Source organism: Hydra viridissima, unplaced genomic scaffold, assembly GCF_058129835.1.
Source record: "Hydra viridissima isolate aposymbiotic clone 2 unplaced genomic scaffold, HvirCarnegie_v1 scaffold_7, whole genome shotgun sequence".
Taxonomy (NCBI): domain Eukaryota; kingdom Metazoa; phylum Cnidaria; class Hydrozoa; order Anthoathecata; family Hydridae; genus Hydra; species Hydra viridissima.
This window is the reverse complement of record NW_028324306.1, coordinates 4,424,786-4,550,043: the sequence shown is the minus strand read 5'-3', so window position 1 is coordinate 4,550,043 and position 125,258 is coordinate 4,424,786. Positions and strand designations below refer to the sequence as shown.

General features: G+C 29.8%; 7 protein-coding genes and 1 long non-coding RNA gene across 22 annotated transcripts; 3 read left to right on the top strand and 5 right to left on the bottom strand.

Annotated features, from left to right (window-relative positions):
* Positions 1-11,325: 11,325 nt before the first annotated feature.
* Positions 11,326-25,578, top strand: LOC145183901 (E3 ubiquitin-protein ligase SMURF1-like). 2 transcript variants are annotated; one of them, XM_090092643.1, is made up of 22 exons: positions 11,326-11,397; positions 11,606-11,640; positions 11,800-11,881; positions 12,092-12,130; positions 17,388-17,496; positions 17,664-17,797; positions 17,881-17,946; positions 18,071-18,161; positions 18,442-19,061; positions 19,731-19,788; positions 19,900-19,984; positions 20,087-20,131; positions 20,930-21,148; positions 21,247-21,295; positions 21,877-21,926; positions 22,038-22,117; positions 22,435-22,572; positions 23,895-24,015; positions 24,156-24,260; positions 24,420-24,516; positions 24,670-24,754; positions 25,042-25,578. In XM_090092643.1, the coding sequence occupies exons 3-22, from the start codon at positions 11,830-11,832 to the stop codon at positions 25,139-25,141; spliced, it is 2,343 nt and encodes a 780-aa protein (XP_089948769.1). In that variant the 5' UTR covers positions 11,326-11,397; positions 11,606-11,640; positions 11,800-11,829; the 3' UTR covers positions 25,142-25,578. The 2 variants fall into 2 exon arrangements, with proteins under 2 accessions (XP_089948769.1, XP_089948770.1); XM_090092644.1 differs by lacking the exon at positions 11,606-11,640 and having other exon boundaries at positions 11,344-11,397.
* A 6,372-nt stretch (positions 25,579-31,950) lies between these two features.
* LOC149885729 (uncharacterized) lies at positions 31,951-36,812 on the top strand. 4 transcript variants are annotated; one of them, XM_090093480.1, is made up of 5 exons: positions 31,951-32,001; positions 35,133-35,382; positions 35,717-35,802; positions 36,183-36,304; positions 36,488-36,812. In XM_090093480.1, exons 2-5 carry the CDS (start codon positions 35,304-35,306, stop codon positions 36,546-36,548), a joined length of 348 nt encoding a protein of 115 aa, XP_089949606.1. In that variant the 5' UTR covers positions 31,951-32,001; positions 35,133-35,303; the 3' UTR covers positions 36,549-36,812. The 4 variants fall into 4 exon arrangements, 2 of the variants coding, with proteins under 2 accessions (XP_089949606.1, XP_089949605.1); XM_090093479.1 differs by lacking the exon at positions 31,951-32,001 and adding an exon at positions 34,564-34,717; XR_016454297.1 differs by lacking the exon at positions 31,951-32,001 and having other exon boundaries at positions 35,105-35,382; positions 36,188-36,304.
* A 5,237-nt stretch (positions 36,813-42,049) lies between these two features.
* Positions 42,050-51,167, top strand: LOC145184511 (DNA-directed RNA polymerase III subunit RPC5-like). Of its 3 annotated transcripts, none has more exons than XR_016454105.1 (22): positions 42,050-42,593; positions 42,681-42,731; positions 42,842-42,919; positions 43,442-43,557; positions 43,653-43,735; positions 44,071-44,184; positions 44,597-44,640; positions 44,796-44,885; positions 45,028-45,110; positions 45,762-45,806; positions 46,173-46,264; positions 46,492-46,612; positions 46,968-47,049; positions 48,185-48,244; positions 48,540-48,575; positions 48,664-48,731; positions 48,808-48,861; positions 49,267-50,031; positions 50,153-50,241; positions 50,314-50,397; positions 50,568-50,693; positions 50,796-51,167. XR_016454105.1 is itself a non-coding variant. In XM_090093002.1 (22 exons), the coding sequence occupies exons 1-22, from the start codon at positions 42,543-42,545 to the stop codon at positions 50,868-50,870; spliced, it is 2,412 nt and encodes an 803-aa protein (XP_089949128.1). In that variant the 5' UTR covers positions 42,050-42,542; the 3' UTR covers positions 50,871-51,167. The 3 variants fall into 3 exon arrangements, 2 of the variants coding, with proteins under 2 accessions (XP_089949128.1, XP_089949129.1); XM_090093002.1 differs by having other exon boundaries at positions 49,262-50,031; XM_090093003.1 differs by having other exon boundaries at positions 42,503-42,593; positions 43,653-43,709; positions 49,262-50,031.
* Positions 51,168-54,761: 3,594 nt separating this feature from the next.
* Positions 54,762-58,142, bottom strand: LOC149885728 (adhesion G protein-coupled receptor D1-like). The gene is made up of 6 exons (XM_090092004.1): positions 57,946-58,142; positions 56,244-56,512; positions 55,996-56,062; positions 55,643-55,884; positions 55,246-55,422; positions 54,762-55,123 (listed from the first exon to the last, which is right to left on the bottom strand). Exons 2-5 carry the CDS (start codon positions 56,404-56,406, stop codon positions 55,406-55,408), a joined length of 489 nt encoding a protein of 162 aa, XP_089948130.1. The 5' UTR covers positions 56,407-56,512; positions 57,946-58,142; the 3' UTR covers positions 54,762-55,123; positions 55,246-55,405.
* LOC149885727 (uncharacterized) lies at positions 57,517-86,183 on the bottom strand. Of its 7 annotated transcripts, none has more exons than XR_016453850.1 (13): positions 85,679-86,183; positions 85,526-85,588; positions 77,582-77,650; positions 74,126-74,627; positions 73,776-73,931; positions 66,978-67,054; positions 64,568-64,635; positions 62,306-62,448; positions 62,008-62,068; positions 60,963-61,136; positions 58,900-59,203; positions 58,249-58,557; positions 57,517-58,152 (listed from the first exon to the last, which is right to left on the bottom strand). XR_016453850.1 is itself a non-coding variant. In XM_090092002.1 (13 exons), exons 4-13 carry the CDS (start codon positions 74,445-74,447, stop codon positions 58,100-58,102), a joined length of 1,686 nt encoding a protein of 561 aa, XP_089948128.1. In that variant the 5' UTR covers positions 74,448-74,627; positions 77,582-77,650; positions 85,526-85,588; positions 85,679-85,832; the 3' UTR covers positions 57,517-58,099. The 7 variants fall into 7 exon arrangements, 2 of the variants coding, with proteins under 2 accessions (XP_089948128.1, XP_089948129.1); XR_016453851.1 differs by having other exon boundaries at positions 61,970-62,068; positions 85,679-85,832; XM_090092002.1 differs by having other exon boundaries at positions 61,989-62,068; positions 85,679-85,832.
* A 15,163-nt stretch (positions 86,184-101,346) lies between these two features.
* Positions 101,347-103,478, bottom strand: LOC149885726 (uncharacterized). Its single transcript, XR_016454473.1, has 2 exons — positions 101,865-103,478; positions 101,347-101,783 (listed from the first exon to the last, which is right to left on the bottom strand). It is a non-coding gene; the product is annotated as an uncharacterized LOC149885726 (long non-coding RNA).
* A 5,337-nt stretch (positions 103,479-108,815) lies between these two features.
* On the bottom strand, positions 108,816-114,951 carry LOC145184102 (adhesion G protein-coupled receptor E3-like). The gene is made up of 9 exons (XM_090093383.1): positions 114,836-114,951; positions 112,608-112,911; positions 111,971-112,141; positions 111,676-111,883; positions 110,205-110,473; positions 110,005-110,071; positions 109,638-109,879; positions 109,246-109,422; positions 108,816-109,132 (listed from the first exon to the last, which is right to left on the bottom strand). The coding sequence occupies exons 1-9, from the start codon at positions 114,857-114,859 to the stop codon at positions 109,038-109,040; spliced, it is 1,557 nt and encodes a 518-aa protein (XP_089949509.1). The 5' UTR covers positions 114,860-114,951; the 3' UTR covers positions 108,816-109,037.
* LOC149885725 (uncharacterized) lies at positions 114,836-122,821 on the bottom strand. Of its 3 annotated transcripts, none has more exons than XM_090093384.1 (6): positions 121,640-122,821; positions 120,529-120,608; positions 119,724-119,791; positions 115,495-115,637; positions 115,173-115,408; positions 114,836-115,009 (listed from the first exon to the last, which is right to left on the bottom strand). In XM_090093384.1, exons 1-6 carry the CDS (start codon positions 122,055-122,057, stop codon positions 114,971-114,973), a joined length of 984 nt encoding a protein of 327 aa, XP_089949510.1. In that variant the 5' UTR covers positions 122,058-122,821; the 3' UTR covers positions 114,836-114,970. The 3 variants fall into 3 exon arrangements, with proteins under 3 accessions (XP_089949510.1, XP_089949511.1, XP_089949512.1); XM_090093385.1 differs by lacking the exon at positions 121,640-122,821 and adding an exon at positions 120,956-121,066; XM_090093386.1 differs by lacking the exons at positions 119,724-119,791; positions 120,529-120,608; positions 121,640-122,821 and adding an exon at positions 119,186-119,469 and having other exon boundaries at positions 114,871-115,009.
* Positions 122,822-125,258: the final 2,437 nt, after the last annotated feature.

Below are 125,258 nucleotides of genomic sequence, written 5' to 3'. Positions count from 1 at the left end.
TGTAAATAGGGTTGGGTAAGGTTGGTTTGTAAATAGGGATGCGCAAGATTTGTTTATAAAAAGAGTTGGGGTAGATAAGACTAGGTAACGTGATGCATTTTTAAATTTAACAATTAAGCTTGCATGAACACTGAACATCTTTTGAATGTTTTAGAAATCAGAGCGAACCTAGTGGATTCCGCATTAATTTAATAGCGTTTACTTTGTTTCATAAGGTTTTAACCTGTCTGGTAATATGACCGCAGAGGTACGAGTGGGTACGGTCCAATCGTACCGCAGAGGTACGATTGGACCATACCCACGACCATACCATACGAAAAGTACTATTACCCTACTTATACGTTCCCGCTTGAATTTGATTAAGTACTGATTTCTTACATTATCGTTATAGTAACAGACAGTTTAACATATAAACAAATAGGTTTGACTAATTACACTATGAATTTATTACTAATTTAAGTACGCTTTTTTGGTTTGGATTGGTTTTAATCTGAAATTATGCAACGGAGTTAATCAATTTGATTTTGGAAAAACTATTTTCATTTCATTTGATGGGACTTTAATCAGCAGAACAATTTTTTTAAGTCAAAGATCTCACTTAAACTGTTGTGTATGGTAAATGATGTAATGAATGGTAAAGGTGGTACGACAATCCAAAAGGAGATCTAAGAAGATCACTGTTGTATTTGTTCTGAGGTTGAAAGCATACATTTCTATTTGTAATTAATACAGAGGAGAGAGGAGACTCAACCCGTACTGAATATAAAGCTCAGCTATTTGACTGGATAACAGATATTGAGCTTAAGAGCCGATTAGTTGCAATTGGTTGAGATTTAACCAACCATACTGCAGGTTGAATTATTCATTCCCTTAAATTGCCGAACTTTTATTTCGTATAGCCAAATCTTCGAAGAATGCAAAATTGTATTTGGTTAAGAAGATGGAATTAGTTCAATATTTAGAAAAGAAGCTGGAAGTCAAACTAATTTGGATTATCAATGCTTTACATACAAACGATAAGTATTTAACGATAAGTATTTAACGATAGCTTTGGATAGTAAAACTGTTTACAACTGATTATCAAAGCAATAAGCCTTCTTTTTGCTAAAGAAATCCATTAGCGTTAAGCTGTTGTAGAGCCAATTTATTATGAGAATGGAGTTGTAAATTTATTGTGTACAGGTGAAAAGTGTTTGTACAAAATATCTATAGCAGTGGCATTAGATATGTTCCCTAATAACTTAAAGGAGATTGAAATTGGTCTACACAGCTAATCTTAGAATTTGGTACTCTATGCATGAATTAGAAGGACAGAATCTAAAGAATTTGAAGTAATTACCAGAATTCACCGTCGGAGTTAACTCTGTATTGTGATTTGAAAACAAGATATAAAAATACTTAATTTAGCATAAAAATAAAGATAAGTTCAAAGTTATACAAACAATTTGAGAAAAAATGTAAAACTTACATTTAAAAGTATATAATTTATATATAAACTTAAAAATATTTGTTTATAAACTAAACACAGCTGGATTTAGGTTCCACTACAAACAGCTAGGCTTAACGAGGAACCATACCGGCTGATAAAAATTATTTTGTTTCGTTTTATGAGGGTAAATTTATTTAATATTGCTGTACAGTGCTTTAAGAGAAAAAGAACACAATCATAGAACAAGAACAATTAAAATATTGATTTTTTTCTAATAAACATTCTTTTAATTTGCTCCAGGTGCATTTTCATCATTTTCTTTAATTATTCAGATAATTAAAGAAAATGATGAAAACTTCTGATCATACTGACTACGTGGAACGATATCCTTGTTGTTCAAAACAATTTTACCGATAACTTAAACATTTTCAAGTTTCCCTTTCTTTGTATTATCACGCTTATGTTGTTGTCAAAATTTGTTTAAGTAGACTGTGCTGAAATATTTCCATCAGTCGGCAATAATGCACATTTCTTATAGCCGTCAGAACTGCAGTATAAATCGGACGACGCACTGCTATCAAAATATTTCGCCCATGCATTTGATGATAAGGAATTTGTATTTATTTACTATCGTCATTGCTTATGCAGATTAGAGGTCTACTATTTGCAAAAAATCCATTTACCACAAAAACAGTTTGCATTTTTTCAAATGCGACGAGCAACGTTCCTATAACTTTATTAAATGGTATCTTAAGAGATTATGCTTGTCTTACGTAGAATCTTCTCAACCTCATCTATCTCCAGCCTCCCTATCAAGAGAGAAGCAGGTAGAATGACTTTCATTTTTTTTTTTTAGTTCAAAAAAAACTTTCTTCAGTAAAGTTAAATTTTTATTTATGTTTTCAGGTGCACAGTGACTCAGAATGATCAAAAAACGGCAAAAACTCAATAAAACTGTAAATAAACATAATATTTGAGAAAATAATAGTTTTTTGGGTCAATGAATTCAAATTTGTTAACAAAAATATTTTTTACGCGCACCTTTGACACGTACATCGCGTGCATACGCATTCACACGCGCGTAAGGTTTGGCTGCACGGGTAAAAATAATTATATTTAAAATTTTCAAGCCAATAAACAACATCTCGGTACATTACTCTACTTGATATTTGCATAACAATGGTTTTCAAAAGATGTTGATACATAAAAATAATTTTTTTTTCAGATTTGTTATATTTCATTATCTTGCAATCATTTTAATAACTTCGTCTGGTTTACCTAGATAATTCTTATGTTTTCTAAAATTTGCTATTTATTAATTCAAACTCTCCAACACATCCTCAGAACATAGCACAATTGGCAAAATTAGTTTATGTAATATGGAAGTACTATGCACAATTACCATCGTTTATTTCAGCCGCTAATATTGATACTGCCATACCATTTATATGAACACAGCTTAAGCAATATTTATGGTAGCAGCTGAGGTCAGACAAAAAAAAATATTTTTTAGGATAGTATTTAACTTTTTGCACTAAAATATGTGTCCAAAGGGCTAAGTTTCTGTCATTTAATATTGTTTGTCGTTGAGGTCAGTATTCACTACTAATGCAAAAGCTTTACACTCATATTTAAATGAAAGGTTTTATTCAAAGTGTCTTTAGCTCTTTTGAATTTCCTGTAAAACATTTGACTTTTTTTTTAAAAGATGTACTTCTTGTGGAGACGAAAAATAGAGCATGATGTTCAGCACCTAGTTCTTTTATTTTTTTCTTTTATGCTTCGCTCTCCAAGGACCACCCGTTGTTTATGGTGTTTTCCAGAACCAAAATGGCTACTTGTATTGGTTATAAGATTTTCTTGAAGCTATTGAAGTTCCTTTTCTATAAATGAATCAGTTTCTACCACATGGATTTAGTTTTTTCTTCACTTTTGAAATAAATTTAGCTAAAATAGCCTTTACTTTATTAATGTTCTCCCCGATAATTCCTTCAATTTTATTTAATTTCGCTGAGTAAATCCTTCAATAATCGTATTTTATTCGTGTATATTCGGGATAAGATCTAATCTTTTTATTGTTGTTGTTTTTAAAAAAGAATCGCCAAGTTAATAAAATCATTAATCAGAATCATTTTTTAGTTACTTTACATAATTTTTCACTTTACACTGTTTAACATTTTATGTTATTATTTCTTTGACAATTATCACATTAAGTTTCCTATAATGTTCAAGTAAATAATGTTACTTGTATATTACAGGAAATACTGAAGTTGTCGAGTAAACCTATTTCAAATATGTAGTACTTATCGAATAATAAATCACAGGGGCGGTTCTAAGGGGTAGCCATTGTGGCAATGGCCATATAGTTTAAATTTAACGGCAGCCTTGTCAGTTTTGGGTTTTTTCGCTCAAGGAATATCCCTAAAATTTTAATTTGTCTGCCGTAATTTACGAATTTTGGCTACAGAGATTCTTGCCACGGCCACAATGGTCCTTATTATACGTTACCGACGTTTTATTCAATCAGTAAATGCTGTGAAAAAATATTAAAATGTCGATCTTTTATCGAAATTTAAACCGTGAAAATAAAATTTGGCCACACAGTTACAAATTTCCTGGATCCGCACCTGAATCATTATTCAAAATTAACAATAAACATTTTAACAAACTTTTAAATAGCATTTGATGACAATTCTATGCCCCTTGATACTATATTTTATACATTAAAACAAGTTATACAAGTAAAGAACGCAAATTCAAGAAAAAAAAATGTTATTGACTCCATAAAAACCTTGTTTTCCGCCATTTTCATTTGTTTTGATATAATAACAACTGTTGAAAAATGGCGGAAAATAAGGTTTTTATGGATTCATTGACATTTTTATTTCTTCAATAACTCCCTATACCGCAAGAGACCGCAGCAATCCCTTTATATTCTAAAAATAAAATTGTTAATTAACTGAAAAAAATGTCTCCTTGGAACACGGTAAAAAAATTTTTTTAGCTGATATTTAAAACAGAAAAGTATGTATATATTCTATATTATTTAAGAAAATTCTTCTAATTTGAACAAAAAAAATCAGATTGCTATTTTTTTTTAATATATTTAAAACATATAAAGCTAAAAGATTATCTCAAAAGTAAATATAGACTTTTATTTAGGTTAAAAAGTCTCCATTTTAACTAGAGTGAATTTTTAAAAATAAATTCTAGCTAAATCTAATCTAAGGAGTTTGAATTGAAAATATAGAAAAAAACTCAATAGCTGGGTATATTAGTTTAAAAAAAAATCTTTTTTTGGCAAATATGTCGTATTTCTATTATAAGTTATTATAAATTATAAGTCAATTATAAGTTCAAAAAAATATTTATCAAATTAACTTGTTTTAAACCGTTTTTAACAGATTTTTCATAAATTTGTTCGTGTAAGCTACTTCTATTACCAGTCTACTCAATAAATTTAAGCTTATTCCATTAATCAAAACACTTCGTTACAAATCCTTGTCGCAAATAAAAATTTTCTTTAAATTATCTTAAACCTTCGATTTACACTGCAATTCGATTGTTTTCCAATACTAAGTATTCTTTTCTTTATTGTCTCTCCCCATAAAGAAAATATGGTACAGATAAACACTTGTCCCCCAATTCACTACAGCTACACATTCAAGTTGTATTATCTGCTGGGTTCTCAAAACCTTTTACATGACTCTTCTTGTCTTTTCAAACTTCCGTTCTAATCAGCACTCTGCGGATCTTCAGTCATGGTTTCTAAATTTTTCCTCTCTTCCAATCCAACAAATAAATATTTTCGAATGGCAAATGAAAAACACTTTCACAACAACATTTGTGAAAGACATAGTTATAGTAAAACTTTAATGGTAGAAATAAATCTCTTTTCTCTTTTGAACTCACAACCAAATGTACGTCATCAATAAAAAAGATCCTTTGTGAATTTCTAAATAAATACACTCTCGCGCATTTTTTTATTTTTTAGCATGACGCCAAAGCGTTCCGTTATGTAAGGAGACACTCGTCACTCCAAGTACAATGCAGAAGAATCTAAAAATAGTTCATTTAGTGCCATGACTTAAATGAACATTTTCATATCAGAGAAATCGTTAATAATCATTATGTTTATAAGAATGTGGTATCATGATGCCGCGGTTTTCCGTGTTTTTACCATGTTTTTTACAAATTCTTTATAAATATCCCGTCTATGATATTGTACTATTTGACCATGATTTTTATTTTTACAAATTCTTTATAAATATCCCGTCTATGATATTGTACTATTTGACCATGATTTTTATTTTTACAAATTCTTTATAAATATCCCGTCTATGATATTGTACTATTTGACCATGATTTTTTAAGTGTATGCTCTTCTTAAGTTCCACTCATCAATCAGAAATTTCGATATTAAAAAGTGTGTTTTATATCTGCCAATTCATTATGTAATCAAAAAACGGATGAGAAGTAATATATCAAATACTTTGAATTAAAGGTTTAGCACTAAGTAAAGAAAATTGTTGAATCAAATCCATCATTTTAACGCGAGACATCAAATGCCATCTTTACTCTTGTTGTTTCTTTCTGAAAACCGGTCGTCGTAGCATTTTTTTCCCCTGGTTTCTTTTTAATCTCATTTTCGGGAACTTGCTTGATAATTTTATTTCATATTCTTTAAAAAATATTATATTCATTTATTGTATTCCTTTCCATAATCGTCATTTTTATCTCTCCTAAAAAAGTTTATATTTATCTTAATTATTTTTATCTCACTACTCACGCAATACGCACTTTTTTAGCAGGTTTCAATTCAAATACCCTTAAAGACATCCCTTGTAGAAAATTGAACAAATCAATAGAAAAGTGGTTTTAAACTATCATCAAAATCAGCCAAACTTAAATTTGAAAGATGCGAGAAGTTTTCACACGTTCTAGATCTCTTACATCTCTATTGGGTGACAAATCACTAGTACGAATACAGCCTCTAAAACGTACATTCAAGCTATCATCTAATTGTTTTACTCAAAATGCACAGCATAAAGTAGTTTAACCCTTTGAGTTATGTAGTTGGCTGACTGTTTTTCAATGCATATAAACGTAGGCTACCACTGTCAAAGAGTATTTGTAAGTTTCCGCATTCATTCTCTGAGTTATTAAAAAATTTTGCTTTTGCAGCCTGTAAAAAAAAATAATAATCAGACACCCCAAAGAGAGTTGCGCCAGTTGGTATTTTTTCTTTTTTCTTTTTTTTTTTCATTTCATTTTTTTTTTTTTCATTTCATTTTTTTTTTTTTCATTTCATTCACTAAATAGAAGCGTGGTGTTTACATTAAATTACCTAGACGCGAAATTGAAATGACAATATTTTTTCACATTAAGTCCAAGCAAAAAATTTTTTTTGGTTCAATATAAGTTTGCGAATCTAAATTAACTTTTATTGAACAAAAAAATGGTTTCTAATTTTTTTCCAAACAATATGCGCTCTGTTGAATTATTTGTTCTGCTTTTTATTTTGCGCATGAAGGCCTGATGTTGAAAAGTTATTTTTGTCCTTTCAGCAATTGGAAAAGAACTATTGTGCATATTTCGGTTTAATAAATCGTTTTTTGAAGTTATTAATTCACACGTTCCAATTGCTGTTTGTTTTTGAAAACGTTGATTTAGAAATATATTTGGGACAACACTCTTTTGCTCACAACTTTTTGTTAAAAAATTTAAGTGTATTTAAATTTTAAAGGTCTCCAGCAAATTTTCTAGAAGTTCGGGGTGAGGCGTGGGGGTGGTGGGGGTGGTGGGGATGGTGGGTGATTTTTCTTAAAAGATTCAGTATTGCTAAGAAGCCTAAGATTGTTGTTTCTACTTTTAACGATTTTACGTCATCACCGCATTCAAAGTCATAGTTTTCTGTATTTAGCCGTTCAGTAAGATTCTCATATAAAAATGGAGGTTCTAAATTCGGTAAACACTTTTTTATGGGTTAAGATTGGGTCAAATTTAGCCCATCAAAAACTCTAATTTTAATGTCATTTCAGCAATAAATAGAAATACTCGAATATTTACTATTTACTCGAAAGACTGGATTATTTACTCGCATCTCAGCTGGCGCACTAGATCTTAATTATTTAATATCTCTTAATAAGTTGGCATTTTTAAAATCTTCACTCACTAAATCTTCTCAAATCACACGCTCTTTTCAAAAGCTACACACATTGCTTTCCTTCACGCAAATTTTTCGCTATCACAGTTGCCATCTTTTTTGAAATTAAATAAACAAACGGATCAAATCACTCTCAATCAAATTAACAGATTTCTTACACCACGAACAAGCCAAGTCCCAAATAAATATTCGAATTGAAACTCTAAATCTTTTCTATTCGTCTCCAACTTCGAACGCCATGTTTAAGTTCTCATTAATTTGCTGCCTATTATCAAATGCTCCTTTTACTTATTAGTTCGTAGTAAAGTGTGCCTCATCTAACTTCTAAATTTTAGAAGTACTTCTAATTCACGTCTCAGCTCAAACATAAATTTATGACTTTCCTGTTTTCCTTATAAATTGCGTTAACTACTAAAACACCACGTGTTTTCTAATTTTCCATGTGCCAAAGATTACTTTTTGGAACTTCTTGGAGTCAGCAACGGTTTTTTTTGAAAGATGAATATAAAATGTTTTTCTTTTTTAATACGGTTTATAACAGTATTTAAAGATATTTTCTCCATTGTTTAAACTTCATATAAGTTTGCTCTATCTTTGGATCGGTTTTTTATCTTTGGATTGGTTTTTTCATGACAAAAAGTAAGATTATACTCGCCTTTGGTGTTTTTTAGGACTTTGTAATTGATAAGTTTCTTGCCTTTTCTCTTTTACTAAGATTGAAACCATCATTCATTTTTAGGTATTTTAAATTTCAAATCTTCTCAAAATCTTGTAAAATTCTTTTGATTAAACTTAATAATTGATATTAATTTATAGAAAAAGCAATAGATTACTTACAAAATAGTTTGAAAAACAGTTTAACATTTAAGAAGAGAATTCAACAAAAATCAATTTAAAACTTACCAGATATTGACATGATGGTATTATCTGCACATTGATTATTTTGTCATCGACACTGACAGTCCTTAGAGGTTTATTAACAAAAATGATGCTGAATTTTTTTTTTGAATTTTACTGAGTAGAAGTTTAACTATTTAATTTCGAGAAAACGGAGTTATCGATGTAAATATCTCTCAATCAATTTAGCTGTCTTTTTAAAATATTTCATATAATCATTAGCTGTTTCATTAAACTGAAATTCCCGTTGGTGTGTTTAAATAGGTTTTGAACTTAGAATGTAACACATGCATATGTGTTGCATTCAAAGTTCCATCCCATTTTTCAAACTTGCATGATTCTCTTTCAACTTTCATGATTCGCTTTACAACTATTATGACTTGCTTTACAGCTTTCATGACTCGCTTTCACACTTTCTTGACTCGCTTTCAACTTTCATGACTCGCTTTACAGCTTTCATGGCTCGCTTTACTGCTTTCATGACTCGCTTTACAGCTGGATTTTTTTCTGTTAAATATTATAACTCTAACAAGAAGCTAAATTATTTCACAAAAAGAATTTTTATTTTTCTGTTAAAGTTTAAGGAACAATGTTGTGAAATCAAAAAGTTTGCATTCATTCATTTGGAAATGAACAAATGTCAAATGGACATGATCAAATGGACACATAACTGGCATAACTTGTTTTTACAAAAACACATGCCTATAAAACTAATTTTATTTATTTAGTTGCATATATCAATATTATACTTATTTAGAATAAGAATTGTTAGCAAAAGTGTTAAATATTTATATAATATAAGGGCAGTGTCAATCAGATTTATCAAATATTTGCAAAAAAGTCCCCTAAATAGATAAAGCTGAAGCTTCCTGTTGGCATTTGGTTTGCAAAGGTAGATCATTTGTAATCTATTTTGTGAAATGCATTTCTTTTATCAAAATAACTAATTAATTTTAATCTATAACTAGTGAAATTTATTTAGTATGTATTTTTTGGCACATTCTTTGTCAAATTTTAAACAAAATTTGTAGAAGGATGCCAAAATCTTTTTTCTTTGGTATAAAATAGTCATTTATTTTTTCACTAACTCTATTACACTTGGCCAAGTTGCCAATTAATGGGACATGTTGACCAATTGGAAATCACATGTGGGAAGATCAATGAGAAAGATAAGAAAGTAAAAAAAGCATCTGTGAATTTTCAATACGCAAAAATCTACATCACATTTAGCATTAAAAACCAAATCACTGAAAGTTTTTATTGTAAAGGTTTAGGTTTTAGACATTTAAAGAGTTTTGCGCTTGAAATGATTAAAAGTGAAATGAGCGCCGTTTGCTGATATTTCAGATAACCCTTCATGTTTTTTACTCCTGTAACTCAGCAACCAAAACCATTAAAATTTTTTTTTAGAGTTTTTTTTTTAACAAATTGTAGATGAAAAAATTTTCACTTTTAGTTTTAAGTTATCTTCATGTCCAATTCATTTATTTTCATTTTTTGCACACAAAATCAGACACTTAAACATTTTTTTAAGTGTATGCTCTTCTTATGTTCCACTCATGAGCGCTAGCACGTAGAGACAAAGGAGAGAGAGAAAGAGAGAGAGAGGAGGGGGGGGAGCACTTGGCCTTAAGTATGGAGGTATATATATATATATATTTTTACTTAAAACTAATTTCTGTTTATTAAAATTCTTTCTCGAAAAAAAAAAAATTTTCCGGAAAACTTTACGCATAAACTTATTATATTCTTTTTTCTATTATTCTGCAAGATTTTTGTAGGTGTAGTCTTCAACTCCCTTCATACAATTTTTCATACAATCACCTTCATATCCACATTATCTCTCTCTATGCCATATCCTATACCAAATTTTTATGATTTCAAAAAAAAAAATGAAAAAGTATTAGTTAAAAATAGCTGGTTATTATTTTGTTTATGACAAGTTATTTTGACTGTTCAGAAAACAAGTAAATTTTTTTTCAATACTCTTTTTGCTGACCAATCTTTCTGGCTTCAAAGATAGCAATTTCTTATAAGAGAAAAATGTTTTTTGTAATCCTGTCAAGTGCTTTAAAAAAACATAATGCAATAGTAAAATTAAAAATTTTTTTTGTTCATTTTTCGCATTCTTAACGGTTTTCATGACGTTTATCAAATATTTCAAATGTCAACTCCCATGCCAACTCAATTTAAGCCATTCTAACGTTTAAAAAGCTTGAATTTTCAATTTTCAATAAAATAACAACGATAAAAACTTGTAACTTTGTTCAACACATCAGAAGATATTTTAAGTACCTTAAGTACCTGAATTTTTTGTAGCGCACAGTAAAAAATGCAAATTAAGGGGCTAGATTTTTTGAATCATTTTTTACGCTTAGTTTGCTTAAGTATTGCATCAAAGATACTTCTGGAATGGGAAGTACACGAAGCTCCGTTTAAACTAATCTAGTAAACTCCTGAGTCACTCTGCAATAGAATCTCGATAGAAAAAAATAAATGATTAGTTATATCGAGAATTCGTTATATCAAAAAATTTCTTAAAGAAATAGTTATTTTTTGAGTAAAAACGAGGAAAAAAGATTTTGGATTAAGGTGTGCGTTATATAGGGTTATGTTGTATTTTGTTACACGTGTTTTAAGTTGGCTTCCTAATATCTCTTTATTTCTTTTATTTAAAATCGCAATCAATTTGTAAAGTAAATTTTTGCTATGAATAACAAAATATTAACAAACAAATTAATCCTATTTAACGTAACTATACACAGCTATGCCTTTTAAAATAAAAAATTTATATTCGCATTCCAGTGATCTTTTCATACAATTAACTTAAAACATTCCGAGTTTCTGTTTCCGTCTAGACAACGCTACCGTCGTCAGTCGTCAAAACAATATGGCGGTTTTAGCGGTAGAGCGATATTTTTTTTTTCCTTCTGATCTTCAACTCAGATTTCTTTTCTAGTTAAATGTTGTATTATCTTAATTTCATCTTAATTACCTAGCTAGCATTCTCATAAAATCTCAAATTTTTCTTTTATTAGTATGCTAGCTAGGTAATTTACACATTTAGTTTATTTTTTAAAATAAGTATATTATGTTTATCTCACATTAATTAGGCTATACAGTGCTTGCTTGGTATTATGGTTGTTTAGTACGTGATTTAAATTTATATGGGTTGTTGAAAACTTACTATCATTACTTGTTACCTGTAAAATTGCATAAACTCTTAAAATTTTGTTTTAAAAAGTATGTTGATATTTAATAATTATATTTGTCCAAATAGTCTTATCTTATTTAGCTTTTCTTCTAGGTTTTAAAAAATATAGCTTAAGATGTTGCAATGACCACTCCAGAAAGGAGGAGAGTGATTCCAGTAAAGTACCGTGTAACAAGTAGAGTTTATACAGTTTATATTTACTACCCTTAACAATATATGATAGTATATATTATTTTTAAAATAGGCAAGCTGTTAATAATTATTTATAATATTATGGTAAAGATACTGTTTTAAGATAAATAAAAAAGTTTCAAAACATATATATACAGTATATGAAGAAGTATTAACATGCAAATCCTATGACTTTCTGTATTTCTTTATTTAGTACTGTGCGCAAATAATATTGCAAAAAGGGATTTTTTCCGTAAGCTTTCTTTTCTTTATATTCCAATATCGTTACATAGGACCAAAATAATGTTTGATCTCCAACTTAAGAATGTTTAATATTAAAATGTTAACTTAACACTAATATTATTATGTGAAGACAATATTTTATGATAATCTATGATTATATCTTTACATTAAACAAAATTTAATTGGTGATTGAATATTATTTCAAGCCCTACTGCATGTAGACATGATGCTCACACAACACGTACAGATCTATAGTGTATATAGCTTAAGATGTTGCAAAAGTGATGAAATATAGCTGGTCTCATCTTTTTCATCCTATCTTAAGCTATATGTAACGTCATGTATGTATGTATGTATGTATGTATGTATGTATGTATGTATGTATGTATGTATGTATGTATGTATGTATGTATGTATGTATGTAAAACATTAGATTAAAGAATACTCAATATTAAAATAATATTTTAAGAGTGGTATTAGAGGTGGCAATTTTTTTTTTTTTCAACTGCACACCTCATTTGTTGAGGTATGATGAAATTAAATCCATAATAGGCTACCTCTCATAAATCAATTTATGAAAAACAGTCCTCTAAAATCTTTTAAATTCTGTTGGGTTTAGTTAAATTCTCTTCAGTCATTCAGTCATGATCTACTTAGGAGTCTTAGAGTTAGAACTTTTATGCTATTCCTTTTTGGTACTAGTCTGGACAAGCTGTATCTAAGTTTCACTTGTTTGCAAGGACATTTTATCATATTCCAAAATCCACAACAAAATCACAAAAAGAAGTTCTTTAAGTGTGAGAAATTCTGAAACCAAGAGAATTCAGAACTCTGGAATCCAGGCAGCTTGGAATCCTTGGAGCCAGACGACAAACATTTTCTAGAAATGGATCTGTTTGAAGTGCACAAACAATAGTCCTCTTATCATTATCACTCAAATCATTGTTAGATAAGGGTAGTGCAGTAAGGTCTTTATTACATCATTAATTGTACCATTATTTAAAATACCATAAGTGAAGTCACATTTTTTTTTTGCATTCTCTACAATTTTCTTGTTGAGTCTTCAATCGGTTGCAGCATCAGAAGACCATTGGTTGGAGCAGCAATTTTCAGAGATGCTGCAAACTACCTTGTAGCATATATAGTTATAGCAATACATAGTGTTGTAAACTACTTCAATGTTATAGTACCCACTCAGTATTTTTACTTAGAGTTTTTTATTATTTTTTTTTCTGTCTCAGCTTTCATAATTAGTTAACCAGCTTAAAACATAAATTTTTTCAAGAATTCTAAGAAGTCTACACTTACATTTGTAAACTGCATGAAAGTATGGTATTTTTAAGATATTCCAGAACTGTCCACAGACAGAGAGCACTCATTGATTTAGTGATCTGTTGACAAGATAAACCTACTTGTATGCTGAACGGTTGTTTTAAATGCTCAAATATTCCATTTACAATGCATTTGAGGATTTGTAATCAAACAACAGAAAATTGATCCATAAAAAAGTGGAATTGACAATAATATTTCCTCAAATCTATTTTAGGGAACATTATTGTCAATTAAATTATCAAGTGTCATTGTTCCTGATAAACTTAGAGGTCTAGGTATGCTTTCCAGTGCTTCTTCTGGTACAATTTGCTACTTGTCCAACTTTCGGATCTTCTTCCAGTACAACTTGGTACTTGTCCAACTTCTAGAAAGCTCTTGTCGAGCCTGCTTCAAGATTTTATCAACAAGAAATTTTGGGAGCTTTTTTGTACAGTATTTATTCCTGTCTCATCTAAAATTTAGAATTTTCCATTGGATAAATCTAAAGTTTTGTTTAGACAGAAATAAATACTGTACAAAACTGCAACAAAATATAGATTTTTTGTCATTTGATAATGTTGTTGAGATAATTAAGCTCATATCTGATTACAAATTTCATTCTTCAAATATTGCAAAAGAGAATTTTTACCTGCTGATGCTATTCTTTACCTACTAATAATTACTATTGTTTGCTATTATATACTAAAGCTATTATTTTAATTACTATTGTTTGCTATTATATACTAAAGCTATTTATTATGTCTCCATTGAGGTTACTGTCAGATCATTGCCTTAACAGCTGTTGTCTAGGTGTAAGATACATCCAATTCTTTTGTTACTATGTCAGATAGACCTTATTCAAGATAATATTACAGCTTGGGCTACTTTATATCCCATTATTAGCCACCTAATTAGCAAATTTGTCATTTATAAACATTCTACAATGATTATGCTCAACTAATAGTTTAGTTGTCTAATTTCAATTTTCATGTGTACTAGTCTTTTAAACTAATAGCATTTTACATTGCAACTATTATAGAAAAAAATTATTAGCATGTTAGACATATTTATATTGTAAGGTGAAAATTCAACAATAAGAAAATGTTCCAGTACTTCCCTATAAAGTAGTTTTTTTGTGTTTTTTTTTTAACTAATGAAAATATTGTCAAGTGAATTGACAAGAGGTTGTTCCAACATAGAGAGATTCTGTTAGTTGCTGTTTTCCTTTTTAGATATGCATGCATCCAAAGATATTTGATTGAGCTCAGATTTTTTTTTTTGTAAACATATTGAACAGAGTTTGTAATTTGTCTTTGATCATTATCTTTTGGACTGATCTGCAATAAAGTTTTTTTTTTTGCACGTCAAAGCATTACTTTCTCAGCAATTCCTGTTGAAACTTGATTATACTTTGAATGAAGGGGCATTTAATATTTTTTATACTGTCAGATCCAAATAAAATTTGAATTATCACTCCAGAGAATTTTAACCTAATCATGTGATGTCAAGTGAAGATAAATTTTTGTAAACTTGACTCTGGGTCTGTGATTTTTATGAAGAATTAACAATTATTTAAGAACAATGCAATATTTTGTCTTGGAAGCTCTTAATCAAACTGGTATTTGACCCTCTTAGACTGTATTGATTTTTAAACTTAGATATGGAGTATTTAGCATAATTATAGCATAATATGCAAGTATTATGTTTTTTTAAACAAAATAAATTTCAGCTGAAATTTGTCCTTTTTATAAATGCCATAAGAATCTTGAAAGCTATTGATATACACTACCGTTCAAAAGTTTGCACGAGTTCTTTTAATGACATAAAATCAATTTTTTTATAAACTTCAATTGAAATTAAATAAAATAACTATTTTTACAATGATTTAAAACAAATCTGCAATTATTTAGTAATTAAAATATGAAAAAGATAAGAATATTTATTTTAAGGTTTTTGCATTAAAATGACGACTTTTTCCTTTAATGATGGCTTTAGATATTTTTGGCATTCTTTCAACAAGTTTTTTAGAAGTTTTTCTATTTGAAGATTGTTCGATGCAGTTTTTAAACATTGCCACATGAATTTCACTTGATGGTTGCATCATTTTGACTTGACAATCAAGCTCATCCCATGGCAATTCAATTGGATTGACATCAGGTGATTGAGGTGGCCACTCCATTATTCTCAGCACTCCGCTATCCTCTTCTGACTTCAAATATCTTTGACATAGCTTAGATTTATGTTTTGGATCATTGTCTTGCTGAAAAAAGAAGCTGTGACCAATTAAATCAATACCTAAAGGAATTGCACTTCGTACAAGTATTTTATGATATTGCTCTTTTTTCATTATTCCATTTGTTTTTGATTAACATGCCAACACCATGATAGCTGAAACATCCCCAAATCATCACTGAGCCACCACCATTATTCACTTTTAGTGAAATACATTTGGGCTTGTAAAATTCACCTGATTTTCTACACATAAATGTTGTCACTTATTTCTGAAAATTTCAAATTTGGACTCATCAGTCCAAAACAGTGATTTGCATTGATCTGTTGTCCAATATTTGTATATTGTAGTAAAAACAAAACATCTTTGTTTATTTACTGAACAAAGGAGAAATTTTTTTGCAACAGTTCTTCCAAATTGGTCTATTTTTGTGCAATCAACATTTCACTGTTAAAACTGATATACTCATAGGGATATATTAGTTTCAGTTGCAATATGAGGTTCAGTTTTGAATTAATCTTCATTGCTTATATTCAAAATTTGACGATCATTGTGTTTATTTGTTTTTGGTGGTCTGCCAGAACATTTTCTATCAATAATTAATCCATTTTGATGGTATGAAATTAAACAAACCTGCACTCCTGTTTCTGAAATTTTTAAAGTTCTTGCAGTTTCACTTATATTCAAAATTTGACGATCATCATGTTTATTTGTTTTTGGTGGTCTGCCAGAACATTTTCTATCAATATTCAATCCAATTTGATGGTATGAAGTTAAACAAACTTGCACTCCTGTTTCTGAAATTTTTAAAGTTCTTGCAGTTTCACATTTTTTCTCAATTGAAATTTGTGTAGTTGTTTCATTATTCAACAAAAAAATAAAATTTAAAATAAGAAAAATAATAAAAAAATAAAATAAGTTTCTGTTGAAACATACTTTGTTATAAACTGACATAAATTAATATTTTACATGACTCATAAATGTGTTGAAGTAGTAAGCATGTATTACCAATTAAAATCAATAATTTAAACTCCACTAAAACTGAAATAAAGATGCACATTGAAATAACAAAATTTAAGTTTTTTTAAAAAAAAAATTTTTCCCACATATTTTGATAATTTAAAATTAAATTGATACTTCAAAGTTTAAAAATTATTTTAAGGTATCATAAACTTATGTTTTTATGTTAAATACATACAGTATGATCGAGAAAAATTACAATAACAACATAAAAGGGTTTTTTTTTAAACTCATTCAAACTTATGAACAGTAGTGTAAATTGAATTTTTGGATTCCAGATGACTTTTTTCAAAAATTAAATTGAATTACTCTCTTTTATACAAGAACACAGGGTAACAATAAAGTAAGTCAGTGGGTAATAAATGAAGTAGGTTTGAATATTAAATATCAGTGTTGCATCATCATGAAATCTTTTTAAGTATCAGTATTACATCATCATGAAAGCCTTGTGAAAACATCTGTAATTTAAGCTTTTTAAATTTACCGTTAAAAAATTATCTGTTAGTAAATATCAGATGCATTCATTTTTAGATAATCACTAAAATAGTGAATTTGTGAAATAGTGAATCAATGAATTAAAACTGTTTATATTTTTGTTTTAATCAACTTTTTAATGAGTCTTTTAAAACTCACCAGTGACGAGTTTTAATTTTTAATTTGGCTTTGAATACACCTGCCAATAAAGTTAGTTAAAATTTGCATTTAGGTTTACCTGACCCGTTTGCTCGGATTTCAGTTGATGGAAGTGGTCAGTGTCACACTACTCGATGTTTGAAGAAAACAGTTGATCCAAAATGGAATCAGTATTATGATTTGTAAGAGTAATTATATTATTTAAAAATATATGCAGTAATGTTGTAAGTAATGTTACATTAACATTATTTATCAAGTTGTTAAAAAAAGCTTTAAAAGAGAATTTATAAGTTTTAAATTACTTGAGTTATTAATAGTTGATATTTAGCCATTGAGCTGATATATTAAGGTTTGTAGCCCACACTGAGTCAATAACTATCAGTGTATGGAATCAAAGGAAAGTGCATAAGCGCCGAGGTGCTGGTTTTCTTGGTGCAGTAAAAGTACTTCCTACAGCTATTGAAAGACTTAAAGATAAAGGGTGTATGTATATTTTTAATTCTAGTCTTCATTAGTTTCTATATTTAAATAATTGTTTAATTATGCTATTTTGTTCAATCTTTCAGATCATAATTTGGATCTTACAAGCATTAGTTCTGATGATAATGATTACATCACTGGACAGATAACTGGTATGTAAATTAAAAACACTTTACAAACTTTTTATAATAAGTTATTAATTCTATCATCTAAGGATTATATTTTGGTATTAGGAAGCCAAGCACAAAATATTTTTTTCTTTTTTTACAATTTTAGTTAGCATAGCTACACGGGAGTATAATAAAGGTCGAACTGCTGTTGTTGATTTAGTTGGAAATGTTCTTTTGATTCCTAGTGACGATGTTTTGTAAGGATGGTTTGTTTGTCTCAGCCCAAATAACCTTAGTTTTTAAACCACTAGCTTTAGAAACTTTTTTTCACTCATTTAGTATCTATTTTTCTTTTTCTTTTTTTCAGGTAATATTTTTTTTACTAGTGCAATGTTATATAGTAAGAACAGAAATATCAATAAACATATTACAGCTTTTTAGAAAAAGATTTTCTTGTAATGGTAACATTGAAAATAATATTGGGCCACCCTACTTAACTTTTTTTTTTTTTTTTCATATTTACAATTTTTTTTGAAGGGTTACAAACCATTTGTCTTCAAATTCTGTTCCTGTTCAAACAGCTACATTACTGCCAAACACATCTTGTCTAGAAAATCAAAATGGTGCTTTGCCTAGTGCTTTACCTCGTGCTGCATCAACACAAAATTCAAGATCTAGCATTACCTCTTCAGATTTTGTAACACATGGTGAAAATGTGGAAAATTATTTCTTAAGTTTAGGAGCTGCTCCTTTGCCAGGACAGACAACTCAAAGAAATGTTATACTACCTGCATTAGATGAAAATAGTGTGACATCTTTCCAATTAAACAAACTTTCTACCCGGTCCAATAAAGCAATTCAGTCTTATATACATTCAGGAAAAAATAACACTGATAGACATAGACTATATTTAAACAGAACACTTCTTCATAAGGATTCAATAGATAACTTTGATCGCAGAACAACTCCTCAAGGGCAAGTATACTTTGTAAACCGAGTTACTGGACAATCTACATGGTATGATCCAACATTACCCAAAGAAGCAATTACTTGTAATCAAGACACGAATAAACTACCAGAAGGGTGGGAAGTGCGATATACAGCTAATGGGAGACAATATTTTGTTGATCATAACACAAAAACAACACAGTTTGCACGCAAGTTTATTTTTTAATAATTTTAAATATTTGTAATGGTTTGTTTTAGTATTTGAAATTCATATATTTTAGATTTGCAACAAAAACTTACGTTCATTAAACACTTTTATTGTTTATCCATGTATGTGTGTATATGTATGTACACACATACATGGATAAAAAGAATATCATAAATAGTACATTAAAAAGCTATTGTTTATCCATATTTTTGTTAAAGTTAAACATGCACATTTTTGTCTGTTCTTATATTTTTTATTTATGTATTTTATATGTATTATGCAGTATTTGTATTCTGTTAAATTTATTTTTTAATACAGTCTAAAACATCATAGATAACAATATCAAAGACATTATTTAAATTTTAGATTTTTAAAAATTTCTCTCCATGTTTATTATGTGCTGTGCTAATTTACACCTACTTTCAAATTTTCCAACACTTCATTTGGAAATTTTGAAAGCAGGTATAAATTTTACAACTCGATCTCACACATTTTGGCCTTTTTCAAAGAAAAATTTTTAAAACTTTAATGCATCACTTTAACTATCACCATGCTGTTTTCAAAGTTTTTGATGGTAGTCTATTTTTGGGAAGTTTTTGATCGTAGTGTATGTTTTTGGGTAGTTATAAAGTTTTCTTTAAAGTAACCTTTTTTTTTCTTTAAATCGCAGACCCTTGTGTTGATTCAAATTCAGTTTCACAAGTTCAAACCAAGTCTGCTGTTGAAAAGTATATATATTTGTTTAAAATTTTTGATAGATAAATTTTTTGTACTACCTTAAGTAAGATGATTTTAAAAATATATTCAATGTTTTTTATTATCTCTTTATGTTTTTTAAGACTTGAAGAGTTACCTCAGTATAGGCGTGATTTGCTTCAAAAAATGAAAGCTTTTCGAGCTGAAATTCAATTACTACAGCCAGATGTAGGTTTTATTAGCAAGTTAATTCAGTGAAAGCTGTAATTTTTTCACTAAATATATCTTCAAAAACTTTTTATACTCTATTTTATACAATTTTCAATTTAGATTGGCCATTGTCGTATTGAAGTGGCAAGGGAAGATGTTTTTGAAGTAAGTAATAGAGAGTAACCATGGAATTAGGTCTTATTATAAGAAAAAATTTCACTTTTTTTTTAAATCATTTCTGAATTACTCTGTGTAGACTTGTAAGTGGTTTCTGCTTGACTCCATCAGATTTTGTAGAAATTGTGTTTATAATGTATTCCTTGTGAAAAACCAATGATAATTCCAGTGTTATATCAGTTTCTTATTCTTATTATCATGCAACTTAGCAAAGCTTTATTACATATGGAAAAAACTGAATTTAAGGGATAAACTTTTAGTAGGATGTACTCTGCTCTTAATAATAAGTAAAGAAGTATTTAGTTTAAATAATTTTTACATATTTTTAGCTTAGCATAATTTTGCTTAAATTGTAATTCAGTATGTAAAAAATATGATAATCAAATTTGATCTAATTTAGAAGAATTTATTTAAATGAGAATCTTAACACAATATTTTATAATTAAAAGTGTTCTCAAACTTTTAGAATTTTAGAAATTAAAATTTAGAAAACTAAAAGATGATTTTTTTGTTTAAGGTTAGAATGAAATCTTCATATTTGCTCTTTTGAGTTAAGCAAACCATTTATTTAATAAATATAGAGAGTGTTATACAATTTACATTACCTCGCTATGAGGCAATATATGTCAACTTATATATTGCCTCATAACAAGGTAATGTAAATTGTATAATGATACAATGCCATCATAATGATGAAAACACAATTTATTATAAAATTTACTTATTTGAGTTGATATTTATTCTTATTGTTAGTAACTATCTTTGATTTAAGTTCTTAATTCAAAGGAATCTTACCAGTCTGTTATGAAAATGAAAGCTCGTGAACTTCGTAAACGTCTTGTTGTCAAATTCAAAAATGAGGATGGGTTAGACTTTGGTGGTATTGCCCGTGAATGGTTGTACATTTTGTCTCAAGAAATGTTTAATCCCTACTATGGGTTATTTAAATATTCCAAAGACTCACAATACACTCTTGAAGTGAATCCAGATTCTGGGGTAAATCCAGTAAGTATGAACATAAATCTTAAAAAGTAGTTAATTAAATGTTAGGCAAGTAGCAACTGTCAATTAGAAATTAGTGCTTTACCAATGTTCCATTCCAGGACCACCTTTCATACTTTCATTTTGTTGGAAGGATTGTAGGAATTGCAGGTAAACGAGTTCCCTTTTTTTTTTCTGTTATTTTTTAATATTTTAACTATTGTCTGAATTATTTCTTGGGGTAACGAGATTGCTAGAGTATTTAAAAAGATTTTTTCTGAAACAAGAAACAGTTATCATCTAAAGTTTATTACATAATTTATTATATAAAGTTATTATATAATTTAGTTATAAACTTGTTTATTTAAAAACTAGTAAAACAAATTTAAAAAAAAAGTTAGTATTTTTTATTAATGCTATAATCAACATTATACCAGAAATTCATTATCTCTATATGAGATAAAGAAATAACAAACCATCAGTTTTTATCATGATTCTTTACCAATTACTGTAGATGAATATTCAAAAGAGGAAAAATATCAGAAAAAAAAGATAGTTACTATTAAAATCAACCTGGGTTTCCAAAGAAGCAAAAATTATCTCTTAAAAGTGAAAAATGAATCACCATAATATACACATCTTGTATATATTATATCTTCTCCCTATGATTCTGGCACACTTTTTATAATAAAATAGCTTCATTATAAATTTATTATGTAATAATAAATTCATTTTTCATTTCCTTATTTTAGTGTTTCACCATCATTATCTAGATGGAGGCTTTACTATGCCCTTTTACAAGGTACTTTGATTGAAAATATAAATCTTTTATCTGATGCTTCTGATCTTTCAGATCAAGTTATTGTCTTGATTTACATAGCTTAACAAAAGTAATTTTTTTTTTTTTAAATAGCAACTTTTGGGAAAACAAAGTACTTTGGAAGATATAGAGAGTGTGGATCCTGAGTTGTTTCGAAGTCTAAAATGGATTATGTAAGGTCCAATTGTGTAGTTAGGAATGCATGTTTGTTACAAATTATATCCCTAAGTTAGTAATTCATAAAAAGTTTATTCAATCCAAATATTTTTGTGACTGCACGATATTTCTCAAAATCTTCAAAACTAATTAGTTGATGCAAACTGCAATACTATGAAATAGAATATGCAAGTTTCATCACAGAATTTCATAGTTTTTCTGCGCTCATGATAACTTTTCCTAAAACTATTTTTGCTTTGTACTTTCTTTAAAAAATCTTTTTATTTTCAGTTTTAAGTTTTCATTTAAAATGTTTTGCACATTTTTTTTTTAGAGAAAATGAAGTCAAGGATGTTATTTTACAAACTTTTGCCGTTGAGCATCGCTCATTTGGTAAAACAACCCTTTTTGAGTTGAAAAAGGATGGTAATAAGATACCTGTAACAGAAGAAAATAAAAAAGAGTTTGTACGGTAAGCAAGTTAATAAGAAAAATTTTTCTTTACTCTTCATTTGTATCTTAAAAACTTATGATAACCTTAAAATGGTAACATGCAACAAAGAATTCCATTGTGTTAAAAGGTTTCTGTTAAAAAAACAACTTTTGGTTGAGATATGTAGCTGTGTTGTTGAGATAACTGTGTGCTTAAGATATATAATTGTGTGCTTAACCACTATGACTTAAGACTGTCAAACTAAATTAGGAAAACAACCAAATTTTAAAAAGATCTGGTTCACTCTTTTTTATTGAATTTTCTTTAAAATAAAACTACAACTTTGTTAAGCCGCTAGACAAACACGGTTCTGCGGTTTTGTTTTAAGAAAAGTCTACTTGGTTTTCTTTCTTAAAGTTTCCTAAAATGATCAAAATAGCAAAATTTCCCTTTAATCAGGCTTCATACAACTTTCGGTAAAGAAGTTTTAATAGTTATAGTAAACTATTTTTGAAAGGTTTTGTCAGAGTTACAGTGCTTTTCTTTGTGTCCCACTTCAGTATTGCCTAGTAGCATTTGACTGGATGTATTTTGGTGTCTTGATTTAAGTATTTTAAGGTGATTCTTTTTGTACTACGACCACATTGTATCTCATAAATAATCGGTTGAAGCAAAATCATGCCACAGTAGAGGAGGAGCACTATGCTGTCGAAATAATGGCAAAAGTGATTTTTCTATATATAAAAGTAACTTTTTCTTATTTATTCGGCTTTTTCTAATTTTTCTTAACTAGATTAGGGTTATGGGATAGGGTGTTGATGGTTCGAAAATTAGGAGGATTGGGCGTCTAAGAAGTGTGAGGATGTCTCCTGGTTCTGTGTAATAGAACCACTCTGACTTCCTAATACTACGCACGTACCTTTCTTTGCGCGCAATATTTCTTTTACTTTTTATAACAACAATCTTGATAGACTCGATCTCCAATTAAGAAGTAGCGTGACGAACTGTAGATATTGAAACTCCCTGCTGCCTACAAGGTCCGGGAGCTGATTTTGATTTTTAATGAATGCAAAAAATATTCATATACCTCGTCTTTTTTTGAAAACATCTTAAAGCCTTAATGTGTGAGCAAATATTAATCTAATTTCTAACTGACCTTTTAATGGTTTCACTTAAGTTTAAAAAAAAGGTTCAGTTAAATCGGGTTGAACCAATCAAACGTTATTTTTGATACTCGGTTTAAGTTAACATTCCTTATACAGTATGTTTTTTTTTTTGACTTAGGTGAAGATGTTGATTAATAAGTTGTTAACTATGATTTTACATTCAAATTCGTATTTTATCTCATTTTAATCATTTAGATTGTACGTAAACTATCGGCTACGTCATGGTGTTGACGCGCAATTTAAGGCTTTTCTTAAGGGTTTCACTGAGCTCGTTCCTCAGCATGTCATCAAAATGTTCGATGAAAGGGAGATGGAGGTTTATCTCATTTTCTGTTGGAGTTTTTTTTTTTTTTTTTTTTTTTTTTTTTTTTTTTTTTTTTTTTTGTTTAATCTTACGTTCATTACATAAAGAAATATTTTTGATGATATTTAATATTAAAAAAAAATTTCCTTTAGTTACTTATTTGCGGTCTTGGGAAAATTGACGTAGCTGACTGGCGGGCAAACACACGATTAAAACATTGCTCTAAAGATGATAATATTATACTCTGGTTTTGGGAGGTATATGTATTTTTATTTAAAAGGCTTTTTATTATTATTTTTTTATTTTGCATAAATAAATATAAAAGTTTTTACGATAAAATTTTTTAAGTAAAAGAATTAAAATTAGTTAAATTTTTTTTTTTGCACACAAAATTTTGTTAATTAAACCAACTTTAGGTGATCGATTCATATGACGAAGAAAAACGAGCCCGACTTCTTCAGTTTGTGACTGGTTCTTCGCGCGTTCCTGTACAAGGTTTCAAAGCACTGCAAGGTAGATAATTTTTAAATTTTCTTTAATTTTTTTTTTTTTAAAGTTTTTAGTTTTTAATTTTTTTTTTTTCTAAGTTTATAAGTTTTTAATTTTCGCCATATCATTTGTATAACAGAGTTCTGCAGAGAATAAAATTCGCACTTCTTGTTTCAGGCTCTACAAGTTCGAACGGACCTCGCTTATTCACAATCAATTTAATTGAAGGCGAGACTACTTCCTTACCGAAATCTCACACGTGGTAGGCGATTTTGAATAAATTTCGATTTCAATTCATAACACTTTATAGATATTTTCAGCAGCTAGAACTCCGGTTCTTTACTTTGTTTCGAAGTTTACTCTCAAAAATGTTTCTAAAGTTTTTAAATCTTTTTGTCACTGATTTTTTAAATTAGGATTTCATTGATATTTACTTTGATCCTTAATGAATATTTGGAGTTCCTCTTTATTTTTCAAATAACTTTCTCTGTTCTGTAAATCACCTATAAAAGTATCTTGTTCTTAAGTGTTAATATTTTCCGTTTTTAGCTTTAATCGTCTTGATCTTCCTAACTACGATTCGAAATCACTCCTTTATGAAAAGCTTACCCTGGCAATCGAAGAAACCTGCGGATTTAACATTGAGTAAATCATTGTTTCTGTTGAGATTTTACTTCTTAAACTGCCTTGATGCTTCGAATGTAGCAGTCGGGTACCTGCACCTAACCTAAAATCCTGCACTCGTGTTGTATCTGTAATAGGATGTCATTCGTAAATCAAATATGGATCCGTAATACTTTGAGATAAGGATGTTGGGCTCTGTTATTATCTTGTAGAACTAAATCGTAGCAGACATCGCCTTGCACTTAAGTAATTCAAGTTTGTCTACTCGCGCGCATTCATGCGCAGCTAGTTTATTTTTTGAAATATATATATTTTTAAAATCCTATTCTTCTAATTGAACGCTATTAACATGAGATTTATTTTACATGTTAAAAGTATGATGATGTGTAAATAGTAGAAATGTTCAATCCAGTTGTAAGCTTGTTTATGACAAAAGATGGCTATCACAGCAATATTTATAAAGTCATAATATTGTGAAGTCATAATATTGTGAAGTATATGTAATAATTAGGTGAGGAGACAGGTCCTGTTGGAGGGCTGAAGAGGCCTCTAAGGTTCTTTTCTTTATGGTTGTCACTGCAACATTAGTAAAAAGATTTTTAATTAGTAAATTCAGAATTAGCGACAGGCACCTTGAAGAATAACTTATTTGTGTGATTAAATCAAAGAATTGCGTTAATTTTAAGAGAGGTAATTAACATATATGTTTAGCATTTCTGGTATCTTGGTAACAGCAGCATGAAAAAACCTGTTTTTATGTAGCATATGTTAAATTTAATCACTCAGTTCTGCAGAATCTCTTAGTTCTTATGCATCATGGTTATTACAGAGTTTTTATAATCTGAACCAAAACGTAGACAATAGTTTCTAAGAATTTTCATAAAAATCTGTTTTCTAATACACTATGATGTATGATTGGATATTCCAAATGTTTTCTAAGAATAAGCATGTTACTAATTCCACATTAATTGTTTTGGTTATAGAGTAATCTTATATAAGATTTAATTAATCGAATAAATTTAGATGTAGATAAACTTTCCAGTATTTTTCCATAATTTATGAAAGGGTGATAAAGTATTTTGATAAGAAAACGATTTTTATGGAAACCCTGACGACGTTGACCGTTTATTCGGAAGGAATCGTGTGATTACTCTCATATTTAAAAAACAAAGTTTCATTTTGTATGTTGTTGGCAATGATATATATTAACTAGATATCTAACTCGCGCTTCCGAAGTGAAGCAAATTTTTTGCCAAACAGGCTTGTTGCCAGCCTGAAATGACGCAACGAAAACAAAACAAAAATGAATTATTGTCAGTTTGAATAAAACGGCTACCGGCATTAAGAACTTTAAAAATATGCTTCACTTTTTCTTTCAGAATTTTTGTGAAGTTAGACATCTAGTTAATACATATCATTGTTTGTTGATACAATGTTTTTTAATATGCATCCACACTTACCAGAAATTTCTCAACCTATGTTCATGTTGAAAATTTTTTGAAAAATTTAACTGATTGTGGATAGAATAGTGCTTGATGTATATGACAATTCATTCCCAAGATCCATTTATTTTGAATAAATTTTTTTTTCATTATGCGAATTTTAAGTTTTCAATTAAAAAGTTCGCCACTTATTACATTTTAAGACGTTAAAAGAAAAAAATGAGAATTAGTTTTAACAACTGTACTCGCGAAAAAGATTTTAGGTTGAGATGATCTAAACGAAGATCTTTGCATTTTAATCTTAAAATAAACTTTGTTTAACTGATGGTTACTTTTTCAAAACTTGCTGAACTAAAATAAGTTTCATTTAGTGTTCAGGAGAAATTTCAACAAAAACGTGCGATTTCCATGTAGCGAGTGCTTACTATCATAAAAACACTAACGCGCCAAGTTTATGAACGTTTCCACAGCAACAGCCATTTAAATGATAGCGCGCACTTCACTATAAACAATCTTAATTTAGTCTTAATGTTTTATTTTTCACTATAAATAGTTTGAAAATAAAAGCAAAAAATACACTACTTCAATTTAATTAAATGTAAATGAAAAAGCAGTAAAAATCTTGTAATTATTTGAGAAATACATGATCGGCTATATTGTGCGATCAGCATCGGTTTATTTGGTCTGATGACTGATTTGGTCTGATGACTGATTTCGGTTCATTTGGTCTGATACACTGATCTCAAGATATAACTCACGATAATAAAATATAACAATGATCATAAAATATAGTTATATTTTGAGATCAGTGGGTCTGATGAATCTGATTATCAGATCCAATGATTCGGACCTGGTTTGATGAATTTAGAAATTAAAATAATCGTATCATCATTGACATTCAAAATTGAATCAGCCTTTAATGACGTCAAGCTCTCGCCACAACTATTTTAAAGGACGGTTGACTCGCAATACCTTTCAATTTGTATTGGATACACAGAGACTTCTATTATTTAAGTTTTTACAGTTACAACAATAGTAACTTACTCTTTCTTATTACTAAGTTAAATTACTATCATAATTTTTATTTAAATAAAACTTTTTTCAAATCTTACTGATATAATTTTCTCTGTCCAATGAAATTGGACAATCGTCATCTCGAGGCACAAATATAATAGCCCACAATGGTTGGTGAGCGGCGATAACATTAAGGGGCTGTTTATATGAAAAGCGGGATAGCTCGTTTGCAGGGCAAGCCCGTTTACCGAGATCTCGACGTCGTTTTTATTTCAACTTAATTTTATTTTGCGTTTATATGATTAAGAGAGCTAGCCCGGCAAGTGAGATCTCACTGTTTTTTGCCGAGATCTCGGCAAACGGACTAGCCTTTGTCCATATAAATAGCCCCTAAGTTGAATAAAAAATTGATAGAATCAAAACACACAAAAAGTCATCAAAAATTCACAATTATGTATAACACCAGGCGCGGATCTAAGGGGTGGCCATTGTGGCAATGGCCATATAGTTTAAATTTAACGTAATTTACGAATTTTGGCTATAGAAATTCCTTTCATGGCCACAACGGTCCTTATTATACGTTACCGACGTTTTATTCAATCAATAAATGCTGTGAAAAAATATTAAAATGTCGATCTTTTATCGAAATTTTAACCGTGAAAATAAAATTTGGCCACACAGTTACAAAGTTCCTTGATCCGCGCCTGAATATGTATATATTTTTTTATATGTACACTGCTACAAGTACCATTATTGTTGTTTTCAAAGACAACAAAATAATTCAATACAATATGGAATAATATAAAGGCCTACTAGGTCCTAGCAATTACGACATTAAATCATCAAAAATGAAAGTCAAGATGATTTTTCAGATTTACTGTAGAAAGAAAACATTTTATCCAGAAGTGAAGGTGATTTTAAAAGTTGCATCACTTCTGAGTCAATTGGCTTCTTTGTAATTGAATTTTTTTTTTCTGTTACTACTAATAAGAGAAACAATCAAGTCTTCATAAAACGTCCACGTTCATGTTTTGTTAGTGAATATTTGCATGAAAAATGTTCTCCAAACTTTATGAAATCCTTGTTACAAAATTCTCAAAACTTTTTCAGAAAGTATTCGATTTGGTAAAGAAAATCGTCCTATATTTTCATGCCCATTTGTTTAAATACGATATAAACTTGGTGGCATATAATACCATGAACAATGTTCTACATATCGCGAGGTTATAATTTTTTTGTTCCGTCTCCAATTTTAAACGTTGAGGGAAAGATTTTGATTTTTTTCTAAAAGTAAAAGTTACTTAAAATTTTAGCTTTAATTTTTAAAGAAATAATAATTTACGCTTTAAATAATTTGTTTAAACATACTATTTAGAGAAAAAATTTAAAAATAAAGCGTATTTTAAAAGTATTCATTACTTACTAAAATTAATAACTCATTTTCTCCCAACTTTTAAAACGGGAATAATTCTTACCTCATGATATTTTTGCAACATTTTTTCATTTAAAAAGCATCAGGCAAGCATTCATTAACTTGGCGAGCAGCAGTAATGTTACATAAATTTTGAAGATTGGCAGAAACTAAGTAATCAGTCACACATTTAAACTATCTCTAATATTAAACTAAGTAATCAGTCACATTTAAAATTATCACTGTAATATTTGGCGTACATTCTGCTTCTTGAACAGCATTGTAAGGAAAATACATTTTTTACCCTGCTTTAAGCACAGCTAAACAAATTTCCTGATCATCTTCAGACAGTACACAATTAGAGCTAGAGCTTTTTCTGGTGTGTAAAGGCACAATAGAAGCAGAGGGTTTCTACTCATTATAATCTGCTAACTTTAACAAAGTTTTAGATTAACATTTTGTTAATCAAGTTAAAAAAAAGCACAGTTTTTTAAACCATTAACTTTACTATGTTTAATAGTAATATAAAAAGTATTAATAAATTGGTCATTATTTTAAAAAATATTTATCTTATATCAACACTGTATAAATTTTTTCTAAAAGCTAGATATATAAGATGCATAACATAATGTAAAAAAGGCACATATGAGAATACTTTATTTAAGCTTTCTTCTTTTGATATCTGTGTTTTAGTTTAACGTCCTTTGTTTTTCTTGAACGTTTCCCCCCCGGATTCCAACCGTTCCAATTGTTCAATACCATGATGCTTTGTGCAAGAATGGTTGCACATGTATTGATTGAAATGCAACCTTATGTTTGGTTTGAGCATAATTCGTAAGTTTATACAGATAAAGATGGGAGTTCTTTAACGTGTTTGAAACAAACGACATATCAAAAATATGTCAATATGTCAAACACGTCATTAAGGAATTACATGTCAAGTTAACAGTTGTTAACTTTTTTTTTTTAAAAAGAAAGAAAACTTCATGTTAAACAATTAAATGTAAATATTAGTTTATTACTGTCATTACGAACACGCCTAATAAAATCTAAAAAATGTTTAGTTAAAAAAATCAAATGCAAAATAGTAATGGATTTAGCTAATATATACTATGCCATATTGTACAGAAGAGACTTATAAATGTCTCGCAGTTGAAAGCCTTCTTTTAAATAATAAATGTTCGTAGGGAACCAATATTTCGTAAAACCTGTCATAAAGTCAGTTGTAAAAATTTGACTTGTTAAAGTTAGTTTAAGTGTTGGAAATACATTGGCATTCAAGTTCGTTGGTTTAGCTTTGTCTAAATATACTTTTTTTTCTTTATTTCTGAAAAAAATAAAGTTTGTGCTTGTGTTCGAAAAAGTTTGGTTTATAAACTTGTAAGCGATTGTAAACTGTCTAGATTTTTTGGATTCTATTGATGAAATCAAGTCCGGAAAAAACTTCAAATAATTGGGGGTACGTTTCGGAAGATGCTGAGCAGGACTTAGCTATCACACCTTCGTACATCATATTCTCCATTTTTACTCATAGGGCAAGTAGTCGTTCTATTAGTCGGGCTAATAATGTTGAAGCACTATTCACACTCGTTATCACTTGCGTTAAGTCTACTCTAGACATCGCATTTAACTGATGAATGAGGTTTCCATCAGAGTTGGGCACAGCACATGCGAACTTTACAATACATGGTGAGGAGAATTTATTGCCATGCTGTGTCCCAACTGCGCAGTTTTTACCAGGACAGTTCCGATTTTATAAAAGTTCTCCCACGTCTCAATATTGAATAAAGTATCCCAGTTTTTTGAAAGTTAAGAAATAAAATGAAACAAAAAATAGAGCAAGAATCTGGAAGCAATTTTGATTTTCAACTGTTTAATTGACAAAAAAAAATCGAAACTGACTCGGAAAAACTACGCAATTTGTCACCCTAGCTGAACCACTTACAGATTCACTATACATTTTTTATACCTCTGCTTTTAGAGTCACAATATGATGTGACTATGCTTAAATGAAGAAGTAAAAAATATTCAATTTAAAAGTTGCATTGTTCTTTTTCTTTAAAAAGCATTTCTAGCTTTATATACTTTTCTTTAAAAAGCATTTCTAGCTTTATGTTTAAAATATTTAAAGCAGTTAAAGTATTTTTAAGTGAGAAACATGCATGTAATTTGTAGAATAAGACCAAACGTACGTGAGCGTGAGCAAATGCACATGAGTAAAAATAATAGGGCAGTATAAGCTGTAAGAAAATATTTCAGATGCTCTATTTTATTGCTTTATAAAAATCATTACTGAGATATTTTAAAGATTGAGCGCTGCTTCGCAACCTTTATTAAACACTACTGACAAAAGTCAAAAAATAATTTTTATATTAAAGTTTACAAACCATTATTCTTCACAAAAAGAATTTAAGGAACTGATGTGCAAAGCATAATTAGTCAAAAAAGCAAATATTTCTTTATTTTTGGATGATCCTTCAAAAAATGTAAACTTTTCTCATTTTTGGATGATCCTTAAAAAAAAAAAGACGTCGACAGCTTCAACTGTTAAAAGCGTTGATATTTTTTCTTAACAAATAATATTAATGACCGTATTCGTTAGAAAGAGGGTTTGGGGTCTGTCATGAAATCTCGTCTTCGTCAATCTTTTATTTATCTTTTTCAGTTGAGTAGGAATCAGTTCAAACTCTTTCAGTTGAGAAAAAACCAGTCATTTTCACCTTAGTGAAAATTATTGGTCTCTACTCAACTGTAATAATTAAAAACTCTTTCTCGTTTTCATTTCGCATCATTTCAGAAAAAGATGCAGTGAACTAAAAGTTTAAAACTTTTAAGAGTAATCGAGACAAATATTTGGGAAAACCTTTTTAAACAACTAAATAGGGATGTGCGGAAGAATTTATCAATGATAATAAACTTAAAAGTACTAGGCGATCAATTTTTTTCAGGAAAGTTATTTTAAAAAACAGTTTTTAACATAACATGAAGAAAAGTGATGTTTTTCAACTTAGGAGGAAGGTTTGTATTATTTTTATTATATTTTTTTTCCAAACTACTTTTACTTTTTTTCTAATTGGAAATATTTTCTCAGTTGTCTTTAAGTTGTTTTATTTATGATTACAAAAAATAAAACGACTTTAAGTCAACTATGATATAGTATAGCGCTCAATATATTATAAATTAATTTTTTTATAAATGATTTAATGAAACACAGACGCTAGATTATAATATGCATATATTTGCTTTAGTATACCGATTTTTAAAAATATTAGTTAGAGGTGATGCCATACTAATAACTAGATATTAGCTGACTTAATATGCACCTGCGCGCATAAAGTTGACTGGATATTTAGAAAGGGTTGAGAAAGTTTTCAGCCAGAAGAGCACATTCCTGACGTTAGGGTTTGAAGGGAAAAAAAACTAATAGTAAAAAAATTAACAAGTTTGCAAGAAAAAACAATGAGCCGAATAATAACCTTTTGCGTGGGATGACAGAGACAATAGATTGATAAAGAAATTCGTATTGATAAAGAGATTCATTTACCCCTTCTTATCATTTTTAAACCTATTCTTTTTATAAAAATCCTTCTTTCCCTAATAAAAGGACCTTATTTCAAAGTAATAACTTTTAATACAAAAAATACTTGTTAATGTAAACAAGTCAAACTTTTTTTTCTTATCCAGTCGTATGACGTGTGATTGTTATAATGAAGAATGACAGAACCACAGACTAATATGAAAAAACTAATAGATGCAGACATCGAAAAACATGAGCACAATTGTTAGTTAAACAAATATAATAACCAAACAATGATAAGAAAACAGAAGGGCACTTTGTCGCAAAGTTTTCTGTTCGCCGTTTATTGTATATGAAACGCATATTGCTAATCATAGGTTTATTGTATATATTAAAACTCAACTGACTATAGCTCCAAAACAACTGCTATCAGATTAAAATTTGATCAATCGTTTGGTAATTTTCATAATTTTTGTTGAACGCTTTTGTTATTCAATACTCCGGGTATCGAAATTACATCTGGTTTTCTCTGGAATAAGAGATTGAGTTTTGATGAGACCTTACACCCGTTGATTTTTATCCTCAGTGGATCGGGCAGTATTTTCTATTTTGGGTGATGTGGTCATTACCAAATAATTGAAAAAAAAACCAAAGTAATTACCACGGTATTTCTAAAAAAATGGAACCAATAATGGTCATTTACCATAGTAGAAATTAATTATCATTAAAATTTAATTCGAAAGATCATATTTTGATTTTGGACTCTTCGCACGGATGACTCGATACAAATCCCTTGACAATTTAATTGGGAATTAAATCCGGCGATTTAAGATGGTATTTCATATAATTAGGGGGTTCATTCTTCTTTCTTTTTCTCGCAAACATTCTCTACACAGCTTTAAAAGGCGCTTAGGGTTGTTATTTTCCTGAAAAACAAATCCTTGTCTAATTAAACGTTCCCTTGACGGCAGTTTTTTAAACTCTTAAAAGTCATAACAATTGGTGATTTTAATTAAATCACCAACCTGGATGCTCCCAAAACAATACCAACTCATGACTAATCGATTCAGTATACTATTTCATAAACTTATGATGACGCTTGTTTTTCCAGTACTTTTTCTGCTCTCGCAGTTTTTAGTTTTTGTATTTCTTTTCATTTTTGATTTTTCAGAGTTAACAATCATTTAATTCAGAGAAGTCTGCACTGCTTCCTATAAGACCCAATTTCTGAGAAATGTCAGTGATTCACTTAATTTATACAAAGAAAAACTAACATTACGCTTTGATGTAATAAACATCTTCTTTTTCCCCATAACTCACGAATACGGGCTAATTTTTATGCGTGAAAGTTCAATAGCGCATTAAGCGCGGTTGAACTTTCACGCATAAAAATATAGTTGATAATCAAGTTAGAAGAAAAATACGAAATAAATGAAATACATTTGTTTTTGTTTACGTTTTTTTGTGGCGCACGAACCACAAAAATCTTTTCGTCTAATTTTTAAGATTTTATCTCAATTTATTCAGTTAAATGTCGAGGGACTGATAGCCGTGTTCATGCATATTTAGTGGATAAATTTATTTGGTCATTTGAACGGCATTACTCAGTTAACAAAGATCTTTTAAACTCTCTCGATAAAGATTTTAGTATATTTGAAAATATTTATTATTTCTAAATCCCTCACACAGATGTTTCATATTTTATTGTTGTTTGAAATAGGAACAAAAATGCGAGAGCTCTTTTTAAAAAAAGCTTCGGTATAATTTTTTTTTTTAAAAGTGAATGTTGATTAATGGTGACAAATATTAGAATTTTGTTTTAACTTATGAGAGTCAAAAGTTTAGTGATTTCTTTTTGGGGGATTGACCCAACGTTACGCTTTCATTAATCAAAGCCTATTCTTTTAAGAAACAATATATGCGCACGCGCTCATTGAACCCATCGTCGGTTTGTATGAACGCTTTCAGGCATTTAGTTAAATGCTAGATAAGTTTGGTCTGTTTCCTAAATAACTTTGTAGTTTTATAATATTAGCAATCGAACCCAAGTAAAACGCAGATGATGATATTTTGATTACAAATGTTTACTGGGCTGAACTTTTTAAAATAAATATCGTAACAAATCTTTTCGTAATTGGTATGACTTTTGAAGCCCTGTTGAAAGGCGAGATGTAACTTATTTACTCGAGTGAAACAAACGAGACGAGCTCGCGCAAAGTATGTAAATAAGTTTTATGCATATGCTATATGATATTATTGACATTTCTTTTAAACAACTTATATCAGATTGGTTTGTTTAAAAATTTCTTTACTTTGGAGCTGAACCCTCGCTTTCTACTGGGTATATTTTGCAATCCTTCTTATATTTTTCGAACGGGATTGAAACGTTTAAAAGTTATTAATTTCAACACTCAAAGTTTAATTTTTGATAAAGTATTTTATCCAGCGCAACCACGTGTGAAAGAAGAACAGTGTTCAGTTTCTAGTTTCGAAATCCTAAATATAGAACCTTCCTAATCTTAATTAATGTTAATTAATATTAATTAATATTAGTTAACATGATGAGCACTTTTTTTTTTATTGATACTATTATTTAATTTTAGTTTCAACCAACAAAGAATTTTTTTTTTAGCTAAAAAATTATAACTGTTCACTCAATGACTGACTGCTTTCAACAAATGCTATCAACTGTGACACTCAATGACTGATCAAATGTACGCGGTGTCTCGCACCATAAAGCAAAAAAGAAATAGTGCCGCGTCATAAAAGTTTTGGTTGAAGTTGTGGATTTGAAAGTTCGATTATGCTTTGTTTTCTTTACTTTGGGATAATCTTGATGGGAGATGGATTATCATTCACACAAAATATTAAAATGTTTAATGGTATGATATTAGTTTACACTTATTTTCACACAATTTATATTTAAGTTCCACAAATATATTCTTAAAAAAATATTCCAGTTTTATCAAAAATGAGTCATTCAATTTGTAGGGAAAAGTGCCAAGAAACAGGGTTATAAATTATCAGAATTACAGATGGTTTAAAATCTTATCCGTTTTTAATCATCATAAACACGATTAATAATTGTAAACAGCATTTGAATCGATGTATACAAAAACGTTCTAAGTCATAAAAACTATTTAATGACTTAGAACGTTTTTGTATACATCGATTCATTTGTAAAATAATGAATAGCAATTACACTATTTATTGTAGAAACTACGCCAGGAATTCAGGCCGAGATATTGTCAACTGAAAATCTAGCTATATTCACGCAACCAGCTACTGACTATCCCAAAAATGTAAGTAGATGGTTGCGTTTTGTAAACTTTTAAAGCAGAAAAAGATCTGTTCAGAGAGCTAATTTTAGCAAGTTTTCAGAACATAGCGTGTTGTTGGTTTTCAACTGAGGTTGATGAGATTTTTTTTTAAAAAAAAACGGAATTTCACCGTTTGTTTTACAAATATTTTTAAGATTTTGATGTTAAGGTTTTTTTTTATTTGAAAAACGAAACAAAGAATTATATAATGAATAGACCACACTAATATTTAAAAACGACACTTTTGCATTAATTCGATTGTCTTTTGATTTTACTATTTTTTATTTTTTTGAACTTTTCATCCAAGTTCATCAGCATTCGTTTTTAGGCTTGTTATTCTGAGTTTTTTTTATTTTATTCAGTCTAGTTGGCAAAGTAGGTCCGATGGAATAACAATAACCATGGGCGTTCTCTTTTCTCTCGGCGTAATTGTCATTTTTCTTTCAGTTTATTTAAAAAAGAAAAAGAAAGAGCAGAGAATAAGGTAAGATAAATTAAAATGCAACCCTGGGTACATATTGCCTTTAACATGCAATAACGATAATAGACATTCTATTGGTTGTAAATAAAAAACGATGAATAAAAAAGTCTAACTTATGAATTTGTAATAACTTGCGCACAACACAAGTTACGCAAGTTATGAAAAAAAGTGATTTTTATCTTATAGAGAATACGTTAGAGAGACGCAAAGGAAACGAGTCGATTTGCGGCAAGCAATTTCTTTTTAAAAACTGCATAACGAAGATGAACGAACGTCATGGTCCGTTGAACTAAATATCAAGTATTAAAATCTTTGCCGTGACTGACATTTTTTCTAATAAATTGTCTTGTTTTAATGACCAATAAAGTTTAAATACGGCAATATTTCCCAGAAGAACACTTCTACGTATTTATGAATGAACAACTGTAATAACTCTCTGATGAATCATTCTTGTTTTGCTCTAGGGTATTTTAGCGAGTTAATGTGTAAGTTAAAAAAATTGTTAAAGTAACTTAGACTTTTGTACTTATTCTATTTGAAACGATGCGGAATCATGGCGGAGCTGTTTTTTTGAATGAGAATTACATTTTTTTATTTCAGTTGGTTTTTTTGCACTCCTTTTTTTCTTTCGTTAAAATGCGACATCTCTAAAAAAAATATAACTTCTAACTTATACTTAAAGTAAATATATCGCTCGTATTTCATTTATCTCTTTTATTTTTGTTGTGGCGCTATTTCATTTGTCGCATAAATTTTGTTAGAGTGAAAAAAGCAATCAACTCTCGAATCCCAAAATTCCCTTTTTGATAGTTCAAATCGTACTTCCTACTTATACGAGAGGATTTTTATTTTTTTGCTCTCCGATGGTATTAGTGATTATATATTTTTTTTACATTTTACCGCAAAATAGTTTTTATAAAGTGATACGTAGAAATACTTGATCCAGAACCTACCGTATATACTCGCGTATAAGTCGATCCAAAATCAATACAAAATCAATATTAAATGAAACATTTTTTAATCAAAAAATGAGAAATACGAAAAAACAAATTTCAAGGAATAAATTTGTTTTTTTTTCTGACCCGCATATAAGTCGAATTGCTGTTTTAGAGTAAATATTTCGTCCAAAATTTCTCGACTTATACGCGAGTATAACCGGTATTTTAGTTTTTATTTTCTTTTTTTAATTTTTTGTTGTTTTTTTTTAAATTCAATTTTTGGTATTATACTTAAAAATTTTAAATTGTTTTTGATAAACAAAAGGTACAATATTAGTTTTAGAGCAAATTATATATGCAGACAATAACATTTTGAAGGAGAGGGGAGGGGCACTATGTTCAATTTTGTCTAAAATCGCGCAACAATGAAAGAATAAAGGTTAACTTTACTATTTAAATTTCCGGGTTTTACTTTAAGCTAAGAGTTTATATTATTAAAATGTTAAATAAAATTTACCATACCTTACACCTAAAATAATTTTTTAAAAGAAATTCAATACTAAGTTGATAAAACCAGAAGAGAAAAAAACTTCAATACAAAATATGAGCTTTAAGACAAGTCTAGAACACCAGGATTTTTTTAATATAAAACATATAATGATAATGCTTAAAAATGTAATATTTGTAATATATAATATATTAACATGTATGTATTAATATGTAATATATAATATATTAACATGTGTATTTGAAATATAATAGTAATTCATGAGATATATTTAATTTTTTCAGCTACCAAAGAATGATTTCTACACAGGAACTAAATAACTACTTTTTAGGAAATACAGCCAATTTTCATTCATAATTTTCTTAAACTGTCTAGAAGTGTTACCAATATATATATATATATATATATATATATATATATATATATATATATATATATATATATATATATATATATATATATATATATATATATATATATATATATATATATATATATATATATATGTAATTGTTTAGTCAAAAAAGCCGCTGTCACCTAAAATCGCACATCTTTTAGAAACACCTGAACTTAACCTTTCCGAAAGTGTGCTTGAGAGTGATTTTGAAGAGTGACCTACTCATTCTTATGAACTCATTGCTTTATTAAATAATTATTTTTGTCAGTGCTTTTATGAGGTTATTTTTTACTGCCAATTAAATTTTCCATTGGTATATGATTCATATATTAAATTCATTTTCTATCAAAGTTAAAGTTTCTGTAAAAGTTTTTAATCGTAAAATAAATCTTTTTAAAATTACAATATGTCAATTTGTTTAAAGGGGTTCAGCTACCATATTTTCCACAGGAATTTACTAGTTAATATTCTTAGAATACTTTAAAACTATAATTATTTGTAATTTGCAATAAAGGAGGTTTTACATAATACTGTTTTCTTTCGTTGTTCTTTGCAGCAAAAAAAGTATTGTAAAACAAGTAATGGTAAGAAAATCGACTGGTTTCCACTAAGATCAGGGTGAAAGGTGAGGGGAGGAGTTAAAGAGGAAACGATAAGGGGGAAGGAGAGACGAGGGGTGTTTAAAATTGACCTTATAACATTTGAATAATAATTACGATATTAAGTAATGTTTGAATCATAAATAACAAAATCAAGCCCCCATTTGCATGAAGTTAAGGTGGTACACCACCAAATATTCTAAATTGTTTAAAACTTGAAAAAAAAAAAATCAATTTGATATTAATACAAAATACCTAAATTGAGAATGGTTTCTTATGCTTAACTTTGTTTTGTCTTGCTTATTTTGCCTCGCCTATATAAAAAACCCGTCTTTTTGATGGGTCTATTCAAAACACAATATCTTGAAATATATTAATACATAACCTATGAAATATTTTTCACATGTTCTAGACATGTAAACTAAGGTATTGACATAGGGATTTTAAGATTTCTCAACTACATCAGCAACTATTGCAGTTCTTCTATAGAACATTAAAAAAAGATTTTTTTTTTAGGCCTAAAAACTAATTAAACTAAGAAATTGTAGAATAATTTTTAAGTTTTGAAATGTCATCCCTACAAAATAATATAATTAACATTTCCTGAAAATTTGAAGTGATTTGCTCTACTACTTCACAAGATATCATGTTTTCAATAACACCATGTTTCGAAAAAATCAAAAACAGAGAAAAACGTAAAAGAAGATTTAATAACAAAAAAGAAAACTATAAAGTATAAAAAACTGATAAAATCCAGCAGAATAAGCTCGGCATGGTTCTATTTGAGCTTCCTTATCATTAAACCCTTTGTTTTGGTAGCTCAACTTCTGTCATTGGGATTTTGAAGTAAGTGAAGACTTGATTGTGCATTTTTTAATTCTGCATTTATCGCGGTTAATCAATCCGATATGAGTAAAATGTCCAATACGTTTTCCCAAATTTTTCAAAACATCAATAATTCCATGGGTACCTTCATTAAAATTGATAATTGCAGAATTTACTGACATTTCGATAATGTTTCTATTTACAAAAATATGTTTGGAGCATCGTTTCCAGATTGTAACATTTAATGCCTCATTATTGTTTTGTATAAGACTGTATGGCACTTCTTAAGTAGTTCTTCACTGCTTAAGTCTTTGAATACAGGGACAAGAGTATTTTTTATTGCTAATGGCAAGCTTTTCTTGGGTTTATATGTTTTATGTCCACTTTGTGAAAAAGCACTGCCCATACAGCCTTTTTCATTTGATATATATTACCTAAATTTGTCTATAGCCATTCCAAAACAATTTTGTAAAAGGTTAAGTACTTTTTCGGTTAACCTCCCTTTTCCTGCTACTGGTTTTCCATCACACAACTATTTTCCATGCAGACGTTGACGCAGTGCTCGACTACGACTTCCTATCTTTTTTCGGATGTGCCCAATACATTCTGCTTTTTTGATCTCTATATCTTTGAATGGACATGAAGCTAATACTGCAGAATATGATAAGGTATCACCATCACCCAAATGATAAGTGTATTGTAGCTTATATTTTTCGACAGACCGACGGAAAATAGGAACTGCACCTGCACCTTCCATAGCACCAGATGATCTTTGATGATTTGCAAGACATTTATGGTTGGCTTTCCAATCCTCATATTCTAGAGTTCCTTTTTTGCTTTTCCAAAGTACACATCCTTTACAATGTTTTGACAACACAACAGCATCTATACATTTACCTGTTAAAGTTGATATGGCTGTGACAACACCATTAAATGATGAGTGACCTCTTTTTTGCCACGTTCCGTCAACTGAAACCAGACATTGAATTGTATCATCATGTGAAGCATTATTATCAATCAAGTTTCTAGTTTCTATTGCTGCTTTTTTAATTACCTGTTGAGTAACAGTCTCATAAGAATTGTATAATTTTTTGTTAATTTTATCATACGCATCATAGGTAATTGAAGGTATGTTCGTTTGCTGGTGGTATAGTTTCATTGGTTCATAACCTTCACCTATTTCTCTAAATTCTAATACAGAAAGAATATTTATTTTATAGCTGTCTCTTCCTACAGAACTATTGAAAAGATTTGAAATAGGTCTGGAAGTTTGAAATAAATTACACCAATCACAGGAATTACAGCAAAGCTCCAAGGTCAAACAAAGTCTCATTCTTTTATTAGGACAGTTTTGTATAAAAATTGAAGAGAAGCAACTCGGACATTTCATAACTTCGAGAATCATTTAATGAAGTAACTCAAAGTTCATTACAAAGTTGAAATCAAATAATCAAGTCAAGGATTTTTCCTTGCAATAATTTTTTTTGCTCTGGAAAAGAATTTGGGTCTTGTGGTATAACTGTGCTCTGGCATTTTTTGTGTTTTGTTGTAACGATTAATGCCTTGGTAATGTCTTTTTTTCCTTCTAGCATAGGATCTGACCATTTTAAGACTTATAAGTTAAGATAACCCAAGTCTCATAATCAGAACAAATATTTTATTAATCAGTCAAACTATTAACTATTCATCATACTAATCAACATTTAGCGTTTTTGTTTTTAATTTATTTTGAGAAAGTAATAATGTAAAACCACTATAAAAACTTATTTAAGCTTATGACTTATTAATTACAGAACAAACTAGAAATTAACCAGTTGTGTTTATCGATGTTTTGCGTTGCTAAGGTCGTTGCTACGGTACTTTTTTTTAAAAAGTTACTTTTTCTCAATATTAAAAAAAAAATTTGGCAACTAACTTTATTTATTATTTATCTACAATAAATTGCCTATCAAATGAGCTAAATATCAAAAATTTCATTTTTTTGAAAATTTTGAAAAAATATTTGGTGGTGAACCACCTTAAAAAAGCGTCGAAGTATTTGAAAGTTTCAAGGGAAAAGAGAGTCCGAGTTACATATTTAAAATGTTTAAGCTACCGCCCCTGATTATTATATAAATTATGAAATAAAGTTTACCTAAATCAAGTTTTAAATAAAAAAATTTGAAAGAGATAAAACAACATTAGTTCAACATTAAATAACGATCCTCTCGAAAACATAAACGTGTGATTGGCTTTCTTTCTCCTGTGGTCTTCATTTTCAATGCTTCGTTAATTCTTAAGGCTAAATCAAGCCTGAGAAATTAGAGTATTTGGCAATTCATTAAAATCAACGTTAAGTTTATTTCTAACACAATTTTCATATTTTTTGAATTCATGTATACGAGATTTTTATCATGTTTATAATCTTTCCTATTTCCTAATGCTCAATATCCAAATAAGTTATGTAAAGCATAACCTTAAGCCAATTTTTTCGGACCATTTGGAATGATTTATATGAAAGTGGATAAGAAATAGTTCCCTTTTCCACGTGGTAAATCTCTTATTCTAAACATTTTATTGTATTTAATACGCAGAAAAATTTAGTCAATAATTGTTCCAAGTTTTAAATTTTATTTTTCAATATTTTAGTCTAAAGAAGAAATTGTATTTTTTAAAATCTAACTTTAGTTAAATGCAGGGGAAAAAAAAAAAAGAAAAAATATTGTATTCACTTTGATTAATCGACTTAAATAAAAGGTCTCATATTTACAATAGATCTAGCATACCTTTTCAAAAATACTTTTATAAATTTATAGAAGAATTATTAAAATTGGAAGTTTATTTTTAATAATAATTGATAGATTGTGAGTGTAACTTGTGAGTGTAAACAAATGTATACCTTTAACTAAACTGCAATTACTTTATAAATTTAAATATCTCTTTAAAAATAATGATAGCATTCCACATGTTAAGTTTTATCAAAATTTAAAGACACATGGCTACTGGAAATTCTAGTGATGAAGAAGATGATCCTGTTGTTCAAGAGGTAGGTGCTAAATTTTATGATTTGTGTATTAAGATAGATGTTTAAAAGTTTGCTTTTATGGCTGTTATAATATAATTTTAATTTTAGGTCGATGTATGTTTGGCTAAAGCACTTTCTGAAAAACTCTTTTTGTATCAGGTAAAAGATTAAATGCTGCCTCAAAGATCAAGACTCTTTTTTAGTGATGAGAAAGACATAAGAATTTGCAAAACTTTTATTAAAAAGTTACATTGAAAAAGTTTTTTTAGTATCCTGTTCGACCTGCAAGTATGACATATGATAGGGTTCCTCATCTGGAATGCAGAATGAAACCACTTCAGCAAAAGGTTCTTTTTTACCTTGTATATGCCTGTGTTTTAATACATGTATGTATATAATACTTATTACTTTTTTGAAATATTCTCATGATATTCTGTCAATCTTGGACACTATATCAAATTGTATAAGTTTGAAGGTACACTGTATATACAGTAATTTCTTATTCAGAGAAAAATGTTTGTAAATTTAAATCTGCACCCAAGTTAAAGATTAAAATGTTTGAATAGAATGCTGTGAAATTGAATTCTGGTACATATTAGTTGTGTGGTAATATCACTGTAGTTGAAGTAACCATTATTTCTTTTTTCTTGAAAACAGTGTTTAGCATCCCTAAAAATGCAGATTGACCTTGTATAATTAACACAAAAGTACAGACTGCTGTAAATGAAATAAAACATCTGAAATCTCTGCTCTTTCTAATTAGCAAATAAAATCATTTTTTCCTTTAGACAAAGAGAGTTAAAATTTGTGTGCAATATGTTTTCATAAGACCAAATTCTGTTTGATTGAAATTTTTCTACTTAAATCAGATTGAACTTGAGCTGGGAATGGATGTTTCATCTTCTACATATTGCTATTCTAGAGGTGAACAAATAGCTGATGCAGTTGATAGAGGGAATGAAAATCAAAGACCTACATTTCCAAGGTATGTAAGAAATCATTTTAACAAAACTGCTTTTAAAAACACCTTTTAAATTTATTTAAATTTAAATTACTTATTAAATTGCATTTGTATTTTAGCCGAGTTATGGATCGGCATGTGCTTTCTTCAGTTTGTGCAACTGAAGATAACTCCAAGTATGCATCTGCTGTTTATTATGATGGTTTGTTTTTAATCCAGTTTCTAAGATATTCTTTAATTCTAAGGCTTCTGCTAAAGATTTTAATGCAATTTAAATTTAATGTCAGTTTCTCAAAAAAAAAAAAAAAACTTTTTCTATGTTAAGAATGGTTTAAAAGAAGTTTTAAATCTTTAAATCAGAATCAAAACTTAATAGTCTTGAAAATAAAAACAAATTTTATACTTTAAGCATTAAATTTTTTTAGTAATCAGTGCTAATTTATATTTTGATATACTTTTTCAATGATGCAAAACAAAATCAAGATACATTTACACCTTTTAACCTCTATCATGAAATTTAAAAAAAGCATTATTTAGGTGTCTTGCATATCACTCCTATTAAAGGCATTATTCAGTTACGTCCTGGTTTTCACTATTTTGACAAGGCTGAAGAAAACCAGAAGAAAGCAGCTATCTCAGCTCAAGAAAATGGTATTTTTTAATTTGCTTGTTTTTCTGTAGCAATGATATAATGTAACAAATAATGTAATATAGCAAATAATGTTATATAGCAAATGATGTAATGTAGCAATGTGCTACTAATTCTCAATAACTTTTTAGTTTTTTTACATCTTTATTGTAAATAAAAAATTAATAAATATATGAACACAGAATCTATCTGGAAATATTGATATGACCTATAGCTTAAAGCATGATAAATATTTAATCATTACCATTTTTTTACTCCTAATTAACTATATCTTTTTATTTTGTACAGTCTGCTTATTTTTATTTTTTGCCACATATACATTGATACCATCAGCATGCATTTTTTAATTAACTTAACTTTAATTAACTTTTTCAATGTTTATTTTTTCTTTTAACACTGTTATCTTAATTTAAGAGCTTAGTCAAAGTGAAGAAGAAGAAGATGCAAAACCAATACAGGTTGTCTAGATGCTCAATTTAAATTTGCATATCTGAACCAGTTGTTTTTATTTTGTGATTATCTAATGACTTTTTTTCTTATCTTTGATTTCTAAATCCTTGCAATAAAAGAAAGTATATTTAAATCTAATAATGTATTTTTTTTGAAAATTCAGTTGAGGTTTGAAACAGCTGGTACAAAACAAAAAGCACATGATGTTGTTATAGAAGAAGAGTGGAAAAATATGGAGTTCTATCATCCTCATGTAAATAGTTTTAAATTTCTATCTGATTTTTATGGTAATGCAATTATGGTAAATGTATTAGAGTGTGAAAAGCCTTAAAAGTTAAAGGTTTATGTAATTTATATTTTTTGAACTAAAACTAAAAGTTTTTCTCTTTCTTAAGGATCAACGTTCATTGAATGAAAAAAATCTTTTGTACTGTTTGCAAGATGACTTTGAAGCCCCAGAATTCACTGCAACTTCACGGTAGAGTTTTCAAAAAACTAATATTGCTTTTCATATTTTAAAAAATGTGCAACTTTATTGTCTGTTCTCAAGATAAAATTCAAAATAAAAGAGATGTCTTTAAAAGAATATATATATATATATATATATATAGAGAGAGAGAGAGAGAGAGAGAGAGAGAGAGAGAGAGAGAGAGAGAGAGAGAGAGAGAGAGAGAGAGAGAGAGAGAGAGAGAGAGAGAGAGAGAGAGAGAGAGAGAGAGAGAGAGAGAGAGAGAGAGAGAGAGAGAGAGAGAGAGAGAGAGAGAGAGAGAGAGAGAGAGAGAGAGAGAGAGAGAGAGAGAGAGAGAGAGAGAGAGAGAGAGAGAGAGAGAGAGAGAGAGAGAGAGAGAGAGAGAGAGGTACAAAGGTATTGCAGTAAAACAAAATATATATATTTTTTGTAAAAATAAAAAATATTTTCTAAATGTTAAAATTTATAATATATAAATGAAAAACAACAGCAACAACATGAGCATGAAAGTATTTGTTTCATGATGGTAAACATTTCTTTTATTGTTTGCTTCACATTACGTTATGATTATCATTATTATAATTTTTATGTGTTTATGTGTAATGCTATAATTTATTCTTGCTGCATTTCTTCATATTTAATCAAAAAAAATATTTTTAGAGATTATCTGAAAATTCTTTCTCCAAAAGAAGAACAAGACTATAAGTAAGTCTGAGAAGACACTTTCAATTCGTTGAGCATGTATACCATTTTTTAAAATGGAGCAACAAAGTTTTGTTTAGAGAGTGATTCTCATAAAATATTATCCAACTCCTCAGTAATCACTCAAAAAAGATTCATTTATACAAGTACAAGTATTGTTTAGCAATTCAATTTTTAATAGAACTGCAATTACAGTTGTTAGATAATTTATTTTTATCAGTTATGAGCAGTAATTTTGTTTGAAAAACAACAGCAAATATTTCTGACTGAAAAATCTGAAATTCTTAGCTCACCCAAAAATTTTACTATTAAAATTATTATAATGAATGTTGACTCATTTTATTATTATTATTATTTTTTTTTTTGTAGTTTACCAGCTGACCTACCTTATGGTATGCTTTCATTATCAAAGCTGAAGACTATGGAGTTTAAAGATCAAATTAAAGCTTTGCTCATAACAAGTAAAATATTCATATTTTCCCAACTTAAGATATTGAGAAGTTATTTGCTATATACTTTTTTTTAAAAATATCATTATTTTTTTTAAAAAAAGTATATAGCAAAAAGTATATAGGGCTGGCTTGATTCTGTAAGATTATTTTGGCTTGCAAGATGTCATACAAAACATTGGCAATCCTATGTATTCTTTTTCAAAGTTAAAAAAAGAAGCAAAATTCATTTTATCTAGCAAAAGTCATGCAATTTTCACAGCTATGTGCTTTGCTTGGAGGAGGCTTGGATGAGCAAATTGTACTGAAAGGTGTTGCTCAGTATGCTCTCTTAGTGCAAGGATGCTGGGTGGTAAAAAGGTTGGAGAAACTTTGTAATTTGTTTAAATGAGATTTGTATCTGTGGCAGATTTAATGCTGTTTACCTATTCTTTAAGATGGTTCTTTATAAAAATGAAGCAACTCCCATTTTATTATGATTTCTATGAGAACCTTATGTAAATTATTTGATTTCAATTAATTTCTACAAGGTTTTTTTTTTTTTTCAAGGATCTAAAGAAAAGATTATTTAAAACATTAGTCTTTTTCATTTTTTCAAAAATTATAATCTATACTTAATGAAACCTTTTTCTTAATATAATTAAGTGCATCGAAATATATTGCAAATTTTACACAATTTTTCTTTGCATGTTGTTTTTTTTACTCTTTTATAAAGTGAAGTTCTTTATCCAGTTGGAACTAAAAGTAATGTTAGTGGCCTCGATGCAGAGAAGCTATGGCCGTCAAGAGATTATGTGGTTAGCAACCTTATGCTGTTTTCATAATGTTTTGTAATAAGCATTGGCGACTCAGATATAATTGATACCGATATTTTTAAAAAATTGGATTGTTACATCGATAAAATATCCATACTTTTTGAAAAAGGACTATGTAGGTTGATCCTGTACCGATATTTCTGAGAATTATCGATACATTCCGAGCCTACGGTTACGGTTCCGAGCCCAAGTTAATGCCTCGGTAATTCATGTCATTCTAGGTATTTTTAGTTTTTTTTCGGTATATTTCATGTTTTTTCCGAATATATTTTCCGATATTTCCCATAAAATAAGTTTTCAAAACATTTTAATTCTCTAACTTCGGTCGAACAAAATAAGTTTTCAAAACATTTTAATTCTCTAACTTTGGTTGAACAAAAACTGGTCAAAGTCTTTTCAAACTTTGACCAGTTTTTGTTCGACCAAATGTACAACAAAAATTTCAAGTACTAGTGATCTTCCGGATGTAGTTGGTGTTAAAATTTCCTTATGAGTAGGTCTAGGAATGATTAGGTCAGCCAAAACCTTAATTTCATCATATTCTGGAGTTTTGTCCAATATATGCATCGACATCAACTTCCAGGATTTAATCTTTTTACAGTTTTTCAGGATATAAATAAGCTTCTCGACATTCTCAGGCTAAAGACGAGTTCATTTGTAACTCATGATATTACCACCAACAGAGAAGGCGTTACAAAACCAACAGCAAACAGATTCAGCCTGGTGTGGCCACTAGGCCTCATTCATCATGCTTTGTTGACCTTGTCATTGCCTTATAAAGATCCCATTCAGGCTCATTTGGCGACTTTACTGTAGGATTTGCAGTGGCGAGATTATCGTTAATATCGGAAAAATAAAAGATGTAATAAGCATTGATAAATATCTCCGTATAAAAAATCTCGATAATTGTCTTTTTTAAATCGATTTTTCATGTTAAAAATGTTCAACCAATCCATTACCAATATTCGTTTGACTTAAAAATATCGGTATTGGTATCGGTAATATCGTATTATCGATACTTTAGCTTCTAAGACGCCGATGCTTCTTTTTCACGTTAAAAACGTAAGAAAGATTTTTTGATTGTTAAAGTTTTTTCCTTTTATCTTATGTTTTATAGATGCTTTGCTTTAATCGTAAATCAGTGTTGTCAAGAAAGGAGATTGTTGCATATACAAAGGTATTTAGCGTTTAAATAAACATTTCTTTTTTTTTTCTCTTTCTCTGAATTTCTATAATTTCAGTGATGTTTTACTGCAATACATTCGAACCTCTATAAGTCATCGATCATAACCTCTATAAGTCATCGATCATAACCTCTATAAGTCATCGATCATAACCTCTATAAGTCATCGATCATAACCTCTATAAGTCATCGATCATAATTTTGTGTTTCATATTTTTATTATATGTAATAGTAAACACAGTTTTTAAAAGAGTTTTTGGAATGTTTTTTTTTTATTTTTTTTTTGCAGTTACCAACAGAAGAAACAAGAGAGGTTCTTGAACAGGTGAACTTGTGTTACTTAAGAAGTTATTTTTCATTTTGTTTAAAGTGTTAACTCGTTTAGGTGTTTAGATTTGAGAGTTTTAATTTAGTTAGCGAGGCAGCGGCCTGCACATGGTTGGATTTTCAGACTCAACACAGATGTAGATTTCTTAGAGAGGTCAAGCGTTATGTTTTCTTTATATAAAGAACTTGATAATAGGATTTTTAATATCAATGTCTTTTAATATATGTAGACATGCTGAAACATGTGCAGAACAAGCGGCTATATGGAAACATAAATACGGAAGGTATTTTTCCAAAATAATCCACAATTCCATTTAAAGAAAAATTAAAGCTGCATCTGTTAGTTGCTCAACATTCATGTTGCTTTTTTTGCTGATAGATATTTTTATATCAGTTTGTTATTAACTTTTGTTAAATACCTCTTTTGCGATTGGCTGTTGTTAACTACCTCTTTTGTGATTGGCTGCTGTTTAGTACCTCTTGTGATTAGCAATTTTTTAAACTTCTTTCATTATTGCGTTCTTTAAATATCTTATTCAAGGTCAGCTTTCTTAAATTTCTTTTTCGCTTTTGCCTGTTTTTGGCGCCTTTTTTTACTATTAAGTATTTTTGATACTTCTATTATTATTGTAAATTCTAATTTTTTATTATATCAATTTTTTACAATTTTTTTTAATGATGAAGTTTAGTTGAACTACTCAACCTCACGGACGATTTTTCGAGTATTGAATGGAATGCAACAACATTTCCTGGTCTGTTCTATCATCCTCATCGAAAACCAAACACCCCTCGCAGGCGCGTTACACTTCCTGGTGAAAAAAAAGAAACAGTACAAAGAAGAAGAACCGTTTCGCAAAGTTCTAATGATGGTTTACAGTCTAAAAAAAACATTTCTAAACATCGCTCTGAAGAAGAACAATCGATGTTAAAAACCAGACCTCGAAGTAAATCTCAAAATGCTCAGGAAGAAAACAGCGTTAATGTCAAACAAGAGCAGATAAGCCCTCTTAGATCTGACATGTTTCAAGTGAAAGCCGAGCAAGCATCCCCTCAAAAAGAAGAGATGTCAGGCAAAAAAACTAATCCGCAACAAACTAAAAAACCGATAAAAAATATTTCATTGGTTATCAATGAAGTTGAAAAATTAAAAAGAAAAAAGAAAAAAGTAAAACAAATTGAAAGCGATTCCGACGAAGAAGAACCAATGGAAACTTCCGTTGTGGAAAACGATGTTACATCAGAACGTGGTTGCATTGAAGTTGAAGTTGCCGATACTGATGAGGAACGCACTTATGAAATTTTCATTCCTCCTGGAAAACGAACTTTAGAGACTCGTGAAAAGCCCCCCTCGGATATTTTTTTGAAAGAACTCAAGAAGTTCTGCAGAGAAACAGTTCTTTCCGGTTGTTTAAGTCTTGCTGATCTCAAAGAGGTGCTAAGTGTAAAGCAACAGGGTAGGTTTTTATACTTCTTATATTTAGATGTATTTTTTTTCTTTTGAAAGTGATTTGCGTTTATCTATGGTTATTTTTTTTTTTTTAAATTTTCACTGTATTTGTCTTTCTATTTTTATAGAGGTAGGAAACATTCTTTGCACAGGCGTAACTGATGAATTGCTGTTAAAGTGCCTTGCTGAAACAGGTGCATGTGAAGTAAAGCTAATGGTAAGTATTTCATTGAAAGCTGGTTAAGTGGTGGTGCTCATCATTTTCAAAATAAATTTCTTATTTTTACAGTGGGGGAAAGATAACGAGAAGTTGATTCCAGAAGAAAAAAGGCGTTTGTTTATGTATCCTGAATTGGGAGAACCGCATGACAAAGTAAGCGAATCCCTTATTATTTATTATGATTTTACTACCCCAAACATTTGTAATGAACCAAATTTTATTTATATGGTTCAAAAATAAAAAAAAGTTGCAGAAATCTGGAACACGCTATAAATAACATCTTTTTTATAAAAATAAAGAAATATATAAAAAGTTGTTTTCAGTATCGTGTCGAGGTGATGAAAATGTTCGAAAGTTCACTTTCAATCAGACGCAAAGAAATTTTTGAGAGATTTTCATCGGTTCTCAATTCACAACCTTCTTCTCATACCTACGTCAAATTAATGTCTGTAAGTTGTTTAGTTTTGTTGTTCTCGTTTTTTAACTTTAAAAACGTAATTAAAATTATGATTGACTTAAAATTGATTGCTGCCTAATTAACTTGTTTTTAGGAGTTTTGTGAGAATCACAGCAGTAATTGGTATTTGTTTGGTGTGCACCAGACTATTAAAAAATTTAATCCTTAGCGCGAGCACATGCTTAAAAATGAGGAAACAATCACCAATGATGCTTACTGCCTAAAGAACCATCTGCTGCACTGTCCAGTAAACTGAAGAGCACGATAATATGCCTAACAATTTTTTATCTTATGTTTTTTTACCTTTGATGTTGTTTATATCGTTGTTAATGGCCTATTGACATTTTTGTGATGTTTCGCTCCATTTTTTTTGTTTGCTCGTGACAACCAAATATTTATGACAAACTTTGACGAGAAATTTTCCGGAATCTTTTTACGAAGATAATCTGGGATTCGTTTCTCGGAATATTTGCTGTTTTTTCTTTGTTTATAAGTTTTGGATATTATTTTGCTATATGACCTACCTACCATAAAATAGAATTTCAATTCTTCAATTTAAATCACGAGGTCAAAATTTTTGGAAGCAATTTACTATTTCAACGACAACGTTGCAACGACAGATTACTTAATTAAAGCTTCAATCGTAGTAAATTTTGCTGGCCCAGTCATAGTCATAAAATAATTGTCTGGATTTTTCAATATTTTATTACAAGATGTTTTTTTCTTAAAAACAGCATTCTATTATTATTTTCTTGAACGATGATCTAAAAAGAAATGCAATCAATAGCTAAATTAATCACTAATCTCCTAAAGAAGATGACTTTATGATCGATTAAATGAGCTGAGCGAACTGTTAAAGCAATGATGTTTTACAGCAATGGAATCTCTCAAATCTTTTAAAACTGACTACAACATGCTTGCTATATAATACGTTGAAAACGAGGTTAAGAGGACTACAACATGCTTGCTATATAATATATGTTGAAAACGAGGTTAATTTACAAAAAAAAAGTTTCGCTTTATCACTATGTTCATCAAAACTCTCAAAATAAATTTCGAATGAACTTTTATTGTTTGACAACGCACAGAGTGGCAACACAGATTGTTTTGACAACACACGGAGTGGCAACACACAGATTGTTTTGACAACACACGGAGTGGCAACACACAGATTGTTTTGACAACACACGGAGTGGGCAAAGATGAGAAAGAAGCACAAAAAAAGTCTATTTAAATTTCGTATTTTTTTCATACAGATTATTTAAATATTTACTTTGTGGGCAAAGAGCTTGCGATTGATTTGTATTTTAACTGAAATGTCTTCAGTCCAACAGTCTCTTAAACACTGAATATCAAATATAATTGGTTTTAAACAAACAAAAAAATATTTAGAAAAAGCTTAATTTCCAAACATTTTTAACGCCAATTAAAATTTACTGTTGAGCCAAACTTGCTCCAGACCTTCACTTTTTTTTTTGTTACAAAAGTGCTAAAAATTTCTATGGAGAGGGAACCAATTTGAAAGTTATAACCCAAAGTCTTTGATGCAAATAAAAAATACAGTCTGCAATATACATGAATAGCGGTGGTCAGCTTCGTCAATATCATGCAATAGTTACAGATCTTTTTCTGTCAAAACGTAAATTTTGAATGATTTTAGGAAAACATAATTTGTAAGATTTCAGATTTTCCGCAGCATTTGATTTAAAATGCTTTTGGTTTGTCAGTCATGCAGGAAAAATATGCCTGTGTCATCAAGAATTCAGAAGTGAAGAATGCGAAAAAACTAATCATTCTTACAATTTTTAAATATTGCTATGAAAATCATTACAGGAAGAGGGGTTTCTTATTTTATAGTTATATTGTTTATTAAATTATAAATTTAAAAAATCCAAGTTTAGCGTTATGCCATCGACAAATTCCGCTAATTCAATTAGCTGACGAAATTTAACAATTCCACAAATGCCAAAAAATTTAGGGATGCATGATTTTCCCAAATAAAATTTTTTTTTGAAAGGGAGATGTGTAAAAGTTAGTTTCCTAAAAAAGCGATGACATTTTTTTCAAGCTTTGTTTGAAAAATCTTAGGTCACCTCCACGAATTCAATTAAATATTATGGTAATTTTAGTAATGTTGTGACCAAAACTAAAAATTATTACTAACTTAACTAAAAAAACCGTAACTAAAATTAGTCGACTAACTTTTTGGTCTAACTAAATTTTTCTGGTGAACCATACAAATGGTAGGAATGCATATCATCAGCTTTAACAACCAGAAAATTAAAATTAGTTATTCAAAAGTTATTCAAATAGCAAATTAAAATGTTTTGATCCCTTAAGTTAACAGATTTTATTTCTATTTATTTCTATATATTTCTATTATTGTGGTTTGTTTAAGGATGAGTTGTAGATTTTAAACTTTAGTTTTTGACGTTGTTCATGTACGAGCAAATCAATAACACACTTTGTTCCTTAATTATCGATTGAATTTAATTTATGGTTTAAATAAAAAAAATACAAATAACTGCTCATACTTTTGTTGCAAAAGTTTGAAAATAAATGTGGTCTTCGGTTTGGGACATTTTGTGTTTCTTAGATAAACAGGACAAAATTACAGTTTCAATTTATGATGACTAGATTGTCAAAAAGAAAGTTCTCGGACCATTTTAAACTAAGACTCTATAAATAACTACAAATGCTGCAAGTGCAAGATACAGAGTTGATATCAAGTTCCAAACTGCCATGCTATATCCAAGCTGCATCATAGTTTGAGTGAACTTGAAAGAAGTGAACGCATTTAGATTTTTTCGACTTCGTATTTCATTTTATAGAAAGACGCAGTCATTAAAAGTTTTAACATGAAACATGTTTTAAGTTTTCACTTAAAGATTATACTTAGAAAGCTCATGGCACACAAAGATCTTATGGAATTTATGTAAGTCAATGCGGAAACGCCAATTACAACATCAAATACAGCACTGCCTAATTTAGTTCAAAATCAGAGTTCGACCTTGTTTTAGTAGTCAGATATTAATAAGACAGTAGACCGTTCATATATTAATCAAGAGATAATTATTTAGGCTCATTTGTGTTAATTCTAATGACCAGAAGCTTAGCAACGGTTAAAAACGAGCAACCCAAGTTAACATCTGATAAATGTTGTTCACGAACGCTTAGCGAATAATCGTATGTATTCGCTGATAATAATTTCTAGGGACCAGATATTGGACTAGAATCTTTTCGTGGCCCTAGTTTATCTCATTTCAATTGAAATGTCGGTAGACATGCCAAAAATTGCGTTCAGTAATTTAATCATCAGAAGCATAAGGTAATAAACTTAATGATAATCAACGGCAACACCACTTATCACTTTAGTGGTGTTAGTTTTTTTTGACTCATTCATTATTATCAGTGGCTGTGACGTAGAATCGAACTCTATACATTCCTACCCGCTTAACTAATTTTCAATATTTTCGTGGGTTACAAGGTATTGCCTGTTAGTCATTAATAAACAACCACTACTTATTTGAAACCGATAGCGAACAGTGATATTTTGGTTCTGCTACAGTTGGTAGTTTATTTGGTTCTGATGAACCAAGACTTTTCTGCGACATACAACAAGTGAGCATAAAACGGAACGATTTGCTCATCGCTCTTTATATCCAAAAAAAAAGTAACGAAACTTTCTTTCGTAATTTGACAATGTTTACAAAAGTTTTCAGTTAATTAAGGTTAGAGTGCCAAAAGATTAAAAACAGTCCCTGTTATAAATTTTCTTATTCATATTATTGTAAATTGCAACATAAAAAAACATCGAATCAGATTTTAATATTTGAAGTTTGAAAAAAGAGAGGGTTACATCGACACAACATTCGACAAAAAAAAAAAATAAAGGTAAATAGGAAATGTTTTAGGTATATTAGGTAGGTATCTAGATATATTTCGAAATTGTCAGCAACTCAGTATAAGTTGATTTATTTTTTTAATATTGAAAAAAATATTAAACTTGTCAAGTTTCAAAAAAAAAAAAAAAAAAAAAAAAAAAAAAAAAAGTTTCCAATTAAAAGGTAACGTTAAAGTTCATATATTTAACTCACTACACAAAAATATAAATAGCACGCTACACCATAAATTACATAGTTAGCATGTTGCATTAAAATTTACATAATATTGACAACATAAATCTTCCATCAACTGAAGTAATCTTGATTAATTTTAATAGAAGCTTATAATTCAGCTATTATATTATGCAACTTTCTTTATACCCAATATCCAATATTATTGGATATTGGGTATAAAGAAAGTTGCATAATATAATAGCTGAATATAACTTATGTTGACTTCAAGAAAAATTCTTCAGGTCTAATTTTGAACACTTGATAGCAGTAACATTTGAGTCATTTATTGAGTCAAAAAATGCTTCTAAATTATAAGAAAAAAAAAAAAAAAAAAAAAGATTCGGATATAACATCTGCAGCATAAACAGAAAAATATTTATTTTTTCTACTAATGAAAAAGACAACAAAAAAACATAAATAACTTACCATTTGTAGAACTACAAGATGAACTTTTATTTCGAGAACTTATTGACAGTGATCTCAATGAAGTAAGCACCTGTTCTTTTAAGTCATCATTACGTAAAATGTATAAAACAAACAAAAATAAGCCCTGCAAGCTGTTGAAAATACAAAATAACCATTGAAACTATTCCATCGCATCTTCTAAGAGAACAAACTGCAATATATTTAAAAGAACTTATGAATTTACAAACACGATATAAAATATCACTTAGCACCAGTCACTTTGGAGCTGCTAACTTACAACAAAACGGCAAACAAAAAAAACGTTTTCCGCTATAGAATACATGACACGTTATCACCTATAAATGTTAGCATGTAAGCATGAATAAAACTACAAAAACTCTTTTTAACCAAAACATACCTACAGCAACAATAGTAAAAAACCAGCTTAAACCCAGTAAAGTACTAAGTGCAAAGGCGTTGCGAGAAGACCTAAGTATGCGCCTGTAAATTCCTATTTTTTCCTGATTCGTTACAAATGTTTCCACTCTTCGAGTACTTAATGATATCATAACCAAAACGAGAAGGATAAAATTTGAAACCAGTATAACGGATACCGGAGTTAACACCCCAAAAAAGTATGCGTTTCCACGTAAAAGACATCTATAAGCAAAAGATATTTTTAATTTTATAAACCACAATTAAAATGGATTGATGTTACAGCCTTCGATCACTAAACGCAGAGATAAAAAAATAAAGAAGAGTTTCACTTACAAATCAAAATCACCAAACGAGCATCTTGCAACACCTGCAGAAATTGCAACAATCAATAATGGAACTCCTGGAAAGTGAGAGAAATTTAAGCGTATTTGGCTACGGACAACAGCTCGTGATTGAATACCTTTTTTCAAAAAACGGACCAACGCATTGGGGACAACTGTTGAGTTTATTTTTGTTTGTTTTATTGTTTCCTTTTTACAAATACTTATAGCTGTGATTTCTAACAAATGAAAAAAACTTACCCCAAGCAAGTAGTGATGCTATGCGCAAGAACTTAACAGGGTCCACGGTGTGAAACACTGTTACAAAGTTTTTATATAAGCTCACAGCTTCAACTGCAGTCCAAAGAAACGTTGTTAGGATAAAATACTGCAGTAATCCAGCAATAACACGACAGCTGTTCATATGCTTCGACCTACGCTCTGCTCCAGCAAGAAATATCACAATCAGCGCCGTTAATGAAATGCACAATTGAAGATGAATTTTTAGAGAAAGTTGTCGACACCGTTTTCTGCAACAAAAAAAAAAAAAAAAAAAAAAAAAAAAACACCTAATATTGGAATAAACATCTAAAAGATCATTTTTTAAAGTCAAAAGAAATTTAACTTTTTCTTTGCTTACATAGAAATATGTCTATTTCAAATTCGTTTATGTAATAAACGGGTACACATCATAGTTCAAAATAACGAGCGTAAATCGTAAAAAACTTCGTTCATCGAGTTAAAATACTTGCCTAATAATTTATTAGTAATAAATTATTTTAAAGTCTTTGAGTTTAAGAATTGTTGAACATACATTTTGCAGCACAGCCTTTTAAAGTTGAAACCTTTCATCAAAATTTTGATCTACAGAAACTATATTTTAAGTTTGAAAAAAATAACTTCTTAACCTCCATTCGTAGATGTACGAACAAAACTAAGGTAAGTTTCAAGATTGTTTTTTCTGGAATGGTGCTTAAAACAACACCAAGTCAATCAAACATTCAGTTGAATACACTAAGCATCAAGTGTACTTCATTAATGGCAAAACATTTTTACTTTGTCACATAATGGTTTATACTAGAAATTAAAGAAAAGAACAACAGAATGTTTGGATTTTCTCTGCCTTTTGATGCAGCCGTGATTCTTAAAATTTTATTAATTCCACCATTGGCTCACAATCTTTGTCTTTCATGTTTTTCTTACTGAACTGACAGCAAACACATGGCATAAAACTGTGTGTTTTAAAATCCAATTAGAGCCATTTTTTATTTCAAGTCCAGAAAATTCATGAAAAACTTACAATAAATTTAAAACAAACCTTACAAAAAAAAAAGATAAATTTATAATAAATTTATAACAGAGTTATAATAAAATATATAATAGATTTCTCTTAGAAGTAAGAATTAAAATTAAGAGATAAAGAGAAAAAATATTTATGACATTTTTTGTTGATGTAGTAATTCGATGCAGTGAAATATTTTATTTAAGATTTTTAAGTAGAGAAGCAGCTTAATATCAATAATTTAAAGCGCTATTTCTTTTCTTTTTTTTCTTTAGTTCAGCTCAGCAAATAATCAACAAATTTTTCTAGCTCATTACCAAGTATTCTTAAAATCTCAGCCTAGGGTAACTATTATTTAATAACTTCCAGAGGCTAGTGACAATTTTATAAGAAGATTTATAATGTATGGTGAGTTTAAACCTCTTTCTTATCTTTCTTTCTTATCTTTTTAAACTAACATTAGCCTTTGTCAGATAACTTTTTTATAATAATCTTTGCTTCATATTAGCTCAATAAACAGCAGCTGCAAATACTTTTAACAAACCTTTGATACTACTTTAAGTGGCTCATAAAACATTTATTGCCCAAAACTTATGTTCATACTAAAATGTAAGCTATATTTTAAAATAAAAAAACTTCTTCAGTTAATAAAAATTAAAAGCATTAAAAATAAATACTGACCTAAATAACACCAAAATCAATATTGATAAAAACAATGCTCCTAAGGAAATGACGTTTCCAATCCAACTCACGATTTGCAGTGCTAAAGGATTATAACCATGCTGTGATGTATCAAGGATAAGTGCAAAATTTGTGAGATGGTCACATTCACATCTTACTTCAAAACTATTTTCAAAGTTTTGTGACAACCAGCATTTGACCAGCTTTCTTAAATATTTAACCAACAAACTTATTATAAAAATAAATCATTTTATGTTAAGTTGTTGATAACTTAGAAAATATACCAAAACATTTCCTATTTACCTAAAGTTGTATTCCAAAAATAGCAATCCAAATATCCATTCAAGTTCTTGTGATCAACTTTCTTGAACCTTAATTTGATAGGTTTCTTGAGGTTTTTGACTGAATGATTAAAAACACTTGCAGAAATGATGGAGCTTACAATAATTCCAGTAACATTCTGCCTTTTTTCTCCTTGATTAAAATGTAAAGAAGCAGAGTTGTTATTTGATAAGAAAAAAGTAGGTTTCTCAAATACAAATGAAAATAGAACATTATCTTGAAGGCTTAGTGCACTTCTGGGTATAAGTACAGAAGCATTCCAATCAACTCCTAACAAAATAAAGAAAGCAAACTAAATCCAAAAACTCTAGAAAAAGCTCAGCCTTAATAAATCAAATTTACATTTTGAATGGAAATAGAAAGTTCTTATAAAAATGAAAATTAAAAAATGTGAAAAATGACGAATATAATTAAAATATTAACAGATAAAACAAATCTGAATGAAAAATATTTTTTACAGGGTGCACTTTTATAAGTAGAAGCAATAACAGCTTCTTATTTTGGAACAAATGTGAGTAAATAAGAGTTAATCTCAAGTTATATTACAATTAAACTTTCAACAATTATCAGAAATATCCATCAGGGACAAACAAATGCATTAAAACATTTTACTTTTTTGATAGGATGTTGAAACTTTATCCATTATGTTTACACTGGGATCTTGCTCTCCCTGGCTGTTAACTTGAATGTATGTATCAGTATATTTTGCAGGAGCAAGAGTTAAGGCAAATTGTTCGTATGAATATTTTTTATAAGGCAATTTAAATTCTTTAACTTCCTCAGTGCTTTCATTGGCTAATACATGAAGAACCTGTAATATTTTTCTAGAAGAGTTGTTAGTGTTTTGGGCTAAAATAACCAAAGAGCTATCAGTTGATAAAATCATGTTGACCATATCAAAAATGTCACCTGTAACCTAATAGAAAAAAAACAACAACGTTTGTTTTTATTAACACTTGTGTTTGCACATAAGAGATAACAGAATACTTTTAGGTTTTCTTTTATAAATATCAAAATAATCAACATAAAAAAAAAAAAAAAAAAAAAACAAACAAAAATGCTTTCATTTTATTTTAAAGAAAAAGTTAAAGATTTATGCTGATAGTAAGATCACTTGTATCAATTACTCTGTGAACACGCCTCACTTAAAAAGCAAGAAAAAAGTTATATTGGGTGTACAACTATAATTTACATTTTTTCTTTTTTTAACTTTGAACCTTTATTCAGAGAAATTAGTACAAAGTATTTTATTTAAATGATTGAACATTGTTAATTACAACTTATCCCCATGTTTCAGGCATTGAAAAAATTGACTGGTAGCACTGCGCAACAAAAAAAAAATTTTTTTTTTTGTATCTTTAACAATTTTATTCAAATTATACTAATTTTGGGCTGAGAAAAAAGAAAATGACAACGAAAATTTTTTATTAGCTCTAGTTTTTGAGATATAGAATAGCGAAATCTGGAAAAATATCTGGTCTTTAAAATTTTAGTTTATGCAAAGCCCTTTATTTGTTTTCAAGGCGCAAATTATTTTAAGTTTGTTAGCAAAATGTACTTCATAAAAAGTTACTAACAGTCCATAAAAACGAGCGCTAATTTAAAAACCAACCAATAAAAAGTCGCTTTTCTACTTCAATTAAAATTTGAAATTACTGATGTTGTTTCAAACTAAGAATGAATTACAAAAGTTATAAGTGCATTATAAAAGTAATTACACTATTAGAGTGTTATTACTTTTATAATGCAGTTATTTAGTGGAGTGTTATTACTTTTGTAGTTTAAGTTTTTTATTTTATACTTTGTAACTTTTTCACTAACAAATTTAAGTTGATTCGCCCCTTGAAAACAAAGTACACGGTTTTACATAAACTAAAATTTTGAAGACCAGATATTTTTCCGTATTTTTCATTTCGCGATAATTTAATTCAACCCTTGCCTTAAGAGAAAATTTTTGCTTTTAATTCCTAAACTAGAACTAATATGTCATTTTTAATGTCATTTTCGAATTCAGCACATGGAAATACATAAGAAATAACAAATTTTGTTTCCAAAACAAAGTCACTGTTGGGCAGTGTAGTCAGGAGGAGCAAGATCAGCGAGTGAATGCAGCGAATTGGGTAGAACATCCCAATAAAGTGCCTCAAAAGTGACCTTGAGAACTTTTAACAGTTGGACTGAGCATTATTACAGTGACAAATCACTTACAAATGAGATTTAACAGTCAGCTCAATTGCGTTAATTTTAGTTGGTTTAATTCCCCAATGATGGTTTCTTAGGGTGGATTACTCATAATAGATGTATATTGTAAGCTTCTTGCCTTGGCTATCTGGCTTTGCCATTAAAATTAATGCATGACTGGAGTTAGTCCACAATTTTCTGCATTTTGGGTTGATGTAGTTGATTCACTTTTCATTCATTTACCTTTAGGGCAGTTGCTTACATATGAAAAAACAGCGCTTTATGTTTCTTGATTTGAATTTCAATAAATTTAAATTTTATGACGGATAAGCAAATCAATAAGATTCTAAAAATCATTTTTCAAAATCAAAGTTAAAAAGATAATTACAAAACTTTTATTGAACACAATTGATGGAACTCACTTTTAAACCACAATCCAACTTAACAAAGCTCTAAAAACTACTAAACTATAAAAAGAAAAAAAAACTACTTACATTTATCTTGGCGGATGATTTCATAAAAACATCATCAAGAATATTTGATACTAGGACTATATCTTCATGAGTAGTGAATAACGATTTGGATGTCTTAATCTCATTGAGTTTTTGAATTTTGACTTCAGGAGATAAGCAGTTCTTATTTGTTTCTTTACCAACACATGTAGGAATCTAATTTTAAAGGAAAATACACACTATAAAACTTTTACATCTAAAAAGGAAAACTACAAAGCCTTATGTAACATACAGCTCAATAAACTTCTCTTAAAAAAAAAATCTCCATATTTAACATTTTAAATATGTAAAATAGGGCAAAGTTATATTGGTTCTGCATTCAAGTGCATTATTGTAATACTACTAATAAACTAAAAACAATAAACAAGATACTTTTAAATTAGGAGTATCAATCTTAAGACAATCAAAACATAAGAACAATTAAAAAAAAACTTTTTTTTGAAACTTAAAGATTACTCCTAACAATATCAAAAAATCAATGAATTCTTGCCCAGCCTGAAAATATCCAAGAAATGTAATAAAATGATACTGTTCAACATTTAATGAATATTGTTGAATGAATATGTTGATGATTTAAAAATGGAGAGTCTGCAGATAAAAAATTAGTTATAAATTATTGCATCTCTAAATATTGTGTAAGTATTCAAATACCACTATAGAAAGTCTTATTCATAATCAATAATAATAATAGTAATAGTGATAATAATAACATTAGTAATAAAAGTAATAATAATAATAATAATAAAAATAATAATAATAATAATAATAATAATAATAATAATAATAATAATAATAATAATAATAATAATAATAATAATAATAATAATAATAATAAAAATAATAATAATAATAAAAAAAAAGATTCATTATATTAAGATGGATCTTGATACAAATAGGCATATTGATATCTTATGTACCAAGATAGGCAATAAATTAATTTCATTTCTCCTATCTAAAACATTGGAACAAACAAAGTATAAAACTAATACTATGCAAAATAAATCATAATTCAATTAAAGAAATCAACTCCTTAGTGGCATTAGATTTTGGTTTGCAGCCACTAAAATTAGCATCTTCCCAATAAGCTCCTATAAAAGAAAAATGTTTATTAAAAAACGTGTTTAAACGCATATTTAATAAGAGAAGCATTATATTTACATAAGACAAAAGATGTTGTGTTCACTAGTGTTTTATTATATTTGTATTTCCCTTCTCCTGTTGCATCAATCATGCAGCAGTCTAATTTTTAAGAACATAACCAATTATGTGATTGAACAACTTTAACAGGTTTAGATAAGTAATTTTTAATAACTTAAAATATTTACCATTACATAAAACCAACACTTTTTTAATCCAAAGTTTTTTGTAAAGTGTTGGGAAACAATTATTTTCCATGTATTGATAAAACTTTAACTGATTGTCATCACTTATCTTTGCATACCTAACAGTGACATTTACAACTCCAGAACTAAAATAGATCAATCATATCAAACATAAATAGAATGAAGCTTAGAAAACTAATGATTTTTAATTCACTAAAAACCAATTACAGCTTAATTTCTTTTTATATAACATTGAATCATCCTAATAACTCTTATAAATTTAATAAAAATTATTAAAAACACTTCACTCATAAATAATATTATAAAACCTCTGAGTATTAAAAGGCAAAACAAAATCTCTTAAAAAAAAGAGAAATTTATTTAAGTCTCTAAACAAAAAAGTGAACCAAAGTTTGTCATAAGATTGTTATCTTATTCCTTTACAGACCATAGAACTAATTGAGAACCTCTTTGAAAACCCTTTTTAGAGACTTTTTTGTTTGCTTTTATTATAAAAAAGTTTAAATATAAAAAAAGTTTTAATAACATTTTGCTAACTTAAACTATACATAGTTTTTACATATTTGGGGAAACCGGGGCTAGTTGGCTACAGGGGTAAGTTGACACACTGCATTTAACTTTGGAATTTTCCACTAGAAATTTCCAAAATTCACATGGAGCCTTCCCACTTTACTAACTCATCTTTCAGGGCTATAAGCGCGTGCGCATAGAAGTTATAGCAATTTTTGTGTTTTTTTATTAATTTTGTAATTTTTGTAACTATATTGCTTTTTCAATTTTAAAAAGCAATAGCATTAGCTGCAAGTAAACTCGAATAGATGTAGATGTTGTATGGTTCACTCTAACCAGTCACATGTTTCTGTTTGTGTCTAACCAGTCACATGTTTGTGTTTCTCAATATTTTGCGTTATTTGGGATTTATAAGCCATTTTGTGAGCAAAAAGTTTTTGGGGTTAGTTGGCACAATGATCACAGGGCTAGTTGGGACAATGATTGCAGGGCTAGTTGGCAATAAAAGTTAATGTCAAAAAATATTGTCGGATAAAAATCATCAAGAGTTTTCATAAAAAAGATGCACTTGAAATATATGCTTAATGTTGCTAAACTTGTCTCTTTTTATATGGTGTGCCAACTTACCCTGAGAGTATAGGCAACTTACCCTGGGTTGGGGTAAGTTGACACATGCTTTTTTCTTTTTTGGAGGCCCTTTTTGAGCCACAAATTATTATTTTTTTAATGTTTGGCACTTGAACATGCTTACCAAATTCATATTCTTTTGAACTGCAATTTGATATCCTCAAAAAGTTCACCCAGAAATGCACAGAGCTCAAAAACTAAAACCGTAGCCAACTAGCCCCGGTCTCCCCTACTTTCTATATATATACCACTTTATAAAATAATATTAATATGTTATGAAATACTATTCACACAATTATAAAATATCAATTATTGTATATTACTGTTACATTTAATAGCTATTATATATATTTAAGATAAATGCCTCTTTTAGAGACTTTTTTAAATTTGTTTTTAATAATAATAAAAAAAAAACAACTAACATTTTATTTTAAAAATGTTTTGCTATTCCAAATTCAATGCTAATTAAATCTTTTTTTAATCGAAAGCCAAGTACTACAAGGATAATGTGTTTTTACTTGTTTTAATTTTCATTTTTAATATTTAAAAAGCTTAATATAAAAATTTTTAAAAGTTCATTTTGCACAATATAACAAGTTACATATGAAATATAACTTAAATTATTATTTAAAAAATTATTTTATAAAATATTATTAACTACTACATATTAATTATTACATAATAAGTATTATATATACCATTTTATAATAAAATATTAATATATCATAAAATATTATTCACATAATTGTAAAATGTCAATTATTATATATTACTATTACATTTAATGATTATTATATATATATATATATATATATATATATATATATATATATATATATATATATATATATATATATATATATATATATATGTATATATATAAATTATTAATTATAGTTGAATAATGCTAAGCAATCAGTAAAATGAAAATAGAACTGGTGCTAATGATCTGTTTTTATTATTTTTATATTAGCATAAAGAAGTTTATGAAGTTGTTTTGTTTTTTTTTTGTTTGTTTATGTTTTAATTAAAACATTTTTTATTTTTTATTTAAATAAAAGCTTTCTACAATAAAAAATTACAAAAAAAATATTATAAAAGTTTTACCTTACATTTGATATACTAATCTTTGGATTACCTAGCAACATTTTAAAATCATTTAAGCAAACAGAAATCTAAAACAAATTATGTACATTAAGTTGTAGAAAAATTAAAACAAAAAGAAACCAAAAAAAAAAAAAAAAACAATTTAATACAGTTACAGAAAAAAGTATCCGGACAAACTATTTTTAGGTATAATTCTATATTAAATGAAGGAAACCTCATACTGTTATATATATTTTTGTAGCTCTCTACAAGCTCTATCTAAATGTACCATCAAATATTTACTACACTAAGTAGATGTCTCTTTTGGTAAGAAAAACTAAAATGACTGTGGAAAAAAGTATCCGGACAGCTACTTTCTGCTAATTTTTTGTCAAGATTTTCAATAAAGTTAATGGCATAATATCTTATAAGTATCCTAGTAGCTTAGGATAATATAAGTAAAAATGATAAAAACCATAATTTCTATTTCTATAACATTTAGAACCCATTGACAACCGTTACCATGGTGAAAAGTAAAGAATTGACAGAAGTTGCTAGGAAAGAGATTGAAGTGCTCTCAAAAGAAGGCAAAAAGGTTCGAGATATAGCTCAACAGTTTTGTATGCCCAAATCAACTGTTTAAGATACTCTGGGGAGAATTAAAAAGCATGGAGTACTCAAAAGTTTGCCAAGATTTGGACGAAAACGAAAAACAACTCCAAAGATTGATCGAAAAATCCTCACTTTGGTTGAGAATTCCGTGAGACCAAATGCAACAGATATTGCGAATAAACTCAGAGAACTCGAGTTAGTCAATATAAGTCCTCGAACTGTTAGAAATATGCTGCATGAGTATGATTTACATGGTAGAGCACTTGTCAAAAAACCGCTACTTGCCAAACGACATATTGCAAAGAGGTTTGCGTTTGCAAAGAAGTATCAAAACTGGACCGTTGATGATTGGAAGAAGGTATTATGGTCAGACGAAACAAAAATATGCCTTAATAGTTCAGATGGTAGATGTTGGACTTGGAGAATACCAGATGAGTTAATGCAACAAAAGCATGTTAAACAGACAATATAGCATGACAAGTATGTCATGGCCTGGGGATGCTTCAGTTGGAATGGTGTTGGGCGTATTCATGTTATAGAGGAAACATTGACTTCCCCTAAGTATGTTAGAAAACTTTCAAATCATATGCTACCATCTGCTCGAGAGTTATTCGATGGAGAATTCTTATTCCAGCAAGATGGTGACTCAAAACATACGGCAAAAAATACCAAAGCCTGGCTCCAAAGCAAAAATATCGAGGTGTTAGATTGGCCAGCACAAAGTCCAGACTTGAATCCTATAGAAAACCTAAGGAAAGTAGTCAAGGAAGAAATTTGTAAGCTCATATTGACGAAAAAAGACGATATCGAGGAAGCACTCAGAAAATGCTGGAATTCTATAGATATAACGAGGTGTAAGAGTCTGGTTGAGTCAATGCCTAAGAGAATTGACGAAGTATTAAATAATAAAGGAGGATGGACTAAATATTAAAGAAATGAATTACAAAAAAAAAATAAATATATTTTTGTCCGGATACTTTTTTCCACAGTCATTTTAGTTTTTCTTACCAAAAGATACATCTACCTAGTATAGTAAACGTTTGATGGTACACTTAGATAGAGCTTGTTGAGAGCTACAAAAATATATATAACAGTATGAGGTTTCCTTCATTTAACATAGAATTATACCTAAAAATAGTTTGTCCGGATACTTTTTTCCGTAACTGTAACTGAACAACAAAAAGATATACAAAGTAAAAAATTATTTAAGGCTGCATTAAAAAAAGTTAAAATGCTTTGAAAAAGAGTGGGATTATTTTTATTGAATCAATTGCTGACTAATGTTAAAACCAGAGAAAATAACTTGTAAAGGTAATTGTTTTTGCACTTTTTTCAATGATGACAGTCTCTGACACAACAACAAATACAAACCGATGAAAATACAAGAAAGACTTAGCCGTTCTAGAATTTTCTGCAAGAAGGATATTGACAAGAAAAATAAACTCTTCAAATGAACAAATGTTACAACAGATTAAGGATTTTGTCAACAAAAAGACAGTGTTAGCACATACTGCACAACTGCCTTGGTTTAAATTCCAATCTTTTGAAACCATACAAAATACTCCACAAACTAAAGCAGATGACTGAGGCCAATTAGCCATTCTTAAGTATGGCAAAATGCAGAAAGGGATATGGAGACAAAAATTTAATACCACTTAAAGCTATCATCAGGTTTTTTAGAAAAATATTCAATAGATAATACTTTTAAGTACTCAGCCTCAGTAAAGTGTATAATTTAGTACTTCATATTCTTAAATTAGTTAAGCATTATTGTGCTGTTATGACAAAAATATTTTTGAACGATCATTAAAAGTCATACCATATTAAACAGTTCTGAATTAAAATTTGTGGAGTTCATGATAATCTGCAGTATTAACTCTGAATAACTTGATAATACTAAAAAAAAAATCATTTCAGTAAACTGAAAACCCAAAACACACAAACATATTATATCAACCATATGACATAAAAAGGCTTAGTTACAAAATACTCTCCAACCACTTTAAAAAATACTTTACTAATTTTGTAGAAAGGCTTTCACTTTTGAAAATGCAAATTTTACAAACTTATACATTGAAACGATCAATATAAAGACTAAAAAAACTTTCAAAAACTAGACCATGATTTTTATTATAGATCAAAGTAATGTGATCAAAGTCAAATAGTTCAAAAGAAAGAAATATTGAGTAACTTTTCTGATTTTTCTCTCTCCACATTTCCATTCTAAAGAAGTTTACATACAACTCTATTTTTACCAAACAGAATATGGTCAAAATTTGGTGGATTAAATTTAACTACATGTTGTCTTTGATAGATTTCTTATATTTCACTTTATTATCAAAAGTTACGAGTTGTCTTTAGAACCTATAGATTTATTAAAATATTTTAAGGATATTTTGGAATATTAAGAATATAAGAGCTAAAAATGTTGTTTTTACATTTAAAAAAATGCTACATTCACTTTCATCAAAAAAAATATTTTTATTCAAAGCTCAAGAAACTGAAACTATTTATTCTTTATTTAAAAATTTGTTTAAATAATTTTTTTTATTATTATTTATAAAACTAACCTCATCTATTTAAATTCACAACAGTTTAAGATATATCAATCTAACTACAGAAAAGTTATGAGGTTTGGAAAAAAGACAGCGTAACTTAGGGAAAGACTCTATTAAAAGGAGAAGTCACAGATTTCTAGCAGAAAGCCAGATAGGAAATAATTTTTTTGATTTATTGGCTAATAAGATGTTATTTTGACATTTTTAATACACCCAAATGGTGGGATTATTGCTAAATCACTTTTCAAATTCTGAAAAACTTTTTTACAGTTTCTTTTCAGTTTTATAAAACTCATTTCTTTTGATCCAACATATTTACCTATTGTAGAAATAACTTCAGCTTTGACATATGTTGTGTTGATAAATGATTTGTGATTTAAAATTAGAAATTAAACACAATACTTGGATGTTACTAACAAATTTTAACTTAATACTTTATATTTGGTTTACTTTTTTGTGAAGTTAGCAATAATCCAAGTGGTTGGATTATTGCTAACTCACTTTTATAAAATTTGATAAAATTTGATAAAATTTCTTTTCAATTTTATAAAATTTGTTTATTTTGGTCTGACATATTTACCTATTGCAGAACTAACTTCAACTATGACTGCTTAAATTGTGTTGATAAATGATTTGTGATTTAAAACTGGAAATTGAATAAATGCCATAGAGATGTTACAGCAGTTTGCTATGACAATTAAACATAATACTTTATATTTGGTTTACTTTTTTTGCAAACTGCAGGAAATGGGAGAAAAGTAATTGGAAATGGCTAAAAAATTATTTCTTAGCAACCTTAAAACCATAAAGACTTTTTCTGTCACCATAAGACTATTTGTGAAAAAATATTATAAAAAAAGAGTGTAGTTTATTTACTTTTTGCAATAATATAACTATTAGCTGCATCATATGCGCTATTGGATTCTCCTACATTAGATTAACAATGTAAACACATGGTATTTTTAGATTAAATCATATATTGAGAAATTGTCCATGAAACAAAAGATTTTTGTTTTCATTTTCTTGATCACTTATCATTTAACCTGCTCTTGAAATCAATCTTATCTTTTGAAGTAACTGAAAAGCTTCTATTGTTAAAATGAGCAATAAAATTTCAAAAAGAACTTTGTATGAGCCATACATATTTAAACAAACTATTGAGGGGATCACTAAGTTCCACATGTCCAGTTATAAATAGGAAATCCCTTTCATATAACTCATTGGCGTTAAATAGATCTGATTTAAATCAAAGCTCATTAGCATTAAATAGCTTTAAAAAACTTGAATTAAAGACACTAAATAGAAAATACAGACTTATGATTTAAGTCTGCAGTATTTTAAGTTCTTTAAAATATTTAAATAAACATTAGGCACTTTGAACTTAAGAGGGGAGGGGAGGGGGAAGAATTTTCTTTGCATTGTTAGTTGGTTGTTGCAAAAAAACTAAGGAGCTTGGTATTTTGTTGCATTACAAACTCCAAAATAAGGCTCCAGAACTGTATTTAATACATTACAGACATGAGGTATATGAATAAGAAATAAATGAAAAAGTTGAAGCACTTCAAAAGTTCATTGAGCACTTCAAAAGTTCATAAAGTAAAGTGAACTAAAATCAGAAACTTGGAAATGCCCAAAGTTTAAAGTATACAAAATAATACAACACTCAGAGACTATAAAGAAGCAAATATTATGCTTTATTTGAATTTAACCATTTGTCAAAAAAAAAAAGTAAAAATAGTAGAACTTGTAGAATTGATGGCTGTACAGAAACTCATTATTGTGTGGCTTATAAGAAGAGACAGAAAAACAAAACCAATATAAACTAGGAAGAACCAAAGATAAAACACCAGATAGAGGTTATTGAAAACTCTATTTTGTCAAACATACACTGCAGGCCAAAAGTTTCTGGACACTAAAATCTATCCTGTATCATTAAATTAATCAATAATATTAATTTATATTACTTAAACTTACTAATTTTAAGTGTTTATGTAAGTTTGAGGTCAGTAATTGGGTATTACTAACCTCAAACTTACATAAATAAGTTTGTTTTTTTAATTGTTTATTTTAACTTGATATATAGCGTTTCATTACTCTTAAGAGTTTGGTCTTGTTAAAGTTATTTATTTGTTGAAACATGAAGTAAATATTTATAATATAATGATATCCGACTAAAATAATTAAGAATATTTAGTTTTGTTTAGTTTTCATTTGGCATTAATGACAGTTGCATTAAAAAATCTTTAAAAAAATTTTAAAATCTTATAATTCGACTATTTAATTAAAAATATGAGTAAAAAACCTTCTTTAACGGTTGCAAAACTTTCTATAATAGTTACATTACATAAAGAGAGTTATTCAGTTCTTAAACTTTGCAAAAAATTAAAATTTGCCAAAAGTACTGTACAAGATAACATCAAACGATGGAAAGAAACAGGCATTTTTGAAGACAAAAAAAGATCTGGTAGACCACGGAAGACAACAAAAGCAGAAGATAATAGTATAATATTGATGAGTAAAAGAAAACAAAGACTTACAGCCCTGGAAATAGCTTCAGGCTTTAATAGGAGTCATTCAAAATCTATTTCATTAATCACTACGAAATGACGTCTTAGACAAGCAAGACTTTCTGATTGTATAGCGGTCAGGAAACCGTTGCTACAGATTGGAAATAAAAAGAAAAAGTTATAATGGGCTATAGACCACCAAAATTGGACAGAAGAAGACTAGGGAAAAGTACTATGGACCGACGAGTCCAAATTTGATTTGTTTGGGCAAAGACATAGAATTTACATCAGAAAAACAACAAAAGAAAAAATGATCCCAGAGTGTTTAGTGCCAACAATCAAGCATGGTGGTGGGTCAATTATGGTATGAAGAATGTTTTTCTTCAGCTGGTGTAGGTGACCTAGTTAAAGTTGAGGGTATTATCATAAAAGAAAAATATAAAACAATTCTAGAAAACAATGCTATACCTTCTGGCTCAAGAACTATTGGTCGTGGTTTTGTTTTTATGCAGGACAATGACCCTAAACACACCTCAAAATTATCTAAGAACTATATAAAGGAACAAGAGGATAATGGTGTCCTAAAAAACATGACCTGGCTGGGCCAATCACCAGATTTGAACCCAATAGAGTTACTGTGGGAAGAATTGGACAAAAAGGTCAGACAAAAATGCCCAACATCCAAATAGCACCTGTGGCAGATATCAGAAGAATCCTGTTTACCAATTACACCCAAAATAATAAATAAATTAATAAATAGATGCCACGGATTGCAAAAAAAGTGATAAAAACTCAGGGGTTGTTTTTTGACGAAAAGACGGTTTAATAATAATAGTGTTGTTAGTATTTTTTTTATTTCATTTTTTGTCTTTTTTTTTTTTCTTAAATAGTAACTATATGTACCTTTTATAAAATATGATATTTGAATTTTTTTGAAATAATTATGGGAGTTTTAGTCAAAAAATTAAACAAAATCCAAGTGTTCAGAAACTTTTAGCCTGCAGTGTACATTCAAAGTATTCAGTGAGGTTAATAACTCTAAGAACACAGATAATTATCATAGAAGTTGAAAAAAAAAGACATTGTATTTAATTCCTTACTTAATGGTGGAAGTACCAAGACATACTTGATTGCAGCTGAATTATTACTTCATAGTAAAATGCAAAAGATAGTTGACAACATTATGAATAATTAGGTTAAGAGCATGATAAATAGTCAGTATCTAGGGTATCAGGTTTGCTTCCTTGTCTAGTTTAAGTGGTTAGGTGAATCATTAACAACTCAGAAAAAATCCATCTCAAAGTTACAACAAGATAAATTGAGTTAACTTTACAGAAAATAAAAAATAATGAGAGTTCCATTTCTAAACATATTAACTGAATGTAAAATATATAATACACACATGTACAACAAGAATGTATAAAACACGAATGCACAATACTTGATAAGTTTAACTAATTATTTGTGAAATATATTTTTTAGTTTAAGAAAAAAAAAAGAGAAACTTTTTTACAAAAATTAATTAACATGCCAACTAAAATGAGCTATACTTTAAAGTCAGGTTAACAATACTTATCTTTTTAAAAAAATGTAAAAATATACACTTAAAATATTTTTAGATGCAGCTGTCAAATCATCACAATATCATTTCTGGCAATTTATCAATAGCTAAAAGAACATCTTTTAAAAATTTTTATTTTTCAACAGTTTGATGATTAAAACTTAACAGCTTAAAACTGAATGCTGAATTAAAAATTTATTTACCATTCTTTGATCCTACCATTATTTTGATAAACCAAAAAAACATTTGCTTTGACAAAGTTTTTATCATTCCTCTGTTTTTGGCAATATCTCCTTTAAAAGTGACCTTAAAAAATCATTAACTTTAAAGTTCTGGTTTTTTGATAAGTTTAACATAAACTTTTACAACATTTCATTGTAGAACTATTCCTTTTATGTTGTTGTTGCTGTACCAACATTTATAAACCAACAATATCCTTTGTTTCCAGATTGCATCCAGAATTACTTAAGTATTTTTCAGAATTACTTAAGTTCACATAAATGTTTAACCTACCAATTGATGTATCATACTATGGGAATAAGAAAAGCACTGACCAACATTGCTTGAGCTCTGATTAAAAAATTCTCCTAAAATTAAATTTTTCGTGGTAAAAGTAGTAATAATACGTTTTTTTTTGTTGTGATTTTTGGATATGTTTTTCCTGTATAAATGAAAAACAAAAACTCTTCTAAGTTAGATTAAAATCTATCATGGATATATTCAAAGATATAAAATGACAAAATACTACTGGTAATATCAGAATACAGGGTGCGGCAGCGATTCGCGAACTTTTAAGAACATATTTGAAAATGAATTTTTAAAGCACTAAAAAATTATATTCATGAATATTAATAGGAGAAAAGTTGAAGATAAATACTTTTCCCACCTTGACATTCAATTAAATTTCCTTTACTCTCAACTATGCTCTACACACTATAGTCAAGGGGATTCAGGTCAGGGCTGGATAGTAACCAAAAGTGTTTGGGTTAGAAATTAGCCGTATTGTTCTGAAGATATTGTTGAATTTTTCTGGACCCATGACAAGGTGCATTGTCCTGTTGAAAGATGTAATTGTTTTCTGGGAATGTCTTCTTCAGCCATGGTACAACAAAGCATTTTAGTAAGCTAATATACACATCAGAGGTAACTTTTTCTTTCTCTTTGATGAAGATTGGTGGACATTTCTTTTTATTGGAAGCGATGATTCCTAGCATCATGATGGACTGAGGGTGCTTGGTAAGACACACAGATGGTGCTTTGTCATCCTTCTGAACAACGAATCTGTCATTACACCTATTTATCACACAGTCAACACTAAAAAGTTTTTCATCTGAGAAAACTTTAACTGTTGATGAAGCAAGACTTTTTAGCTGGTTCAGAAGCTTTTTTGATTGCTAAAATCGTAACGTTTTTAGTCTTTCTGTCAAAAGCTGATGTGAAGGTTGGACCACACTGGCTTTTCCATGTATTTTTAGAGCTCTTCTGACTGTGCTCTCACCAATATTGAAAAATTTTGCTGTCTTTCTGATGGATGCAGTAAGATTCTTTTCAACATTCTTTTTAGACTTTTCTGTGAACTTTTTATCAACTTTTTTGTTCACTGGAGATGGCATTTTGGCTCTCTCAGCACTGTCACGTTTTTTCACTTTGTAAAATGTAGTTTTAGACACTCCAGAAACACGAATCACTTCACGTGCAGGCAAACCCGCATGAATCAAATTTAAAGCTTCGGTTCTTTTGTTCTCCATTGCAAAACTTTTAACTAAAATGTTTTGTATTCACAATTTTATTAAAATCTAAGACAATCATTGAACATCAATAAAAAAAAAAAACTTGCGGAAGTATTTTATTTACATCACAAAGCTTGGCCAAAAATTAGTTTGCGAATAGCTGCCGCACCCTGTATATCTAACTGATTCAATCAAGGGATAAACCATTTGTTGTCATAAACATTTAATCAAAACCATTCATTAAAATGTTAAGAAACACACCTTTACAAGTATCATTGCTGAAACATGTTATAAAATTGCTAGTGGCAGTACTATTCTCCCAATAATCAGTCAAGCAATAATTTCGAGTCCTAATCCTTGATCCATATCCACAAGACACATTGCAACTTGACCAAGCACTCCATTGATGTCTGATCCCTAGTTAAGATTTTAATTTTTTATCAAAAAAACATTGAAAGCTTCTTTAGTTTTGGTTGTCTTTCTATTTTCTTTTTTTTAAATAACAATTTAAATAATAAAAAGTGTAATAAAAACTACTTAAATAATAACACTTGAAAAGTATATTTCAGCTGTTTTACTGAAAAAATTTAAAAGTAATATTTATTTCATACCAGAAGGTCCTGTTTTTACTACAAAATTTCTTATGGATCCATTTTGAGAATCATTCCATGGATTTCCAGCATAAACATTTACATTGGATATCTCTATTGTTTGATTATTTACAACTGAATGAATTATTGTTCCATTCAAAGTGATTGAAAACACATAAATTCCATTAAATAACTCTTGTGATATTTTTAAAGTAGACCATTGCATCAATGGGAGGGGACTTGTCAAAAAATTATAATTTATATAACCATTGACTGCTGAGCATATCTGCATTGATCCTTTTTTTTTTATTATGAAAAAACACAGCAGGATTTCTACCTCCATAGCTAGTAGAAAGATTTGAACTTGTCAAATGAATTACACTCCACCATGTATCATTATTATCATAGGATTCTGGCTTCACCTCAAATGAAAGCGCATATTCTTTGTAAATTTTTCTCAGAGTAGCAACAATGTTTTTTTTTTTTAAAGGTATGTCTTTTTCCAAAAATATTGATTCCAATTCTTAAAAAGGTAAATAAATACAATTTTTAATTAACAACAATGAATAAAAACCTAACTTTTTAATAAAAGCAATGCTCAAGTTTAACTACAAAACTACTTGTGAGTGTGTGTGTGTGTGTGTGTGTGTGTGTGTGTGTGTGTGTGTGTGTGTGTGTGGCACTACTTGACTTTCTCCTTCCTCTCTTTTTATAATTGACTCTGATAGAGAACTTCATGCTATAAAAATCGTATAAAAATATAGATCTCAAAATTAATGGAAAGTGCTCTAATCTGAAATTGAAAGTAAAAAAATATACAATAAATCACGAATCAATCATAAAGTTTAGAGGAAGGGGTTGGGTGGGGTGGGGTGGCGTAGGGGGCGGGTGAAAATATCGAAACGCCTATATATATATATATATATTAGGGATATGACAATTTTGCAACCCTATATCCCCATACTAAATTTAGTGGAGATTTTGTGCAAAAATCAGAAAAATAACAAGCATTTTTACTATATGTCAAAAAAGTTCACCCCCCAATTAAAAAATATTTGTAAATTTTTTTTAAAAAATGTAGTTTTGCAACACATCTTCCACTACTTTATAGAAACCAATAAACATGTATAATTAAAATTTGTCTACTGTGTATTTGACAATAAGTATTTAATATTTAGTTTTTCTATGCTATGGCATAATGGCATTAAGTCTTGCATCACTTTCACAGCACGTTCTGCACATATATTTGAACGTTGTGTTGGTATTGGTGTTGGCTCAGTGGACCAAAACCTTTTCAATGATTTCAATGCTTTAGGATGCTCATTGCATGCTTCTAATAGATTAACAAAGTCTGCAGGATTGAAGTAGTGACCCCCAAACCATATATCACCCCATGAACCACAGATGAAGTCACAGGCTGCTTGAGCTGATTCTGATTCTTGGTATTCTGGTACTAAAATGTAAGCAAGTAGAATAAAAATGGCTCTCGAATTCCACCTTGCATTGCTTATAGCAGGAAGTGATTTGAAATTAACTTTTGGAAAGTTACCTGTGCTTTTAAACTTTCTATAACATGCTATTAAGTGATTCAGGAAATCCATGTCATCTCTCCAGCGAGTTCGCTTCACTTTTGTCAAAGGATTTCCAATATTACTAAACAATAGCTTCAAGTTCTCGTAATCTTGCTGCAACCTTGTCACAAAAGGGTAATGGAGATATGGTGACATTGTCGATCCTTCAAAAAGATCATTCATGACATGTTTCAAAAGAGTATCTAGAATATGGTGTTGGCATCCAATAAAAACAGGCTTTTCTAGTCCAATGGTTTTAAAATGTTTCTGTAACCGTGTAACTACACCATTTCTTAATCCTGTATTTGTAGATGTTGTGTCAGATACAATCATTTTTATGGCTGGCCACAGCTCATACTCATCTAGCACATGCTTTATCCCATTATATATTGTTTCACTTTTTCCATTCATCATTTCCAGAACAGCAAGCCTAACCTCTCTATTTTCATTTTTCAAAACAACTACTTGATGTTCCATTTTCTTTATTTGTTTTCCATCAAAGTGCAAAGACCACTTTTCATTTTTTAGGTTTTCCATATAATTTGCTTTCAACTTTTCTCCTTCTTTCATAACACCTTTGTAGATACCACTTTGCGTTGGAGTATGAATAGAAATACCACTTTCTGAAAGAGTTTTACAGACTTCATGTGCTTTTTTGGTACTAATCTTAGCAGAAATCACTAAATTTACTGCTGAATTTGTTTTTTGTTTTTTAGATGATGATGAAGGACCTTCAGCTTCAATATCACTGCTGGAACACTGCTCTTCACTTTCTGAAGGTTCTCCTTCACTAGCTGATTCAACAAAATCTTGTCCTTGACTGATGGACATTTGTTTCTTTATCAACACTAATTTTCTTGGATGAATACCTTCAGCATCTTTAATTGTGGTACAATATCCAGCTCTTCCATTTGTTGACTTTTGAAGACAATAAAATTCTTTATCTTCCTGACACAACCATTCACCTTTCTCATCGGTTATGTCAAACAATCGTGTAAAATTTTGAGTTCCGGGTTTTCGACTATCTTTGTCAAGTTTTTTCAATACATTTTCTATTTTTCTTTCTGCTGCCGATTTCCCTTGTTGAATAGGAATATTTAGCTTTCTCCATAGAATTTAGTTTCTTCAGCCACAATTGCAATTCTCTCCTTTCTACTTTTCACATTTGATGACAAACTTTTAAATCGATCAATGATACGCTGTTCTGTTGGCATCTTATTCATTTCACTAATACTTATAACAACAGTAGTACATTTTCTGGAAGTTTTAGCTTTTTCAAACCTTACTAAATTTGATTCCCAAACTTTCTTATTCTTGGTTGAAGCAACTCTATTTTTGGACATAATGTTCAAAACACAAGATAACAATTTGACAAAGTTAAAGAAGACAATTCCGGTTATATACAAAAAACCAATTATAAAATGCTGAAGCACTTCCGCGCGGTCCAACAGGGTTCAAATCGAAAATTGCAGTTATTAAAAGTTTCAGTTATCTCGTAAAGAAATCTGTAGAATTTATGATGTTTGTGATCACAGTCGCATATTGAGTAAGATTGGGTTCTCTATTATATTTCTAATTTATAACTCACTAAAAAGATAGGAAAAATTATTTTCAGCTTGAGGGGTGATCTTTTTTGACAATTTACATAAAAAAAATATATTTTATGTTTATAAATATAATTTCTCCACTCATGGTTACATGGGGAATAAAAAATTCTTAAATTTTTTTTTAGTCATACCCCTAATATATATATATATATATATATATATATATATATATATATATATATATATATATAAACATATACACATTATGAACACACACACATATTTCTAGTGTTGAATGTTTGCAATCTGGTTCCAGAAATTTTATCAGTCACATTTAGTCAAAATAAAAAAAATATTACCTGGACACTCTTTATCACACCCATTCGACGCATTACAAGTCGACCAAACTTTCGAGTTAATCTCTTCAGCTACAAATTATAATTATTAATCATTAAAAAAAAAAAAAAAAGAGGGTAGGGGAGGGTAGGGGGAAACTTCAGTAGTGCCCGTGTAAAATAATATTTATTATTGTAAACTAATATTTATAGCAAAAGAAAGTATGTACGTAAACATTTTAGCGCTAAAACACTTTTCCCCTCCCCCCCTTCCTCTCCTAATATTATGATTGATTATGGTAGAAAATTTTATGCTGGTTAAGAATCGTATAAAAAACGTTGGTCTCAAATTTTAATGCAAAATGTTCTAATTTGAAAAAGCGAACATTTTATGTCGTTTAAACAATTCTCTAAGTAAAAAACGAACCAATATCATTAAACCAATTCCAATAGTGTACCGTCGTTCAAGTCAACCTCAAGAGATGATGAAAATTTTAAACTGTCCTATGCTCATAGTAATTTAAATAGACGTTTACCAAAAATTATGGTGGTCAGAGTCTGCGAACAATTTTACCGTAAAGTCAGGATCCGTATATCCAAAAAGGGGTGGTTAAGGGACAAGGGATGGTGGAAGGTAACATTAAAAAAACGCCGCACAAAAATAAATTTGACTAAATTCCATCTTTAAATTCTTGTAGTTAAAGTTATGACCATTTAAACTTGATCATAATTTAACTAAAAAAGATTTTTACTGATGGATTTTAGTCATCCTCCCCCAAAAAAAGATTTTAACATGAACGCCATTTTTATTTGATTAAATATTTTTTAATGATTAATAAGTTTTTCTGGTGAATTTCAATCTAAAAGGGTGCCCATAAAGTACGTAATAACCCCCCTTCACCCTTGTTCGCACTTGTACGCCATTAACTACCCCCTCCCCCTCAAAAAAAATAAAATAAAAGTTTAAATAGAAAAGATAAAAACCAGATTTGTTTTAACGTCTAATCAAACGACATTGCAGCAGATAAAAAAACGAATGAACAACAATTGCGGCAAAATACTTTAAAATCTATGCTATAATTGTAGATTGTTTGGTGGTTTCGAAATTGCAAACCGTTTCATGTTAGGGACAATTGTAGAACCAAGTAAACTTAAGAAATGAAAATCAGGTAAAAATGTCAAAATTAACATATAAATTTTCAGGATAGTAAATAACACTTTTGCATTAAAATATTTTGCAAGAGCATATTAAAGGATTATTCAGGAACAGGCAGTAGGAATATTTCAGTGTAAATTTAGTAACTTGAGGATGCTTCTATCATAAATTTTTTCCTGCTCTGATTCTGAAAATGCTACTAAAACAGAATCAGTTTTTAGAATCAATAGTAATTTAGTTATTGAACAAGATAGTGAAATCTACATTATTCAGCCACCATCCAATTCAGAGAAGCCTAAAGCCTCAGATTCACAACTGAATTCACAAAGGAAGTTTCAATGAAGTTATAAGGAAAATTACAAATATGTTCTGCATAACTGCAAAAAAAAGAAAGTTTTTTTTGAACGATCTGAACCAAAGCTTTTTAAGTGAAATTGACTCTGTCCACAGTAAAATATATTTTTTATATCAATGTATCTAGCTAGATATTATAGGAAACATATGGTCTTGTAATTTGCGGAATAGATGAGAAAACTTCTATTTTACATCTGCTAGGATTAGATTCTTACAAAATTGAAAGAATATTTGAATTGCCCTTAAAAAAATTCTTTTGATTTATCAAACTTAATCCTTGAGGCTTTCGCTCATGCAAAGTTTCGCATACTAACTTAAAAAGTTAAGAAGTTGCAGTTTTACTGTATGACAGCCGATGAACCAACTGATATCTCCGCCATTGAACAAGTTTCGATCTGCAATCAGTGCGTAATGGATTGTTTAACGTATCTGAGAGCATCCATGGACCCTAATAATAGAAAAAGAAGAGCAAGCTGCTCACGTTGTTGTACAAAACATCTTAACATGATTGCTTAAACTTCTGTAGAGATCCTTAATCTAATCCAACCATTTATTGCATTTTAACGTGGGCCTTATTTTCTAAAAGAAAGATAAGCCTAATATTCCTTTACTCCAACTGGCTCATAGTTTTATTCTTTCATTCATGTCCTCTGCCTTCTCTATACAGACCTAATCTGGCCTTTGGCAAAAACCAACGTGTCGGCATTTGAAAACCTCATAGCTAATGTTATACTGGTAATGTTGAAATAATCAAGGGAAAGAAAAATCAAACAATTCTGTTTTTTTTAAGTGTTTAATTTTTGATACATTTTACCAGATTTAGGAAAACAATGAGTACATCAAATCCAATAGGTGTGATATTTGTGAAACTACAAAGCAAATAAAGTTTCTTGAAAGAGTGAAGTACCATTTGAACTATTATTATTTGACAATACTTTATAAAGCTGAACTTTAATCCGGGAGTAATCATGTCAGTGAATTTTAAAACTTTGTTGCCTAAAAAATATTTGCGTTGATTTTACTTTGTTTATATTATTGCTGTATATAGTTGTTATCTCTACTTATAGTTTGTTGATTAATATAATATAACCATAGCATTAAGTAACAATTATTAGCGTACAAAAACTACGATAACTAATTTATATCCTTTAAGAGAACTGAGATGACAAATGTTACAAAAACCCACCTGTTGTATCTAACACAAGTGTAAGATGTTGTACCGTATTGACTTGTAACAAACAACCACGATCAACTTTAACTCATAACCACTTTATTATTAAAATGATTTTACCGCTACGTGGTAATCTGAGAGCCTGGAACTATTCAACAGAAGAAATGATTCCTCGATAAGAAATTAGTTGACTAATTCAAGCGATCATTCAAGCAAAATTCCAGCCTATCGGACAGAAATTGAGTTCAACTATGCGCAACTTCATGATCATTCGTGATGAAAGTGAGTAAGTTCTGCAATTTGAAGTCTTTTAAAGTCACGAAAGTACCTAATCTCAATGAGAAACAGATTTTGGCTACCAAAAAGCAAGCTATAAAATTATTTGATTCGGTGATGACAAATCAAAATTGCTGCCTTATAATCGACGATGAAACTTACGTCAAAACTGACTTAAAACATATTCCAGGTCGCCAATTTCATGTTTCAAACAAGCGATTTGGTGTCCACGAAAGTTTAAGTTTTAAAAGTGCGACAAGTTCTGTAAAAAGTTCATGCTATGACTAGCGATATGCAATTGTGGCGGTAAGTCTACGACGTTTGTCACTTCTTAAGCAACGACCAAAGAACTTTACGTCTCTGAGTGCTACCAAAAACGTCTATTAATTTTATCAAGTCCCATAATGGTCCAACCACCTTCTGGTCAGAACTCGCCTCATGTCATTACGCAAAACACGCGATTGATTGGATGAATGTCAAGGAGTTAGTTTTCTTCCCGAAAGAGCTGAATCCTCCAAACTGCCCTCAATGGCGATCGATCGAGAATTTCTGGGCAATTATCAAGAGATACATGTCTAAGAAGTCACAGGTAATTAAAACTGCCAACGCTATTTGAAATCATAGGAGAAAGTGTGCGAAAAAGTTCCAGAATCTGTTGTGCGCAAGATGATGTGCAGTAACAAGACAAAGATTCGTGCGTAACTTCAAGGAAACCTCCAGTTGTTATTTTTTAATATGTAGTTCATAAATGTGACACGTAGCTTTAATTTCAGAAATCAACTGAAATTTTAGACTAATGTTTTATTTTAAAAATTTCCCGGTAAAAAGCACTGAAATTTTAGATAGCCAGTCTTTAAATAAGGAGTAAGTGACCAGAATGTTTAATAGAGGGTAGATGAAGGTGTTGGGGAGTGTTATAGATTGGTGAGCAGGCAATCTTCTAAATATTTAGTAATCTAGCAAAAAAAACTTATCTATGTAAACAAATAATTTCTTTATTCCTAAGCTTCATTTTGCAATATCTTCTCATTTATAAGATGATGGTCAAAAAAACATCTCTTAATCAAAGGTGGAACATTTGTACCATTGATCACCAGCAATACTTTTCAAAAGCTTAAAATTGACATTTCTTAATCTATAGTAAAAATCCATCAAAATTTATTAAACCATTTTAATAGATACGTTTTTGCTTAAGGGACATTAAAGCAGATAAAGGATATAACCAACAACAGTGGTTACAGTTGTCCGCATATGTTCAAAATAATAGACCTTTTTTCTCGCATTATAAAGTATGCATTTATGCCTAAATACCCCTTTATTCATCAAGAAGACCTTTTTTAATTGTTAGGCACCGGCGATTCGGCTCGTAAAAAGTCAACCCGATATATTACAAATCATTATCCGAAAAATTTTTACGAACCACTAGCAGATTTTTATTTTGCGGACTCTTTTTGATGTTCGGATTGTTAATCCAAAAAATTTTTACGAATGTACTTTGTGGATGAGGAGGAAAAATTTGAAATAGTCAAAACTGCGGTAAAGAAGGCTATGGAAGAACTGTCAAAAAATGAAATTTCGGCTAGACAAAGCACATATTCCCCTTCAATGTTGGATGGTGAAGATGATGACAACTTTGATTTAACTGAAAAACTGAGGAAGAACGTGTTTGGTGCAGGTTATATTAATCCTGGAGGTGACACAAGCACTAAGAAAGTCATTTCAGCTGAAATTGAGGGGTATTTAAATGCAAAACCAGTTCCAGTAAGCACAAATGTATTGGAATTCTGGAAACAAAACCAGTATATATACCCAATGATATCAAGGCTGGCCAGAAAAAATCTCTGTATACCTGCTGCACCATCAACATCTGATAGAATTTTCTAAACAGTAGGGAATATATACAGCTCTAGAAGAACCAATCTTTCAATCTCAATGGTTAAGATGTTGGAAGATATGAAAGAAAACATTAAGCAACTAAGCGAAGTTCAAGAAATTACGTGGCCAGGAAATGAATTTGGAAAATGATTAACTTTCAGTGTGATTTTGACTTTTTTTATTTCTTAACATGGAAATCATTTTATTTCATTGTATATTTGAATATTAGAAATAAATAAAAATTAATATTGTTTCAATAGCGTTCCTTATTTTATAAATCAGTAAAAATAGTAGCGGTTCGGGTTTCAATTCGAAAAAAAATTTTCGAATTGCAATCCGATCGAAAAGTATCGAATCGGATTGCAGTCCAAAAAATAATCCGAGAAAACTTTAACGAATTTTTTTCCGATACATTATTTTCGGATCAAATCAATCCGTAAGTAATTTGAACCGCTCAGCATAGATAGTTCGGTGCACAACCCGACAATCCGATAAACAGTAATGGATCGGCAGTCTCTATTAATTGTTCAAAACAATTTGAATAGCTTCCGCGTTACAAAGTTATTATTATAGTTTTTAGTTAAACAAACGAAAAGCTGATACTCGCAACTGATAAAAAGCGTCACCATTGCACATGTGATTCTCTTTTAGTAAAATATTAATTACAAATATGCAATCTAGCAACACCGTTGCAAGAAAAGAAAAAATGTTTAACATAATTTCCCGGGAAGGAACATGCACATAAATCTCTGAATGTCTTACTCCTTGGTTGTAATTATACGTTAGCTTATTTTCTAAACTTTACAAAATCAAAGCAAGTCAACTTAAATGCCAAATACTGCCAAGAACCATGAAAAACTGTTTGCTTCTTGTGTCTTCAAAAAGGAAAACAGAAACTTACTACCTTCATCATTGACAGATATCACGCTGTTTTAATGAAAGATCTTGAATTTAATAATGCCAGAGTTCCTACAGGAATCTGCAGTGCATTCAGAAAAAAACTAGAACGACTTGTCAAAGGTACCACCTCAGAGTGTCCTACCCTTTTTAACTTTGATTCTATTTCAGTAAAGCATATCCCAAAATCCACCACTATGTGTGATTGCTTAATCTGTCAAATTGGCAAGTATAAAACCAAAGATAAAAACCCTTTATCAGGAAGTATTTCTACAAACGCTAATGGCCAAACAGCTCTAGCTGACAACCTTAAAAAATCCTAGAACCATCGAACCCCAGGACTTAAAAACGCTGTTCAATAAAATGGGGGCCGACCCTTACCAGTCACACCAGGTAGAATCCAACTTTGATACTTTTTATTACATCTGTGTAAGAAAAAAGTCTGTAATACCAACTCCTTTAGCGCTATCTTCAGTAAGGCAGTTGTTTGGACCCCAACTGAAAACAGGACAGCTCGTGCAACTTCAGCTGAATACAGGACTTTCCGACAATAAAATTAGAAATTTGGCTGCAACATTTAACAGGTGTTCTGCCAAAAAAAAATATAAAACCATACTTCGGAAAAAAATCTTTAGTTCATGTCTAGGTTTTGCAAGACTTTATCTGCATCTCTCAAATCAGTATCCTTGCAGACATTAAAATCAATGAACTGAAAAAGGACATTATTCACTTCAAAAGTCTTGAAAAATAAAAATAAACATTTTTTGCTTGTATTTTGTTCTTCATTTAAGCTACTTTTACTTGATTTATGTGTAGATAACAATGTGTAAAATAAATTAAGTACACTGTTGTACACACCAAAAAAAAGATTAATTGAAATGGAATATGATGGCTCTATGTTAATTTGCATTGAAAGAGACCGAAAAAATAGATGCTTATGCTATCCTATGTACGAGTAAAACTAGATATTTTTGCTTAATACTTCAAATCATTGTATCTTGCTTGGATGAACACGGATGGTTTTAAAAATGTTTGTGGTGAACCACTAGCAACAACTTAAAGGGTTTCCAGGGGACATGAAATAAAGATTAGGTTCCATTTTTCCAAATGGCGGTGCTCACAACGAACTTTTCCGCTATTAGATATTTGCATATTAAGCTGTGTAAATCTTCCAAAAGTAAAACTTGATTGCTATCTGCTAAAATGTACATAGCTATTTTACAAGAGTTCAGTATCTAACGCATGCGGTTAAAAATTTGGTAAGAAAAGATTTTAATTTTATTTTGTACCTTTTATTAATCGTCATTTCGAAGCTATCAGAATAAAAACAAAATGCTATTTGTTTTTTCTTAATTGTATTTAATGTAAGTTAAATCATTTGCTAATTATACATCTGTAATATTTTCTAAAAAGATATCGCAGAATAATAATTTTTTAAATTGAAAACAAGTTTAAGTCAACTTCTTGAAAATCTCTAAAATCTAGAAATCTCTAAAAAATTTACAAGATCGTATTTTTTTCTCGGGTTATTTAAAGTTGTTTTTTTTTTAAATAGATATTATAAGTAGAAAGCTTGAAGACGAAAGAATAACAATTTCAAGCTCAGATACAAGTTCAAGAATTTAAAATGTGTACCTGAGGACCAGTATCTCAAGTTAATAGACAATATTTATAAAAAATTCTACAGGAGTCTAAGTGATCCAGCGATCTAAAAATGTACGGTTTGATGGGACAATATATTTATTGACTTCAGATCTCCCGGGCTGTTGTAAGTTTTTCAGTTTTAGAAGAAAGTAATAGAAGCTTTGTTGATTCTGGATGTTTAGTCGGGGCGTGTATCACAATGAACAAAAATGGATAAGAACGGAAAAAGTATAATAATTAGTCAAAAATGTCAATATTTTCAAAAATAAAAGCGCTTATGAATTAGCAACTGAACAAAATCTAGAGAACGCCTTTTAGTAAAATATTTACTCATTAAGTCATTTGTTTTTTCTTTATTTGATATTGGTTTCCTTATCTGGTTTTTAACATAGCTTTTTAATTTGCTTTTTAAATTAATGTAATAGTTAAGTACTCTTTGACGGTTTTTTTTATATCTCGTTTTTACCTTTTATTAAAATATTAGCTTTGCTATTAATAACTATTTATTAGTTTTATCATGCAACACTCAATACCATATAATTTATCATAATAAAAATATTTTTAAACAATTTTGTTAACAAGAATGATAAGTTACCAGCTGCTGACAGGCTCATCATGGTTATGATACAGCAAGTTTTAAGTTTCCACATTTGAAGCACTAAAAGTGATTAACACAGTATTTAAACAATTAAGGTCTTATGTTTTGACAATGAGAATTATGTTAATTTATGTAAAAATTAAAGCTTACTTTTTAGTCCTGTTCAAATTTGATTAACATTAATTTAAACTTTTATCTGAAAACTAATTTTCGAGCTGTTTTATCCGAAGAATCCGAAACTCATTTTCAACTCATCGTTTTTTCTGTAAACGATTTCTTACTAAGGATTATTATGAAGCACAATAGTTTAAGCTGCTTTGTTTGTAAATATGTCAACGTAATTATATAACTTAAAGTTTAAAAGAATCTCAAATTCATTTTTTCGGCATTACGTTTGCAATCGGATAGCAAACAAATCAATATGGAACCCAGAAACTTTTATATCAGCTGCTAGTTCAAACTTCTATATCAGAGGTACTCTGTGTAAAAAATAATGTAATCAGTACAACGGTTAGAAAGAATTTAAGCATCAATGATTTAAAAGTTACTTGTTTTATTGGTTCAAGTTCTAATATTTAGTTTTCTTTAGTCGAATTTGAAATGTTTCTAATACTGATTTAAATCTTCATGCCGTTTCGTTACCGAAACTGATTTTAACTCCTTAAGTAAATACAAAGTTTTTTAAATCATGAAGCGTCATCAGAGTTTCGAACTGACTGTTTTTAAGACGGATTCCTAACACACGTGTCCAAACTTCAACTTAGTTAAAAAAATATGTAGTTAAAGTATTTTTTTAGTTGATTGTGATTCAGATGCGATTGGCCGTCAGTAAAGTTATGATACTTGGATTTTCACTCTCCTTCCAAAAGTAATCGTTTCTTCGGTCACGAGTTTTTTTTTTTTCGGTCACGATCTTCTAGAAACATGAGTTTGAAAATCGATCAGGACCGGATCATGATTTTATTCATTTTAGATCAAAATTATTAACTATAATTAAACTTTTATTATTTCAAATTATTAAAATAAATTTTATTTCTATTGCAAATTTCTATGAAGTAATTTTAATCATTCAAAACAATTAAACTGAAAGATTTTACAGAAACAATACATTAAAAAATTGTATTTTTTACTAAAACTCATGCTTATAACTAATGCAATTGAAAATTTTTTTAAAACACCATCACAATAAATACTGCGACATCAACCGAATCAGTTCCGACAGTGAGAGTAATTATGATTTGCAGCCTATCACCTAAAAAAATATCCAACTCTGTTCCTCCGTCTTAGATGCATCTGTCGGAGTTATCTCGACAGTCTACAACTACGTGCTATCAAATGTTAGCGTAACAATTGATGGACAAAAAGAAAAGTTATTCATTTATCTCAGCGAAAAAACCTGTTTGTATCGAATATTCAATTTTTTTGAGTAGCATTACGGTTCGTACGGTGTTGACGGATTATCTGTTTAAATGGATGGTAAAGCGTCCAGAGGCTTCCAAATCTATATTATAAGTAAGTTTAAGAGAACGCAAAGTCTGGAAATGCAGGTTAATAGACGTGAACCATATGTTGAAGATTATGATGAAGCTATGGTTTTTTTTTTAAGAGACATACCAAAATGCTACAATCAATTAGCGCAAGACGGTGGTCTGAGAACTTTAAGGTCCTTCTGTCTTTCATGAGTTAGTTCCGTCCTCACATAGATGGTCTTCTAAACTACTTTAGAGAAAATAATTCGGAAGACCATCTCCTATGTGTGGACCACCTCACTCAGAGAAAAATCTTTAGTCGTTTATATTTCTACATCTCGATGTGCTTTGAAAGCAGAACTCGGACATCGCAAAAGCACAGGGCACGACATCATTAGAAAGATCGAGCTAAAACTAGATTTGGGCGACGCCAGGAACATCAGCGCTAGAGAGGTCATACGCCAGTGCAGACAGATCGCCAGCGAGTTGACATGGACTAGATAACTATTTCTCTAATGTCAAGTAAATGAACGAGCCTGACATATTTAAGTATTCTTATATTACTTATTATGACTGCAACTATCTAAGGTATAAATGGGGGCGCTTTAGCTAAATCTCTCGTGATAGCCGTTTCACAAGTCGCAGCCTGCGCTCTCGGTTGTAATGAACGGTCACTTGAAGAGATAAAACGACAGTACGCCGCAATTGAATAACTGCAGACGGCTCAGACTGAGTTTAGCCAAAAACGTGCCCGTGCAATTAATAAACTTAAAATTTAACTTGCAGCTTCAAAAGAACACATCTTGATGAGCGGATTCATTTTTTCCTTCCCCTCGTATTCTTGCCCCTCGAAAAGCAAAGCAAAAGTACAGGCATGGGGCATTGTCTAAGATCGTTAACTCCTCTTTCTTTTTGAAACATTTTGCGTTTGTTATTTTGATCCAGAATAGCCCACAGGTGTTCATTAAATTGAAATCTGGACTTTGACCTGGCCATTCAAGTTATTTAATCTGATTCTTGATGAAAAATTCTTTGTCTATCTTTGACAGATGCATAGGGTCGTTTTCTTGTTGAAAAACAAAATGTTTTCCCATTCACAATTTTTGAGTAGATTTTAATTAAAAAGGATGACATAAACCTCAGAGTCCATAACTCTATTTATAAACTCCAGCTTTCCTCTTCCGCTTCAAGTCATTGATCCCCACACCATAACATTATGGGGAATTATTTTAACCTTCCCTGAGACACAAATAAGTCACTGTTTTCTTTATGAACTTGATATTGTTTTTCCTGTCTGAATGCGAATCATGCCATTTTAAACTCCACTCCTTTTTATATAGTTTTACTATCGCGTCATTTTAACACTTTAAACAATTTACATTACCAACTTACATGCATCAACACCTTACATACATTAACAACTTAAAGACATTAACCCCTTAGATAGATTAATACGCTAATAGCATCTTGAAGACGTTGTTCACGCTAACATTTCCTCAACCAAGTTTTGCTGTTCCACGAATCCAAATAAGTTTATATGCTTCGCCTACTTTTCTCAATACTTTTTGAGCTGCATCCGACTTCTCAATACTAAATATTAACTCCTCAGTCAATAAAACTTTCTTTCAGATTGATAATGGTATGTTTAAATATTTCTTAGCAACTACGAGTCTTTGATCTCGATGGTTTTTTAAAGGAATGGTTTCTTGAGTGGAACTCTTGCATTATATCCACTTTCTTTCAATCGATTTCGAATAAAAAGCGGGCTGATTTTAAATTCTAGTGCTATTACTCAAGTAAGTTTGAGGGTTTTGGTGTAGATAAAAATTGGTTTCCTTTCACCATCTTGCGAATTTTTAAATACCTTTTTTAAGTTTTCTACATCATCTGCAAACTAATACAAAGTCTGTATACAAAACGCAGATTAGAAATAAGAAAGAAAAGATGAAAACGATAAATTTATCTAATAGAGGAGCTCACTCCGAATTCAAGTTAGTTTTTTAACCGCTGCCAATCGCTTGATTTGTTGACTGCATATTATTAACCCTTCCGGGTAGACTTATGTAAAAGATATTGTCCAATACCGAGCGTTTATAAAAGTAAAAAACTAGGACAACCTCTGTTCCAAATGGGCAATACAATGTCCAATATATTCAGAAATACAGTGGCAACATCTAAGATACCAAATGAATTATTAGGAAAATATAGGTAAGTTTAAGTTTAAAAAGAATAAATTTCAAGATACTTTAAAAAGTTTCTGATATTTTAAAGTTCAAAAAACAGAGCTCTTAATCAACATCCTTTGTTAAAATTAGGGGTTTAATCCATTTCCTATCTGGAAGCATATTGGTCGCGCCATAGATCTACTTCACAATATTTACCAACATGATCCTTGAAAGACTTATTTTATGCGGAACAAGAAGCAGGCACGAACAGTAAACAAAAAAGGTAACCACAGAGAAGAAAACATCCTTTTTGACGACATCTACATATGTTATCGAATCAAAGCTTACTGGATGGCCACTTGGTAGACTGTCGACGTATAAGTGAAAAGCCTTAAATATCATAAATTTTAAATAAACTTTAAATAAACGTACTTAAATACCTAAAGAGCGCAAAAATATCATAACTTTTGCTAATCATTACAAACAGATGCAAATTCCCTACATTACCTATGCTGACTTTTAAAAGTAAAATCAACTGTAACCAAAACTTTATCAAGCTCAACATGGCAATCTTAAAAAGGATTTCATGCAGCTACTGCCACTCAGTTATCCGCAGTGATGGTTAGATAAAACACCAGCTTTTTACCGTGGTAAAGACGCTCTCAATTATGGCTATGTAACCTGGACTTTAAGAAATCCGTTGAGAATCATGTAAGCTGGACTAAGAGAGATCCGTTAGGTCTTTTACAATCAAACAGATATGAAAATGAATGCAGCTAACAAAAAGGCGTTTGATAATGCAATAAACTCTTAGATCTGTTGAGGAGCTCTTTTAGAGAACCATTCTTAAAATCCTTTACAACACCCATAGCATCAGAAAATACCGAGTTGCCTCGCACATTTGATGCAACCTTCAGCTTCGCATCTAATCTTATAAAATTTATTAACCAGTGGTCTTCTACAACTTCCGAGAATTTGATGGGGTTTTAATCATGTTAGTGCAATGGAATTCAGAAACTGCCAGTGGAAAAATAAGCTGTGTTCATAACCATATAGGAAAATATGGCCTTAAATAAAATGACCTGAGGCGTTGGACAGCTCTAGATCCTCGATAGTTTGCAGTTTATGAACTTTTTACTTGACCGACTTGCAGAACACTAGCAGCTGGATAATTTAAAAAAAACTTGTAATGGACTCACGGATGATAAGTTGAACATTGTTGCGTCAAAAATGTGCGCATCCATATGAGTACGTCAAAAGACATGTATACTTAAACAAGACAGAATGCAGTGAGTAAAATAGTGGGTCTTTTCATCAAATGAATGAAACTAGCCCCTGATCTGAGGGTGAAGGCAACCGAAAAAAACTAAACAATATAATTCAAATCTCAGATTTTGGGAAAACGATAGAACGTCTCCGCAAGCGCATTAGGGTTGATTTTTCTAATTTCAATTTTAAACTGTTAGGGTTAGGTTTTGGGTTAGGGTTAGACATTGAGAGAAAGTGTTTGATATTTTTCTAAAAATAAAAATGACATAAAATTTTAGCTTATTTTTAAAGAAATAACTTATTCTTTAAATAATTTATGTTTAAACAAATCATTTAAAAAAAGATTTAAAAAACAAAGTGTATTTTAAAAGTAATCATCTCTACATATAAAACCCAAATTCTGTTTGTTTTTTTTGGGTATCCTTAAACTCCTCCAAAATCGTTGTACAGTGAATCGTCTAATACTTGTACAAAATACTTGGACAAAAACATTTTCTTCAACAATTCGATTGTTCTAATCATGAATGGTTGAAATAAATAATACTTTGTTGTTTTATTGAATAATCACCTTGAGTTTAATATGTTAAATCTTTTTTTTGGGGGGAGAATGGGGCAAACCTCCACAATCACAACACACACCCCCTTCCTCATTTGAGCGACAACTGTTATAATAAAAGTTGAAGTACGAAATAAAAAATATATTTAAAAATCAAGGATACATAAAATTATACAACAAAAGTTACATTCAGTTATCAGAGAACTTATCAATTGACTCCTGACACTTGAATCTTCAGAAGACTCATCATTTGAAACATTTTTTTGGAAGCGGGACAATCAAATTCAATACCTCGTCTGGTATTTTCTCAATTTTTCGCTTATTTTTGCTGGCAGTTTTCTAAGTTAGTTAATAACAGGGTCAGATGTTATTAAGAGCATATTCAGCAAATCTATATTTGTAGAAATACGTTAGTTTTTCCTACTATGACGCTTTCGAAATCTTCTGCAATCTTTATTTTGTGCTTCTTGAGATTCTTCCGAGAGCTGGCGAATTGGAAGTATACTTCAAAACTATGCATTTAAAATTTTGTGCACTGTAACAGGCATGTAATACCACGAATACAAATCTAAATATAAAGTTCTAGTTTCAGAATAACGTTTTTCAAATTTGACGCACTCAATTTTATGGCCAGAAGATAGTGTTCTTAATAAAACACTAAATCTTTTTATTAGTTTGGCGTCTAATCCTGTAATCTTATCCTCATTGCTTCTAGCTTGCCATTTTATCATGCCCAAGCGGTAGCTAATGTCCAGCAAGCATTCAAAGGTACGGATCCAAGCATGCAAGACAAACCAAAACTGTAGTTTTCTTTTTTTATCAACCATGTCTTTTAATTCACCATTCATCATTTTTGGAGTAGCACCACAGATATAATATTTTTGTGTTGAATGCGTGTCAGTTAAAGCATTGCGTACTGTTCTGTCGATCATCGTCAGTAACAAATTTTGTTTCACAAAAATTTAAATTCACTAACAGTACACAGTATTGGAAGAAATTCAGATACTTCTTTCAAAACTTTGTTAGTTTCTAGAACATTAAGTTCATGTGTTTGTTTTAAAAAAGATGAATTTAATTGGTCAGCAAAAGTTTGATGATGGCCGGGGATTTTCCCAAAAATTATTAAAACAATCATCACTCAACCTCAATGGTACAAATGCAAATACAAACAGACATTAATCATTAGGATCGGAGTTCTCAAATCTTTGTTTTTAGGTACTATTGCCAGAACTTCCATCACATCTCCATTTGCTTATTAATGTAAGTGACGTTTTAGAAGGTTCATTTTTGGGAAATTGAATTGTATTATTATTGACCGTTCAGTTGTTTTATTCAATATGGCTTGAAATTTAATTTCAGCCCGCGCTTCTGAGACAGAAATAAAGTCTTCTGGAGAGTAACACAGCTTTTTTGATTTACATAAATTATAATAAGATATAATTTATGTATATCCAAAGCAGGACATGAAGGACATGAAGTATTTCCACATGGAAATGCTTCATGTCCTGCTTTCTGAGAACACTTTCTTGTTTGTTTATAAGAGTACATAATAAGCTAATGCCTCATCTCTACTCAGCTGTCTACCGCCACAAATCACATCAGTAGATTTTCTTTGTTTGAGTGTTTCTGTACTTTTCTAATCGAAGAAGCTATGGCTCTTTGAACCGATAAACGATGTACTATTTTTGCAGCTGTGGTTAGTTCACAGGCACTCTGCGATTTCTCTAATTCTTCAACTCTACATATTTTGGTTTTTATAGACGAGTCTTCAAAGTTTCATTTAGACCAACTTTGAGGCCGACTTCCTTTAGATGTTGTGGAAGCACTGGACCGATGCAAACTTATCTTAACTTCTAAACTATTGCCCTCTAATCAACTTTTATTTTTGTTTAAAAAGTTATCCATAGTTCTATTGGCTGCATTCCACTTTTCTGCAAATTTAGCAGGCAAGTTTTTACATCTTAAAACCTTTGTCCGTTCAGAAACAAACGTCCACCAAATATGCCGTTCGTTTGCTTTTGAATAAATATGACCTTCAATCCATGAAGAATCCCATGAAACTTTTGTTAAAGAATATCTCATGAACGGTACATCTTTTAATTAGAGCTGTTTTTACGTTAGGATATCTCCTTGTGAATATTTGGGGTAAATTTGATAACTAGTTGAAAATATAAAAAATGGTTTCAGTCCTTAGAAAAAAACTCTTGAAAATTAAAGTGTAAGCTGGCTTTTGCTAAACTAAAAAAATAATTGGTCTCTTGGCTGGAATTGGTCTAAAATAAACTGAAAAAAATTACATTTTCATATTACGATGACTAGGTTGTCAAAAACTCATAGAGAAAGTTCTAGGATCATTTTAGAACTGAGACTATGAATAACTACAAATGTTGCAAGTGCAAGATGCAGAGCTGATATTAACTTCCACACTGCCATGCTATATCCAAGCTGCAACATAGTTGGAGTGAACTTGAAAGAAATGAACATATTTAGATTTTTTTGACTTTGTATCTCATTTCATAGAAAAAGACAGTCAATGAAACTTTTAACATGAAATGTGTTTTAGGTTTTCACTTCCTTTTTCAACAATATTATTATTAAAATATAAATTATTAAATATTAAAATTATACTTAGAAAGCTAATGGCACACCAAGATTATATGGAATTTATATAAATCAATTACAACATCAAATACAACACTACCTTGTCTAATTCAAAATCAGAGTTGAACCTTGTTTTAGTTTTCAGATCTTAGTTAGATAGTAAATCGTTTATTTATTATTCAAGAACTAATTATTAAGGCTCATTCGCGGTTATTTTTATGGCCAGATGATTGGCAGCGATATATACTGAGCAGGTCATTTATCATCTGATATCTGCTGGTCACGAACTATTAGTGAATATTATCGTATTACTTAAATACGATGTAATAAAATTCATATTTTACTTACTACAACGTATGCTCTCTTTATTTTTGTAAAGAGAAAGAAGAAACAAAATGCTAGTTTTTTCACAGCAAAAAAAAGAAGCCTGAGAGGCTTGAATGACTTTGCGAATGCGCGCATTATTCCCCGCCTAACAAAAGTTTTTAAATAAAAGTTAAATGTCATCTTTATTGCAAAATATGCTTGAATGACCCTTTCGTCCAGTGTTCTATTTAAGGCTTCCAGCAAATAGGACATTTGGTATCAATTACTTTTTCATTGTTAACGTACCTAATTAATTAGCATTTGGATAACGAATTAATCCAAAATCATTTAATGCAATTTGGTTTGTGCCATTTCTTTTTGTGCGTTATGATATTCTCTAAATTCTTTGATGTATTCTTTAGGCCAGCGCTTCCAACAATGATTTATAACACTCATGTACTACGTGTAAAAAAGTTGCACTCTATTAAGTCTTCCTTAATTGCTTTGAAGTTCATTGTTCTATCATATAACATGTAATTCGGTGTTAGTGGAGTGTCTCTAGGCATTTCCTATGTAAGTGTAATCGGGCGATTATTAATAATGGCTTCAACTTCGGCGAATATTATCAGAAGTTCTTCGTATGTAAGGCGGGGGTTTGCTACTACCTTGCGGAGGCAACGCTTGGTCGCAGGAATAAATCTTTCGAAGAATCCTCCTAACCAAGGTGCAGTGTCAGCGTTGAAATGCCAATGGTATACCAAGAGATGAGATAAAATCTTGAGTAATTTAAATTTGAATTGTGAGCCGTTATAAGAAATGATTTTAGTAGTTGCGCCTCGTTTTGCTTTAAACTATTGTAAATTTTGTACACAGGATTCAACTAAAATACGTGGAACAAGATCTAAAAACAAAGAGCGTGTAAAATAGCAAGTGTATAAAAAAATCTAAACTTTATATAAAAACTGCCCTCGTATATATTCTTAACGTACAATTGGCCTGCGTAGTCAACACCCATAAGTTTAAAAGCGTGATCATCATTAAGTCTGCTTAAAGGCAAAGGGGGTGGGGTGGGGGTGGGGTTTTTAGGTTAAGAGTAAGGTAGCCTTTCAAAATGCTTGCACAAATGGCATCTTTAAATAAACCTTTTAATACAATTTCTTGCTTTCGGTACAAATAAAGTTGTACCTCTTAATACTATATCTGCTGGGTTGTACCTCTTGATCCTATATCTGCTGGGTTATACCTCTTGATACTATATCTGCTAGGTTGCTTTCAGAGTAACATATTCCCGGTGGGAAGTGAAAAAAGTATTTCGAATTTTTTGTACAATAGTGAATGTACCACCTTGGAATAATGATACTTTGAGAGAAACACTGTTAACAAATTACTCTCAAGTTTAGTGTCCCATCCTATTTTGGTCAAACATAGTTCCTGAAAAAAGATTTACACCGTACTATTACTGGATTTATTATACCGAGCGGATCAAAGATGCTAGCTATGAATCGTAATATCTCCCGATTTGTTGGGATAGTCTTGGTGTCGGTTAAATTTGATAAATCAAGTATTATAATGTCACTTTCTTTGTTCCAGTTTAAAGCTAATACTTTGGCAATGCTGAGAAGCTTAAAGTTTCGTTCATTTATTAAATTCTCTTATTCTTTACAGTTTGATTCAAATTTTAGAGGATTGAAACCTGCGTCTTTATTAGTTTGTGAACAAAATTTGGATCGTTGTCTATGTATCGTTCAGCATAGTGTCGGTGAAAGGAGAAATGAAGATGATGTAACTCTAAATAGTATCGTATATTATCTATACGAATAATTTCTTTCATATGAATGTTGCCCGTGTTAATTTTGTTGAGATCTTTGAACCATGAAAACCGAACATCACCACAATCTAGGGGAGACAATGCTATTTGTAGAAAGGCTTTTTGTACATCTGCTGTGCAGACAATCTTTTGGGCACGGAAACGTAATAAGCCGTAAAGGGGTGTTACCAATGATGGTCCTGCGTACAAACATTCGTTTAATGATGGAACCTCGGCTGAACTACTTGCATCAAAAACAATTCTTATCTTTTTTTTAATTTTATCCTCTCTCAAAACAGGTCAGTGGGGTAAGTAGTGTAGCTGGCCTAGATTTTAGCATTTTCGCTCACTGGCTCAATAGCACCTTGTAAAAAGTGATCTTTTAAAATATTATTGTATGATTGGAGAATGGCCTCATCTTTACTTAGTTTCTTCTGTATGCTCTTTAATCTTTTTATAAATAATTTTCACAAATAGGATGGTGATCTACTTTAAATTGTAATCTAACACTGCATTGCTTTTGGGTTTGGTTGCATTTAATTGTGAGGTAAAAACTATCAACAACCTCAAGGTTGGACTCGTCAAACTTCCCAATCCCCCAAACTGACGTCTTGGTATCTTTGACTTAAGACTCTGGAGAAAAACACGATTCTACTAACATGGTATGTGTAATGCTAGCATAATTACTTGATCACTATTTTCGGATACCCTTTTAACAAAAACAGAACCACTAGGTAAAAAAAACTTAGTTTAGATTTTAAAGCAATAGAATCATTGTGGTAGCCTCTAATCATTGTTTTCACAACAAATGATTGATAATAGTCAGCTCCAATCAGAACATCTACTTTCATACTGCCATTTTTTAAATTACCATCTGCTAACTTAAGATTCTGTGAGTGCCTGCACATTTCAATAGCAATATTTATATATTGTCCGTTAAGAGGAGAGCATATGTCTTTTACGTAGCAAATTATTCGTATAGAGTAGACATTTAATTCGTAACTCAACTCTTTCCAAAATTTCTGTTGCTTTATTGTTACCGAATGTTTTTATACTTATTTCCTTCGTACCTAATGTTTTTATAATTATTTCCTTTGTACCTAATTTAGATGGACTTTTAACTTTGAACGTAACTCGGCCGATATATTGAGAGCAATTGTCGAAAAGTATTCTGCAATCATGTAAATTGTCATCGTTGTCCAAAACTCAAGTTGATGCATTTTGCATCAAAATAGATTGTTGACTTTCAGATGCATCTTCTGCAACTGAAGTCAATTGTCCTTCAAATTGATTATGATGAGATTGATTTTGTAGGTTAGAATTCTGTGTATCAATGCATAATGCAACATAATGATGGCTTCTAAATTTAAAAGATTTTATTTGAGATAAACAATGTTTACTTAAATGTCCACTTCCTAAGCATTTGAAGCAAAGTTTTTTTGTCAGTGATTCTTGATTGAATATTTGTAAATGAACAACAGTATTGTGATTTATGTGGGTGGTCGCAAAATAAACATTTATTTACTTTTTGGAGATCTCTTGGATTGTTTCTTTCAAAATAGGAAGCTTGACCTGTATTGCTTGGATACTGATCGTACCGAGGTGGTATCCTGACAATAACTAGCCCGGATCGCTATCCGGGCCAGCTCGTTTATTCATATAAACGCAAAATAAAATTAAGTTAAAATATTGATGACGTCGATATCTCGGCAAACGAGCCAGCCCGCTTTCCATATAAACAGGGCCTAACTGTGTAATGACAAATTATGTGATGGCAAATCAAATGACCTATAATTATTATTTAATTATGAAAGAATGTCGCCTCAATGCTTTTACGGAAAGAATTTGTAAACTTTTTTATCACTATGAATAAATCGCTGTAAAATAACTCAAAAGTAGCCCTTTAATCAAAGTAATCTTAGATATGATTAAAAGATTAATCAAATAGTGCACTGTTTACAAATTATCTCTAAGTCCAAAATTGCACTTAGAAAAAAAAGGCATAATAATAATTCTTAACTTATCCTTGTCAATTTATCAGATTTTTGCTTTTATCCTTTTTATTATTTGCCACCCGTACTTTATTCAAACACTCTATATGGGCTCCATGTCGTATTACTTAAGCCCGATATAATGAAATTTATATTTTACTTTTAACAACGCGTGGTAAGAACTGTCTTTATTTTTGTAAAGAGAAAGAAGAAACAAAGTGCTCGTTTTTACATAACAAAAAAGGAAGCTGAAGAGGCTTGAACGACTACGCGCAACAAATATTCATATACGTTCGCTGATAGTTATTTCTAGGGACTTGATAATAGACCAAAATCTTTTAACAAAGTGATATAAGTTGATCTCATTTCAATTGAAATTTTAGCAAACATACTAAAAATCACGTTTAGTAGTCTAAGGTGGTCCTATATCATTAAAAATGGAAAATTTCAAATTTTTTTTTTTTACATAATTTTGTGCAAAATTTATACTAGTTTAAGTTTTTTTAATAATTTTAAATAAATTCAGAACACAAGTTGGTATATTTTTAATTTTAAACAAAGTGCTGAAATTGTTTTGCGTAGTTACGCCCCTAGCAACGTAATTTTTAACCCTCCGTCGGGCGCAATATTGAAACATGTGAAATCGGGCGCAATGTGCGTATTAGGCACAGAGTTAAAAGCTGCTATTTTTAACAACTCATATTAACATATACTATACTAAGTAATCACTGACCTTTATAAAGATGTATATAAAAAATGATATCAAATTTTTTATGCAAAAAGTCAGTCTTATGATAAAATACTGAGTAATATTACAATTTAAGTAATAAAACAAAAAAAAATCTAGTTTCAAAATAACCAGAAACATAAATAATACTAAACATCAAGATTTTTCAAAATATTCCATTTGTAAGTCACATTAATGTACTTAAATCATATTTATTCTGATTTGGATATTTCATGTTCACTTAAATTGATGCATTCGTATAAAGAAAAGCATGGTTGACAGACTAAAACCTGATGGCTCATGCAAAGTGATTGGTGGCATTTTCGACATTCGTATTGAGATAACCTTCTTACACCCGTTTCTAAAGTGCACGTGACACATCTACGTCTTTTTGAAGTTGTAGGAGATTGTGATTTTTCTTGATCAATTCTTGGACGGAATCTTTGCATCCTAATACGTAGACTAAAAGGTATTCCAACGATATTCATGCTTCTTCTCTGTAGGTGTTCCAAAACCAATTCATGTGACAACTCTTTTAGAAATAATCTTCTTCGTTTTTTTTCGAGGTTATTCCCAATGTAAATTACTTGCGAATTGATCCCAGCAATATTTAGTATTGTATAGAAAATTACCATAGGCCAACGTCTGGTGTTTCGGCTCACGTTATAAGAAGCGCACATTTGATCTGCTACATCAACTCCACACTTAGTTTGATTGTAAAAAGTGATTATTTCCGGTTTCATTTGCTCTCCAGATTGAGGATCAATGGCATCATCATCGTGCAAACTTGAAACTAGAATGACATTCTTTCTTTCGCGCGGGATGTAGGAGACCAAAACTTTATTATTATTAAAACCAAACATGCTTGTGTTTGCTTTTCTACCTTTGACATTTATAAATGCAATTGGTAGCTGTTTTTTGTTTTTTCTGACAGTGCCAACATATGAAAGCTTCTTAGTTTTTAATTTATCTACGAGATCGAAGCTAGTAAACCAGTTATCCGCTGTTATATTCCGACCAGATCCAAATAAAAGTTCAGCCATTCTCATCACCACATCATTTGGTTTATTGCTAAAACAAAAAGGGCCTTGTGGTTGTTGCCCAGCATAAATTTCCAATTTGACAGTATAAAACATCCTGGCATCAACTAGACTATAAAGTTTTATACCGTATTTGTTTGGTTTTGAGGGTATGTATTGCCGAAACTGACATCTACCTCGAAATCCCGGAAGCATTTCATCAACAGTAAGATTTTCCCCTGGACTAAAACTTTTCTGACAATTATTGACAAATGTTTCAAAGATTATTCGAACTGGGGCGAGGCGGTCATTTTCTTTTCGTTGGTTTCGAGTTCTTCGGTCATCAAAACGAAGACAACAAATAAGTGTCTTAAACCTTTTGAGACTCATAACAAGAGAGAATTTTTCAATGCCATCACCTTCTTTTCCCCAAAGATCTTCCAAACTCATTCGATTTGCTCTATATACTCCTGCTAAATACAATAGTCCGATGAATGCTTTTACCTCAATTATGTCAGTGGATTTGATATCTCTCTGCCGCACAAACCTATCTTTTACGGAGTCAATATAAATATTTGTGTATGTGACAATCATTTCAATTATATTGTCATTAAAAATATTATTCCAACATTCATATGGAGTTTTGGCATTTTTTGCATTTCCAATTACTCCTGGAAGATGAGTGCAAATGTTGTGTGTCTTTCGACGTCGACTTTTTTTTAGTGGTTTAGTTAGCCACTCCGTTTTTTTATCTTTGCCCATAAAGAGTTTCCTTCTTCTTTGTCATCTTCTTTTGTTTCGTTTTCAGATTGCTCAGTTTCTGAATTAAGAATGCATTGTTCAACTTCATCTTCAGAGTCAATATCACTTTCTTCTGCAAAATATTCAATTTGTGCAGGTTCTTCTTCAACTTCTTCCTCAAGTAACTTCCTTAGCTCATCAAATTGAGACGCCATTAAATTTTTCTTTAATAAATAAATTATGACATAATCAGACGCAATGTGCATATTAGGCCATTTGAAGATTTTCTATTTATTTTTATGAAATACGCACAGTTAGTTTATTATTACTAGTTTAAAATGTGCGAAATCAACAAATCTGAAAAAAAAAAATTAAAAAATAGCTACCTAAATAAAATGACTTAATCGGGCGCAATGAGCCTATCAGAACACACAGGTCAATTAATACACTTTGCGTTATCTGTTAAGTAACTAAGTGAGAGGGTTTTATAAGTCTTATAAAGACAGGAAATTACTAGAAAGATCTAGATTTAAAAGCGCTCCGGTGCACTATGCGTCGCGCTGATAGAAAAAAAGGAAATAGCCTTATAACTAGAGAACTATTTAACATTTTGAAGTAATTTTTTTAACAAAGCATCAATTATGAGATATTGTTTGTTTATACATATATTTATAAAAAAAAGTCCGGTCTTTTTTAAAACCGGTTTCATTCCGGTTTTTTAGTTGGTTTATCCGGACTAATTCGATTTTTGATTAAAAAGATTTAAAACCGATAGTTTTTGATATTTTAAACTCTAAATCTGATATATCAATTTATCTTTTTTAGGGGTTACAGGCATTTTTAGTCTCCAACTTATATTTTCATGTTAAATAAAAAAGGAAATAGCAGAAATATTTTATTATAAATAAAAGTGAAATAAATACTCCAGAAGTTCCATTCCCCTCAAATGCAGAATCAAGGTTCTGATGCTAAAATAGGTTTTTAACAATATGTGGCTATGAGAATAGCCTTTTTTTAAAAGTCGCTTATCAATTACAGCTGCATGGTTTAATGATGCTTCCTTGATTTCTTTTCTTAATATGAACCATTACTCTTTGACTTCCTAAAATTATTTAACAACAAACACTAAAATTTTAAAAAGTTTTGTTATTGTAAAAAATAGTATAGTTTAAGATATAAACTATTTATTATAGAAATTATCTATCAAATTCTAATTTTAACAATTTTACATTCAAGAAAAAACTGTATTCACTGTAATAAATGTATATAATTGAAATATAATTAAAATTTTCATTCTAAACATGTCTCAGCAATCTTTATGTGGAGCAAATTTAATATCTACAACAAGCCTTCAAGAATTGCACTATGCATCACTAAGTAGAAATAGGACTTTAGACACATCTTTGAGGAAAACAAAAACATGGCAAAATTGAGTCAATTTGAGGCCAATTGATGCAACTTTTCCTCAAACATAAAAGTTTGGGATTCTTATGCTTCAACTTTTCTAACAATTAGTTTTTTGTTTTTTTTTCAAGCATAAAAAAACATGCTGTGTTGATTATGTGAAAAGATCTCAAAAATATCAGATTGGCTACCACCAGCACCTAAAATGTATCATTAATAAAATTAAACGATAACATTAAATATTTAAATTTAAGATATACATAGCTTTCTCCAATATTTACCTTAAGAACAGTTATCAGCTTAATCTTCTTGCAGTATAGCCTTAATACCTCTTGCATTTTGTTTTTCTTACAGTATAGGTACATATCAGATGTCATAAATAAATAATTAGCTGTATCCCTAGTATTTTCAGCAAAAGAAGTTAAACGTGCATGACGTACTCATGCAGTTTTGTTGGCTTTGTTCCTGGCTTCAATGGCACTCTCAGACAAAGAACCTATTGGATACTTAAAATATTTAATAAAAGAAACACCATGAACTACCATTCTATGCAAAGACTGTGACATTGGAATGGTTTTTAAAAACTGATCATTAGAAATGAGACCAAACAGACATTCAGATTTCTGCTTGAAAATTTTCACATCCGGTCTTGCTGTTGTACTATTCATATCAATGAGCAGGTCCCTAAATAGTTTCATCATAGTGGTATTCTTCCAGTCACAGATGGATTATTAAAGAATTTTCGTGCAACATTGCCAGTGTTGGATGTACAACTTCCCTTCCTGACAAAAGATACCCTTATTTTTAATTGTATTTTGAATAAGTGCTGGAGTTTTTTTTTTGTTTTCAATAAATTCTTGGCCATTTTTTGCTGCTATTTTTCTTCCTTGTTTCACTGCTGGAAGTTTGCAAGCAGTATTAAAAAAAAACTAACTCCATGCTGAATATCCACAATTGAAGATTTCAATATATTCCAAGTTTCAATATATTTTTGTCTGCATTTTTATCTTTATTCCAAATGGTTTCCAAATTAAACTCCTTAGGACTTGCTTGACATACATGACAGCACTGAGATGCAATATTTTTTAAAGCATTTTTGATACCACAGCATTAAGTGTTTTACCATCATTCATTGTGGTATAAATAGTTGACAAACTTGAATTTATAACAAAAGTATTGTCATGAAGTATAAGTTTACTTTTAATATTCTCTAAAGACAAAATTTCATTTTGTAAATGTTCAAACTTCTCTTGAATAAAACTAGCAGTCTCTTTGGAAAAACAAAACATAAGATGACGGGTTGCATCTGGACTATTTGGATTACAATTTTTCCATAGTATCTTTTTTCCACTTCTAATCTCCAACAGTACAAACACTTTACTATACACAGTGGAATCATCCACACCTCTCTTCATAGTTGCTGCATTCTGAAATTCAGATTGGTCACTCTGACCATCACCACCCACTTTGCAAATAACATGTTATCACGTTCCTCCTGTGCTAAAACTTTAATAGAATTATCTTCATACTCCAAAAGATACTCAAACTCTCTAGAAACTGAATGTTTGATCATATTGAAGAGACTATATTTTACTTCAGTTTCTGAATATTTCACCTGCTCTGGAAATGTATGTGTTAAAAGTTGACGATGAGTGAATCAAGCCATTTTGATAATTTATAAAAACCATCGCAAGGTAAAACTGAACCAAATAAAAACTTACCGTATGTTATTGAACTTCGGAATTTTCATTTACTTCACAGAATTTAGTCGGTTTTTAATAAAACTCACAGTAGTAAAAATGATTTTAAAGCATGAGGTCACAGAGGTCGCCTCAATTTTTTTGCATGGCAGTAAAGTCGATTTGCAGTAGCTATATTTTATTTAAAAAAAACGAGGCGACCTCTGTGACCACATGCTTAAATTAATCAATGTTTAAGAAATAAAAAAATCAGCAAAAAAATGCTATTCAAAAACCTTTTTTTTCTATTTCTTGTTTTACATTCAATTAAATACATTATTATTTTAATTTCGCATAAAAATAATATAGAAATTCTACACTTATCATATATTTTGAAAGGATTTTAACAAAAAAGCGAGTTTTTTAAAACCTTAAAAAAACCCTTAAGATGTCAAAAGTTTAAAAAAACTAAAAATGATTTTTTTTTTATAGAGAATTAAAAATTGAATGCAAAAAGAAAAAACTTAAAAAGTTTAAATATGAAAAATCACTAAAAAATATGTACAAAATCCTATTTCCGCTTAGCGATGCATAGTGCGGTGTGGAGAAAGTAACAAATGAATGAAGCATGTGCCTGTTAGATCAGTTGCGCCCGACGGAGGGTTAAAATTAAAAAAGTTTCCTCTGATCTTTTTTACCCACTGCTAAAATGAATGTTTGAAAATGTTAACGCAGCATTTTTAAAGTATAGTTTGCCAACTTTCAAACTCATTTTTTGGCTATACTTTGTAAGAACAAAACTATATTAACCTTGTGCTTCATTTAATTTGTTTGAATTTAGTAAATTGGTACTGCAGTTAAAATTTTGTTATGGGTCGAAGAAAGTCAGGTTACAAACCTTTAAAAAGAGTATTTCATGGAAATCGATTTGTAGTTGCTCCACCAAAAACAATAAATAATTCAATTCCTACCTCAGAAATCATTATAAATGAAGCTCCATGTTCAGCAAGTGGTTTAAAATTGAAAAATAATAACGTGAAGGAAGCAGATTTGAATACATCTTATTTGCTAATAGACTTTAATATTTTGGCAGAAACAATATGTTTGTATTCAGTTTGCCCAGAATGTTATCAAATGGGATTATGTACTCAAAATTTAAACAACAGAAAAGAAAGGATGGGCAAATAAACTGAGACTTTCCTGTACTTATTGTCAATGGAGTAAAAATATTTTTACCTCTAAAGAAATTATTTTACCAAATAAAAGTGGTCAAAAATGTTTTGACATTAACACTAGATGTGTTATGGCACTTCGAGAAATTGGCAAAGGTCTTGCATCAATTCAGACCTTTTCGCGTATACTAAGTTTAACAGATCCTATAAATCTCAAAGCTTATAACGAAATTAACAACAAAATGTTAGATTCATACATGACTGCTGCTAATGAAAGTATAACCAGTATATGAAAGTATAAACTTTTATGGACCTAAGTACCAATAGTTTATTGATTAAATGTTTGCATGGAATGACCCAGAATGTCAATGAATCACTTAATGCAATGATTTGGTCTCGATGCCCTAAAAATCAATATTGCAGTCAAAAAATAATTAAAATTGGTGTTTGTTCAGCAGTTATTCATTTTAATGATGGATTTAATGGGCTTCATAATGTATTTAAATTTTTAAACATTACTCCTGGAGCTTCATTTTGCATAAATGGTCCAAAACGAGATTTATGTAGAATAAAAAAAGCTAACAAGAAGTCAAGTAGTTCCTATAAAAAGCAAAGAAAAGTTTTAAGAGCTAAAAGAAAGGGTTTTATTGATGAACAGACAAACACAAATGACTATGAGTCTTATATAACTGGAGCATATTGATTTTTTTATGTGTGATGTTATTTTGATACTTGTTATTTTCTATTTATTTTCTTATTTTTGTTTTTCTCAGTTTTTGATTTTTGCCTATTTTTAGTCACCGTTTCCAGAATAAAATCTCCTAGGTTTTACAATTTGACCTAAAAATTTCCCAAGTTATTCATTTAAGTTTGATCTACAACCTGAACTAAAATGAAAGTTTTTTACTTTGTATTTTTTGAAATTTTGATATAAGAACTAACATAACTATAGTCACTTTTTGATATAAATGGTCTTTTATCTATAAAATATAAACTACTCAATAAATTTTATTGATTTTAGTTCAAATTGTTCTTCATAGTAATAAAAAACTTTTTGTAAAATTTTATTTAATAAGTAAATATGGTTTAAAAGTTATTAAGGAAACAGTAATTGGGGTATTTCGGGTTCCAACATGGTTTATTAACCCCGTAAAAAAACTTTTTCAAATTTTTTTGGTTTTTTTTCTTTTTTTATACCTGGACATCCTATTATATGCAGTAAAAAGTGTTTTAAGGTCAAACGTCAGCGACACAAGTTTGATGGTATAGGACCCCCTTAAGCATAACAAAAAAAATTGTTGATAATCAATGACAACACTAACTTCAACGAACCACAAGGTATTGCCTGTTAATCATCAATAAATAATCACTGCTTGTTTAAAACCGATAGCGAACAGTGATATTTTAGTTCTGCTACAGCAGGTATTTTATCTAGTTCTACCAAACCAAGGACCTATTAATAGATGGACGTTCAACGCATTGTTTTATAAAAAAGATACGCGTGTAACGGTATTGTTTAGATAACAAAAGCGAAACGATAGGTGATAATTGCGAAACTGGGGAGTACTTTTATTTTTTTCGACGTCGGAAAAAAGATGGCCTCGACTATCCAATAAAATATTTTTAAAAATAATTTTCTGAGCAGCGATACATAATATGAGTATGACAGGAAACTTCTATATTAATCAAGAAGATCATTCTTTTTTGCTTGAAAATATTGATAACAAAATTGAAATAGTTGTGAATGATTTTATTGAGATCTTGAAGAGTTAGCGAACTTGTTATCAGAGGATTTTGAATTGGAGCTCATACACTAGCAATTCCTACAAAGAAGCTGATTGTAGAAGAAGAAACCAAAATGCAGAAAAAAACAGAAGAACGCTTAATAACTAAATATACCTATCCGAAATGTCACAATAAATATCTTAAAGAATCGAATTTCAAAAAGGATGAAAAGAAATGTTACATTGGCACTAAAGGTGTGTTTACACTCACATGTTGTGGAACTTAACGTCTAAACTGGTGCTAATTTATATTTGCAAATACTCCCAGATTATGAAAATATTATAATAATTCTTAATTTTGATTTTTGAAACTATTCAAAACAGTAAATTGTTGCAATGTACTATTGAACTTCCATATAGAAAAATGCAAGTTGTCTTAATACATTTCTTAAATTTACTGGTGTAAGAAAATGTACACAGTTAAAAAATGGCTAGTTAAAGGTAATAGATGATTGACTTTTGTTACTCTTTAACCTGGATTCCATTACAGGCAAGTTAGTATGGTAGATGGTACTAAAATCACAACAGACATCTGAACATATTAATGAACAATCTTTATGTCTAATGATTTTAAAGTTTTTAACTGTATTGCCTTCTTTCATTTCAATTATTCCAACATCCTCATTTGATGTGCTTCGGAAATTTATAAAATCAGAAAATTTATTTCTGATTAGAAAAAAAGATAGTGGAAGTCATTATTACATTTACAGATGTTTATGGATGAAATGTTGGAGAATATGATACTAGCAGATTGAAGATTTAGTAGATCTGGAAGAGATTTGTTAACATTATTGGCTGATGGCACTTCACGATTTAAAACAATTAGTCTCCACATGCCATTTGACTGGCGATAACTATTGATTTTAAGTATTACAAAATAATTTTTGTTATATTCATTGTAACAGTCAAAACCATGTTTTGATGCAAAAACTTTTAACTGTTGATGAATACTTATCACACATACTTTTTTATTTCTTCCAACTCTTGTGAGTGTGCTACATACATCACAGGTTTCTTTGTGTTTAGAAAAAGTGAAGAATTTACCATTCCTCTCAGCTTCAAAGCCTTTTTTTGATTTTAAATCTAACCTGCATAAGACCATGTAACATGATTTGCATAAATATTTAAGATGAAATTTTTGATTGCCTGAGATTTTATCCAGTTTTTAAAAACTAAGAGTTGCTTGTTAAAAGATAACAACAGGTTTTAACTGATAGTGACTATTCTGTTTTATTATGCAGCCACACTTTTCACATAAATGTTTTAAATATTCCTCTTGAAGACTCATTATTTATCCAGTAATAAGATAATAGATAGGAATATAAGATTACTTCTTTTGATATATCTATAAAAGGTTAAAAGTAAGGTTGTACATCACTTGTAGAAGGCTCAAGAATATGCAACGAAAGGAATGGTCTTATTATTTTTATTATCATGTTGTTACTATTAGCAACAACAAAAATAATAAGAATAATAAGATCATTATAAGTTAAAGTACCTTTAGATGACTGACTGTTTAAAATTGCTTTATCAAAAATGCTCATTAAAAATACATACTTAATATTTCTTTCCAACTTCTGAAATCAATAGTTTTTTATGAAATTTAAGATGCTTTTAGTTATAATACCTTTAGACAAAATGCGCTTTAGGTATCGAAAATAAGAAAGTTTATAACTAGGACGTTCGCCAAAAAAAAAACACAAAATTCAAGAGAAAAAAAAAGCGAGGCAAATAAGTTCGACATTTCCGACAAAAATAAGAAATACTCTCTGATTTGAACCTAAAAGTGGGAAGCATAATCTGAGAGTGGGGTCAAAAGAATACTAAAAATCTCTTTTTCGACCTTTAAACTATATCATAGCAATTTCAATTTAACAAGGAAAATTTGTTTCACTTTACTCTATCCATTCTAGTCAACCATATATAACCTTTTTGCAAAAGCCTAGTTTTAGACGTCAAAGTTTAAACACAGTTAAATTTTTATTAAGCAAAGTTCATAGCTTAAATCAACTTTTTTTAGATTTGTGAACTATTCTTGATTAATATTTTTGTCTTTTATAACGATAAGCTTCAGTAAACTTATAATTATAATGGGTTTACTGAAGGAGGTTTTTTGACGTAAATTTGACGGGTAGAAGTCGGAATATCTGTATCATGAATTTAGAAAATTGACGGTAACACGCATAGTTTTTAAGGCTAATTGGCGGCACCTTTGATCTTTAACAATGCGTTGAATGTCCATCTATTAATACGTCCTTGACTAAACCAAGACTATTCTGCGACATACAACAAGTGAGCATAAAACGGGATGATTTGCTCGTGGTTCCTAATAACTGAAAAATGGGAAACAAGACTTTCTTTCGAAATTTGAAGATGTTTACCAAACTTTCCAGTTATTTTAATTAAGGTTAAAGCACCAAGAGATTAAAAACATTACCTGTTGTAAATGTTCTTATTATATTGTAGACTGGAATATAAGAAAGCATCAAACCAGATTTTAAAATTTGAACTTTAAAAAACTTAATAGATTGACACAATATTAAACTAAATAAAAAAAAAAATTAAACTAGTCAAGTTACGAAAAAAAATAAAAAAAATTTGAAATCAAAAGGCAACAAAATTCATGTAATTAATGCACTACACTTTAATTTACACAGCACGCTATGAAATAAATTACATAGTTAACATGCTGCCCTATACTTTACATAATATTGACAGCATAAATCTTACAAAGCATCAACTGCAGTTATCATGGTAAATATTAATAGAAGCTTATATTTGATATTGGATATAAAGAAAGTTACGCAATGTGATATAATTCAAATTGACTTCAAGTTTGACAACTTCTTCAGCTCAATGTTTGAAGACTTGATAGCAGGAACACTTGAGTCATTTGATGAGTCAGTGAATGCTTCTATATAATGAGCGAAAAAAAAAAAAAGGTTTGGAAATAAAATTTACAACATAAACATATAAAAGCAAATACTTCTCTAATGACAATAAAGACAAAATAAAAACATAATTTACCATTTGTAAAACTATAGGATGAACTTTTACTCCGAGAACTTATTGACAGTGATTTCCATGAAGTAAGCACCTGTTCTTTTAAGTCATCATTACGTACAATGTATAGAACAAACAGAAATAGGCCCTGCAAGCTATTTAAAATACAAAATAGCCATTGAAACAATTCCATCGCATCTCCTAAGAGAACAAAATAAAATTTATTAAAAAGAACTTATGAATTTATAAACAATATAAAATATCAGTTATCATCTGACGTTTTGGAGATGCTAACTTACAACAAAACAGCAAACAAAAAAAAACCTTTTCCGCTCTTGTATGTATGACACATTATCACCTATGTTAGCGAGTAAGCATGAAAAAAGCTACAATAACTATTTTAAACCAAAACATACCTACAGCAACAATAGCAAAAAGCCAGTTTAAACCCAGTAAAGTACTAAGTGCAAAGGCATTGCGAGATGACCTAAGTATGCGCCTATAAATTCCTATTTTTGCCTGGTTCGTTACAATCTTTTCTACTCTTCGAGTACTTAATGATATCATAACCAAAACGAGAACAATAAAGTTTGAAACTAGTATTACCGATATTGGAGTTAACACACCAAAATAGAACGCGTTTCCACGTAAAAGACATCTATAAGCGAAATATACTTTTAATGTTATAGACCATCATTAAAATGAATTACTGTTACTGCTTTCGATCAGTAAACGCAGAGATAAAAACAAAAATAAAACAAAAAAAAAAAGTGTTTCGCATACAAATCACAATCGCCAAATGAGCCTCTTGCAACACCTGCAGAAATTGCAACGATCAATAATGGAACACCTGGAAAGTAAAAGAAAACTAAGGGTATTTGGCAACGGAAAAAGGCTCGTGATTAGGACGACTGTTGGGTTTATTTTTGTTAGTTCACCTATTTCCTTTACACAAAATCTAACAAACCAACAAAAAAACTAACCCCAAGCAAGTAGTGATGCTATGCGGATGAACTTAATAGGATCCACGGAGTGAAACACTGTCACAAGGTTTTTATATAAGCTCACAGCTTCAACTGCAGTCCAAAGAAACGTTGTTAGGATAAAATACTGCAGTAATCCAGCAATAACACGACAGCTGTTCATATGCTTCGACCTACGCTCTGCTCCAGCAAGAAATATCACAATCAGCCCCGTTAATGAAATGCACAGTTGAAGATGAATTTTTAGGGAAAGTTGTCGACACCGTTTTCTGTAAAAAAAAAAAAAAATTCTAATGTTGGGATGAACGTCTAAACGTTTTACAAAAGATCATTTTTAAAGTAAAAAAGACAAACTTTCTTTATATAGAAATAAGTCTATTCCAAATTCGTTTGTATAATAATTCTGCTAATTAACTTCTTCACCTACATTTATAGATTTACCGACGAAACAACGACAAACTTCAAAATTCTTATATCTGGAATAGTGCTCAGAACCAAACCAAGTCAATCAAACACTTAGTTGAGTATAATAAGCATCAAATGTACCTCATTAATGGCAAATAATTTCTACTTTGCCACACAATGGTTCATACTAGAAACTGAAGAATGGAGCAGCGGTACATTTGGATTTTCTTTTGCGTTAGAGCTTGATGCGAAATTCTTAAAACTTTATTAAATTTCACCATTGGCTCACAATCTTTATCTTTCAATATATTCTTACTGAACTGACAGCAAACACATGGCATGAGACTGTGTTTGAAAATCCAACTATAGCCATTTTTAATTTTAAGTCCAGAATATGCATGAAAAATTTACAACAAATTTAAAACAAACGTACGACAAATTAATAACTTTATAATAGTTTTATTACAGAGTTATAATAAAATAAGTAATAGATTTCTCTTAGAAATAAGAATTTAAATAGAGATAAAGAGAAAATTGTTTATGACATTTTTTGTTTGATGCAGTGAAACATTTTTTAAGATTTTCATGTAGCGAAGTATTAGCTGTACTACCGGTAACTTTTGAAGCGTTTTTTTCTTTTCATTTTTTATTTAGCTCAGCTCAGCAAACAATCAGCAACCTTTTCCAGCTTTAATACCAACTTAGCCCACGGTAAAAACTCAACTCGGGGTTATTTAATAACTTTTAAGGGCTAATTGCAGTTTTATAAGATTTATTAAAATATGGTGGGTTTAAACCTCTTTCTTATCTTTTCAAACTTTATTAGCCTTTGCCAGATAAATTTTTTATAATAATCTTTGTTTCTTATCAGCTCAATAAACATCAGCTGCAAATATTTTAAACCATGGCTGGAAAAAAATTTAACAAATCTTTGATACTACTTTAAGTTACTCATAAAACATTTATTGCCCAAAACTTATGTTCATACTAAAATGTAAGCTATATTTTAAAATGAAAAAACTTCTTCAAATGATAAAAATTGAAAGAATTAAAAACAAAAACTGACCTAAACAACACCAAAGCCAATATTGATAACAGCAATGCTCCTAAGGAAATGACGTTTCCGACCCAAGTCATGATTTTCAGTGCTAAAGGATTATAACCATGTTGTGATGTATCGATTATAAGTGCAAAATTTGTAAGATGGTCACATTCACACACTACTTTCAAACTATTTTCAAAAACCTTTTGGCAACCAGCATTAGACCAGCTTTCTAAAATATTTAACCAACAAATTTATTTTAAAAACAAAACAACTGATATTAAGTTGTTGAAAACTTGGAAAACATTTTCTATCTTACCTAAAGTTATGTTCCAAAAGTAGCAATCCAAATATCCATTCAAGTTCTTATGATCAACTTTCTTGAAAGTTAATTTAATAGGATTTTTGAGGCTTTTAACTGAATTATTAAAAACACTTGCAGAAATAATGGAGCCAACAATAGCTCCAGTACCATTCTTCCTTTCCTCACCTTGATTAAAATGTAAAGATGCAGTGTTGTTATTTGATAAGAAAAAGGAAGGTTTCTCAAATGCAAAAGAGAACAGAATATTTTCTTGAAGGCTTAGTGCACTTCTGGGAATAAATACAGAAGCATTCCATTCAACTGCTAAGTAAAGAAAGCAAGCTAGATCCTAAAACTCTAGAAAAATCTCAGCCATAATAATTTTTTTAAAAAAGTCAAAAAATTACAATTAAAAAATGTGAAAAATCACAAATATACTTCAAGCATCAAACGATAAAAATAAATCTGAAAAAAAATTAATTAAGTTTAAGCACTTTTATAAGAAGAAGCTACTTAGTTTCATAAGAACTGGTACTTATTTTGGAACAAATGCGAGAAATCAATAATTCATCTCAAGTTATATAATGATTAAACTTAGAACAATAATCAAAAACATTCATCAGGGATAAACAAATGCATTAAAACATTTTACTTTTTTGATTGCAAGTTGAAACTGCATCCATTATGTTTACACTGGGATCTTTCTCCCCCTTGCTGTTAACTTGAATGAAAGTATTGGCATGTTTTGCAGGAGCAATAGTTAAGGTAAAATGTTTGTATGAGTATTTTTTATAACGTAACTTCAATTTTTGAACTTCCTCAGTAATTTCATTGGCTAATAAATGAAGAACATCTAAGATTTTTCTAGAAGAGTTGTTAATGTTTTGGGCTAAAATAACCAAAGAGCTATCAGTTGATAAAATCATGTTAACCATATGAAAAATGTCAGCTGTAACCTAATAGAAAAAAACAAAAACAATACCCTTTGTTTTTGTTAACACTTGTGTTTGCACATATAAAATAACAGAATACTTTCAGGCTTTCTTTTTTAAAAAAAAGTTACAATGAGTATACCACTTTTATTTCATTTTAAACAAGAAGTTAAAGATTTAAGCTGATTGTAAAATAACTAGTATCAATTACTCTTATTAAGATCTCACTTAAAAAGCCAGAAAAAAGTTATGTTGGGTGTACAATTGTGTTTTGGATATTTTCATATTTGTAACTTTTAACCCTTATTCATAAATATTTTTACAAAGTATTCTATTCAAATGATGTCCATTTTTGACAACTTATCCCTGTCTTTCAAATAATATGCATTGAAAAAATTGACTGGACGTCAGGAGGAGCAATATCTGGTGAATGCAGTAAGTTGGGGAGAACTTCATTTAAAGTGCCTCAAAAATGACCTTGACAACTTTTCAACATGTGACTGAGTATTAATGCTGAGATAACAAGACATGTGACTGAGCATAAAAGTTGTGCTGACAAATCACTTTGTATTGTTACTTGGGGGTGTTTGATCTTCAATATACAGCCAAATCACATCATTGGGGTTGGTTAAATTCCCCAATGATGGTTTGTTAAAATGGATTCACTCATGATAGATGAACATTGTTAGCTTCTTGTCATGAGTATCTGGTTTTTCTATTAAAAGTTGGGCTGGGTTTTATCCACAATTTTTGGCGTTTTACTTGTTGTGGATCCATTTTTTATTCCTTGTCAAGATTTAACTAAAAAACTTGTCTAATTTTGCTTTTGGGACAAATATTTGGTATATGAAAAAAGTAGGTTTGATGATTCTCGGCTTGAGTTTATACAGAACCCAATTTCTGAAACATGCATCATACACATGACTTTGAGATGGTTTGAAACTGCTTATGGAGTTACTTCAAAGGTTTCATCAAGCATCTTTTTGGCTTGAAATGAATCTTAGTCCAATAACACCTCCAACTCAGAGAATTCAAACTTTACTAGCCTCCATCTGTATTCTAATATTTGTACTGCCACTTTTAAAATCCCAGAACCATTACTCAACTGTTTTTATTGATAGAACATATTCCCCTTAAGCTTCACATTGCAACTGATGTCCACCAGCTGACAAGATTAGAGCAGAAAGAAAGAATGTTGCTTGCTCTTCAGCAACATGATATGTAATAATTTTTGGTGGGAAATGATAAAACTTTAACATGACTATAGTTACAAGATGATCTGATACAATGTAATGACAGCAATGCCATCTTTAGTAAATCCCTCAAAACTCATTTGAACCTCAAATAATCACCATGCATTAATAAATCTTAATCTCAAACTTAAAAAAATTTTAAAAAGCTTACTTAAACTTCAAATTAAAAAAGCTTATTTGAAAATTTAAAATAACAATAGGGTTATTTTGTTATTTTAACAAATGATACTAATCAAACATTAGAAGAATCCTAAGATTATTGTTAAGTGTAAAAATCTGAAAAACATAGAAATTTTTTTTTCATGATGATTAACAAAAGCTGTTTGAAAATGATGAGCAACTTTTCATCATATACTTGAGTAAGCCAATTAGTACCAAATATATCAACAGAGAGTGCATATCTTAACAAAGAAATTTTTTCTCAAATTTAAATTTTTCATTCTGAAAAAATCAAACACATGTATTTTCATCTTGGGATCAATTTTAATGAACTTTTAAATTTAATGACAGTTTCGGAACTAACAAGATAGTCAGGTCAAAAATCATTCTTATTTCAGATTTGTTGTTAAAACGAATTCAAAATTAAAGTTAAAAAGATGAATAGAAAATTTTTGTTAAATACAATAGATGAAACTCACTTTCAAGCCGCAATCCAACTTAAAAAAGAATTGTAAAAAAAAAAAAAAACTACTTACATTTAACTTTGCAGATGATTTCATAAAAACATCTTCAAGAATATTTGATACTAAAACTATATCTTCATAAGTAGCAAATAATGATTTGGATGTTTTAATCTCGTTGAGTTTTTGAATTTTGACTTCAGGAGATAATCAGCTCTTATTTATTTCTGCACCAACACATGTAGGAACCTTGTTTTAAAGTAAAACACACAGACTTCAAAATCTTAAAAGTATAATGGATCTTGATACAATCAGACATCGATATCTTATGTATCAATTGATTACATTTCTCCTTTCTAAAACATTGAAACAGTCCAAATATAAAACTAATAATCTGCACAAAAAATCATACTTCACTTAAAGAAATCAACTCCATAGTGGCATCAGAATTTGGATTGCAGTCACTAAAATTAGCATCTTCCCAATAAGCTCCATTTAAAGAATTCCAGCTACAAAAACGTGTGGCATTTTTATTTAGGGCAGCATTATATTTACATGAGACAAAAGAGGTTGTGTTGACTAGTGTTGTGTTAAATGTGTATTTCTCTTTGTATATATCTTCTCCAGTTGCATCAGTCATGCAGCAGTCTAATTTTTAAAAACATAAGCAATAATGTGATTGAACAACTTTAACAGGTTTGGATAATTAATTTTTAACAAATTTAAATATTTACCATTGCATAAAACCAAAACTTTTTTAACCCAAAGATTTTTATAAAGGGTTGGGTAACAATTATTTTCCATGTATTGATAAAACTTTAACTGATTGTCATCACTTATCTTTGCATACCTAACGGTGACATTTACAACTCCAGAACTAAAATAGATCAATCATATCAAACATAAATAGAATGAAGCTTAGAAGACTAATGGTTTTTAATTCACTAAAAACCATTAACAGCTTAATTTCTTTTTATGTAACATTAAATCATCCTAATAACATTTATAAACTTAATGAAAATGATTAAAAAAAAAAACTCATCAATAATATTATAAAACATCCAAGTATTAAAAGGCTAAAAAAAATCTCTTAAAAAAAAGGGTATTTTATTTAAGCCTCTAATCAAAAAACAGAAATAAAGTTTATCATAAGATTGTTATCTTATTCCTTTACAGAACATAGAACTAATTGAGAACCTCATTGAATGCTCCTTTTAGAGACTTTTAATTTGCTTTAACATTAAAAAAAAAGTAATATTTTATTTAAAAAAGGTTGTGCTTTTTCAAATTTTTGCGTATAAACTATAACATATTAATTATTACATATTAGTTATTATATTTACCATTTTATAAAATATTAATATATTATAAAATATTATTCACATAATTGAAAAATATCAATTATTGTATATTACTGCTACATTTAATGATTATTTTATATATTTACTAATGATTTATTAGCTAATTATCTTACCATTGTACAGAAACTAGTAAAAACTACTATGAAGCCTTCAGAATAAACCCTCTGGAGGAATGATAGTACCAAGTATCCAGATCAAATAAATATAAAAGTTGAAATGTTCGAACTTTGTCTGAGAAAAAAAATTGACTTTGGAATTTTTTTCTATAGCACAAAATTTTGAAATGATCGCATGCAAAATTTTTTGCGTTTTTACAGCACAAAAAACTCATGTTTAATTCAAAAATGCATATAAACTTGTTTACATTAAATGGTTAACATTCTGACACATAAAAATGGTAAATTTTCATGAAATGAATTATTCAAGTGCTTGCTATTGTAATCAACAAGGCAGGCTTCCAATCGATTTCCATAATCTTGATGGGATTTTGGCCGCTTGATCCTTTGCTTGTGGGCATTGAAAAAATGATGAAGAGCTTCAGTGGCCTGTTCACTGAAAAGCCCCAGTAGCTTTCCTTTAAAAATGATGAAATCCTTGATGTGATAAAAAACTGCATGAACTTTTAGTGTTACTGTTACATTTTAAAGATGCAAGAAGGAGGTTTGAAGTTGGCAAATTTTCTTCATGTAAGATGAATCCACAGTGCATCCAAAACATGCAGACACCACTTAGTTGATTTTTCAAAGAGTTTCAATGATTCCCATGACTTAAAAAGCACAATTTTGTTCTGCCATTCTTTGAAGAGTGTCAATGTTTTTCAACAGTTTGTGACAATCATTTTCTGCAAAGTGCTTGCCATGGAAGGGTTGAACTTCAAATGTAGAGCATGAGGTTATTCTGTGGCTTTTGGCCAAATCACTTGAAGTTCTTGGAAGAGGTGGTTAGCAATACCAAGAAGGAGATGAAGGGATGAGCTCCAGAGCATATGAGAAATCTGGAAGAATTGTCAGAGGTTCTTGAACAACATTCTTGAAATGCTTTGCAGTTTTGGTGTCTGATCCAGTTGCTGTGAAAGCATCAAAGCATTTTCTGATTGATCCAAAAGTCCTTAATGATCCACAATTGGCCAGATCTTTGAATCAATTTCACGCCATATGCATGGGTAAGAGGTTGAGTATAATTGAAGGCCACAAATTATATTAACTAATTTTAAGTCACAGGTAATGAAGTAACTCACCTTTCTGGCATTTACCAGCTCAAGGATCTGTTTGACATAGTTCTCTTGTAAGTCTTCAAAGACAGCAACAAGCAGGTGTCGTTTGTCTCTAGTTTCTATTGTTTGCTAAAAAGTCAGATTTCTTTTGATAGTTGCAGAATGAGGCAAGTCAACATCTGGGAAAATTCCCAAACTGACTTTGAGAAAGCCACATCTAACATCAATGCCAAGCTTGGTAAGGTAACTTGAAGAGACATTTCTGGAAAGAAAAACCTCATTTTGAAGGTCACTCAGGTCTCTGCAATAAACAATCAGGCTACTAAAACTCCCTCTACTTGGACTTTCTGTTTCATGTGAAGCCAGTGCCTCTGTGAAGTGTACTGCAAGACCTTTTCCAAGGGAAGAGAACTTGGCTCTGAAGTTTGGTTCAACAATCTTTGTGTCACTGACATGATTCAAGGTAACAGCTAGTTTTTTAATGCCAGAATTTGAAAGACCAGTGTTTACTTGAACTTGGGCTAGATCTTTTGCTGTGATTGATGGAGGATCCCCTAGGAGCTTTTTTGCACTTCTTGCACCACCTAAGAAAATGTTGATGAAGGCAAAAGTATAATGTTTGTTTGCATCAAATAAATAAAATAACTTCCAATAAAATCCACTTACACCTAACAAGTTGGCCTCCATTTGCTTGAGAAAGTCTCACTGTTCCGTGTGATGAGGCATCTTTTGATGAAATAACTGATGATGCAATCTGTTCTGAAGCTAGTGAATCCTTGGCAGTCAAGTTTCTCAAATTTTGTCTAAAGCTGAACTGGTTGCAGCTCTGAGGAAGACCTTTGCCAATAGGTGTAAGACATTCTGAACATAATTTGTCTTTGTTTAAACTCTGAGAAAGGTTGTGTTGCTCATGGATGGGATGTTTTTCTTTCAATTTAAGGTGTTTTGCAAATAAAAAACCCACACGAATGTTCTCTTGTTGGTGTCCTCACAAGAATACTGTTGAAGTTGTAAAGTTCTGGTAATGTCACATTTTTGCCTTCATTTTTTTGTTGAAACATTAGATGACATTTTGCACAAGTTCCATGTGGGACTCTTGGGTTGGCGAAGTTGATTTCTTTCTTGAGAATTTCTTGAGCTCTTTTAATGATGAATTTAGTAAGCTCTCTGTCTGCCTTTCAAAGACATAGAAAATAAACTGTTTTTCTGCAATCTTCATGAGATTTAACTGTGTTTGGCATTTTCCAAAAGTGTTAATTGTGCCAAGGTCAGTGCTATCAAGTTTAAAGTTTAGTTATTAACGCTAAGCAACTTGGTCTTCAAGTAAGATTTCATAATATTAAAAATATAGTTTGCTTTTTTTGTTTTGAGTGTTACATTTTTGCCAAGAACTTAGATTTGTAAACATCTCAAACTTTAAGCATTTAAAAAGAAACTTATATCAAGAAACAAGCTATTTTATGAAAAAAAAAGCTAAATCTTAAATATAATTGAATTACATTTTAACATTCATGTGTATTTGATGATTATGTTCAGTATTTTGGTTGATTAATACTAGAAAGAAAAGATAAAAGTTTCACCAGCAAAATGAGTCTATTTCAGAAAAGTTGATCATAAGACTAAATTTGTTAACTCTCTTTCCCAGAATTTCTTTCTATTTTCAAGTTTAAGAAACAGTAGGGATAGGTAAAATTCAAAAAGAAACGGTAGGGATGGGTTAAATTTAAAATGAAAACAGTAGGGATGGGTAAAAGTTAAAGTGAGAATTCATACTTTTGTTGCAACTTTAAAATTTGTATCTTCACTGATTAAATAGAAAAAAGGACACATAACTCTTATTTTATAACTTACCTCCTGATAATAACTTTTGCTTTGGCCACCAGATACACAAAATTGTTTGTTACATTAACAGGAAGTGTTTTCATTACTGTAAAAATGCAAAAACTTTGTATGCAGCCATTTTAGAATTTTGTGCTATAGAATAAAATTTCAAAGTCTTTTTTTTTCACAGACGAAATTAGACCCTTTCAACATTTACATTTTTTTGATCAGGATACTTGGTACTATCATTCCACCAGAGGGGTTTCTTTGGAAGTCTTCATAGTGGTTTTTAAAAGTTTCTGTACAACAGTGATCTATAAATTATTAATTAATTATCTTACAAACTATTAGCTAATAGATATTGAATGAATAATGCTATGTAATCAGTGTTATGAAAATAGAACTAATACTGTTTGGTCTGCTTTTATTTTTTTCAGATTGCCATACAGAGGTTTGTTACTTGTTTTTGTTTTTTTTGATGTCCTAATTAAAAAATATTTTTGTTTTTTCATTATATAAAAAAATTATACAATGATCAATTACAAGACAATATTTACAAATGCTTTACCTTATATTTGATATACTAATCTTTGGATTATCTAGCAACATTTTAAAATCATTTAAGTAACCAGAAAACTAAAAAAAAATAAGTGTAGAAAAAAAAACAAAACAAAACAAAACAAAAATAAAAACAAATAAATAACAGAAAAACTGAAAGAAATATACAGTATGTAATTTTTTACATTTATGTTAAGTAATATTGAGTAGAAGGCTGCATAAAAAAGTTAAAATTCTTTGAGAAAGAGTGACGTTATTTCTATTAAATCAATTGCTAATTGATATTAAAACCAAAGAGAGTAAATTGTGAAGATTATTGTTTTTGGATTCTTTTCAAAGATGGCAGTACATGACACCACAACACATTCTACTGAAATTAGAAAAGAAAGACCTCTCTTCTAGAACTTTGTGCAAGAAGGATATTGACAAAAAATATGGTTTAGAAGTTGATAAATATGAACTCTATATTGTCAACAAACATTAGCACATACTGCACATCTGCCTATGTTTAAATTTCAACCTATTGAAACCATGCAAATTACTTCACAAACCTAAGCAGATGACTTGGGCCACATATTATGTATAAGTATCGCAAATTACAGACAGAGACAAGTAGAGAAAAATTTAATACTAGTCCTATTTAAGTTGTTATCAGAGTTTTAAGAAAAATATTCAATAAATAATACTTTTTAGTACCCAGCCTCAAAAAAGTGTACAATTTAGTACTTTATATAACTTTAATTAGTTTAACTTAATTACACAGTGTTTAAAAAATAAAACAATTAATTTTTTTGAATGACCATAAAAAACCATACCATAATGTGTAGCAGTTCTGAATTAAAAACTGGGGAGTTCATGATTATCTGCAGTTTTAGCTCTGAATAGCTTGATAAAGCTAAAAAAGTAAGTCTTTTCAAATAACTCAAAACACAAAACACAAAAACTTATTATATCAAACATATGACATAAAAAGGCTCAGTTACAAAATACACTCCAAAAACATTAAATATTACTTTGATAATTTGGTTTTCACTATTTACAAGACAAACTTTACAAACTTATAAATTGAAATGATATATAAGCACTAAAAAAACTTTTGAAAACTAAAAAATGATTTTTATTATAGATCAATGTAAAGTGATCAAAGTCAAGTAGTTAAAAAGTATAAAATATTTAGTAACTTTTCTGATTTTTCTCACTCCACATTTCCATTATATGGATTTATACATAATCTATATTTACCAAACAGGATATGCTTAAAATTTGGTGGATTAAATTTAACACCATGAAATCTTTGATAGATTACTTTTATTTCTCTTCAATATCTAAAGTTATGAATTGTCTTTAGAACCTGTAAAGGTATTAAAATATTTTAGGGATATTTTGGAAAATTTTGAGACTTAGAAATGGGATCTATATGAGAGAACAAAATACATTAATTTTACATTAAAAAAACATTTTATCGAAAAAATAAAAATTGAAAAACAACATTCATTTTAGCATTCAGCAATAAAAATATTTTTATATAAATTCAAGAAACTAAAATTTTTCACTATTTATCTAAAAGTTTAAAATTCCTTTTTTTTTTAATTGACAAAACTCAAACTAACTTCATTAATTTTAACTTTCAAGAGCTTAAGATATATCATTCTAACTAATTGAGTGTTATGAGGTTTGGAAAAAAGACAGCTTAAGTTAGAAAAAGAAACTGTCAGAAGGAGAAGTTATAGATTTCTAGTGAAATACCAGATAAGAAATATATTTAATGATTTAGTATTAGTATTAGTATTAGTAAATGCTGTAACTGGTGTGAGCCAGTGAGTGTGGTATCAACACACTATGACAGCCAATTCGCTTAATTGCTGCTCATCCAGCAATCAAGACCTGCTTTAAAACTGTTAAGTGATTGTGCTTTAACCAACTCACCTGGCAAGCTATTCCATAAATTGACCGATCTATTAAATAAAAAGTTTTCACGACATGCTTGCTTAGTGATTTCTTTGACATATTTAAAGCTGTGACCTCTTGTTTGAGTTTTTTGAATACTAATTTTTTTTATTGTTTCCAAATCGTTAAAACCGTTGAAGAATTTATAAAGTTGAACCATATCTCCTCGTTGTCTTCTTTTTGTCAAGGTAGTCAAGTCGAGAGCTTTTAGACGATACTCATAGTTCATTTTTTTAAGTGATGGTATTAATCGAGTTGCACGATGTTGAACTCTCTCTAATAATTCAATTTCTCCGTTTCGAATAGGTGACCAAACTTTTTCTGCAAACTCTAACAGTGTCGCACAAAAGAAACATAAAGAATTCTTAGCAGTCTGATATCTAAGCAAATGAAGCATTTTTTAATCCGACCCAACATTTGGTTGGCTTTACCTACGCATTTTATTACATGATTTTTCCATTTCAGATTGCTTGAGAAGATTACTCCAAGATCATTTCAGATTCTGTTATGTTTAACTTTTGTTCATTGATATAAAAGGGTGATTTTTTGTTATTTCGGCCAAAGTGCATGACCGTACATTTTTAAATATTAAATTTCACAAGCCAGTCTTGAGTCCACTTAAAAGCTGAATCGAGATCTGATTGCAAAGAAAGAGTTGATGCACTGGAAAGCATTTCATTCATAATTTTGGTGTCATCAGCATATAGCTTTGTTAGATTTTTTAAAGTATCAGGCAAATCATTTGTAAATAGTACAAATAAGAGTGGTCCAATTACTGACCCTTGTGGCACACCACTGGTAATTTCTGCCCAAGAAGATACATTTTCACCTATCACAACTTTTTGTTTTCTTTCTTTTAAGAATGCTGCAATCCATTGTATTGTCAGACCAGATATTCCATAAGCTGTAAGTTTAAGCAACAATATTTTATGTGGTACTGTGTCAAATGCCCTGGTAAAATCCAAAAAAATAAAATCAACAGGTTTACCATTCTCTAAAGCGGTTGAAATAAAATCAAGTGTTTCAAGTAGATTTGTTAAGCATGATTTATTTTTAACAAAACCGTGCTGTTGCTTGCTTATTAGTTTGAACTTATATAGAAAAGTTTCAAGTTCACATCTTATTATACCTTCCATTTTTTTACATGCAATTGAGGTGAGTGATACCGGTCGGTAGTTTCCCGCTAAGGTCTTTTTTGTCACAGTACAATCTCTCTAATTCGAACTTCATGGGGAAAAATAAAAGTTCGAATTAGAGAGATTTTTGAATTATAGAAAGTTGATTTTTTTTTCAAATATTCTAGTCAAACTACAAATAGAAATGAAAAAACAAACAAGTAGTGATTCTTAGGCCTAAATGCAATAGAGATTATGTGTTTTAAACTTTTTTATTTAAAAAAAAAATCAGTAATTGAAGATCGCCTTTTTTGAATATAAACTCATTTGTTTGAAACATTTAAGTACAGCTTTGTTGACATGATAATACGTATCAACCTTCACCCGTTTAGTCAAATTTCCTTGACGATAAGCGTCAAAGATTTCTATTCTTTTTCCAGGTTAAAAGAATGTTAGGTGGAATATCAAAGATATTCGAAACCTCTATTTGTTTTTCCTTTCTCCAATTCCAGTAGAACATCGTGTTTCCGCTTTAAATTGGTTTCTTTATGCGGTCTCTTTGATGCCACGATGTTTTTTAAACAAAAGATAATAATTCACGTTTATCGTTTTTCAAAAACTTCAAAACATTCGAAATTTGAAAAAAGAACTTAACGGTTAACGAACTTTTTGCACATCAGAAAATAAAAAAATCGATTTACAGAGAGATTCTCACTAAAGGGTCCAAAAAATCAAATCAAATTACAGAGGTTTTCGAACTATAGAGATTTGAATTATAGAAAGTTAAACAAAAGAGTTTCTTAAGAGCATTTCACAGTGACTTTACATTTAGTCGAACTACGGAGGTTTTCGAATTAAGGAGATTCGAATTAGAGAGATTGTACTGTAACTAGATAGCGCAACTCCGAGCAAAACTTATTTTTGACGCCAAAATCGCCATATTGGGAAGCCCCAAAAATTTTAATCCCGTAAGCTTTAAGTTCTGTTTTTCGACTTATCGCTTTATCAATTTATCGCAAATATCAGATTTGATTGTTCTGGGGCTTTCCAATATGGCGATTTTGGCGTGAATTTTGATATTAGAGATGCGCTATCCAGTTATTATAGAGATCAGTGTTTTTTGTACAGAGGAGTGATATTTGCTAATCTAAATTGCACTGGCAGTTTGCTGGTTTTAAACGATTCTTTAAAAATATACGTAAGTGGAATGGCAAAGGCTGATGCACAGTTCTTTAAAATAGCTAAATGTAAATTATCAACACCACTTGATTTGTTACCTTTTAAGTTTTTTAATCGTAGATAGACATCATCATATGTAAAATCTTCAATTGTCATAATGAATTTTTCAGTAGTTCTTAAATCAAAAGAAGGCAGTGGACCATCATCTTCTTTCACAAATGCAGCTTGAAAATTTTTGTTTAAGATATCAGCAATATCATTTGAATTTTGAGTGGTTTTACCATTTGCTCCCTTTAATGCTTTATAGTATCTTTGACTGCTAGTTGATTGTTCATGTAGCTGTTGAGAGGCTTTGGATTCTTGGTGGCTCTTTTTACCAGATTAAGCTCAACTTTTTGTCTCACTTTCTTAATTTCATCTGCGACATTTTTGCAAATCAATTTGTATGTAGATTTCAAAACAGGGTCGTTCCATTTACATGAGCAGTTTTTATATCTTAAGTTTTGTTTGCTTCTAATAAGAAACTTTAATTTAGCATTAACCCATGCTGGTCTAATTTTTAAAGAGTTTAATGTCTTTTTATAGGAGTGAAATGGTTACATGCCACCTCAGTATAAAAAATCAGTTCATCAAACATTTCTTGTACATTTTTGTTACTGAAACATTGTATCCAGTCAATATTTGAAATTAGGTCAGATATTCGTTCAAAATTGGAATTAGCAAACATAAATCTTTGCTTTCTTTTATTGTCACGGACTGCTTTATCAGACAAGATGAAACTGAAACATACTGTTAGATGGCCCCTAGTTAAGTTTCCCAAAACAAATTTTGAATCTATTTTGTTAACACTTGCTGATTGAGTTGTAAAGATTAAATCTAAGGTATTCCCAAGTTGTTCATCTGACAGCTGGAAAGTTGGTATGTTAATATGCTGATAAAGAAAATTATCATTTAAAATATCTTTAAATTTATATTCAATTCCATTCTCATTTGAAATTGCATCAACACAGCCATTTGACCAGTTGATTGATGGGAAATTGAAGTCGCCCATGATAAGTAAGTCTTTGAACTTATTTTTGTCTATATATTTGCGTGCTAGGCCAAAAGCCACATCAAACTCTGTCATATCCAAAAAATCATTTTGCCTGTAGATACATCCAAGTAAATACTTGTCATTATCAAAATAAACACTCCCCATACTTGTTCTAGTTTACAGGGATTTAGAACGGCATCATATAGTTCATAGGAGTCTAATGAGTTGTCTATATATAATCAAACACCACCGCCTTTTGGTAACCTTTAAT

Bases quoted from the DNA above. Each gene is read 5' to 3' on its own strand.
- LOC145183901 (XM_090092643.1), top strand. From the start codon at position 11,830: ATGACCACTCCAGAAAGGAGGAGAGTGATTCCAGTAAAGTACCGTGTA. The intron at 11,882-12,091 runs GTAGAGTTTATA...TTCTTTATTTAG, and splicing joins AGTAAAGTACCGTGTAACAA to TACTGTGCGCAAATAATATT. The intron at 24,016-24,155 runs GTTTATCTCATT...AATTTCCTTTAG, and splicing joins TCGATGAAAGGGAGATGGAG to TTACTTATTTGCGGTCTTGG.
- LOC149885729 (XM_090093480.1), top strand. From the start codon at position 35,304: ATGCTTTGTTTTCTTTACTTTGGGATAATCTTGATGGGAGATGGATTA. The intron at 35,803-36,182 runs GTAAGTAGATGG...TATTTTATTCAG, and splicing joins CTACTGACTATCCCAAAAAT to TCTAGTTGGCAAAGTAGGTC. The intron at 36,305-36,487 runs GTAAGATAAATT...TTTATCTTATAG, and splicing joins AAGAAAGAGCAGAGAATAAG to AGAATACGTTAGAGAGACGC.
- LOC145184511 (XM_090093002.1), top strand. From the start codon at position 42,543: ATGGCTACTGGAAATTCTAGTGATGAAGAAGATGATCCTGTTGTTCAA. The intron at 43,736-44,070 runs GTTTGTTTTTAA...AGCATTATTTAG, and splicing joins ATCTGCTGTTTATTATGATG to GTGTCTTGCATATCACTCCT. The intron at 50,398-50,567 runs GTAAGCGAATCC...AGTTGTTTTCAG, and splicing joins TGGGAGAACCGCATGACAAA to TATCGTGTCGAGGTGATGAA.
- LOC149885728 (XM_090092004.1), bottom strand. From the start codon at position 56,406: ATGAACAGCTGTCGTGTTATTGCTGGATTACTGCAGTATTTTATCCTA. The intron at 56,063-56,243 runs GTAAGTTTTTTT...CTCACTTTCCAG, and splicing joins AGCATCACTACTTGCTTGGG to GAGTTCCATTATTGATTGTT. The intron at 55,885-55,995 runs GTAAGTGAAACT...TTTTGCTTATAG, and splicing joins TCGTTTGGTGATTTTGATTT to ATGTCTTTTACGTGGAAACG.
- LOC149885727 (XM_090092002.1), bottom strand. From the start codon at position 74,447: ATGGAGGTAGAAATCCTGCTGTGTTTTTTCATAATAAAAAAAAAAGGA. The intron at 73,932-74,125 runs GTATGAAATAAA...AATCTTAACTAG, and splicing joins AGTAAAAACAGGACCTTCTG to GGATCAGACATCAATGGAGT. The intron at 64,636-66,977 runs GTATGACTTTTA...AATTTGTTTTAG, and splicing joins ATTCAGAACTGTTTAATATG to ATTTCTGTTTGCTTAAATGA.
- LOC145184102 (XM_090093383.1), bottom strand. From the start codon at position 114,859: ATGAAATCATCTGCAAAGTTAAAT. The intron at 112,142-112,607 runs GTAAAATGTTTT...ATTTTAATCAAG, and splicing joins TTCAACTTGCAATCAAAAAA to GTGAGGAAAGGAAGAATGGT. The intron at 109,880-110,004 runs GTATGCGAAACA...TTTCGCTTATAG, and splicing joins TCATTTGGCGATTGTGATTT to ATGTCTTTTACGTGGAAACG.
- LOC149885725 (XM_090093384.1), bottom strand. From the start codon at position 122,057: ATGCTTCATTTGCTTAGATATCAGACTGCTAAGAATTCTTTATGTTTC. The intron at 119,792-120,528 runs GTATGGTTTTTT...ATTTTTTTTTAG, and splicing joins CAGAACTGCTACACATTATG to TTTTCTGGTTACTTAAATGA. The intron at 115,638-119,723 runs GTAAAGCATTTG...GATCTATTTTAG, and splicing joins ATTAGTATATCAAATATAAG to TTCTGGAGTTGTAAATGTCA.